At 44.9% G+C, this 113,941-nt stretch overlaps 15 protein-coding genes across 25 annotated transcripts in view; 4 read left to right on the forward strand and 11 right to left on the reverse strand.

Annotated features, from left to right (window-relative positions):
• tnni1c (troponin I, skeletal, slow c) overlaps nt 1-1,392 on the reverse strand; it is a 3,258-nt gene extending 1,866 nt beyond the window's left edge. The window contains exons 1-5 of the mRNA XM_062461692.1: nt 1,373-1,392; nt 1,162-1,226; nt 826-864; nt 351-392; nt 99-230 (exon numbers count right to left, since the gene is read on the reverse strand). Coding sequence (XP_062317676.1) covers nt 99-230; nt 351-392; nt 826-849 — 198 coding nt within the window. The 5' untranslated portion in view covers nt 850-864; nt 1,162-1,226; nt 1,373-1,392. The remainder of the gene's footprint in view (nt 1-98; nt 231-350; nt 393-825; nt 865-1,161; nt 1,227-1,372) is intronic.
• Nucleotides 1,393-3,569: 2,177 nt separating this feature from the next.
• On the forward strand, nt 3,570-24,399 carry c2cd5 (C2 calcium dependent domain containing 5). 6 transcript variants are annotated; one of them, XM_062461685.1, is made up of 33 exons: nt 3,570-3,870; nt 4,552-4,660; nt 4,756-4,842; nt 4,951-5,122; nt 5,240-5,335; nt 5,438-5,593; nt 5,759-6,002; nt 7,887-8,041; nt 8,724-8,933; nt 9,499-9,587; nt 10,009-10,044; nt 11,267-11,375; nt 12,948-13,001; nt 14,451-14,565; nt 14,764-14,937; nt 15,789-15,900; nt 16,078-16,157; nt 16,240-16,426; nt 16,527-16,691; nt 16,861-16,905; nt 17,434-17,574; nt 17,661-17,724; nt 19,073-19,134; nt 19,280-19,378; nt 19,468-19,557; nt 19,728-19,809; nt 19,929-20,018; nt 20,583-20,621; nt 20,896-20,997; nt 21,566-21,598; nt 22,184-22,377; nt 22,541-22,687; nt 22,825-24,399. In XM_062461685.1, exons 2-33 carry the CDS (start codon nt 4,571-4,573, stop codon nt 22,948-22,950), a joined length of 3,645 nt encoding a protein of 1,214 aa, XP_062317669.1. In that variant the 5' UTR covers nt 3,570-3,870; nt 4,552-4,570; the 3' UTR covers nt 22,951-24,399. The 6 variants fall into 6 exon arrangements, with proteins under 6 accessions (XP_062317669.1, XP_062317670.1, XP_062317672.1 ...); XM_062461686.1 differs by lacking the exons at nt 10,009-10,044; nt 12,948-13,001 and having other exon boundaries at nt 20,896-21,027; XM_062461688.1 differs by lacking the exons at nt 7,887-8,041; nt 8,724-8,933; nt 10,009-10,044; nt 12,948-13,001 and adding an exon at nt 6,853-6,968 and having other exon boundaries at nt 20,896-21,027; nt 22,825-24,398.
• A 7,471-nt stretch (nt 24,400-31,870) lies between these two features.
• On the reverse strand, nt 31,871-33,172 carry LOC134020527 (ensconsin-like). Its single transcript, XM_062460669.1, has 2 exons — nt 32,718-33,172; nt 31,871-32,613 (listed from the first exon to the last, which is right to left on the reverse strand). The coding sequence occupies exons 1-2, from the start codon at nt 33,168-33,170 to the stop codon at nt 31,954-31,956; spliced, it is 1,113 nt and encodes a 370-aa protein (XP_062316653.1). The 5' UTR covers nt 33,171-33,172; the 3' UTR covers nt 31,871-31,953.
• Nucleotides 33,173-42,232: 9,060 nt separating this feature from the next.
• LOC134020528 (ensconsin-like) lies at nt 42,233-43,534 on the reverse strand. The gene is made up of 2 exons (XM_062460670.1): nt 43,079-43,534; nt 42,233-42,974 (listed from the first exon to the last, which is right to left on the reverse strand). The coding sequence occupies exons 1-2, from the start codon at nt 43,529-43,531 to the stop codon at nt 42,315-42,317; spliced, it is 1,113 nt and encodes a 370-aa protein (XP_062316654.1). The 5' UTR covers nt 43,532-43,534; the 3' UTR covers nt 42,233-42,314.
• A 3,487-nt stretch (nt 43,535-47,021) lies between these two features.
• Nucleotides 47,022-69,878, forward strand: lmf2a (lipase maturation factor 2a). Of its 2 annotated transcripts, none has more exons than XM_062461694.1 (14): nt 47,022-47,220; nt 47,945-48,198; nt 48,281-48,309; nt 48,593-48,786; nt 48,875-49,053; nt 49,206-49,344; nt 49,427-49,555; nt 49,642-49,747; nt 49,824-49,920; nt 50,070-50,252; nt 50,407-50,575; nt 53,835-53,946; nt 54,024-54,132; nt 69,278-69,878. In XM_062461694.1, exons 1-14 carry the CDS (start codon nt 47,127-47,129, stop codon nt 69,614-69,616), a joined length of 2,133 nt encoding a protein of 710 aa, XP_062317678.1. In that variant the 5' UTR covers nt 47,022-47,126; the 3' UTR covers nt 69,617-69,878. The 2 variants fall into 2 exon arrangements, with proteins under 2 accessions (XP_062317678.1, XP_062317677.1); XM_062461693.1 differs by lacking the exon at nt 69,278-69,878 and adding an exon at nt 54,288-55,405 and having other exon boundaries at nt 47,024-47,220.
• miox (myo-inositol oxygenase) lies at nt 55,498-57,853 on the reverse strand. The gene is given in 10 exon segments (XM_062461705.1): nt 55,498-55,619; nt 55,702-55,710; nt 55,712-55,898; nt 55,980-56,047; nt 56,137-56,246; nt 56,360-56,427; nt 56,492-56,654; nt 56,871-56,951; nt 57,054-57,131; nt 57,742-57,853. Coding segments are annotated over 10 exon segments (891 nt in total). The 5' UTR covers nt 57,760-57,853; the 3' UTR covers nt 55,498-55,510.
• On the reverse strand, nt 61,439-65,115 carry LOC134021163 (zinc finger protein 235-like). 2 transcript variants are annotated; one of them, XM_062461697.1, is made up of 3 exons: nt 64,989-65,115; nt 64,750-64,775; nt 61,439-64,263 (listed from the first exon to the last, which is right to left on the reverse strand). In XM_062461697.1, the coding sequence occupies exon 3, from the start codon at nt 64,030-64,032 to the stop codon at nt 62,755-62,757; it is 1,278 nt and encodes a 425-aa protein (XP_062317681.1). In that variant the 5' UTR covers nt 64,033-64,263; nt 64,750-64,775; nt 64,989-65,115; the 3' UTR covers nt 61,439-62,754. The 2 variants fall into 2 exon arrangements, with proteins under 2 accessions (XP_062317681.1, XP_062317682.1); XM_062461698.1 differs by lacking the exon at nt 64,750-64,775 and having other exon boundaries at nt 64,989-65,103.
• Nucleotides 69,879-70,455: 577 nt separating the features above from the next.
• Nucleotides 70,456-72,890, reverse strand: LOC134021167 (inositol oxygenase-like). Its single transcript, XM_062461704.1, is given in 9 exon segments — nt 70,456-70,654; nt 70,737-70,935; nt 71,017-71,084; nt 71,174-71,283; nt 71,397-71,464; nt 71,529-71,691; nt 71,908-71,988; nt 72,091-72,168; nt 72,779-72,890. Coding segments are annotated over 9 exon segments (894 nt in total). The 5' UTR covers nt 72,797-72,890; the 3' UTR covers nt 70,456-70,545.
• A 3,585-nt stretch (nt 72,891-76,475) lies between these two features.
• LOC134021165 (zinc finger protein 235-like) lies at nt 76,476-80,152 on the reverse strand. 2 transcript variants are annotated; one of them, XM_062461699.1, is made up of 3 exons: nt 80,026-80,152; nt 79,787-79,812; nt 76,476-79,300 (listed from the first exon to the last, which is right to left on the reverse strand). In XM_062461699.1, the coding sequence occupies exon 3, from the start codon at nt 79,067-79,069 to the stop codon at nt 77,792-77,794; it is 1,278 nt and encodes a 425-aa protein (XP_062317683.1). In that variant the 5' UTR covers nt 79,070-79,300; nt 79,787-79,812; nt 80,026-80,152; the 3' UTR covers nt 76,476-77,791. The 2 variants fall into 2 exon arrangements, with proteins under 2 accessions (XP_062317683.1, XP_062317684.1); XM_062461700.1 differs by lacking the exon at nt 79,787-79,812 and having other exon boundaries at nt 80,026-80,144.
• Nucleotides 80,153-82,487: 2,335 nt separating this feature from the next.
• On the forward strand, nt 82,488-84,915 carry LOC134020642 (lipase maturation factor 2-like). Its single transcript, XM_062460803.1, has 3 exons — nt 82,488-82,572; nt 84,057-84,157; nt 84,315-84,915. Exons 1-3 carry the CDS (start codon nt 82,488-82,490, stop codon nt 84,651-84,653), a joined length of 525 nt encoding a protein of 174 aa, XP_062316787.1. The 3' UTR covers nt 84,654-84,915.
• A 577-nt stretch (nt 84,916-85,492) lies between these two features.
• Nucleotides 85,493-87,927, reverse strand: LOC134021166 (inositol oxygenase-like). Its single transcript, XM_062461701.1, is given in 9 exon segments — nt 85,493-85,691; nt 85,774-85,972; nt 86,054-86,121; nt 86,211-86,320; nt 86,434-86,501; nt 86,566-86,728; nt 86,945-87,025; nt 87,128-87,205; nt 87,816-87,927. Coding segments are annotated over 9 exon segments (894 nt in total). The 5' UTR covers nt 87,834-87,927; the 3' UTR covers nt 85,493-85,582.
• A 3,585-nt stretch (nt 87,928-91,512) lies between these two features.
• Nucleotides 91,513-95,357, reverse strand: LOC134021162 (zinc finger protein 271-like). Of its 2 annotated transcripts, XM_062461695.1 has the most exons (3): nt 95,231-95,357; nt 94,992-95,017; nt 91,513-94,505 (listed from the first exon to the last, which is right to left on the reverse strand). In XM_062461695.1, the coding sequence occupies exon 3, from the start codon at nt 94,272-94,274 to the stop codon at nt 92,829-92,831; it is 1,446 nt and encodes a 481-aa protein (XP_062317679.1). In that variant the 5' UTR covers nt 94,275-94,505; nt 94,992-95,017; nt 95,231-95,357; the 3' UTR covers nt 91,513-92,828. The 2 variants fall into 2 exon arrangements, with proteins under 2 accessions (XP_062317679.1, XP_062317680.1); XM_062461696.1 differs by lacking the exon at nt 94,992-95,017 and having other exon boundaries at nt 95,231-95,349.
• Nucleotides 95,358-100,704: 5,347 nt separating this feature from the next.
• LOC134020529 (inositol oxygenase-like) lies at nt 100,705-102,330 on the reverse strand. Its single transcript, XM_062460671.1, has 8 exons — nt 102,220-102,330; nt 101,838-102,000; nt 101,706-101,773; nt 101,467-101,576; nt 101,310-101,377; nt 101,179-101,228; nt 100,986-101,098; nt 100,705-100,903 (listed from the first exon to the last, which is right to left on the reverse strand). Exons 1-8 carry the CDS (start codon nt 102,256-102,258, stop codon nt 100,795-100,797), a joined length of 720 nt encoding a protein of 239 aa, XP_062316655.1. The 5' UTR covers nt 102,259-102,330; the 3' UTR covers nt 100,705-100,794.
• An 811-nt stretch (nt 102,331-103,141) lies between these two features.
• Nucleotides 103,142-105,335, forward strand: LOC134020643 (lipase maturation factor 2-like). The gene is made up of 3 exons (XM_062460804.1): nt 103,142-103,226; nt 104,711-104,811; nt 104,969-105,335. The coding sequence occupies exons 1-3, from the start codon at nt 103,142-103,144 to the stop codon at nt 105,305-105,307; spliced, it is 525 nt and encodes a 174-aa protein (XP_062316788.1). The 3' UTR covers nt 105,308-105,335.
• An 820-nt stretch (nt 105,336-106,155) lies between these two features.
• LOC134020530 (inositol oxygenase-like) lies at nt 106,156-108,795 on the reverse strand. 2 transcript variants are annotated; one of them, XM_062460673.1, is made up of 10 exons: nt 108,631-108,795; nt 107,854-107,931; nt 107,671-107,751; nt 107,289-107,451; nt 107,157-107,224; nt 106,918-107,027; nt 106,761-106,828; nt 106,630-106,679; nt 106,437-106,549; nt 106,156-106,354 (listed from the first exon to the last, which is right to left on the reverse strand). In XM_062460673.1, exons 1-10 carry the CDS (start codon nt 108,646-108,648, stop codon nt 106,246-106,248), a joined length of 858 nt encoding a protein of 285 aa, XP_062316657.1. In that variant the 5' UTR covers nt 108,649-108,795; the 3' UTR covers nt 106,156-106,245. The 2 variants fall into 2 exon arrangements, with proteins under 2 accessions (XP_062316657.1, XP_062316656.1); XM_062460672.1 differs by lacking the exon at nt 108,631-108,795 and having other exon boundaries at nt 107,854-108,062.
• Nucleotides 108,796-113,941: the final 5,146 nt, after the last annotated feature.

The raw sequence follows: 113,941 nt of genomic DNA on the forward strand, positions 1-113,941 counted from the left end.
GCATGAGGTGTATTTATAGGTGTATTTGATATAAGGGAGAAGCCTCACGTTTCTCCTGATCCTGCCCTGATTGTTGCCTTGCTGTGTCTGTCACTCACTTGCAGGTCTTCCAGGGGAATGCCAGACACCTGCAGAGGCGGAAGTTTCTCTCCCAGGTAGCGAACCTTTTCTTCATCCCTCGCCATCGTCTCTGCCTCGAGTTCCTCCATTGCACGGGTCAACAGGAGGATCTGGGATGGATTGGGACGGTAGAATGAAAACACAACTGGACTTGAATGTGTGTCGAAGTGCAGGGTACAATTTTCTTGGTCAGTTTTGTTGTCATATACTGTAACTTCTTGAGCTTTTACCTTGAGTGACAGCTTGCGGGAAGCTGATATCTTGGACTTGGGCTAGAAACAAAACCCAATTAAAATAATGTAATGTTTAATATATTGTTATTATAATGATCATATAATATTCAGTTATGGATGTTTCGCATTGTGTCAATGAATGTTTAATGTTGTCCTATTAAATAAAAACATCAGAATCAGTTAGAAATGCTTGGAGTTCAAACTATGCAAGGTGCAGGTTTGAAATAGGTCAACAATAGCACTTGTCACTGTGTTATGTGACAAGTCTAAAACATACTGTACATTAGTTGCACAGCTAGTGGCTCCATAGTTTCTCATTTGTCTGCTGTACCGGCAGCCAGACAGCTCCACCAACTATCTCAACACCAGCGCAAAGCCCTAAACCCTAAGATCTTCAACCATGAGTGTAGGAGGTTGGGACATTTTATTCATGCAGACATTCTGTCAACAGGAGTCACACACTATACTGTACCTTGGCCTCTGCCTTAGGAGCCATGGGCCTGGGGGCTTCCTGAGGATAGACATAGACAAAGGAAGACAGTCAGTTTGCCACCCCTCACATCCGCATAGAAAATAGACACAGAAAGTCAGTTTGACATTCATCATACTTGTACATTCATACAATATAGGCATGTTGTTTCATGCAATAGCAATGGTTAATAAATGTTGAGGAAAACTCACATCACTGTGATGTCATGTTGAAGTCAAGGGAGAAAATAAGAGCGATAAGGAATCATACAAAAACACAGATCGTTTTTAAAAACAACAGGTAATCAACTTTTAACTTTTAAAAGACACAGAGTATTACTTACTCGTCCGCCATTGTGGAGGCTTCGATAGAAAGGAAAGTCTGTGAGCCCGGTAGGACTCTCCCTAATAACACAAAGCAAAAGATAATAAGGGGCACAAAAGTGTATAGGCTATGTGAGCAGCGATAAATCACCTTCAACTGGACACTTGATCACAAAGATAATAAATTGATTGATACCAGTAATAAACTGAATGATCAATGGGAGTACCTTGATTCTGCGAAAGGATGCTCTGGGCTCCTACTACACTAGCCTTTGGTTATATCCGAGCTTCAAAATAGCGCGTGTTAATTATAGCGCGCTGCAACATAGGTCGCCTCCGCGCAATATGTAAAACTCCCGGACCGCCCAGCGACACGATGACACCACGGATCATTCGGTCAGTCACGCGGGATTATCGGAAAAACTGCGCTTGTTAGCTGAACAACCTTTCAAATACATTCACAGCAAGATGTGACCTAATCTATAATCTAAATCAAATCTAGCATTACATTGGAAAATAATTGTAATGATTATTATCAATAAAATGTATAGTTGGATGTACACTATAGATTTTTGTGATTTTTTTTATTATTGCACATTACTGACATTTCAAGTAGGCTATATTGCATGAAGTGTAAGCCTTCACCTTGTTTATGAATTTGTGTGTAGGTGGGAATGTGTGTATCTGTATTTGTGTGTGTGAGAGAGACTGTTACGTTTTCTGAGAAGTACAAGATGGAAGGTTCGGTTTGAGGTCTCCCATAGCAGATGTCTGAGCTATTTTACCCTAACTCTAACCTTTACTGCTATATCTGTCCTATACACAATGCTCCGTCACATTGTGTCTGCGAAGGAGTTATGTCAAGCAGCTGTTGAACCATCCATCACACATAACAGACTAACTTGGCTCCAGCTACCCCAGCCCTCTTTCCAACCTTCCCTCCAACCCAGGCAATCTCTTCACCTGAACCTTTTCTTCAGCCAAAGCCCTCTCCCTACCAAGTCCCGAGCCCCAGCTAATTCCGTTCTGCAGTTGTGATCTTTCCGTTTCTCTCTCTACCACTCACCAGATCCCATCCCTGTATTCCCAGCCCCAACCCTCTCTCCAGTCCTCTAATGTAACAGTCTCTGCTACATTGTCCCAGCCTCTGAAGCTTTTGGATCAGTTCACATGATCACACGTGGGGTTAGAACTCTTAATTGGAATGTCTGACTGTGATTGACACTTTGTGTTTCAACCACGTAACTCTTTGCACTGTAGTGTAGGCCATCTAGCTGGTCAGATGGTGAGATAAAGGGATAAACACTGACTGTGTTACATGGTAGGCCATCTGATGTGTGCAGTCAACAGTTATTTATGTCTAACCAAGTTGTAATCATATGTATAAGGTGTCCCTGACCATGTAAAACACTGGCATTGAACATATACACTATGTCACTCTACACCAGAGACCAATCAGACAGTAACAATGTTAGAATGGCCAACAGCCAGCATAGATCAAGATAATAAAGGGTTGCCTACAGGTTAAGAAGCACCCATTCTATATGACCATCCAGAAAGCGCTGTCTGTTTACCATTTAGTTTGCCATTTAGTATATCAAGTGATATACCTGTATAAAGGTGCTGAATAAACTTGCATCTTCATTTTTTTATTCTAGAGTCACAGTCTGCATACCAGGAGCGTAGCCAGAATAATCTTTTTGGGTAGGCCTAGAAAAATATGGATAGGCATCTTTTCAGTTTTCTTTACTTATTTACTATTCGATGTGCACCCGGTGCATAATTTTTCGGAGATATTTTAGGTTTTTGGGTAGGCCGTAGAACAAATTGGGTAGGCCTCTGCCTACCCAGGCCTACCCGTGGCTATGCCCCTGCTGCATACCCAACCTTTTCCCCAGTCTTGAATTTACAGTTCTACAGTTTACAAATGTAAGAGGAAACAGAAGCATGAACCAATATTTCAACTCTTTCCATAATCACCTTTCATGAAATCCCCACAAATTATAAAGCACACTGCTTATCCAACAGACTACTATCATATATGACCTTTTATAGGGTGCCTTGGGACCAGAGCAAGCACCAGGTTCTTAGGATGGTATGAATATCTGTCTATGACTCACTCCCAAAAATATCAACCTATCCTTTCACATCCCCCCCCCCAAGTCAGGTTGAACTGAAGACTGGCTCACATAAATCCACCTGGCAGAAAATATCAGACCAGGTCGAATGAACTCAAAAAGCATACACTGACTTTATTATTCATTCATTATTATATCAATGATTATATCCATTCAAATAAATCGTGTTTTTGTTTGAATGTATGACTTTACAAATCAATGTTTCAGAAGACTTGTCAGACTCTCTGTCAGACCAGACTGAAATGCAACCTTTGCACCGGAATAAATCGTCTGGCTGTCAGACTGAGGGTGCATCTTACCGGTGGGGACACGCTGATGTGTTGCTGTTTTGCTGTAACGACGTATTTTATATTAGCCAGTTAAATACACGATCATATACATATGTAACGCCAGCTAACGGCATTTTAGTAAAGGACAATTACAGCAGAGCTCAATTAATTAAGTCTTTCCCGTCTTCTTTGAAGATCTTATAGTCTCCCGTTATGGGAGAGACGCGGAGGTCAAGCGGGCGGGCTGTCAACAATGTTCGACTGAAACCTTGCTGGTGTGGCTGTTCTAATGTTTGACAAGCTAGCGAGCTAGTTCTGGTAAGGACAGCACACAATAAATAGGCATAACCCATTAAAATCAATACAGCAAATAATATGTATGCTATCTCGTTAGTTAGTTGCTTACAACTTAAAATCAAGGCCATTAAGATATAGCTATGTAGCTAGCTAGGCTAGGTGGTCGTGTGTAGTCCACACACTGCAATGCACCACGCGTAGCAGTGCATTGTAGCTAGCTTGCTACAGTAGGTATTAAACGTTTTGCTTTGAATTTAAGTTAACTGGCTACCAACTTTCGAGCTAATGCTAGTTTCAGCGTCTCATTGCTTACTAGGCGCTGGGTAGTCTAAATGTAAAATACTGTACTCATTTGCTAACCATAGTCACAGCAAAAGGGACGAACATAGTTTAATAAAGTGAGACTAGCTAATACGCTAGTTAGCTAATTGTTACTTGGCTAACGTTAGATGGTTAGCAAGCTAACCAGCTTGCCCCACATAGGTGGCTGCTGTATGGACGAAGTGTAATTAAAAGATTAGAGACCCAAACCCAATCAAGGACTTTTCTTTTCCCTAAGTCCATGCCAGGTGCTCGTTATTGGATGATAAGACCTTATAGTCACACCCCTCTTACAACTGTCAGTAGCAAATGTTGTCAAGTGTCCACACACACCTTTTCCATTGCCTGGTACAGCAAAATCAGCATTCTTTCCATTAACAGCTCAACACATCATTGAAACATGCCAGGGAAATTGAAAGCCAAAATTGTGGCGGGCCGCCACTTGCCTGTAATGGACAGAGCCAGTGACCTGACAGATGCTTTTGTAGAGGTGGGTAATACAAAATCTATCCAAAGGTATACCTATTATCTTATTCTACTTTGATTTGGCATTGTATGTTTTAACACTCAACTGGATATTTTTAGGTCAAGTTTGGAAACACAACTTTTAAAACGGATGTCTATCACAAATCACTCAACCCACAATGGAACTCAGAATGGTTCAAATTTGAGGTAAGTATCACAACAGTGTAATTCTTATTCATTCTAAACCACTTTTTTTCCTAATGACGTCCTCCTTTTGCATTTCCACTTTCTTCCCTTTCTCCACCATCTCTTCAGGTTGACGACGAAGACTTGCAGGACGAGCCCTTGCAAATCACGGTGTTGGACCATGACACGTACAGTGCCAACGATGCCATAGGGAAGGTTTACATTGACATCGACCCTCTGCTGTGCAGCGAAGCTGCCACTGTCATCTCCGGCTGGTTCCCCATCTACGACACCATACACGGTACAGGATCTCCTGCCAGCCAGTCAGCCAGCCAGCCATCTCCTCTGGTATCTCACCCGTCACCTATCCTGTCTGGGCCATTCCTGATTTGAATGGCGTGCCTGTGCTCTCTTACAGGTATCCGAGGGGAGATCAATGTCCTGGTGAAGGTCGACCTCTTCAACGATCTGAACCGCTTCCGACAGTCCTCCTGTGGCGTGAAGTTCTTCTGCAGTGCGTTTTGCTTCTCACTCCAACCAGCCTAATGAACCACGACACCGCTATCTCCCTGTGTTGGCGATGTGTCTGACGGCGTGTGTTGTGCCCGTGTGTTAGCTACGTCCATCCCGCGCTGCTACCGGGCGGCGCTGGTCCATGGCTTTGTGGAGGAGCTGGTCGTGAATGAGGACCCAGAGTACCAGTGGATTGACCGCATCCGAACCCCGCGCGCCTCCAACGAGGCCCGGCAGAGACTCATCTCCCTCATGTCCGGTAGGAGGGCCTTGACATCATGCCACAGACACGGTCCCATCACACACAGCCTGGGTTTTCTGTTGGGGCTGTTTCTGGTTAGTGTTGGAGCTGATGGCTCACTGTGATCCTCTCTGATTCTGTCTGTGCTTTTGTGTGTGTGTGTGTGTGACGTTCCCCGTCCAGGCGAGTTGCAGAGGAAGATAGGTCTAAAGGTGTTGGAGATGGGTGGGAACGCGGTGGTGGGTTACCTTCAGTGTTTCGACCTGGAGGGGGAGTCGGGACTGGTGGTCCGGGCCATTGGGACTGCCTGCACGCTGGACAAACTCAGCTCTGGAACTTCATCCAACACCAACACTAACACACACACACACCCAAACACAGCACCAGCGTCAAACGCTTGCAACTCTCCGTCCAAAGACAGCAAAGAGTGAGTATGCCAGTATGAGCATGGAGACCGCTTGTGTACGTTATTGACTTGAGAGCTTGTGTGAGAGCTTCTGCTTGTGTAAGCAGAAGACTTACTTGATTGTAGCTATGTGCGTTTGTGACTGTGTTTGTTTGTGTGTGTTTGTGTGTGTGTCCTGCCCTTCCAAATGATTCCTGTGTGTGTCTCAGTATTTCCCCTGTGCCGTTGGTGTGTACACATCACATTACACTCGCAGTACATGTCCCATTCTGAGACACACACACGTGGACACACAGCCATCCTCTCAACCCGTCTGTCTGCCTCTAGACTACTCCAGGCCCTTCTCCGCTGTAGCTGTGCATGTGCTAGTGCTGCTTGTTCTCTATCGGTTCTCTCTCTCTCTCCCTGGCTCTGCCTTGCTCGTATCATGTCACCCCGGTTAGAGTACGTGTTCATTTGATGAAGGATTGTTTGTTCCTGTGGAACTACACTGTGTGTGTGTGTGTGAGAGTGAATGCATAGATCTGTTCATGCATGAGTTTGCCTGGGAAGTCTAGTATGGGGCAGAGAACAGTAGGGAAATGCACTGGAGGGCGGTGAGAGGAGGAGGGATATGTAGCCCAGACTGTCCTTAACTGCTGCGTTTAACAGGGGATGTTGAAGAGGGGAGGGGGGGACATCCCCCCCTCCTCTTTCCTTCTGGTCGTCTGTTTTTCCTCCTTCTTTTCTTTGCTGCAATGTTGTGGTGTGTTGTTGTTGTTGCTGTTGTCTCTCTTCTTTCCGGCTCTGCTTCCGTTTGGATTGGCTCGTCTGTTGCTGCGTGTGTGCGGATTGGTCCACTTTCTCCGTCCCCGCGCCCTGTTTGGTCCAGGTCCCCCCTGGCTCACGGATGTCGCTCCACCCACAACAGCCCGGTGCACTCTGCCTGCAGCTCCCAGAGACTGTCCCAGAACTTCTCTGTCTCTGTCCCCACTCTCGTCTTCACCGGTACGGGGGAAAGCGAGGGATAGAGAGACACAGCGAGAGGGAAGGGCAGCGGAGTTAGATGAAAAGATTCCGGAGAGTTCTGGGTGGAGGGAAAGGGATGGATCTCGGGGTGGAAGATGGAGGGCGGAATGTGCTAAGGAAGGAGGAACAGTGAAAAGCTTATGACTTACTATTCTTGTAACGATGTCACATCGAAATTGAGCCGTGAGGTAGAATAAGGTCCGAGTCAGATTGTGTTCCAGAGTGGGCAGTTAGAACACAAGGTCACTCTGAGGTGCATCGCCCTTACCACTCCAGAACTTCAGCCAGCCCCAACTGCCTCTGTGAGGACAGCCAGCTAAAGTAGTTAATGGAGGACAAATAAAGCAGAGCCACATCCTTGCATACAAACTACAGGCTTCTTTTCACTCCTGGGTCATATGCCACCACCAAATCAGGACCATCACTGCATACATTCTGCAAAATTGTCTGCCAAGCAAATGGGTTTAGCATGAGCTCAACATGTAGGCTAGCTGTCCTTTTTGATGGGAGGTGTGGTCAAGTCTCCAGGGGACTGATTGGGTGTCGGCTTCATGCCCCTTCCATCCGACTGGGACACGTGCTTCTGCTCAGTCAGTTCTGTTGCCCTCGCCCCCCTCTCTCCGCCCACTCTTGTGTTTCGGCCCACTTTTGTGTTTTGTGTTTCGGCCCTTTTTTGTGTTTTGTGTGTTTGTCTTGATGCTTCATACGCTTGCCTCTGTGTTGTGCAGTTTATTCGTGTATCGGCATAGGCACACAGTTAACACACCTTTACGCCTGCTGTTCACACACGCCTTTTTAGCAACCTGGTTTTCCCCCCTCTTAAACACACACATACCACACACACACACACACACACAGGCGGAGAGGTGACTGACATGTGTCGTGTTCTCCTGGCAGGCCCGTGTTCAGTGAGGACCCCCCCTCCTCCTCTGCCCCCCCCACCCCTCTCAAAGTCCTCCCCTCCTCCTCTCCTCCGCCCATGTCTCCCTCCAAGCCATGCAGCCGCCAGTCCTCCTCCTCAGACACTGACCTCAGTCTGACGCCCAAGACTGGTAAGACACACACCTCACCCCTCCGGTCCCCCCCCTGCCCTCCCCCCCCCCCCCCCTACTGGACCCCTCTGTGGCTCCGCCCCCTGGTGTTAGTGGTAGTTCTGTTTGTGCTTCGATATGATTTCCATTTGAGTTGTTCAATCCCCAATGTATTTTTTTTTCCCCCATCGTGTCTCATTTTCCTATGTTAAGTTGCGTTGGTCCCATCCTTTCCATGTAGCTCCGAGGCCTGGTGTGTCTCGATCAGGAGTTCCTCTGTGTTCTCAGAGACCAGAGGGACATTTCTTTGTGTAACAGAAAAACATCTATGTTATAGTTTATACTGTTAAGGGCACACCAGGTCTCTTGTGGTTTAGTCTCACATCTTGCCTTGTCTCTGTAAGAAGCACTGTGTCACTGATGGGGGGGGTTGTTTAATGCTTGATTGATTTGTTTTCCACCCACCTATCTACAGCTACTTCTGTTGGCCAGGGTAGGTCTACCCACTAATGATGAACACACACACACACAAACCTTCATCCACCCTCCCTTTCTTTTGAAGGGATTTTCTTTCTTTCTGGCGACTCCTCTGTTTTTCTGTTGCTCTGCCCCCCCCCCCCCCCCCCCTCTTTCTTCATCTCTCTCTCTCCAGAAGCTCTCTCCTCCTCCTCTCTCCTAACGCCCCGTCTCTCTTCCACCCCAGTGAGGACCCGGCCGGGGATATTCCTCAGTCCCAGCTCCCCGTCCCTCTCCTCCGAGTCCCTCCCCCTGCCTCTTATTGGGCCAATCGCCCACGGCCTCAGGCCTGTTTCTAGGGTCACCAGTCCGCCCCCCCTCTTCTCCGTCCAATCAGACTCAGCCGTGATGAGAAAGTGTGTGTCGTTCAGTGAGGATCTGCTGCTGGCGGCCTCCGGTAGGACAGATGTTTGTCCAGCACTCATGAAGCCTCACAACAACCCTTTGAACACAGAATCGTAGGGCCTCTAACATGTCCGGCTTTCCTCGTCCCCCCCACCCTACTGAAGATCCTAACTGCTGGTGCCCATCCTGGCTGGAATGCTACTGACTGTCATGGAGTGTCCCTCGAATAGGTGTCTCCAGTTCCAGGTTGTGGCTGGAAGTAGTTAGTGGTGGCCAGGCATGCCCCTCTAACTGCACCCTTCCCCCTCCTCTTAGCACTAGTCACTGGAGTGGCATGGCTTGTGGTTGATTTTACAGGTCCTACCAGGCTAGTGTAGGTTCGGTAGATGGAATATAATACAACATGGAAGATATGCGTGTGACGGTATAACAAGCAGAGATGGATTAAGGTATCCCTAGTAGCTTTTATTTTTACACATCCGTCCGAGAAAATAGATTCAATCAGTTCACTAAACGATACTGAACCAATTTGAACGGGAATGTGCATGATTGTTCATATAAAAGTTTTTTTTGGGGGGGTAGCAGCACGACTCATTAAGTCTGACTCGTCCAATCAGGAATGGGGAGTGGGGGCAGCGCTGGGAAGGAGGCGGGGCCCCTGAAGACTCTGTTGAGGCAGCAGACGCAGACGGCTCTGGAGCAAAGGGTACGTACGGGCCGTATACACAACACACACACATATACACAACACACACACGTATACACCCAACCAGCCCTGCACTTCACCACACTGGTTACATTTAGTCATTTAGCAGACGCTCTTATCCAGAGCAACTGGTTACACCGTGCTGTTTATTTAGCTGTGTGTGTGTGTGTGTGTGTGTGTGTGTGTGTGTGTGTGTGTGTGTGTGTGTGTGTGTGTGTGTGTGTGTGTGTGTGTGTGTGTGTGTGTGTGTGTGTGTGTGTGTGTGTGTGTGTGTGTGTGTGTGTGTGTGTGTGTGTGTGTGTGTGTGTGTGTGTGTGTGTGTGTGTGTGTGTGTGTGTGTGTGTGTGTGTGTAAATGAGTGTGTGTATGGGGGAGTGAATAACTTTCCCTTTTTCCACTCTGGATCACTCCTGCCTCCCAGGGAGCCGCCTCCTCTGGTTTGTTGCTAAGTGCCGGGGTATGTGACTGACTCCCTCCCTCCACTCCTCTCCTCACATCCTTACCAGCTCTCTGGCCCCTGCTGCCTCTATAGTGTTCTACATCCGAAAGGACCAGACGAGGCTAAGCAACTTGCTATTGGCTTTGTCTAGCCTGCCAGGTCTACTAACCACAGGGTCCTGGAGCTAGGGGCTGGGAATGGTCTGGCCTGGGTCTGGGCCTCGGCCTGGGTCTGGGCCTCTGTCTGGGTCTTGGTCTGGGCCTCTTGTCTGGGCCTCAGACTGGGTCTGGGCCTCGGTCTGGATCTGGTCCTCTGTCTGGGCCTCGGCCTGGGTCTGGGCCTCGGTCTGGGTCTGGATCTGGTCCTCTGTCTGGGCCTCGGTCTGGGTCTGGGCCTGGGTTTCAGCTGGGAGGGATGTGTGTTCTGGATGCTGCTATTGTGTGTCTCCTTCTCTCCTGTCTGATTTTGGCCCCGGGGTCCCAATACAATACCAATCATCCATCTTCTCCATCTGCATGGCTGAGGGCCCCCTCTCACAGTTGAATCTGATTGAGATGTTAAAGCCGACAGGATGGTTAATGAATTTACACCACCGTCAGTATTGTTCAAATACCGATCCAGATTCATTTAGATCTATGGGATGTGCCATCTGATTTGCGGTGCCTGTGGTTAAGGGTGAGGGTTTGGCAGCATGGAGTCCCCCCCTCCCCCCTCCCACTCTCTCCCCTCTATGCATGTCCCTAGGGGGGAGACGCCCTCACCTGGTGACACCTGGGTCTGCCTCAGGTCTGGTGTCGGGAGGACCAATACTGGGCTGTAAGATCCTGTGTATCTGCCCTTGGATATACAACGATCTTAATGCACTCAGGGACCTCTGTTGAGATTGGTGTTGCTATGTAATCCCAGAGTTGTGACCTGACTGGATACATGTGGGGGCCTGAACTGGAATGCTGCTGTTGAAATGAATCTCTGCCTGCCTTGACACAGCCGTGTAGCCCCTGTGTGCCAATTCTCCACTCCTGGAAGCTGCTGCTTTGATTTGGGGCTACCTTTCTCATTCAGCAGAGTTGTGGCGAATTGGAACCCAAGGGGTACCGTGATATCAAAAGAAAGGGTTAAACTCTGACCCCTGTCTGACCACCCCCCCCCCCCCCCCTCTCTCTGCCTCTCTCCCTCTGCCTCTCTCTCTCTGCCTCTCTCTGCCTCTCTCTCTCCCTCTCTGCCCTGGGCCCACCTGCAGGAGTTCCCCTTCTTCACTCTGACCTGTTTCCCCCCCGGTTTCCTGATCCACGCGGGGGGCGTGGTCAGCGCGCGCTCCGTCAAGCTGCTCGATCGCATCCACAACCCAGGTGAGTTCCTAATCGTCCACCAGCACCTCCCCCTTGCCCCTCCCCGACCCGTGTGATCGTCCTGTCGTGATGACGACACGCCCCGCGTCATCTTCACTCGTGCCCCTGCAGTGCGCTCTCGAGCTCGTTCTGTCCTGTTCGTCCGCTGCGAAGGGCACTGCAAGGGAGACGGTGGATGTGACAGGGTTTGGTGTGTGTAAAGTGCTCCCTCTGGTGGTTCCAGGATGTCAGGACATGCTGTGGCTGTCCTTCGCTGCTAGCGGTGAAACAGCCCCGTGTTCCAGAGAGGGGGAGATTCAGGCTACGCCCTCAGCCCTGCCCATAGCGTGGGACTGCTGGCTTTGAATGGGTGAAAGTTGCCCCCTTAAGCACCAATATCTTTGTTTTTCTATCTTATTTTTTAGCACGGGTTATGATAAGCTAATCCTAGTATGATGGATAGGGGCAATTTATACCTTGCGACACTAGCAGTTTTTTTTTTCTTTGCGTGTGGTATTTCTAGCTCTGTGCTGTGGTGCTGTGTGTGGTGGTGAGGTCCGATAGTGCATGGCTCTGGTCCGCTGCTGCTTGTGCTGTGTGGTGGTGTCGGCTGTGGTGAGGTTCTGGCAAGGTACTCCTGTGTGCTCCCGCGTCATCACTCTGTCTGCTTCACTCGAATTACACGTGTTTCTAATACTTTGCTATCATCGTCTAGAAACGTGCTCTCTGCCACTCTGCCATCTGGATGGAGTTTTTCCGTAGGCCCAACCTTTAGTACGCTGAGTTATGTTTCACCATGCTAACCCATCTGAGCGACCTAGTCATGCTAAGAATTTGACGTGTTCTAATACTGTCTGAATACCGACTGACTGACTGGCCACTGACGTAAGGCACCAAAAAAAAAGATCGTTTTTTTTTTTCTTATCAGGCTTGGGTGATGTTGTTGTAGCGAGTGTGCAAAAAGCAAAGCAGGCCAGGCTGATAGGCTGAACCTCCCTCTGTAGAGCTGTTTCCATGCTAACCAGCTAACTGCCAGTGTGGAATCAGCTCCAGGCTACCTGTGTCTACTGTAGAGCATCCCTCAGAAGTAGACTGCTGCTGCATGCCTCTCACTCCCTCATCTCTCTCTCCCTCGTCTCTCTCCCTCTCTCCCTCATTTCTCTCTCCCTCGTCTCTCTCTCTCTCCCTCATCTCTCTCTCTCCCTCATTTCTCTCTGGCTGTCTGGCTCTTTCTCTAGTGCTCTCTCCCTCATTTCCTCCCTCTTTTTTCCAACTCTTATTTCTCTCTGTCCTCTTTTCTCACCGTTCTAGCTCTTTCCATCTGCCCTCAGTGCCTGCCCCGTTTGCTGCTGTCTTTTTCAGCATTCACCATTTCACAACATCTCTCTCTCTCTCATAAAGTAGGATTAGACCTTAGTAGTTTGTCTTTTTTGCACTGTGACTGACTGTGGAGTGCTGTTGTCCAGTGTTGTGTCTGTATTGTAGTATGTTTCCTCTCTTTCTCTGTCTCTTTCTCTCACAATCTCTCTCTCTCTTTCTCTCTCTTTCTGCCTCTCTCTCTCTTTTCTGTACTAACGGTGTGTTCTGGCCCAGCCTTGGGTAACACGCGCTCATACAAACTGCTAGACTGGAATAGTGTCACCGCAGGTATTTCCCCCCTTTTACTGCTCTCCCACACAGGGGCTATGGCAGCTCACTGAGATACCAGAGCACTGCTCCCTAATGCACAGGATCCACATCCAGCAAAACTCCAGGCTACACTGACATGTGGATACCCAGTTAGCCAGGCCTCTGCTCCCTACAACACACACACAGACACACACACCACAAACAATTGCGGCTTGGCCACTAGCTGCTTAAAAGTTAGCTCCTCTGAAGGGGGGGGGGGATCTCTAGCCAAGCCTTCCGACTCTTATCAAAGGCGTATACGCACCCAGCCAGACTCTTGTAGTGAACTGCCATTCTCCTCTCTCTAGTCTGTGTGTGTGCGTGTGTGTGCGCGCTAAGCTGACTCGAGCATGCGCTATGTTTGTCCCCTCTTCCTCCTCCTCCCTATCCTGCCTGCCCCCCCTCCCCCTTCCCACCGTCTCCACCCAACCCCCCCTCCTCCCCACGCCGTCTGGCCGCACAGCCGAGCACAAACCGTCCTAAATGTTGTCCCGGAGCTGCTCTAACGCTTCACGAGCACGGCGGTCCAACCTCTCTAGACCAAAGGAGGGGTTAGGAGATTGACCCCCCCTCCCATGAGACGGACTGGGCATGTGCATCCCTGACTCACGGGGCCGTATTCATGCTGGGCAATAACTTGAGGGGGGGTTGGGGAATGATGAAAGGATGGAAGGATGTGTGGAGGGATGGAGGTAATGGATGTGTAGGCTGACTGTCCAGGTATTCAGATTGGTACTCTCAGAAGACTAGGATACGTGATTGGGCGATGGGGTGAATGAATATGGCCCGTCTGTACCCGTGAGTGCACGTGGTCTTGTGTGCACGCTACAGTGCCTGTGCCTGTGGGCCTTGCTGCTTTTCTCCTGAAAGGGTCCTGCTCATTTGGGCCTTTTACGCATCATCACTCACTCCTCCTCTCCTCAACCTTCTTCTACTATCCTCGAGTCTCCTCCACTCTCCCCTCCACTGTACTCTACTCTCTCCTCAAGTCTCCTCTACTTTAAGTCTACTCTACACCTCCACAGTTTATCCTTCATTCCATGTTTGTGAATGGGTAAGGCTGAATCCCAACATTTTCATTCACCCTTGTGTCCTCTCCCTGGTTTCCTTCCCTTACCGGGGGAGGGGGGACTGGGAGTGAAGGAAAGGGGACTGGGCTGAAGGCTTTTTGACTGAAAACCACCAAGACTAACCAAATTACCATCCTCACCATCACCACCTCATTTACAAACTGTTAAGTGGTACCTGCTTGCTACAATGCATCATTTAACTGACATGTTAGCAAAGAAAATGTCTAGCCTAGGCTAGTCTATCAGTCCACAGGTGAGTATAGGAAAGAAAAAAGTATTTTTTTTTAGTGCAAGTCTTCATAGCCCTCCACTAGTTAGTGACACTATCCTTGACGGTGTGTGCGTGTGTGTGTTGCAGATGAGCCAGAGACTCGTGATGCGTGGTGGGAGGAGATTCGCCAAGAGATCAAGTCTCATGCCAAAGCCCTGGGCTGCCATGCTGTTGTGGGATACAGCGAGAGCACCAGCATCTGGTAGGTAGACACAGTGTACACACACACACACACAGTACAGACACACACACACACACAGCAACCAGACTCCAAAGAGTCATTTGAAAACAAATATGTTAGTAACCATTACCCGCTCTTTCTTTCGCTTTTTGTCCTCCTCCCCCCACCCTCTTTTGCTTGCTCTCTCTCTCTCTGTCTCTCTCTCTGTCTCTCTCTCAGCGAGGAAGTCTGCATTCTCTCAGCATCGGGTACAGCCGCCATCTTGAATCCACGGTTCATGCGCGAGGGCTGTCTGGACGTCGGTGGAAGCGACCACAGGTTGTCACGGCAACCCGCCCCTGTCATGGGGGGGTCGGACAGGGTCGAGGGGGAATTTAGCTCAGCCTGGCTGGGGTAGGTTCCCAGCCTACACCCCATCTACGGGCTACAACCACATTACACTGTTCCCTAACCCCTGTCCCCTCGTAATACTTAAGCTTATGTCTGATAGTGTGAAGCCTCCAACTCCATCGAGACTGTTCCCCAGAGCATTCATCACGAGCTATTTCATGGAGATTAGACTAACCCCCTACTAACCCGGCCTGTTATATCTGATTTGTACGAATATCCAGGTTGACTGACTAGTCAAATTCAGAAGGGTGGGGTGCAGATTACATGTTGTGGTAAATATCTAGGAAGTCCAAGCCAATTCAGAACACAGAATCGTCAGTGGTTGTAGCCCTTAGATTGGGCCTGTGTTATATCAGCACAGGGACATACCCCCCCTGTGGGTGTGGCCAGGGGCCTGGTGGCTGCTGATTGGGTAGTTGGGAATAAGAAGACATAATCAGTCTAGCATGACAATCATTAGGACGGAGATGTTTTTAGAGAACATGTGATTCATGTAGAAATAGAGCTGTGGTAGCTCCATACCGTGCATTTCTAATGATGATCGTTTATCCATCATACTACACAGACCAGAATTTGGTTGCATGCTTATGAATGATGAAATAAATCAGCTTAAACGATGGCCAGATCCGCCTGGTGATGCCGAAGGGCTGAATCCTAACTGGAGCCACGCAGCCTTCCCCCCAGTCTCTGGTTGGGTTGTGCTTGAATCTCTCCGGGCAGGATTGAGCCCTTGGTGAATAAGCACTGTGGTTTCCCCAACCCCCCCCCCCCCCCCCCCTCGCTCTCTGCTTCATTGGTGCTCTGTGGGTTTGTGTTACAGTGTGTGTGTGTGTTGGGTCCTGTTTGTTCCCCAGGTTTGAGGATTCATCCCCCACTAGCTGTGGCTTCTGTCATATCCCCTATGATGAACTCAACATGCCCTTCCCCGCCCAGCTCACCTACTGTTACCAATGTCGACGGCAGAAGGTCTAAGACACACACACACACACACACTACATGCACATCGTACGTAAAAAGAAAAGTTCCCATGCTGCAAAGTTTCCCTCACTGAGCTACTTTGAGCTCGGAACCCTACAGTAAACATCTGCATTGACGCGTGTGTGTGATGTGTAAGTAACACAGGGACTATTTTCGTCTGTCTAGGTTCCAGACGTGCTCTTCACAACCATCGACCTGCCAACGGAGGCTGCTGTCAACGGGAAGGGCTGCCTCATACAGGCTAGGTACGACACACACACAGACATACAGTATCCCATCGTAGCGGTGAGTTTCAATAGCTGAGTGGGCGTGTGTGTGTGTCTATAGGCTGTGCCGTCTGAAGAAGAAGGCCCAGGGGGAGGTGAACGCCACGGCCATCTCCAACCTGCTGCCCTTCATGGAGTACGAGCTGCACACCCAGCTCATGAACAAACTCAAGCTGCGCTGCATGAACGCTCTGTTCGGCCTGCGCATTCAGATCAGCGTGGGAGAGAACATGCTGCTAGGCCTGGCCGTAAGTGTGTGTGTGTGTATATATACCTGTCTGTGAGGGTGTGGCAGTATTTGTGTCTGTAGGTACAATCTGTTTGGCCTAACTGTGTGTGTGTTTCCAGTCTGCCACGGGTGTGTACCTCACAGCCCTCCCTGCCCCGGGGGGTATCCAGATAGCAGGCAAGGCGCCTGGAGACCTGAGCTACGAACAGCACATCGCCACCATCCAGAAACGCATCAACGACACCATCGCCAAGAACAAGGAGCTCTACCACATCCACCCGCCGGTGAGACACACGAGCACCCCGAACCGGCCCGTATACCGCTACACCGTTGACAAAGAATCCACTGTCCAGTGCTGATGGCTGTAGATGGGACTGGCATACGTGGTCCACAGTGGTGTTTATGAGTGTCATAATGAACTCCTTCCTCTGTCTCTCTCCGGCCCTTTTTAAGAAATTATTTGCGCTGGACCCTGAGGCATTCGGCTGCATAAACATGGTACTGAGCGCCACCAGCGGCAAAGAGCTGAGAGACTCGCCCAGCCACGCATGCCCATCACTCCCCTCCTGTCCCCCCCCCCATCCCCCTCTCCTGTCACCCCCCTCCCTTATAGCCCGGGACACTCCGCACACTCTCCTAGCACTTCTCCTCTTAAGCTCAACACAAGTCACAATCCCTGCTAGTCACAGTTAAAAACCCACCCAACACAACCACAGATCTGTAGAGCTACAGCTGTGGACACCAGGAACACACCTACGTCCTGAATATGTCACCTGTCGCCTCGACATGCCCTCACCTGTGTGTGTTTGTGTGTGTGTCTGATCCTAACCTTCCTCCCGATTAACAGTGGCAGGTGTTAGGACTAACAGGGCTTCACTGAGGATGCGCGTGGGGTGGAATCCTTTTAACACCGTGGTGCTGCGGGGGTTGGCAGTCTGGGCTGGTGTGTGGGGGTGCAGAGTGGTGTTAAGTGCGTCAGAGGAAACGCGGTTGTGTTGACGTTTGTGTTTGTGTCTGGCGGTCCAGGAAGTGACAGAGGAGGTGGTGGGTTCTCCTATCCCAGAGCCCAGACAGAGGTCCCGCCTGTTCCGCTCGCAGTCCGAGAGCTCTGACGATCTCTCTGAACTGGACCTGTCCCACGGCAAGAAGGATGCCTTCGTGCTGGAGGTGTGTGTGTGCGCTGCATGCACTTTCAGTGTGCGTCATGGGTTTGTGCTGTAGGATTTATGCTGATGTGTTTCTGTGGTCTGTAGATTGACGACACTGATGCGGTGGAGGACATCCACTCCCTCCTCACTGACGCAGCCACACCCACAGGTACAGTACAGCCCTCCCACCCTCCTCTACAGCCCTCCCACCCTCCTCTACAGCCCTCCCACCCTCCTCTACAGCCCTCCCACCCTCCTCTACAGCCCTCCCACCCTCCTCTACAGCCCTCCCACCCTCCTCTACAGCCCTCCCACCCTCCTCTACAGCCCGCCCACCCTCCTCTACAGCCCTCCCACCCTCCTCTACAGCCCTCCCACCCTCCTCTACAGCCCTCCCACCCTCCTCTACAGTCCTCTCACCCTCCTCTACAGCCCTCCCACCCTCCTCTACAGTCCTCTCACCCTCCTCTACAGCCCTCCCACCCTCCTCTACAGCCCTCCCACCCTCCTCTACTGCCCTCCCACCCTCCTCTACTGCCCTCCCACCCTCCTCTACAGCCCTCCCACCCTCCTCTACTGCCCTCCCACCCTCCTCTACAGCCCTCCCACCCTCCTCTACAGCCCTCCCACCCTCCTCTACAGCCCTCCCACCCTCCTCTACAGCCCTCCCACCCTCCTCTACTGCCCTCCCACCCTCCTCTACAGCCCTCCCACCCTCCTCTACAGCCCTCCCACCCTCCTCTACAGCCCTCCCACCCTCCTCTACTGCCGCCTGGAGCCCCTCAAACACACTCCCCTGTACAGGCCGATTTATACTTCTGCGTTTTAACGGAGACAGGGAACACCCTCTCCGTCAAGGAACGCCCTCCTCTCCGTGCCCTCTCCGAGCCCCTCGGAGAGCTCTACGTGCACCTCCTGATTTTCCTGACTGTCCGTCCGTCCGTCATTTTACGGATACCCCTTGGCTGTGATTGGTCCGTATTAAGAACCGCTTGCGTCAGGGGCGGGGTTGCCGTGATAAACAGGACAAACAGAATCCTTTGACCGGCATTGCTGTAAGTTTTTACAATTCATATTTCAGCTAAACAGTACATGTAAATCAGCATCTGAATTAAAATGTGACGAGAAATGGGCAGTGTAGTTGCTGAAAATGTGCATATTTTATTGATGAAACGGCTAATTTGTACATTTGCTCCGACTTCTCGATAACCTAGGTAAATAAACACTCGATGACGACTTACAAAAAAACGTTGCGCCACCTACTCTTCTGGCGGTGAATTGTTTTCAGCACCCACAGCCTACGGAGAACCATAAACGAAGTCTATCCGTCCGTATCCGTGCGCCCGCCCATCCGTAAACGGAGACGCAGAAGTATATTTCGGCCTATAGACACAGCTCTCTCCTCTATACTGTAAAATCTTGTTGTCTTAAATTCCTTACCTTCATATCTTTTATCTCATCTGTGTCTCTTCTTCTTTTCTTTCCCTCTCTCCCTCCTGTTCCCTCCACATCTCTAGGTTTCTACAGCTGTAACACTGAGATCATGCCTGGGATTCAAAACTGGACTGGCAGTCTACAGGTCAGAGTCTGCTGTTGGTCTGGTCCAGAGAAATAGAAATACAGATACTGAGCACAGTATGATGTAACTGGTGGTGATATGATGCGTCACATTTCTTCCCTTTATCTTTAATCTCTCTCTCTCTCTCTCTCTCTCTCTCTCTCAGATGTTTACGTCCGTGCGGGTCTTTAGGTTAAGCAATGCCAATTTGACCAACCAGGGCCTGAATAAGACCTTCATTGACCTGTGTGAGAACCTGCTGAAGGTAGGTCGCCCCCTGCAGGCCTGGCTGACACCGATTCAGGTTGACCGTTCTCTGAACGTTAAGGTGTCATGCATGCATCTCTGTTGTAGAGTCTGTACTTCAAGCTGCGCTCCATGGTGCCCTGCTGTCTGTGCCATCTGAACTTCACTGTAGCTGTGCCAGAGGAGGATCTCATACAGGTGATACACACACACACACACTCTCTATTTCTCTCTTAACACACATACCTTTTCAGTGTAACATTTATTGACCTGTTTATGGTGGATGGGAATAGCTCAGTGGTACAGCATGTTATTGCAGATCAAGAAGTTGCAGGTTTGAATTCCCCTCCCCCCTATACATCACCCAGGTTGCGGTGACGGCGGTAGCGATGAGTTTTGATAAGGACCAGGCTCAGGAGAGACCAGGAGTGGACAAGACCATCACCAAGGGTCAGTTTGTACATGGGACGGGGGACGGGGGGGTGTTACACGGACTATATCTCTACCAGACAGGGCAGAGCCACAGGAAATAGTCCCTTCCAGTTGAACATAATACGTGTGTATTTCAGGGAGCGCAGAGACCGAAGAGCAGTTGCAGTTCTCCTTGGAGCTGTGTGCCGAGTCATCGGCCAGCAACCAGCCTCCAGGCCGAACCTCAGGTAGCCCTGACCTCTGACCTCAAACACACAAAACACAACCTTGGGCACGCTATCAACCTGACTTCTTCCTGCTTTCAAAACCTCTGTTCTCCTTTCTCCTCACAGCTCTGTACTACTGTATGTCTTGCCCTCTCTCACCTGTGTGTGTGTGTGTGTGTGTGTGTGTGTGTGTGTGTGTGTGTGTGTGTGTGTGTGTGTGGGGGTGGGGGTGGGTGGGTGGGTTGAACATGACCTAACCCCTATGGTGACTTAGGGTAAATATCCAGTGCTGGGCTTTAGTGCTGCGTGTCTGTATGTGAGCTAAGTGCAGACGTGGCTGACAGTGATGTCTAGATGGTGTATGGATGTTCTGATCTTCTGTTCCTCAGTGAAGGAGGGCAGAGGCGGAGGAGCTTAAGCTGTAAATGGCTTCCCATTCATTCACTTAGGACAAGGACCCAACTGCGTTTTAAGTGAAAAGTGCTTTTAACGAGTCTCTACCATCTGTGGGGAATTGTTGACTTGGTGCTTGTTGCATGCTTGCTGAGTGTGTCGAGGTATATTTTGATTGGTGTGTGTCGACAGGTGTCACAGACAGCGGCAACGCCCACCCGTCGTCCAGAGGTGAGCCCCCCCCCCACCGCCCCACCTCCCCTCCCTGCTACCATGACTAGCACACTGCCCTGTTTTAATTTCTCATCCTTTTTGTCTCAGACAGTTACCCTGCACCGCACCCCAACCTCATCTTCCTTATGTTCTCTTTCTGTTCTTTTTTTGTTCTTTTTTTTGTCGTTGTTCTTGTCCTGTGTCTTTTGTTTTCTTTGTGTGCGCGTGGTTTTGGTGTGGGCGTTTGTGTGGGTGTGCTCTGTGCGTGTGTGTCTGTGTGTGTTCTCTCCAGCTCCCTCCGTTGATTACGGTTCCTTTGCAGACAGATGCAGCACCTGGCTAGAGCTGCTTAGGCTGAAAGCTCACACCATAAGACGAGGATCAGTTAAGACAAGTAGGAGGACACTGTCGCTAGCACACTCTGGTGAACCATCACACACACGCACCCACCCACCCACCCACTCACACACACACACGCACCCACACACCCCTCCCTGCATGCCGCTGGGGGGCGGAGCATTGCGAAACCAAACACCAGCTGAGTGTGAAAGTTGAAGCCCCGCCCCTCAGAGGGATACCCAATCATCAGCCAGCTTTGTGACACCTTTGTGTTCATGAAATAGAAGAACGTTTCCAATTGGCCCAAGTCTACATTTAGACCTGTCTCTCACCCTCAACAACTTCCATATGTTTGATTGGATTGGATAGATGATAGCCATACAGCAGCATGTCTACCAAGCTTTTCCAGTGTTTACCAAAGTGCTGTGTGGAGCTACCATACTGCTGCTGCAGTCCTTTGACGTCAACATTTCTATCCCAGAGGAGCCGCAACACAAAACATGCCAAATACACACCTCACAAAAAGCTGTCGACAGGGAAAAATGTAATCTCCCAGGACTCTGCGATCGTCCTGCACCTTGTAAGTTCTAATGCTTTCTAATGTGTCTAAATTGGCTCCAAAGGTTCCTGGTTTGATCCAAGCGGGAGTTGCTACTGTGCGTTGCAGTAGGAGATGGAACATCTTTCACACTCGCTTCTTTACACATGCCAAGCTCATCATCACAGCCCTGTCCTGTCTCTGTTCTTCATCTCTCACAAATACATAGCGACCACACACCCACACCCACAGTCTCAAATACTGCCAGGGATTATATGGACTCATACGCACACACACACAGCTGAACCCAGGTCTGTGTGTCTGTCTGCGGACGGTGTCTGTTTGTCTGCCCAGTGCATGAAGTGCATGACCGCTCACGCTTTCTTTGAGTGATTTCAACTGCCACCATGCTGCTTCTGTGCGTGCACACACACACACACCTACACCTTACAACTTACATGCACAGATGCCAAACCCATTTTTACCTCGATGAACACCCCTCTCATTTCACCCTGCCTCCTGTTAACCATGTATGTTTCACGTAAGTGAAAGCTGTTTGGTATCTCCATCCCCCTTTCTCTTTTCCTTATTCTGTTCACACCCAAATCTCCCCTCTCTCCCTCGCTCGCCCCCGCTTCTCTCTCCCTCTCGCCCTCCTCTCTCACCCCCCTGTCTCTCTCTGCCCTCCTCTCTCTGTCTGTAGTCTCGTCATCAGAGCGCTGCAGTCCTCTACCAGAGGGGCGTTCCCGCTCGCTGCGCTCCACGCGCTCATTCGGAGGCGGGTCGGTAACCGTGGTGAAGATGACGCCGCTGTCTTTCATTCCCGGGACCCGCATCGTTAAATACCTTGGAATCATCAACATGTTCTTCATCAGAGAGACCACATCACTACGGGAGGTACGGCACGCGTACATACACACACACATACAGTTACACATCCACGCATACACATGCACAGACATACACATACACACGCACACACATATTGTATGTACACACTCAAATACACACAGTCAGTCCCGTGCCCTGACTTGAGTAACGTGCTGTGTGTCTGTCATAGGAGGGTGGTGTGAGCGGGTTCCTGCACTCGTTTATTGCTGAAGTGTTTGCAATGGTCCGGGCCCACGTAGCAGCACTGGGGGGCAATGCAGTGGTCTCCTACAGCATGAAGGAGTGTGTGTTCATGGAGAACCCCAACAAGAACCAGGTATTGCACACATCCACATATCACACAGACACTGCATTTGACTGCTGATCAAGTGGTCACAGGTTGGAAACCCCACCTGGATGTCTGTTTGGGTCAAAGCGTGCGCTGACTGAACACATCCTGGTCTCTCTCCTCAGGCTCAGTGTCTCATCAATGTGAGCGGCGACGCCGTCATCTTCGTCCGAGACTCCGACCTGGAGGCCACGCCCCCTTTGATGAGCTGTGTACAGGTCTGCAGCAGTGGGACAGACGGGACCACATGAGACGTCTCACACACACACACACACATACACTCTCACTCTTCATCTAATGTAGACAATTTACATTGTAAGACATACAATTGAGTCAGTCCATCCAAATAAGTGTAATTGATGGTTGCCTTAAACACAACTTCCAAAGAAAGATTACAACCACAAATGTCCACCATAAAAACATCACATATGCACACACAAACAGGATATGGGGTCATCCAGAGTGGGGATTTTATGCGCAGTGAAAGTGTTTTGTACTGGAGGCTTTGGAATTCTGTTGTATTTTAAGAGCCTACTAATGCTTTTAAGTTTAAACTACAATAGCCAAACACTATGTAACTAAATCTACTCCTCTCTTTACCTTTCTGACCCATCCATAAAGGTCTCACTCAAAGTATTATGGAGATTGTTTGCCATCTTGTCTGTGTTAACTGTAATGTCCACCTTCATTCCACTGGTAAGGCATTAGGCAGCTACAAACAATTGTTTCTCCATCCTCAAGCCTCAGAAGTCAGCATTCAGCCATGGTAAAAGGGACAGCTGGGGTCATACTATCCATTAACAGTAAGTTGTAGAATGGCATTTAGGTTTCAAATCAACCTAATGTAGTCCTTTTTGAAGTGGCCAGATTTGGACCCTTGCCAGTCTGCTGAGTGTATTGTGCTTGTCTTGCGATGACATGAGCGACCAAGTACCTGCTCAGTTGTGCGAGAAGAACTCAAGTTAGGGCTGACTATAAGTTTCAGAAAAAGGGTTTTGGGGGGGAGGGGCTGTCTGTAAAGACGAGGACTAATCTCTATCCATTGTGGCGTCATGGAGCTAACACATTGGAATGGGAGTCGATGTCCGTAGAAATACAAATTCCTGGCCACTCAAGATGGCCTCTTTGGGTACTAACTGGAATGTTGCTTCTGATTAGGTGATGGCCTGCCATTAATCTCAAGATATGTTGCTGTCCTATAAACACAACTAAGTCTGATGTACAGAGAACGTTTGAAGATATTGTATTCTGTTCACCTACAAGCTTAAATTTAGGTGTTGCAATGACTTGGATCTAATCTTATATACTACTGAACTCACTCAATCATGTCATAATGCTGGAACCCCTTTTGTAGGGTAGTTTGCCATAAGATTTGTGTACAGTCTATGTGCTCTGAAAATCAGATTTGAGTATTTTTGTAACATGAAATTATTACTCTTTGCTTGTGCAATTAAGCTTTGGCTCTCATTGTGTCAGGAGTAAGTGGTACTTTGTTCTTATTGTTTGTGAACAGTCTTTCTGTACGTAAAACTTGAATGTACATACTTCTTAGACATTTCTCCAGACGTACAATGTGTTGCTTTGTGACTAGCAGCATGCTGACCATTTATATTGCCATAATTCTCTCTGGTGAAATTTGCCTGTTAAGTCTTGCTAAATAAACTGAAGTTAAAACCAAGAAGTCATCTGTTTTTATGTAAGCTTAATTGGGTGTGCTTGCCTTCGACAAGAGGACAACCTTTGTTCTCTCATATATATTTATTTCTTTGTTATTATTTTCCCACCCCTAAGGATTCCTCAATATTTGGACTACATAATGTCGGTGTCAAAATGTTCGTATTGGTTACGAGTGCGTTGCTTGTATTGGGATTTACGTTCCGTTGCACGGTTTAAGAGCTTCCAACGTTTTTATGGCAAAAAGTGCCTTGAATGCTAGCTAGTTTGCTAGCCCCATCAGTGCTAGCGTAACGTCACAACGTCAGCACACGCATGGATACGACGTTCTTTTTCCTTTTGGGGGGAAGAACTTTTGATGAGTGGTTAGCCGAAGATGAGAGAGCAAGAGTGAGCAAGAGTGGTCGAAAGCGATGTCATCAGAGACGAAGGGGACATGAGAAACGTTTTCCATGGATGCACAATTAGTGGAAATATCCAAATCAATATAAGCAAACCGTAACATGTTTAGACCTAATGTTTAAAATAAATATTATTTTATTGAAAGTGTCCCATTGTCATTGTTGTTATTTTAAAGGCAGCTTTTATGAAATGAGCAAAGTCAATTGCGAGATCTAGCTAGCTAGCTAGGCTAACAAACGTGAAGTTCACAATGCTGTTTGTCCGTTGCATAGCAACAGCCACTGTTTACAGGGACTATTTTCTCTCGGCTACTGAAATGCGATACACAATGTTCGTTGTCTATAACTATTTTGTGCTGAAAGGCAGCTTACTATTTATTTACTATTTATAATTTCGCTGGCAACCGTATTATAAAAGCAATAAGGTACTCGAGGCGCGTCGGGCCTAACAACACCCTTGAACACGTACTTTATTGGCGATAAAGTACTGCCTCTCGTACCTTATTGCTTAAATAAAGACCAGATGTCTTACGGCGGAGTCTAGAACGTCCGCACATGGCGACCATCTTGCTACAGTCAACTCGCTCACCCATAACATTGTGTTGATGCTACATGTACTTTTTAAATGACCATAACTTGCTCAATTTTCAACCGATTTTTAAACGGTTTGGTTTGTTATCAACATCAGAGATGTTGTTATGCCACTGCATACTTATGAATAATTGTTATTTTTGTCAAAAACAAAACAAAAACAGAAGTAGTATGCAGTGGCATAACGACATCTCTGACGTTGATAACATACCAAACCGGTTCTACGTGGGGGCCTACAGGGGCCAGTGCCCCTGGAACACGGTCCAAATGAGAGGCAAGTGTAATTACTTTGGAAATTCTAGGCTATAGGCTTAGGCTGCTTGGTGTTAGATTGATGCTAAGCCTATTCACTTAATCAACTTTCAAAATGACAAGACAGGCAGTGGATAATAGGCAGTGGATAATATCATACTGGTTTGAGAATGTCTATTGTGGTTTTATGTAAGCTATTACTGTAACATTGGGACTCCAATTCTAAGTGTGTATGGTGGGCAAGAGCAGTAGCAATCTTTACTTTATAAGTCCACAATGAGCAAAGTAATTATCCCAAAACAATAAACTATACATCTAACATATTTTTTGTCATTTCTTTATTCTTGTGAGAGAAATGGTTCTTATTTTTTTCTTTTTAATTTATACTGCAAAAAATGAGTAGTTCCTTGAAGAACCTCTAGGTTACTCCGAGAACCATATTAGCTAAAGACGTTACAACGTAATATTTTTGAAGTTGAGTTTGGTTTTAATTCAGTCTGAAAACATTAGTAGGCCTATTTAATCAATACATAATTATCCTAACGTGAGAGCTGGGCGGTTACGTTATTTGATGTTCTTCAAATACGTTATGCCATAATTGCTATAAAAACTGATCAAGTTGTGTTTTTTCCTTTTAGGACACACCGTCTATGCTGCAATACTCTTGCTCCCCTACCTGTTCCATGGAAATCCAGCAGTGGCGGATCTACCTGGATGGCATGGGGTGGCAACTGCCACCCTAACAATAGCCTTGCCACCCCAGCTGCCACCCCAGTTGGCAGCTTTGAAAACAAAGAAAAGTTGTGGCTCATCGGACATTTGCGAAAGAAAATTTCTAAGATCCGACTGCAAGTGAATGCAGCACTAGACCACCCTCCCCACTCCTCCGAGTTGGACATTTGCCAGTGAAAATTTCTAATATCACACTGCAAGTTAATGCAGCACGAGACGACTCTACCCACTCTCCCCACACCGCAGAGTCGGACATCTGAGAGAGCGAATTTCATTTGAACGCAAGGCGCAAACTGACCAGGCTCCAACTCAAGCAAGCACACCAGAGGAATGAGGTATTACTAAGCAATTATATATTTGTATCTATTTATACACCTTTAGATGCGTGAGTTATATAAATATTTCAGACGGTCCACACGTTATTTTTACGAAACGGAAGCTAGCTAGCTTTAGTTAGCTCCCTCTACCTAGAAACCTAGCATAAAACTCGTAGCAATGCTACTACCTGCTAGTGTTACTTGTTAGCCACCTCATTTTAAATGTTTAAGCCATACCATAGTGTTTGTCATATAGTTTTTGTCCATCGGAAAATAGTCAGTTGGAATGTTCGAAATCGCACGATCACATATGTGCGACGCTACTCCTTAAAGATCCTGTAAAGTGGACCTGGAAACGAGTTTAAAGTTCGCCACACCACAGAATAATGTGTTATTAACTACCCATCCAAATTCGAATGAAAAAATAACCCGACAAGTATGTTAAATTAGGCTTTGAAATCGTGAAAAAATCAGCAGTCTTTTATGCTTGAGACTGGGGGGGCGTGTCGCCTGAAGGAGCTGAAGCTCCGCCCCTCGCTGCCTAGTGCCTACCTCCGACCCAGATAATGGACGCTATGTCAAGCCGAACAAAACCGTATAGAATTAGAATTTATTTGTTCAATGAGTGAAACATACAGATGCGTATAAATGAAATGTTCCCCTGAGCTGTAACAGTAAAAATGGACACCAGAGACAGCAGACAGTGAGCTCTCCAACTAGGCATCTTCTAACACATTAGCTACCATATCACCAAAATACCATCATTCTACACCGAGTAGTCTAATATCAATTTAGCGGTTTTCACTAACTCATAGCAGAGATACCTCTGGAAAAGTTATCTAGTATAATTATAACAAGCACACAGAACTGAGTGATGAACTGCTGGCGGCGGTGGATGGTCCAGGTGCGACCGGAGGATGAACGGCCGGAGGGGCGATGCTCGGTACGGCGGAACTTAAATGGCGTTGCAGCGCAGCTGGATTTCTTGCATCCAGGGACGATGCAGTTGTGGGTGGTGGGCAACATCCTGAAGCTAGCTAGCTAGCTGATGTAGGCTACAATAACAGTACAGCAGGAGGAGCCATTCAGTGATCTGGCGTAGATAGGGCGAAATGACGTAGATAGGGCATTTTGTGGCTCCGCCCATTAAAACCTGATCTGAAAACGGAAGAGAAACTGTTCTTCGGTTTAACTCCACATTTCAGTGTGACAAAGTCTTAGCGCTTTGCACATGCTTTCAGGAACTCATTTCACACGTATATAATGTACTTAGAAGCAAAACATGGAATTTACTTTACAGGATCTTTAATGGGTTGGTAACTTGTATTGACACGATTAGTGATAACTTTGAATCTTATTTCAGAAATCTGTTTGGATTTCAACTTTGGAGGCATATTTGATTGAGGCACACGCTGCAGGCTGTCAAAACAGACAGTAAGTGGAAACACAACACACATTAGTCACACAATATTCAGTGTTAAGTTGAACACCGTTATTAAAAATGATTACTGTAAATATGGAGAAACAGTAAAGTTACTTTGAATCTTATAGAAATGAAGAGGAGGGGTGACATCAGCAGTTTTTTCTCACCAAAGACTAAAAGGACACCAGCACAGAAAGATGCATCTGGAGAACAGGTGATGGAAATAGAGGCTGAGCAACAGAGAAGTGACAAGGTAGAAAGCAAAGATGACCAGGCACATGACGAGGTGGAAGGAGACAAAAAAAAGCAACAGGAAAGTGTCAGTGATAAGTTAGAAGGCAAAGATGACCAGGCACAAGACGAGGTGGAAGGAGAACACCACAGAGATGAAGAGATGGAAGAGGGAGAGCATCACAGAGATAAGGTGCAAGAGGGAGAGAGCGAGAGACAACAAGACGATGTACAGAGCTCAGACAGTGAAAGGGAAATGATAGTGCCTGAAGCATTACAAGTTGGCTCCAGTCAAACTGGTCCACATGGTATGAAAATTGTTACTACATAGTATGTTACAAAATGTTATGCTGCAAATTATGTTATTAGTAGTTGATATATTTTATAATCAGATAAGCTCTATTTCAGTTTCAACATTATTATTTCAATCTCTCCCCCCCATCTTCTAGACATATCCAAGTCCAGGTGTGAGGGTCCATCTCAGCCGAAACGGGAGAGTTTTCCCAAGACCCTCCAGGGAGGAGCCAGAAGAAGCTTCCGAACAGACTGGTACAAAACTAATTCATGGCTGGAATACTCACAGTCCAAAGATGCAGCTTATTGTTTCCCCTGTAGACATTTCTCTCTACCTGATGCCCCAAAGACGGTTTTTACCTCAATGAACGGGTATCGTAATTGGAAAAAGATAGTGTCATCGCTTCCACCTTGGGACAGCATGTAGTTCCAGATAGCAAACACACATTTTGTGTCAATGTGTACTATCCAGTTATGGCTAACATGATTGGAGAAATAGAAAGACGGTTTTCTAACACAAATTGTAACATAATGCAAGGTGTCCAGGCACTAAATCCGTCAAGTACTACTTTTTTGAGAGAGGAGGCTGTTCTTTTATTGGCTAATGCTTATGATTCAAATACTGAGGATCTTAAACATGAGTTACATCAGACGAGGAGAGTACTAGAGAGAAAAAAGAAGGAAATGGAGTGTCCTACCACATTGATGGAGTTTGCTCATTTTTTGGACCCATACCAGGAAGTTTTTTACGAGTTGTTCAGGTTGTGTAAAATAGCAGTAGTTTTACCGGTGAGCAGTGCATCGTGTGAACAAAGTTTTTCAACTCTTCGGATCATAAAAAATCACTTGCGGTCTACTATGACAGAGAATAGATTATCAAGTTTGGCTGTACTCAGCATTGAATCAAAACGCACTAAAGCTTTGGATCTAAATACGTTTGTGAGGTGTTTTGCTGAACAACATGGTAATCGCCGCATTCAGCTCTTGTAGGAATGCCAATATCAAGCTCTGCTTACTGGTGAACTGAGATGTAAGTGTATTTTTTTGTGGGGGGACTGACCCCTAAAACACATTTTAAATTGTTATAATGTGCAGTATGTATACTGGATGTAAGTTAAAACAGTATTTTTGTTGTAAGGTGGGATAATCAGTTATTATTCATTAAACTTTGTCTGCCACCTAATGTTTCTAAGGCTTTAATAATGTGCCATAATAATGTATGTGTACTGTATGTAATGTTTTAAAATGTCTTAATTTGGGGGCATTCCAAGTAAACATTGTTCAAGTCTTTTGTCTTTTATTGTTAGGTACACAGGCCACCATGGTTAGACTGTGCACTGAAATTCTTAGGACTAGACAACGCAAAGTAACCTGGCATATAATGACATATAAGTACTCAGAACAAATGTAGACCTATGACAAGCTAACATGTATATACAATATACAATAAACCTCCTAAATATCCCAAATAATAAGCAATAGAGTAAACTAAACCTAACGCACATAATATCCTATACTAGCCTTATAACCTATACTAACCTAGAGACAAGTAGGGTATACTTAGTGCAATATTGCTGATTGTGCAACCATTAGCTAAAGTGACAGTGTGTAAAGTGACTAGTGTGAGTGTGTCGACAGTGTATCAATATACAAATCAATGTTCATTCAGAAGCCTGATGGCCCTTGGAAAGAAACTGTGGTTCAATCTACGTGTGCGAGACCAAATGCTTCGGTATAGTCTGCCAGAAGGCAACAGGATAAAAAGACTGGAGGATGGGTGGTAACAGTCTGATTGATTAATAATATAACTGCGATTAAATCAGCATATATACTTCTGCCACGGGGTGCCACCCCTCAAAATCTCCTGCCACCCTCTTGCCACCCCATGAATATTTTTCTAGATCCGCCCCTGAAATCCAGACAGGCTCTATGTAATTGACAAGGTAAGAGCAACACCAGTCATTCAGTCATTAATAGGTATAGGGCTCTTGTATGCCTGTCGTGTTATGTTTGTTTTAATGGAAATCTGGAGTGTATTACTCCTTTGGTGTGGTTCATATTGATAGGTGAGTACAGAAATACATCCCACTCCCATCATGCCTGGTGGATTTTGTGGGATTTTCTTTTGCTTAAAAGTCTTGGAAATACATTATTTCACATAGTATAAGATATGTATTTTTTATTGCATATAATTGGGTGAATAATATCATTTATGTTCAGATAACCTTCCAATCAGATGCACTGACAGTCAGACTGACTAATTCTTTAATTCAGTTCAATAAAATGGAGAGTGCTTGAAAACCACATTGTAAATGTCATGTATTAATGTAAGATATTGTATTTGTTGTTGGCTTTTCATAGATGGCAAAGGCTCCTCCTGTGCTGCTCGTGAGTGGAAACCCCTTCAGTGCTGATTGTGCAATTTGTCTTCACATGGATGGAAAGGACATTGCGAAGGTAGAGGACATCTCAATGGGAGTTGGTGCCCTACTGGGGATCTATTTCATCTTTGGAGTTAAATATGCAGAGAATGTAAAGAAGACACATTTTTATGCAGTGCAATGTTTCGTATCAATTAAGTACCAATCAAATTAAGTACCAATAGGGGTAATTAAAATGGCAAATGTCTTGCTCTAAATGTATAATGTAATATTTTGTATTCATTGAGATTTCTATTGATTTATTTTTGCAAATTAGAAATGATCAACAAAAAGTCTGATATGTAAATAAAAACATGCTTGAAAACTGTTTCACCATTATTATTGTTTTTATTGTTACTACTACTACTACTACTACTAATACTATTACTACTACTACTACTACTACTACTACTACTACTACTACTACTACTACTACTAATACTATTACTATTACTACTACTACTACTAGTACTACTACTCCTATTATCACTACGACTACACTACTACTACTACTACTACTAATACTACTACTACTACTACTACTATTACTACTAATACTACTACTACTACTACTATTACTACTACTACTACTACTACTACTACTACTACTACTACTACTACTACACAACTTCTATAAAGGTTCTTCACAGAGCTTCAAAAGGTTCTTCAAGTAACCTAATGAAGGGGTTCTTCTAAGAACCTTTTCTTGAAGGTTCCTCAAAGCACCATAAGAGGTTCCTCCACAGTTCAAAATTGAAGAACCTCCAAAGGTTCCTCAAGGATTTTGTTGTTTTAACAGTGAGTGCTTGTTGAAAGTTGGTAAGTGTGCCAGTGATCCAAATGACTGAGCAAAGGTGTAGAAGGGCAGTCCCTGATGTTTGTCACGGTTGGTGTTACAGTAGATGGAAAGTCTCTCTTATCAGTGGAAATGAAAGGCCCTCTTTATCTTCTCGAAGAAGCCATATTTTGGCAAAGACCCCATTTCCAATTGTCCTTTTTCTGCCTTTTTCTCTTCCTTTTCTTTCTTCTTCATTTCCTGTCTTTGCTCTTCTGCTAACCTTTGCATCTCTTTCCTTTCTAGAGCTTTCATTTTGCATCTCTCATTCTCCAGCTTAGTTTGAATCTCCATGTTTCTTTTTTCTGCCTGCTCCAGCTGCTTCCTCTGTTTCTTCTCCATCTTCTCCTGCGCCAGCTTTTCTGCTTTCTTCTGCTTTTCTATGAACTCCCTCTCTTTCTTTGCTGCTTTACCCTCCTCAGCCTTTATCTCATTCTCAATTTTCATCAACATGTCACTGTTGGAACTCTCCTCAACAGATGCCTCCTGTACTTGCAGCTTTGCCAGTCCACTCTCTAATCCTTCCTCCTGGTTGGCCATGGGGTGGGTGTAGATTTGAGTGTCCTCAGGAAGAGGTGTGCAGGTGGGATGCTTGACCCCGTGGGGGTGCCTGGCCTGAGCTTCCAGGGGTTTGGTGGTGGTGAGGCCCAAGTATGCTCCATATTTACCCAGTGGGAGGGGTGTGGGGGTTGGGGAGACTGGCTGATGGACGGGGGACATTGATGGCAGTTTGATATCTGCTGTCTGTGTTGGAGACAAGAAAATTGTTAGCACTGTAATGTAATACCCAACACAAAGGACACTTTTCTGAAGTAAAAAACAAATGACATGTTGGCATATAGTCTTACCTCCTCAAGCAGTTCATCCAGTATCTTTAACTCCTCCAAGATGGTAGGAGACTTAAGCACCTGTGTGTGAGGTGTCTTGGTCTCCTGCAGAATTTCAAGTTTTTTCATAGAGTTGAGCTCCTGCTCTTTCTGTCTCTGCTCTGCCTCCCACAGCTCTCGTTCCTTCTGCCTCCACTCTCTCCACCTCTCCTGCCTCTGCATGTCCCGACTGTCTTCTGCCAGCCTTTTCTCTGCCTCCCTTAGCTCTGCCAGCCTCTTTTCACGCGGCTTCTGTAAGGTCTTTTTCAGGTCTACCCACCTTTTAATTATAAGCCTCGTTTCAGCATCCTTCTGTGCTGCCTGCATCTTCCGGGCCCATCTCTGTTCTGCCAGTATCTGTGGCCCGCTTTTTACCGCCGGTGTCCGTTCTTTCTTTTTCTTATCCATCCGCTTCTTTCCTGGAAATCCGCTCATGTTCTCTGTTTCTGTTGGGAAAGAAAAGTGACTGCAGTGTTGACATAGACTTTTATAGTTATTTTACTCATTATGACCAACAGATATGACACATTGCTTTGTGACATCATAGCTACATTGTGACAACATTCTCGTCGACGACTCGTCCGCTGGACATTTGAATCTCCGATGTTTTTCTAACATATGGCAAAAACATGGCGCATTCTGTGCTATCACTGTAAAACATTACATCCCCATCAGAGGTGTTGTTAGACATACAACTCTACTGGGGCACAGGCCAAGTAGAGTTGGAAATTCAAGCTTGCTGCGCACAATGCACTACTAAACTCCCCTTGCTTAACCCATTATACAACAGTTCAGGGACGCAAGTTTGATATCAGCTTTTGGCAGGGACATTTTTTTTAGCTTCATGTAATAATGTTTTTATGTTTCAGTCAAAATAAGATGATCAGGCATCTCATTTAGAAACTATCTTTAGTTTTGTAATGTTTTCTTAGCCTACCTATTCTGACTTGTGTGCCGAGTCTTCTGTGTGCGTGCTGCAGTGGCTATTTGGCAAGCTCAGAAGAGCGCGCTGACATGGAATTCGGTTTGTTTTCGGTTAAACACTTTTACAAGCGTTGATTGGGATACTGCGTATTTTTTTCCGGAATTATCAATCTAAATTAATGCACTGACTAATAAAGTTAATTGTTAAAACTCAAACTTTAGATTTTACTGGGGCACAGCAGATTTATACTGGGGCACGTGCCCCAGTTAAAAGGGTCTAACGACGCCCATGAGCCCCATAGTTATGACCACTTCATTTCAACTCAAAGTTCTGACAAGTTTTGGATTTTGGACTCAACTGTATGAGTTTTCGAAAATGAAACCTGCATTAATTCAATGGTTGACTGCCAGATGTGTTGATTGAACTTGGGTATGTAAGTTAAAAGTTGAAGAAGAAAAAAAACTCGCGGGGGTGGGAGCAAGATTTTTTTTTTTTGCCGCTTCTTTTGAATTGAGGGAGCAACCATCCTCAGTTCTACTTTATGAGCGGAGTGCGTTAGGGCTGAACTGCAGTGTGCACGGAGGTGAGTTCACATATCTTAAATCAAATATTTTCCATTTAACTTAGGCATAGTAATGTAATAACATTGAGAACATAATATAGGCCTACGTCTGCTTTTTAACGGCCTGGAAAGGCTAAATTCGTGGCCTTGATGTTAGCTAGCCCCACACACACACATTTTCAGACATTCTTTTTAATCAGTCATGCTTTGGATTAGAAGTAGCCTAACGTTATATTATGAACATAAAGGTAGTGCCAATTGGTTTAGTTTTAAACGTGACCGCAATATTCGTTTTTTATTTCCTACGCCACAGAAACTAACAGAGTCCGTCTGTCCAATCAGGAGGGTCCGTCTTCTGCTAGATAGACCCTACCTTTTCCGTCAGAAGTTAATGTCGTTGTGTTTTCCTATTTGCCGTTGTGTTTTTCTATTTGCCGTTGTGTTTTGCACTTTAGGGCCACCGTACATATCGCTGTCCTTCAATCAGCACAGGAACCATCGACATCAACGTGTCAATGTTTATGATGTAGCCCAGGACAGAGAGGAACCTTCAAAAGCAAATATTGCATCACTATGATAATTCTGCCAAAACAGGACACAAGAAAGCAGGGATGCAAACTTACAGGACAGAGCATCTTATGAACTCGATGCAGACAGGAGGATAGAGCATCTGAACTCGATGCAGACAGGAGGACAGAGCATCTGAACTCGATGCAGAAGATAGTATATAAACAAGAGAACAGAGCATCTGTTGAACTTGTATCATGGACTTAAGGGATGCACTGAAACCGGTAGAGTTTTAGCTTAGATCATTTAATGATTTGTAAATTGACTACTTGTATACATCTAACGAAGAATAAAATATACCCTTATTTTCTAAATCAGCAGTCTCATTCTGATAATTTAATTATAATTAAGAATTTGTACTGGGTATTGGCGACTACAAATGGTGTCAGTGCATCACTAATTGAATAGTCACTATTTTAAAAGACCTCTTTGTTCGGTAAAGGGGTTTGCCATCCTCCATCTTCAAAGTGAGCAAGTACCCCCTGGCTTTTATCAAGAACTCCTTGGTGCTTGTGTTACGGTGTGGTACAGAGTGGATCCAAACACAGCACAAATACAATTAGGTGATTAATTGGGTGTAGTCCTGAGTTGTGGTCTTGTTTGGTGAATCAGCGGGTCGGCAGGCAGGGACTGGGTTCACGGATGATGATCCTGGGCACAAAGAAAACAGGTTTACAGAAGGCAAGTGAATCAAGCAATGCTTGAGGGTCAAAAGCGCATACTACCACAGTAGCTGTGACAACGATCTGACGAGGAGTGGTTGGAAAGCCGGGTTGAAGTATGCAGGATGATGAGGTAATGGGCGGCAAGTGTGTAGGGTCTAGGCAGGATGATACAGGAGAACCAGCAGGGGGTGTAAAAGGGACCAGGTCGTGGCCGTAACAGCTTGTCCAATTCCTAGAACCAAAGTGGGCTTTGAACCCTTTGGCTCTGGGATTGCGACTGTTCAAGATGTCAAACAGCCTGTCTGTTATCTATAAACAAATATCTAAATGAACTGAAAGCACTGAAAAATATCACTTTAACTTAGTGTCAACAGGTATCAGATAGTAAACACCCAAGTATGAGGCATAGTTTGATTTCTCTCCATTTCCTCTGTGGCTATGCTTTTTAAAATTAAATTGCTGCATTGCTTTAAACCTGTAAACCTCGTTTTGGGGTAGCTGACCAACAGATCAACTTCAACGGGAGGGTGGGTGGTAAAGGGTTAAAGGTGTTAAAGCAATTAATCACTCAAATGTTGGTACGAACAGTAGAATGTTGGGAAATGTTTTTGGTCAATGATGCAAAACCCTAGCTGCATTACCTTAATTAATTCTGAAGTAGCCTCACAATCTTTGAACTCTGCATAGCCCATGTCCTGAAAAGTGCGGAGCACCACTGCCACAGAGTCACTCAAAGTCTGAGCAGCCAGGGAGACCTTGACTGAGTTTATAAGGAGAAATGAAGAGCACATAAGCGCTACAAGATACAAACATCATCAAAAAATATAAAAAATAATAAAGCCCTAGAGCCCATTTCTATTGCGGCCCTCTATACATAAATCATCATGCAACTATACCTTCATCTTCTGATTAGCAAAGTTCACATGCTTATCTGTGACTCGGTTGGCAGCATGTAGTCCACTTTTCTTTTGGACATTGTTCAGCTGAACTATGTACTTCCAATTGATACTGCCAGTTATGCTTCTAATTGGGCTGTATGCCTGCAGAATCAGATTTTTTTTTTTCACTGCACACGTCAACTGTACAGCACCATAATCTGCACAATTATGTAAATACAATCAAAGTGTATAAAAACAGTCAACCAGAGCAGATAGGCAATAATGAGCATGTACCTGCAACATTGCGTGTCAGCTTCAGCATGTGGCAAGCGTCCATCATAACAAAAACATTGTCATGGGTTACTGGATGTGGGAAATGGGTCTTCAAGGGCTCACAGGGGTCTGCTTTTAGATCGCACCCAAGTTGGGAGCACATACTGACATTTGATGCATGACCATCCATAGTCATGCACACCACCCTTATCTGACGATGATGCAGCTCTTCTAATGCATCTTCTACCAACACTTTCTGTGATTCTGGTGTGAGGGACTTGGTCAAATAATATGCGATTGGAGCTTTCCAATAACCTTGAAGCCCAACCACCATAAACACAAGAACCTCGGAAGCCACATAATCCAAACATTGTTTGTGTCTGAGGATCATGTTGAACGTGTTTTTTGATGGACATGGCATCCAGCATCAGAGTGACACATCCGTATTTGACCTCATCTTCCTGGCGCCGTTTTTCCAGCATGTCCAACATCATTGTATTGAGACCAGGTCTGGCATCAAGAGAGCTCAGTCACCTTGTATAATTATAAAGTAGACATTTAACCACATAATGGAGGATTCTAAATCTTTGTGTCTATTCCAATATGTAATAATAGTATTCAATGACACAAATCTGTGTTCTAGAAAGAGTGGTCTGGAGTCGCAGAGGTCCGATAATATCAGCTTTAATGCAGCAGTTGGAAATCAACAAGTACAGAGCTCTGGAGTTGTCTAAGTTTCCCTACCCGCAACTGAGTTTGGGCTGGTTCACGAAGTCCAACTGGCTATCTTTCCCTGCCCCAGCTGAAGGAGCTGAAGCTCCGCCCCTCGCTGCCTAGTGCCTACCTACGACCCAGATAATGGACGCTATGTCAAGCCGAACAAAACCGTATAGAATTAGAATTTATTTGTTCAATGAGTGAAACATACAGATGCGTATAAATGAAATGTTCCCCTGAGCTGTAACAGTAAAAATGGACACCAGAGACAGCAGACAGTGAGCTCTCCAACTAGGCTACTTCTAACACATTAGCTACCATATCACCAAAATACCATCATTCTACACCGAGTAGTCTAATATCAATTTAGCGGTTTTCACTAACTCATAGCAGAGATACCTCTGGAAAAGTTATCTAGTATAATTATAACAAGCACACAGAACTGAGTGATGAACTGCTGGCGGCGGTGGATGGTCCAGGTGCGACCGGAGGATGAACGGTCGGAGGGGCGATGCTCGGTACGGCTCCGCGCTGCAAGAGAAGCCGTGTGTTGGTGAACCCCGTCTGTCTCTGGTCCATGTTAAAACTGTCCGCCGTGAAATGGTCAGTGCAGAGGCGGCTGTTGGAGTTTATCCGAAGCTTTCCATGAGTGTGGCTCTTCACAAAATCTATCCACCTATTTTTCCTTTCATTATCAATAGGGAACTTAAATGGCGTTGCAGCGCAGCTGGATTTCTTGCATCCAGGGACGATGCAGTTGTGGGTGGTGGGCAACATCCGGAAGCTAGCTAGCTAGCTGATGTAGGCTACAATAACAGTACAGCAGGAGGAGCCATTCAGTGATCTGGCGTAGATAGGGCGAAATGACGTAGATAGGGCATTTTGTGGCTCCGCCCATTAAAACCTGATCTGAAAACGGAAGAGAAACTGTTCTTCGGTTTAACTCCACATTTCAGTGTGACAAAGTCTTATCGCTTTGCACATGCTTTCAGGAACTCATTTCACACGTATATAATGTACTTAGAAGCAAAACATGGAATTTACTTTACAGGATCTTTAATGGGTTGGTAACTTGTATTGACACGATTAGTGATAACTTTGAATCTTATTTCAGAAATCTGTTTGGATTTCAACTTTGGAGGCATATTTGATTGAGGCACACGCTGCAGGCTGTCAAAACAGACAGTAAGTGGAAACACAACACACATTAGTCACACAATATTCAGTGTTAAGTTGAACACCATTATTAAAAATGATTACTGTAAATATGGAGAAACAGTAAAGTTACTTTGAATCTTATAGAAATGAAGAGGAGGGGTGACATCAGCAGTTGTTTCTCACCAAAGACTAAAAGGACACCAGCACAGAAAGATGCATCTGGAGAACAGGTGATGGAAATAGAGGCTGAGCAACAGAGAAGTGACAAGGTAGAAAGCAAAGATGACCAGGCACATGACGAGGTGGAAGGAGACAAAAAAAAGCAACAGGAAAGTGTCAGTGATAAGTTAGAAGGCAAAGATGACCAGGCACAAGACGAGGTGGAAGGAGAACACCACAGAGATGAAGAGATGGAAGAGGGAGAGCATCACAGAGATAAGGTGCAAGAGGGAGAGAGCGAGAGACAACAAGACGATGTACAGAGCTCAGACAGTGAAAGGGAAATGATAGTGCCTGAAGCATTACAAGTTGGCTCCAGTCAAACTGGTCCACATGGTATGAAAATTGTTACTACATAGTATGTTACAAAATTTTATGCTGCAAATTATGTTATTAGTAGTTGATATATTTTATAATCAGATAAGCTCTATTTCAGTTTCAACATTATTATTTCAATCTCTCCCCCCCATCTTCTAGACATATCCAAGTCCAGGTGTGAGGGTCCATCTCAGCCGAAACGGGAGAGTTTTCCCAAGACCCTCCAGGGAGGAGCCAGAAGAAGCTTCCGAACAGACTGGTACAAAACTAATTCATGGCTGGAATACTCACAGTCCAAAGATGCAGCTTATTGTTTCCCCTGTAGACATTTCTCTCTACCTGATGCCCCAAAGACGGTTTTTACCTCAATGAACGGGTATCGTAATTGGAAAAAGATAGTGTCATCGCTTCCACCTTGGGACAGCATGTAGTTCCAGATAGCAAACACACATTTTGTGTCAATGTGTACTATCCAGTTATGGATAACATGATTGGAGAAATAGAAAGACGGTTTTCTAACACAAATTGTAACATAATGCAAGGTGTCCAGGCACTAAATCCGTCAAGTACTACTTTTTTGAGAGAGGAGGCTGTTCTTTTATTGGCTAATGCTTATGATTCAAATACTGAGGATCTTAAACATGAGTTACATCAGACGAGGAGAGTACTAGAGAGAAAAAAGAAGGAAATGGAGTGTCCTACCACATTGATGGAGTTTGCTCATTTTTTGGACCCATACCAGGAAGTTTTTTACGAGTTGTTCAGGTTGTGTAAAATAGCAGTAGTTTTACCGGTGAGCAGTGCATCGTGTAAACAAAGTTTTTCAACTCTTCGGATCATAAAAAATCACTTGCGGTCTACTATGACAGAGAATAGATTATCAAGTTTGGCTGTACTCAGCATTGAATCAAAACGCACTAAAGTTTTGGATCTAAATACGTTTGTGAGGTGTTTTGCTGAACAACATGGTAATCGCCGCATTCAGCTCTTGTAGGAATGCCAATATCAAGCTCTGCTTACTGGTGAACTGAGATGTAAGTGTATTTTTTTGTGGGGGGACTGACCCCTAAAACACATTTTAAATTGTTATAATGTACAGTATGTATACTGGATGTAAGTTAAAACAGTATTTTTGTTGTAAGGTGGGATAATCAGTTATTATTCATTAAACTTTGTCTGCCACCTAATGTTTCTAAGGCTTTAATAATGTGCCATAATAATGTATGTGTACTGTATGTAATGTTTTAAAATGTCTTAATTTGGGGGCATTCCAAGTAAACATTGTTCAAGTCTTTTGTCTTTTATTGTTAGGTACACAGGCCACCATGGTTAGACTGTGCACTGAAATTCTTAGGACTAGACAACGCAAGTACTCAGAACAAATGTAGACCTATGACAAGCTAACATGTATATACAATATACAATAAACCTCCTAAATATCCCAAATAATAAGCAATAGAGTAAACTAAACCTAGCGCACATAATATCTATACTAGCCTTATAACCTATACTAACCTAGAGACAAGTAGGGTATACTTAGTGCAATATTGCTGATTGTGCAACCATTAGCTAAAGTGACAGTGTGTAAAGTGACTAGTGTAAGTGTGTCGACAGTGTATCAATATACAAATCAATGTTCATTCAGAAGCCTGATGGCCCTTGGAAAGAAACTGTGGTTCAATCTACGTGTGCGAGACCAAATGCTTCGGTATAGTCTGCCAGAAGGCAACAGGATAAAAAGACTGGAGGATGGGTGGTAACAGTCTGATTGATTAATAATATAACTGCGATTAAATCAGCATATATACTTCTGCCACGGGGTGCCACCCCTCAAAATCTCCTGCCACCCTCTTGCCACCCCATGAATATTTTTCTAGATCCGCCCCTGAAATCCAGACAGGCTCTATGTAATTGACAAGGTAAGAGCAACACCAGTCATTCAGTCATTAATAGGTATAGGGCTCTTGTATGCCTGTCGTGTTATGTTTGTTTTAATGGAAATCTGGAGTGTATTACTCCTTTGGTGTGGTTCATATTGATAGGTGAGTACAGAAATACATCCCACTCCCATCATGCCTGGTGGATTTTGTGGGATTTTCTTTTGCTTAAAAGTCTTGGAAATACATTATTTCACATAGTATAAGATATGTATTTTTTATTGCATATAATTGGGTGAATAATATCATTTATGTTCAGATAACCTTCCAATCAGATGCACTGACAGTCAGACTGACTAATTCTTTAATTCAGTTCAATAAAATGGAGAGTGCTTGAAAACCACATTGTAAATGTCATGTATTAATGTAAGATATTGTATTTGTTGTTGGCTTTTCATAGATGGCAAAGGCTCCTCCTGTGCTGCTCGTGAGTGGAAACCCCTTCAGTGCTGATTGTGCAATTTGTCTTCACATGGATGGAAAGGACATTGCGAAGGTAGAGGACATCTCAATGGGAGTTGGTGCCCTACTGGGGATCTATTTCATCTTTGGAGTTAAATATGCAGAGAATGTAAAGAAGACACATTTTTATGCAGTGCAATGTTTCGTATCAATTAAGTACCAATCAAATTAAGTACCAATAGGGGTAATTAAAATGGCAAATGTCTTGCTCTAAATGTATAATGTAATATTTTGTATTCATTGAGATTTCTATTGATTTATTTTTGCAAATTAGAAATGATCAACAAAAAGTCTGATATGTAAATAAAAACATGCTTGAAAACTGTTTCACCATTATTATTGTTTTTATTGTTACTACTACTACTACTACTACTAATACTATTACTACTACTACTACTACTACTACTACTACTACTACTACTACTATTACTACTACTACTACTAGTACTACTACTCCTATTATTACTACGACTACACTACTACTACTACTACTACTAATACTACTACTACTACTACTACTATTACTACTAATACTACTACTACTACTACTATTACTACTACTACTACTACTACTACTACTACTACTACTACTACTACTACTACACAACTTCTATAAAGGTTCTTCACAGAGCTTCAAAAGGTTCTTCAAGTAACCTAATGAAGGGGTTCTTCTAAGAACCTTTTCTTGAAGGTTCCTCAAAGCACCATAAGAGGTTCCTCCACAGTTCAAAATTAAAGAACCTCCAAAGGTTCCTCAAGGATTTTGTTGTTTTAACAGTGAGTGCTTGTTGAAAGTTGGTAAGTGTGCCAGTGATCCAAATGACTGAGCAAAGGTGTAGAAGGGCAGTCCCTGATGTTTGTCACGGTTGGTGTTACAGTAGATGGAAAGTCTCTCTTATCAGTGGAAATGAAAGGCCCTCTTTATCTTCTCGAAGAAGCCATATTTTGGCAAAGACCCCATTTCCAATTGTCCTTTTTCTGCCTTTTTCTCTTCCTTTTCTTTCTTCTTCATTTCCTGTCTTTGCTCTTCTGCTAACCTTTGCATCTCTTTCCTTTCTAGAGCTTTCATTTTGCATCTCTCATTCTCCAGCTTAGTTTGAATCTCCATGTTTCTTTTTTCTGCCTGCTCCAGCTGCTTCCTCTGTTTCTTCTCCATCTTCTCCTGCGCCAGCTTTTCTGCTTTCTTCTGCTTTTCTATGAACTCCCTCTCTTTCTTTGCTGCTTTACCCTCCTCAGCCTTTATCTCATTCTCAATTTTCATCAACATGTCACTGTTGGAACTCTCCTCAACAGATGCCTCCTGTACTTGCAGCTTTGCTAGTCCACTCTCTAATCCTTCCTCCTGGTTGGCCATGGGGTGGGTGTAGATTTGAGTGTCCTCAGGAAGAGGTGTGCAGGTGGGATGCTTGACCCCGTGGGGGTGCCTGGCCTGAGCTTCCAGGGGTTTGGTGGTGGTGAGGCCCAAGTATGCTCCATCTTTACCCAGTGGGAGGGGTGTGGGGGTTGGGGAGACTGGCTGATGGACGGGGGACATTGATGGCAGTTTGATATCTGCTGTCTGTGTTGGAGACAAGAAAATTGTTAGCACTGTAATGTAATACCCAACACAAAGGACACTTTTCTGAAGTAAAAAACAAATGACATGTTGGCATATAGTCTTACCTCCTCAAGCAGTTCATCCAGTATCTTTAACTCCTCCAAGATGGTAGGAGACTTAAGCACCTGTGTGTGAGGTGTCTTGGTCTCCTGCAGAATTTCAAGTTTTTTCTTAGAGTTGAGCTCCTGCTCTTTCTGTCTCTGCTCTGCCTCCCACAGCTCTCGTTCCTTCTGCCTCCACTCTCTCCACCTCTCCTGCCTCTGCATGTCCCGACTGTCTTCTGCCAGCCTTTTCTCTGCCTCCCTTAGCTCTGCCAGCCTCTTTTCACGCGGCTTCTGTAAGGTCTTTTTCAGGTCTACCCACCTTTTAATTATAAGCCTCGTTTCAGCATCCTTCTGTGCTGCCTGCATCTTCCGGGCCCATCTCTGTTCTGCCTGTATCTGTGGCCCGCTTTTTACCGCCGGTGTCCGTTCTTTCTTTTTCTTATCCATCCGCTTCTTTCCTGGAAATCCGCTCATGTTCTCTGTTTCTGTTGGGAAAGAAAAGTGACTGCAGTGTTGACATAGACTTTTATAGTTATTTTACTCATTATGACCAACAGATATGACACATTGCTTTGTGACATCATAGCTACATTGTGACAACATTCTGACTCGTCCGCTGGACATTTGAATCTCATTTGAATGGCAAAAACATGGCGCATTCTGTGCTATCACTGTAAAACATTACATCCCCATCAGAGGTGTTGTTAGACATACAACTCTACTGGGGCACAGGCCAAGTAGAGTTGGAAATTCAAGCTTGCTGCGCACAATGCACTACTAAACTCCCCTTGCTTAACCCATTATACAACAGTTCAGGGACGCAAGTTTGATATCAGCTTTTGGCAGGGACATTTTTTTTAGCTTCATGTAATAATGTTTTTATGTTTCAGTCAAAATAAGATGATCAGGCATCTCATTTAGAAACTATCTTTAGTTTTGTAATGTTTTCTTAGCCTACCTATTCTGACTTGTGTGCCGAGTCTTCTGTGTGCGTGCTGCAGTGGCTATTTGGCAAGCTCAGAAGAGCGCGCTGACTTGGAATTCGGTTTGTTTTCGGTTAAACACTTTTACAAGCGTTGATTGGGATACTGCGTATTTTTTTTCCGGAATTATCAATCTAAATTAATGCACTGACTAATAAAGTAAATTGTTAAAACTCAAACTTTAGATTTTACTGGGGCACAGCAGATTTATACTGGGGCACGTGCCCCAGTTAAAAGGGTCTAACGACGCCCATGAGCCCCATAGTTATGACCACTTCATTTAAACTCAAAGCTCTGACAAGTTTTGGATTTTGGACTCAACTGTATGAGTTTTCGAAAATGAAACCTGCAATTAATTCAATGGTTGACTGCCAGATGTGTTGATTGAACTTGGGTATGTAAGTTAAAAGTTGAAGTGTAAAATTAGACATCATGAAGAATACCTTTGCAATGAACTGTGGTAGGTGTATATGCAGAGTATCTCTCAGGTAGTGATATGCCTTTGGACTATAGGGGTGGAACGGTACACTGAAGTCACGGTTCGGTTCATACCGCGGTTCAGACATCACGGTTCGGTACAAGTTCGGTACAACGGAGGGAAAAGCAAAACAAACCAGGTTCCCCTACGAGTGAATACGGCACATTGAAGATGACATGTAAATTCTGATTGCGTCAGTAATGTTTTTGGCCCTATTTGTAGGGTGATTTCAGGTAATGTGGGACACTTTTTGGTAGAGGCTCCAGTAAACTTAGGAACTGTTAACTCACCCCAGTGGTGTTTCTGTAAATGGTTTTAGGGCTTAGGAACATTTTCATGTTGGAATGAAATGGGAATGCACAGTATTTTAGGAGCTACACACTTTCAAACATAACATGACCCCCTCTTTTACTCAGGCAGCATTTTAAGGTAATGTGGGACAGCTTGTGTGGTAAGTGGGACAGTCATGTCTGTCAGCCTGCTAATATTAATAATAATTAGTTTATATACAACAATTCTAGGTGCAAGGGTGTGGCAAGATTCATTTTGACTTAAACAATAGGCATAAAGTGTAACTGATGTAAACCTTAGTGATCTGCAGTCTATGTGCTAGCTAGCTAGTCACGATGCGTTAGCATTTCGTTGGACTAGCGTTAGTGGTCACGCTTACAAAGCGCTGGTTCGATGACAGTGAAAGTTGTTATTTAGTTGGGAATTTAAGTGCAGTGTGATGCAGTATTAAAAATGTGAGAACCGTCGAATTAAAATACTTTTATAGCATAAACAAAGCATTACTAGATGTCCTACTTGAAGAATGCTGTCAGGTAATGTGGGACAGTCACATAAAACTTTTTTTTGTTTGTTGCTTTTACACATTTTTGTGTGTGTTTCAATCAGTGGTTAAACCCCTTCATTATGCTGCAATAGTACTCATTGTAACTTAATTTAAATTCCTTTGCCAGCCTTAATCATTGAGAAATAGAATGTCATGAGCATAATACGTTCTTCCTGAAGCAGTCAGTGATAAGCCGACGATGAGCCGACGTATCTGCGACGTTTGAAATAGAGCACAGAGATGAGAAGAAATCCGATCATTTGCCGATGCTTATCCGACGTTATGAATAGAACACGACGTTTCGATCTTAAGCCGACGTCGGCAAGACTAGGCTATGTGTGGGATCCCGCTGAACTTTCGATGCGTTTTTTTCTGTACGGACCTCCTGTCAAGCCAGATCACGCATACTCAGATGTCAGACAAATAAAAACCACTGCATAGTGACTAGAAGTGTTGTGAGTCCAGATCAGCTCTGGTGATTGGATGTCGGTTTTGCACATATTAAATCATCAAAATGCATAACTGTCCCACTTTACCTGATGTCCCATTACCTGAACTCACCCTATGTGTAGCCTATCTAATGGCTGGTTAAAGGGGTCATTGATTGCACAATTTTAAAATGTAGCTGTAAAACTAGGTTTTAGACCAGAGACAAAAAAGGTGGAGCCACGTACCTTTGTCACGCCCCAAAATGTGCTGCGAGCTGTTCTGTGTATTTCCACAGAATTACAAAGAAGAACGTTATTGTAGCATATTAAAATGGATTACGGTGGTAAATGCAGTGTTCCAGGCTGTACAGGGAATGCTGACACTTTTCAGAGTCTTCCTAAGGAACCAAACACTCGACGGGCTGTGATTGCAATCACTAACCCTAACCCTAAAACTTATGATAAATTACTATTTCCCTTTGCAGTTTCACTGGCCCATTTTACCTGAACAGCTGGCCCATTTTACCTGAAACTGCTCGTGCAAAAAAAGTTGGCACAGATGATGTTTCAAGAACTGTAGGGCCTAAATAATTATATTTTATTACATAATTTCAACACAAAATGATGAAAAACAGTCATTAGTAATCATAAAAACACATGGAACAAGCATATATGGTATTGTATTATTATCCCAAACGATTTACCAAAAAGTGTCCCATTTTACCTGATATCACCCTACAGAAATATCAGTTGTAAAAATGTCTGTATAAAAACTGACCCACCTGCAACCGACGCAAGCACACCACAATTCTGCATCCCCAGAAATTGTACCCTCTCTCAATAATAATTGGAATAAAGACCTGTTCAATTAAATGTACTCTTTCATCAATGTGAGCACATTCTCAGAATAATACAGCCCACCCCTGCCTCTACAGAAAATAAGAGTCTGGGCCTGGCGAAAAGTCTTAAGAGAAACTTTCTATGTCAACATTTTTCAAAACGCCCCATGTTTAGGGGGCAGAAGAACTAGTTTTTTCAGCCTCACTTATTGAAAGCAAATATTTTCACTACAGTATTTTTATTTGATTGATATGACTTGGCTTTAATTGCATTAACTGTTCATGCTATTGAAATCCTGTGGGTTATTTTACTACCAATTTTGGGAATTAAATTTGACTTAACACCATAAGTGTAGTGACCTTTATTTTGAAACATTTTGGTTCACTCTACCGGAAAGCAGTTTCCTTGTAGCCTGCTGCTGAGGGTCCAGCTGTAAAAATACTTGCAAAGATCCATCGGGTTGGTTGAGAGCTGTGGCTGATCCACAAAGTAGCCTACACAGATAATGGGACACAACATGCTGCCGCGGCGCATGTTCCTCTGGTGTATGGCTGTCATCTATATGTTTGCTTTTGTCTCCCTTTACCTCCAGATACCAGGTGAGATTACTAACGTGATCGCTTTTACCTGGATGAGAATCCTCTTTCTGGCGATGTAGCTAGCTTCCTAGCTAAAGTTAGTTTAATGCAAATGCCTCGAACTTTCTGTACTGCTGATGCAAAGATGAAACTTAATTGTAAATGTTTGCACTAAGTGCCTTATATAACTAAAAGCTAAACTGAACAAATATATAAACGCAACATGTAAAGTGCTGTTTCTCGACCTGAAATCACAAAATGCCGCATGAAGATTATAGTTTACAATATATGACCTAGTGAATAAATTCTAATTGACTGTAACATGCGTTTTCATTTTCGTTCAGTTTAGCTAGTGCTTGGTTTGGAGAGATGACTTACTTTCCCGTAACTTGGGTTTGAGTTAGAAACCAAACGGTTGCATAATGTTATCCTACAGTACCACTGAGTACTGTTTCTCTGTATATAAACTTTCTGGTTACTACTGGGTATCTTATCAGCTAGTGTGTTTTATATGTGTAATGAATTCATAGGTTTGTAGTGCTAGGCTAGAATTGTGTTCATTGTCTTTTCTTTAGGGAAATAATTTAGTATTTTAGAAAACAGGATGTGCATTCTCTTCACCCATGTGCATTAATCACAATAAAAAACAAACAACAAAAAACATTTTGTAATAGAAATGCACACATTCAGATTGTACCAGTTGAGTCCAGCGTTGTGATGTGAATGCTTGTATGTGTGTTGGAAGGTCTCTATGGTAATGAGGGACTGTTGCCTGCACGGTGGCAGCTGAGATACAGCGGCAAGCCTCTGTTGGACCAGATTCTGTCCTCTCCTACTCTGTTATGGCTGGGGCCGAAGCTGGGCCTGGACACGCACACTGCCATGGAGCTGCTTTGCCTGGTAGGGGCAGCCCTTAGCCTGGCTGCTACACTGCTGGAGAGTCTGAGAGACAGCCTAGTCTATTTCTGTTTGTGGGTGCTGTACCTGTCTCTGTACCAGGTGAGTTACAGCAGGTATAGTCCATCTATCTATCAGCTTTGTATGTCAGGCAGAATTTGTAATCTCCAACACTCTGTCTTAGGTTGGCCAGGTCTTTCTCTACTTCCAGTGGTGAGTGTTCTCGAACCGAGTGTGATGGAGGGTGTGAGTGACGTCCCGAGTGTGTGTTTAATTAACAAACGGGTTCCATCTGGTGTGTGTCTGACAGTCTGACTACTGTGAGCAGTCAGTCTATATTTGCCATGTCATGACGACATCTAAACAACTTCAGAGCACAACTGCTAAACAACCTCGGAGCATCACACACTATAAACACAAATTATTATTTCCTAGGCCACCTTATCTCTCAATATTTTCTTCTTTTTTTTTCCCTACTTGCCCTGATGGTATTCAGGGACAACCTGCTCCTGGAGACAGGGTTCCTGTGTGTCCTCGTAGCCCCCTTGACATTGGTGCGGGGGTCGAGAGGGGTCAGGGAGCATGACCCGATAACGTTCTGGTTGGTGCGTTGGCTGCTCTTCAGACTGATGTTTGCCTCTGGAGTGGTCAAACTTACCTCCCGCTGTCCCACCTGGTGGGGCCTCACAGGTGTGTGTGTGTGTGTGTGCGTGCGCTCCAAGACTCTTAACTCCTGGTATGTTTGTTGGCTTGACTCCAGTGTAATATGTGTGTTTAGCCCTGACCTACCACTATGAGACCCAGTGTATCCCTACACCCCTGGCCTGGTATGCCCACCAGCTGCCTGTGTGGTGGCACAAGCTCAGCGTGGTTGGCACCTTTGTCATTGAGATCGCAGCCCCCTTCCTCTTCCTGTGCCCTCTACGAAGGCTCAGGCTTGGGGCCTTCTACATGCAGGTGTGTGTGAGGTTTGGGGTTGGGGGTGGTGGTGGTTAGTTGTGTACATGTGAGTTGACTAGTTATTTCCAATCGTAAAACGTGATTAGATAACTTGAGGAACCAAACCGTTTGTCTCTTCGTTTCTTTGAGTGCCCTCTTGTGGTGTGTAGGTGTTACTGCAGGTGCTAATCATCACATCTGGCAACTACAACATCTTCAACCTGCTGACTCTGGCTCTCTGTCTGTCCCTGTTGGACGATCAACACGTGCATTTCTGGCTACGCAGGTCACAGAAACCGAACAGCTGTGGTATGGTCATACACACACATCTATGCACACTTAGGTATTTTCTTGTGTGGGTGTAATGTCCATCCTCCTTGTTTCCATTCAGGTTCCAAGGTGTTTTCTTGGGCCTGTTTGATGGTGGAGCTGGCAGTGTGGTCTCTGATGTTCTATGGAGCAGTCATATGCTTTGAGCTGCAGTTGGACTGGGACAAAGGGAGTGTCCGCTCAAGGACAGGTGTGTGTATATATGCGTGTGTGTGTGTGTGTGTGTGTGTCTAGACAGTACCAATCTGAGATTGTTTTGCTTTTTCAATCTTGCAGCATTCACCTACCACCAGTTTAACCAGTTCCTGAAGACTGTCACCATTCCCAGTGTCTGGTTGGGCATCCTCTCTCTTACCTGGGAGGCGGTCACTGCCATGTTCAGGTGTGTGTCCTCACAAAGGAACTTACAAAGGTGTGTAAAAAGTCTTGCCAACGGTTGTTTGTGTGTGTTTTCTCAGGTGTGCGTGTGTTCAAGGCTTTCTGAAGAGATTCTGGGGGACTCTACAGTGGATAGTGTTTGCTGCTGCTGCTGCCTCCATTTTCGCCGTCAGTCTGGTGAGTGACCTGGCTGGTCGAGTCCCCCTCCCCTCGTCCACACATGTTGCATGGGTGATACGTTAGGGATCGGAGCCAAACGGGTGCATCCACCTCTGACATTCTACAGGACGAAGAGTGAGGTGTTTGCGTTGACTGTTTCCCTCCAGGTGCCTTTCACCTACGTGGAGTACGACTCTAACGCCAGCCTGTGGCCGGGGGTCCGCCGGGCGTACGAGGCGGTGGACCGCTACCAGCTGGTCAACTCCTACGGCCTGTTCAGGAGGATGACCGGGGTGGGGGGGCGACCTGAGGTGGTCATCGAGGCAAGCATGGACAGAGTGACGTGGACGGTGAGAGACTGGGGAATACGGAGTGGAACGAGTAGAGGGGGAAGCAAGGGATGGGCTTGTTTTTTTGAAATGGTCCGGCTTCGGTTTATTGGATTGTGTGCGGTCAGTGGATACGTAGCACACCTGTTAACCCTGCAACCACATCCACCTTCAGGAGATCGAGTTCATGTATAAGCCAGGGAACATGAGTGCCCCCCCTGCGGTGGTTGCTCCCCACCAGCCCAGGCTGGACTGGCAGATGTGGTTTGCTGCCCTGGGACCCCACACACAGGCCCCGTGGTTCACCAGCCTCGTGTACAGACTGCTGCAGGGAAAGAGAGACGGTACACACATACTCTGTCTGTCTGTCTGTCTATCTCTCTCTCTCTCTCTCTCTCTCTCTCTCTCTCTCTCTCTCTCTCTCTCTCTCTCTCTCTCTCTCTCTCTCTCTCTCTCTCTCTCTCTCTCTCTCTCTGTCTGTCTGTCTGTCTGTCTGTCTGTCTGCTGTTGCATGCTGGGAGTGAGTGTGCGGAGCGTCTGGAGGGTGGCTGTGAGTGTGGCTGGATACCCTGCTGTTTGGTTTGTGTTGCTGTTTTTTCATACTGTATTCCCTTTACCATGTCTGTGTCACTGGTCTGTTCGTCACAAGCACTGGTTTGGTTTCGGGGGGGATGGGGAGATCAGGAATCTGCAGCCAACTTTTTTACATGGGTACATGAGTGTAAAAAACGCCTCTTGGATGAATAGCGCAATAGTACTGCTTCTTGATGCTGTAGACAAAGCAAACATGCTAGTAGAGCAGGGGATTGTGCTGAAGGACACCCAAACACAAGTGTTCCCCCTTACAAACCCAGCTAAAAGGGTCACGCTTTCCAATGTGCCTCCTTTTCTTAGAGACGCTGTTTTAGAATGGGAGCTATCCCGACATGGTCAGCTAGTCTCGGCGATCAAGAAACTATCCATGGGTGGAAAGTCTGTGTTAATGAGACACGCAGTATCGCATAGAAGAAAAGTTCACATGATACTAAAAATGGATTATGGAGAGCTAAACATTGCCTTCAGATTTAAGATGGAAGGCTATGATTATGTGATTTTTGCTACCACCGAAAGGATGAAAGGTTTTGGATGTGGAAGGGAGTGACATCTAGTGCGTTCGTGCCCAGCGCAGGGGAGCAAAGACCAACAGCTTGACGGCCCAGCTCAGGCAGATGAAGGCCCTAGTGATGCCCCACAGACGGGACATGAAGCCCCGGGAGGGGAAGCGGGTAGTGGTGAGATTGATGTGAACGGTGGAAGGGAGGAGGTGGGGCAAGAGGACGCGAGTGTCAGTAGGCCGGAGTTGGAGAGCGAAGAGGACGATAATGAGATGGGCAAGGAAACGGACGAGGCCGTGGCAGAGTCTTTACTAGCCAATGAGGAAACCAAACTAATGGACGAAGAGGCAGCACTCAAAGTCCCTACAACCAAGCGAAAGTCAGGAACGGGAGACACAGGATTGAAACCTAAAAGAAAGACCAAGCGGGCCAGTCAGCTAAAAAGGCATCCCTGGCGAGCAGGAGGTAGACAGCGGGTGCACACTAGAGCATATTACGCTCCTTTCTAGAGAACACAAAGGGGAAAAAGAAGGTGCAAGTGGGAGATCACTTTTCGGACACTTTTTTATTTATTGAATCTGCCATCTCGCTCATGAAAACTACTGAAGGGGAGTCCATGACGAGCCAACAGGTCTGCAGGCTCAAGAAAATTGTACAGAAACTGAAACTTACGCCTTTTGCTAATGAAGTTCAATTGTCGCAATCATGAGCTCGGTTTAATTTTTTTTTCAGGGATATTGTGTATGTTAAACAACTGTCTAATGGTGGATATAAAGGTTGCATCTTTAAACCTTAACGGGGCCGAAGTGCCAAAAAAAGAGCAACTTTATATGAGCTGATAAAGGTGAAGGCTCGAGATGTTATCTTGATAAGGAGACCCACAGCGATGCTGCCAATGAAGTAGATTGGCGTAGGAGTGGGAGGGGAATGGGGTACTCAGTCATAAAACTTCCATTAGTGCTAGGGTGGCAATACTGTCCGCCAAAAACTTCTCACCAGCCTCCTATGAAGTGGAGGACAGGCTGTTAAAAGTGAAAGCTAAGTTTGAAAATGTAACGTGTATTTTGTAAATGTCTATGCACCAATGGCAGCCGCAGAACGGCTGATTTTTTTACACAAGTTGTCCGAAACACTTTCTGAATGCAATATGGAGGAGTATCTATTTCTTGGTGGGGATTTTAACAGCACGACAAGTGATTCAGACAGAAACCATACAGAACCCCACATGGCCTCCCGCTGTAGCCTGGTGTGCCTAGTTGAGGCCCATGAACTATGTGATGTATGGCGGAATCTAAATGGTGACACTAGACAATAAAATTGGGCTTGGTAAACCCAGGGGAAACACTGAGAGAGAACTTGTTCTTTTTGTGAGTATAGAGAAACAATTTTCCATTGCTTCATGGAATGCGACAGACTGCGCATACAGTTCTTTTGTCACTAGATAAGTTGTTCCGGGCTGTGGGAGATGTCATTAGTATCTCCGGTTTCATTGTAGGCCATCCCTACCGGAAAAAAGACGAGATGCGAGAGTCGAGACTTAGCAACGGATGTTGCTAAGTTCAAACACATTTGGGGGTGGGAAAGAGCACTCTGTTGCATAGAGGAGGAGGAACTAGTGTTTGTGGATGCCTTAAGCTAGATGGGGTTTCTGCTTGTGTCAATTTGTGCTAGTGCCTGTGGTCTTGTGTTAGCCTGGTCCTAACCGGACCCTAGTACATTTCATTTGTACAGAGGGTCTGGGATCGCTCCATTGACAAGCGTTAACTTCCTTGAAGGCGGGTACTCTGATGAAGTTCAAAACTATTGGATCTGCCCAGAGCCACTCTGATCTGCCATAACCAATCGCTAGCGTTCGCCTTAGCCAAGTCCTCTACTGTAATGGAGCTAGCTGTCGTAGCTGGAAAATCAAACTTTTCCCGAACCCCGTGGGGAGGAGGGCCAAAACATCATGGCCACCAACAAAAGATTGTTCTTGCTCCGGCTTTACCTTTTGGATATTTGGCAGCGTTGCCACAACAGACCGAATGAATGGCTTCGCTCGCATCTTTCTCCGCTGCCATTACTGAACTACAACTCAAACTAGCACACGACATCAACGTCATCGTTCTCAGCCACTCCCTCTGTTCGCTGATTGGCCATACAAAAAATTGATTTGAGAAAACCGACTTATATGCCGAATTCCCAGACCTAGTACAGAAGCAAAATCTAAATTGAGCGGAAGTACGTAGGAGGGCAGTGCCAGGCTAGTCTTGTGTGTGTTTGAATTGGGTTTTTTTAATATTTTTTTTATGTATTGTTGTGCTCTGTGTGTACATAGAATAGTGTAATGTCCAGCCAATCCATAAGGGACAAATAAAGGTGTGTTGAAACTCAAACTCTCTTTCTGTTTCGCTCTCTATCTCTCACTCTCTTTCTCTCACTCACTCCCTCCCTCCCACACACACACACCACACTTTTTTTTAGACAGTCCGTGTGTGAACCAGATCTTTTTTTCTGTCTTTCTGTCCAGTAATTGAGCTGATCCAGTCCGATGTGTCTCGCTACCCATTCCTGCAGCAGGCTCCCTCCTACATCCGAGCCCACCGCTACAAATACTGGTTTACAGAGCCCAAGTCTGATGGGTCAGCACACACACACACACACTCTTTTACCTGAATTTTTGTGTGCTTGTATGTAACACACTCTGCCTTGTTCGTAGCTCGTACCCTGACCGATGGTGGAGGAGGGTGTACTCAGAGGAGTTCTATCCCACAGTGCACCTGGGTGACACCTTCCTGGAGAGCATGCTCAGTCAGCATGGGCTCAAGGTAAACACCAGAACGTAAACAACAAGCATGTAGGAAAACACGATCGGCAGCACTGACAAACTGCTGTGCCCACTGGTTTTGAGGTGGTATTGGTCTCATTCTGGTGTGTAGGGACTTGTAACCTGACTGTGTGTTGTGATGGTGTGTGGTGACAGGACAGGTCTCCTCCCTGGCGTGTTCCAGAAGCCCCTCTCGCACAGGCTGTGAGGTGGGTACGCTCCCAGGTGAGGGGTGTGTCGGCCCCTCTGCTGCTCTGGAGCCTGTTTGCCTGCAGTGCCACCATCTGTCTACTCCGGGGACTGCGCCACTCCTGTGCTACTACACACAAACACAAACCCACCGCAACCAATTCTGACCACACGGACACCATACCTGATGGTAACTCCTCGCTGGAGGAAGAGCACCAAGAGAAGGAGGGGAAGGAGCTGAAAGATGATACAGTAGAGGAAGAGAATTGTGAAGGAAATAGTGTAGCAGAGGAAGACAAGCAGATGGAGGAGGAGGTGGAGGAGGATGATGAGGAAGAAGAGGGCAAGGTGAGTGAAAAGGATGACATGGAAATGCTACGAAAGAGAAATATTACGTGTGAGGATGAGAGGCAGGGCAACTACCCAGTTAGTTGAAGGCTATCTGTCCAAATTACCTGTTTGTCTTATTTTCTCTGACTAGAAAACAGATTGTATTTTTCATGTTTTCAGTCTGAGAAAATAAAACATTTGTCACGCATGTCACACCTGCCTGTGAGTTATTAAATATTCTGCATACTCTACCCTTCAGACTGTATGGCCTACAGATAGCTTACTAGCCATTTTCTAACTGTTTCTGCTTGTCTCCACTGGTTACAGTTGTGCCAAGATGATGTTTGGTGATGTATTATGTACGTTGTGTGATCGTGTTGTCATGGTTGATAATGTCAATCTCGGTTTGTCATGATTATAGGGGCACTTCTGTGGTAAGAATCAGACAATGGAGGAGAACATATGATAGAAAGTGTCATATGTAAAAAATATCATGTTCTTTTTGATACTATGCTGACAATCAAGAGAACATACCTTTTGGTATAGTTCCATGTTTTTGTTTTTGTGTCTTGTGTGTGTTAAATGTTTGCTATGCCTCTAAGATACTGTAAGTATTTTAACCAACTGCACTATTTCCCATTTCCACAAATGTTTTTTTTTCTACTTTTGTCAGTGTTGCAAAAAAGTACATCGCAAAACTATATCTTTTGGACACTTTTTTGTATCATTTATAATAAAGCAAAAATTGACACGTACTTTTACTTTTATTGTTTAATTGTTTAATTAATCAAAATTGTATGAACAATATAGGCATTTCACAAGGAAAAAAAAGGGAAGGTGCTTTAGAGCGTGTGTTTCAGTTACCACCGCAGAACTCCAGGGCAGTACTTGTTGATGAGAGACTGGTAGTAAGGCTTGAGGTTTTCAACATCAGGCAGATCTGTGCTTTTAGTGTAGAGGTCAAACTTACTGTAGAGGGCACAGAACAAAGGTCAGATCAGAGACAACGGCAACAAACCATTTAGAGAGCATGTGTGTTAGAGGGACCTACTTGAACTCTGACCCAGGGCAGCATGCGTAGGTCTTTGTCATTGCACAGGTGCATGTAGTCGCCATGGGAATGCCAGGGGTAGAAGGAATGGAAGCGGATCATATAGAGACCCTGGGGGAGAGGGTGGAAACAGGTGAAACTCGGTCATTCACTCCCTCACCTACACTTGTTGAACTTCAGGACTCTGTAGAGATACTCTGTAACAAAACAAGATACGTTAGGAGTATCCTTCTCGTGTTGAGGTCAGAGGGTACTGTATCTGCTGTGTAGATACTCACCATCATGGCCCCAGGACATCAGCACATTGTCCAGCCCACAGTTGGAATTGTAGATCCCACACTCAGTACTAGAGAGACAGAAGGAAGAAGACCCTGAATCAAAGGGCCACAGCTTGAACCAATTTGATGGGATGTTTGAAGAGAGACATTATTGTACTTGTAAGCGTGGTTTTCCTCGTCTGGGCTGTCCAGGAACGTTTTGTCTCTGAAGACGATGCCGTTTTGAAACCTGCAGCCCACTGGGAATGTGTCCCTGACTACAGCCCACTGCAATACAGCGTCACAGTTAGCCTAGCCTGGCCTATCTTAGCCTAGCCTAGTTTAGCCTATCATGGCCTAGCCTAGCCTGGCTAAGTAAGTCCATGTGTTTCACCTCTCACCTGGGGTTCCCCCCACAGTGCCATTATCTTCCCGATGTCATGGATCAGACCCACCAACTGGAACCAGTCTAGGGGAGAGGAGGGGATGTGTTAGACTAGTGTGTTTGTGTGTTGGAGGTTGTGCACGTTTACCTTTGTCTGGGTGTTCTTTGCGTATGCCCTCAGCAGTCTGGAAGGCATGGAAGGAGTTGGGAAAGTCCACATCAGGATCAGATTCATCCACCAGCTGGTCCAAAGACATGATGGCCTCCATCACCCCCATCTGGGCATGTCCACAGTTGGACCAATCAGAGTACTGCAGAGGCGGAGGAGAGGGCGAGGTGGAGAGAGAGAGAAGGTCATGGTAGTATTACAGGTGGGCGTATTCAGCTGTCCTTTTCTGCCGCACATTGCATATCTGCTTTCGAAACATTTCTGTTCTGATTTCTGTGAAACATGACTTGGTACAAAATGAACTTTTCCGAGTGGAGCAGAGTGCTTTTTCTTTGCCATGCTCTCCCAGCACACAAACCTTTTGTTTGACAAAGTCCAGGGTCTGGTTGGTGTGCTTCAGCTTGTACGTGTTTAACACACAATCGATCAGACTCCCACTCTGTCACACACACATACACACACACTGTTGTGCACACAAAGTACCCACAATAAACCCTTAAGACCCCCTTCACGACCTGTTGGAAGACGAGCTGACGTTCACCTCAAAGTTCCTGTACTCAGCCTGGTCTTTAGAGTCAGTCTCCAGATTTGGTCGATATGCCAGAGACGGGTCTGGGCCCTTGGAACACATAGACAAACAGGCTGATGTATACGGCTGATACAGACATTAGACGGCCAAACAGACAGACACAAATGAGACATCTTTTTCGCAAGAAAACATGCATGCCGTTTTGAAAACTCCATCTGAACTAACCTAGGCATAGTACTCTGTCCTATAACCCTGTTTCATGTTGAATATGGATCATAGATCCATATTGTGTATTTATCCTTTTAAATCCATTGAAACGTCTGATAGTGAGGTTTGGCATAGGCTTAATAAAACCACAAAACTGTAATTCGTCTTCAATTCTAAGTAGCTGCAAAATATGGTTGCAAAAATAAATATATACCAATAAAAAGCTAACTAGTTGGTTCCATTGTCCTGTAATAGGCAGGCCTGAACCAACACACTAGAGGACATGTATACTATTAACATCAAGCATAATATGTTGCTGAATGATGTTCATGTTGTTGCATGATGTATTGAAGCATCTGCGAGCATGTGTTATCTTATAGTCTATGAAATGTTACTTGTCACAGTGCTAGCCCATGTCAAAGACCTTCCTATGCTAAAACCCCTACCTAAAAGAGACACAAATACCAACACAGTATTGTTCTGTCTGACGTACACGGTTAACGACCCTCATGTTGAGTAGAAGAGTAGTCCCAGGAGATGAGGATGTGTGTGAGAGGAAGCTCTTTTTAGCTGGACTGCTGTCAAACTCCTCTATATCTGTCAGTCCAGCATTTCTGCACAGGTTGTACAGGAAATGTAAACACACCAATGTGTTCACGATTAGCAGGAGCAGAACAAGATTTGCAGGAGCAGAAAACGATTTGCAGAAATTTACAGAAATAAAGGTTCATCGGTTGTCCTTCACATTCACACACTGTTGTCTTTATACTTAACAGATCATATACTGGACTGGGGGTCAGATGGCTGAGCGGTTAGGGAGTCGGGCTATTAATCAGGTTGTTGGTTTGATTCCCGGCCATGCCAAATGACGTTGTGTCCTTGGGCAAGGCACTTCACCCTACTTGCCTCGGGGAGAATGTCCCTGTACTTACTGTAAGTTGCTCTGGATAAAAGCGTCTGCTGAATGACTAAATGTAAATGTAAACATATGATGTCCCAAAGGCCCAACTCCTTCTCAGGTCACCTTCTGGCAGCAACCTTGCAGATGGGTTTCACTGTGCAACCAGGCCTACCAAGCTGCTGCTGGGCCAAGAGCTGATTGTAATGGCACACTGGGACTTGCAGATTACCTGAAATAAATATTTGTCTTTCTGCTGTGTAAGATGTAGGCCTACTGCTTTTAACTTGAGTTGAACGCTGTTAAACACTGCCATGGTCAGCAAACACTTGCCATGTCTACTTCAGAAAGGATACTGTTCACAGCTGTATGAGTCAATAGGACATTACCATTACCTGAATGACTTGTAGTAGTGATCGGGAGGTTATGCCTGTTCTGATGATGGCATAAACCATGTTAGATTGTTGGCTCTATGTGCATTGTTTGGGTCTCCTCTCCATTGTTTTCTGTTTTGTCGTTGGTTCTGTTGCAGGATGGCAGGCAGGTAGAGGAGCTGTGATTGCTGCAGGGGCACACCTGTGATCTGTGCCTTGGTCCTTAATAAGCTGTGCCCTAACAAGCTGGGTCTCTCCATTACTAGCAGGAACATCATCACTGTTTGCTTTTTAGTGTGTAATGATATATTCACTCTACACTTGCACTGATCCCACACCCATTCCATACACTTCTAATTTACCAACCATTTCTTTGTAAGCACTTTTTATTAAATAAATACATTGTTATCCTTATTACCGTGGCTTGTCACTTCCTGAAGTTCTTATCTAATCTTCCTATGAATCAAGTTATGACAGCATTAAACAAGCCCTGGTTGGCTACACACCTCATGTCGGGCTTATACAGATGTGTGTATTGGCACTGTATTGGATATTCAATTCTTCTGCCTCTCTCCATCTCCCTGGTCCTCCCCCAGCACCAGCAGCTCCCTGTCCCCCTGGTCCTCCACCAGCACCAAGGGTGTGCCCAGAAGCCAACACCTGTGACATAACCCTGAGACTGCCCATACACACAACCCATGTACAGTTCAAACAGTACATGGTGTCTAGGATAATACAGTCACCCACCTTTGGGCAGGCATAATGTCACAGCCACAAACGTGACCCCGTTTTTGGTTTTGCCCTGCCCTACTGTGTCCGTGTCTGCAATTGTCTTCACCTGTGTCTCATTCAGTGGTTTCAGTTCTTGTTTGTATTATCATGTCCACCTGTGTCTTGTTTGGTTCTGTGTATTTTAGGTTCCTGTTTTGTGTCCAGTCTTTGTCTCGTCCTTACCCTTGTTAACGTGAGTACCCTGTCCAGTGCCGGTCCTTCCTACACTTTTCACAACGTACTAACATAGTCAGGTGGCTGAGCGGTTAGGGAATCGGGCTAGTAAACAGAAGGTTGCTGGTTCGACCCCTGGCTCTGCAAAATGACATTGGGCAAGGCACTTCACCCTACTTGCCTCGGGGGAATGTCCCTGTACTTACTGTAAGTCGCTCTGGATAAGAGTGTCTGCTAAATGACTAAATGTATGACTAAACGTACGGACGCCGCTACGCCAAGCGTCTGACAATCACGGACGCCGCTACGCCAAGCGTCTGACAATAATGGACGCCGCTACGCCAAGCGTCTGCAATCACGGACGCTGCTACGCCAAGCGTCTGACATTATGTGGATAGCTAGGAAGATAAGCAGCTAGCTCACCATTATGCCATATCGGTATTATCATCTCGTGAGACCAGAAGTGACCATGTGAGGCGATCCTTCGATTAAAGTCAAGTTTTTTTAACATCTGTTGTCAATTTTGTCAATTAAAAGTTGTAACTAACAAAGAAGTTTCACACATTCGTTTTTACTTTGTAACTATAGTTTTAAAAGCCTTCAGCAAACTGTGCAACTGGCTGGCTAGGCGGGCTTGCTGTCATTGGTTTTTGCCTTTCCTCACATCCCAGTCCCCAATCAAAGTTGTCAGTTTGCCTGTGTTATCGAATATGATAGTTTGGAGAAAAGTACAAATGTGTATCGATATATCCTTCTCAATTACACTAAATTGTTAGTTTACTTGCTGTGCCAACTAGCACTAAACCCCATATTTGTATGTCACTTTGTATAAAAGTGTCTGCTAATATCAATGAATACAATGTCTAAGAGTCTTATGACTCGTGAATTTTCCATTAAAATATGACCATTCTATGAATGTACATCTATACCTCCTGGGGACCCAGACCAGATCAAGACCCATCTAACACGGCACACAATACCCAAACCCAAATATTCTAATTCATGTAATTCTTCAATATTGAATCAAACAACTATAACCACTCCTGACTTGTTTCAGTTTTTTGTATTCAAATAATGATGCCTACACATTTAAGTAATTGTAGGCCTATAAATGCTATTATTGTATGTTCTAAAAGTAACAACAAATAAATCAACAATAACAATTGTTAATAACAATAAGAGTCTGATTTTAACCTTTTTATATTTAGCTGAGACATCTTTAACCTCTCCCTCAGCCTGTCTGTACTCCCCACTTGCTTCAAGAGGACCACCATCGTCCCTGTGCCCAAAAACACCAAGGTCACCTGCATGAACGACTATCGCCCGATATCACTGACCTCTGTCATCATGAAGTGCTTCAAGCGGCTAGTCAAAACATTCATTTTCTCATCGCTGTATCCCACCCTGGACCCTATGCAGTTTGTATACCGGTCCAACAGGTCTACAGACGATGCCATCACCCTGACTATGCACACTGCTCTCTCCCACCTGGACAAAGGAATATGTATGTGAGGATGCTGTTCATTGACTACAGCTCAGCATTCACCATCATCCCCTCCAGACTCGTCTCCAAGCTTGTGGACCTGGGACTAAGCACCTCCCTTTGCAAGTGGATCTTCAACTTCCTGACGGGGAGGCCACAGGTGGTGAGAATCAGTGACCGCATGCTGCTTCAGGTCAGCTGCAAGCAGGTCAGCTGCTTCAGGTTCCTCGGGGTGAACATCAGCAATGATCTCACCTGGTCTGCTCACACGGTAGTTAAAGCTGCCCGGAAACGCCTGTTCTTCCTGAGGAGACTGAAGAAGTTTGGCATGGACTGAGTCAACCTCACTAACTTTTACAGATGCACAATAGAGAGCATACTGACTGGTTGCATCAGTGTGGTATGAGAGCTGCACAGACAGGGACCGCAAGGTCCTACATAGTGTGATCAGGTCTGCTGAGTTAATCATCGGCAGGAAGCTTCCAGCCCTACAGGACACCTACCACACGATGCTTCAGGAAAGCTGGCAGGATTCAAAGAGACTGTTACCACCCATCCTTCAGTCTTTTTACCCCGTTGCCTTCAGGCGGGCAATACTGAAGCATTCGGTCTCGCACACGTAGACTGGAGAATAGTTTATTTTCCAAGGGCCATCAGGCTTCTGAATGGACACATTCTCACCACTTTCTCACTAACCACTTTACACACTGTCACTTTCAGCTACTGGTTGTACTATCAGCAATATTGCACTAATTGTTACCCCACTTGTCTTTAGGTTAGTATAGGTTTATACGGTTAGTGTAGGTTAATATGTGTATTATTACAGGTTAAGTATACTGTATTGTATATTATTTTGTATATTTAGGAGTTGTTATTTTCTTATCATAGATGTAATCTATGTTCAGGGTACTTATATGTTATGCCAGGTTGCTTTGCGTTGTCGTGTCCTAAGAATTTCAGTGCCCAGTCTGACCTTGTGTTGTTCTGTGCATCTGACAATAAAAGACTTGAACTGGAACTCAGCTATCAGACTAAAGGGTAGAACAGTGGTGAAAACCAATCCTCCTGTGGACACATAACAACTTAAAATACATGAAATGGTATTACATTTTAAAACCAGCACATACAACTCATATTCACCTCTTCTTTGTCAGGGACACATAAAAAGGCTCTCTCTTGATAGTGACTTAGGACTCCAGCAAATAATATTGTCCAAACATTGAAAGCAGGCACAAGGACAAGTAACTTTAAATGCAAAAACATAGTTTATTATCAAAATAGTAAGATAATCAATACATTATGACAATGTAACAAAATCAATACAGAAACAAACGCTACCTTCAGAGCAAACAATAACAAAGGTATTTTAAATGCAAATAAACATAGCGCACCTAACCTGAGCAAGTATAGGAGGCTAATCAAACTCAGTGATTGGTTTAGCTTCTCCTTTTGTAAACCCATCCTGCATACTAAAGTAGCGATGCCGGCTATATGAAGAAACAATTGCCTGACACATACAAATTCAAATGGACCATCACCGGTACTTGGCTGCAGTAAGCCAAATATTCCTTTGCAAGACAAGAGAATATGTAAACACATTTTGGGCCTCTGCACGACAAAACTCTAGGCTATCAAACCAGCAAATATACATTTTACAACACTGAAAACATTACTAGACACTAAAGATTAAGAATCCTTCAAACGTGATGCATAAAATACGAAATTAATACCAAACATGACATGAAAACTTGGGTCATACAGAAGTTCTTTTAGGTGGTGACTGCTGGGACAGCTTGGCCCCAGACATCACTGCTTTGGGTTTTTTCTATTGTGGACACGCAGGCGACTCTTCAGATGGTCATTTGTTTTACCTGAATAGTCACAGAGGTCACCGCTGTAGGCCTTTTCTCCAGTGTGGATCCTGAGGTGCCTTCTAAAATTGTAATTCTGGCTAAAGGTTTTACCACAGAGGTCACAGCTGTAGGGCTTCTCTCCAGTGTGGATTCTGCTGTGAACTGTCAAACTGCTATCATTGCTAAAGGTTTTACCACAGAGGTCACAGCTGTAGGGCTTCTCTCCAGTGTGGATCCTGAGGTGCCTTCTAAAATTGTAATTCTGGCTAAAGGTTTTACCACAGAGGTCACAGCTGTAGGGCTTCTCTCCAGTGTGGATTCTGCGGTGAACTGTGTAATGGTTAGCTCTGCGAAAGGTTTTACCACAGAGGTCACAGCTGAAGGGCTTCTCTCCAGTGTGGATCCTGCTATGAACTCTGAAATCGCCAGCCTGGCTAAAGGTTTTACCACAGAGGTCACAGCTGTAGGGCTTCTCTCCAGTGTGGATTCTGCGGTGAGCTGTAAAACTGCTTTCACCTCTAAAGGTTTTACCACAGAGGTCACAGCTGTAGGGCTTCTCTCCAGTGTGGATTCTGCGGTGAACTGTGTAATGGTTAGCTCTGCGAAAGGTTTTACCACAGAGGTCACAGCTGAAGGGCTTCTCTCCAGTGTGGATCCTGCTATGAACTCTGAAATCGCCAGCCTGGCTAAAGGTTTTACCACAGAGGTCACAGCTGTAGGGCTTCTCTCCAGTGTGGATTCTGCGGTGAGCTGTAAAACTGCTTTCACCTCTAAAGGTTTTACCACAGAGGTCACAGCTGTAGGGCTTCTCTCCAGTGTGGATTCTGCGGTGAACTGTTAACAGGTTAACTCTGCGAAAGGTTTTACCACAGAGGTCACAGCTGTAGGGCTTCTCTCCAGTGTGGATCCTGCTATGAGCTCTGAAATGGCCAGCCTGCCTAAAGGTTTTACCACAGAGGTCACAGCTGTAGGGCTTCTCTCCAGTGTGGATCCTGCTATGAACTCTGACATCGCCAGCCTGGCTAAAGGTTTTACCACAGAGGTCACAGCTGTAGGGCTTCTCTCCACTGTGGATTCTGCTGTGAACTGTCAAACTGCTATCACTGCTAAAGGTTTTACCACAGAGGTCACAGCTGTAGGGCTTCTTTCCAGTGTGGATTCTCATGTGCTTCTTGAGGCTACTGGATGAGGAAAGGCTCTTCCCACATGTATCACAGTGATGTGTCTCCATAACTCAGCTCTCTCTCTCTCTTTGTTCTCTGTCTGGTCTCTCTGGATCCTGTTTTGTATCTAGTCTCTGGAAATGTGTTTCTCCCCGGTTGATCCTGTCTGGTTACTGCTGTTTCTGGTTGAGTCTCTCTCTGTAGTCTCTAGTTGAGTCGCTGTAGTCTCTCTGGAGCCTTAAGGTGTCTTCTCTGTCTAGTATCCGCCCATGATCAAGTATGATTGGCCAGTAGGGGATCTGGAAGAAACAGTTCCAAGTTAATGAGAACTCAGACAAAGAAGTTATTTTACATGTGAAAGCTGTCATAATGTCCACTTTGCATATGTAATCTTGATCATTTGGTGAGAGGTTGATGTTTTTCAGGTTTATTTTTAACTGGAGAAACAACACTGTGATAAAAACGTAATCTCTGGCATACAACTCCTAATAGTAATACTTTTTCAAAATAATAATAGCCTGTATGATTAATTACTACACACTAAGCATTACATGTAATGTAAATATTAACAATAAAATGACTTTGGATTGGAATTGCAAAGTTTTAAATCCAATAATATTAACATACTTTATTCTATTGCATGTGTCTCATCTAATTTAAAAACGGTACAACATAGGAAATAAATTACGGAATGTTTATAAGCACTCAATTTATATTGGCTCCACTGCAGCAATACAGAACACAGCACACTATCTTTACGCTGCCCACAAAACTGGAGTACGTACCTTGAGACTCACAAGACTGTCTGCATCTAAATAACATAAAATAATATTACATAGGCTACACTTTTCACAACGTACTAACATACCCCCATGAATAAAGACAAACACTGAATCTAGCTAACAACACAATCGAAGTAAAGCTAGAGCTAGCTAGCTAGCACCGAAATGAGTTTAAAACCAAGCACAAAGTCGCAAATCCTGGATACAACGTCAAAAGCAACGCATATAATGCTGGCACTTACCTTCATAGTAGTTAGAACTGCAACAGAGCTCACAATAAATGTTCACAATGTTAAAACGTAGGGAAACTTCACTTTACGTTTGACAAACTACATTGATTTAGAGCTCACGTTACCGTGGATACAAACCAAGTAGGTGCGTTTGTCGCCTGCCTGCTTGCAGCCCGGCTGACTTGAAGCAGCCAATGGCATTCTCAGCTTCAAATCAGCCGGCTGCAGCCGCATGAAGTCGAGCACACCTAATGACTGTAAAAAGTCAAGGATACAAACACACGAGATGCAGTTGCACATTTGAAACACCAGATGCCACCAGCACGGTAAAAACGCTACAATGACAGGCATGAATGCATCATCATATTTTCAAAATTTTTCGTATTACCGTTTTTTTCAAATGCTTACACACAAATTCCTTACTTTTCACACAATTTCTGAAACCTGACACTCAAACACCAGAACCACACCTCAAATCTGCAAAACCATACGCACATTTTGGGCCTTTGACTCAGTTTTCAATTTCATAAAACACTTTTTGCAAAACACACAAACAATTCTAACAGGAAGCATCTTGATTTCCTTTTTCAAACACAACCAATCAAAATGCCACACTAATTCATCAGTGCCTTACACTAACTCCTCACATGTGCAAACACTCATTGCTTTACTCAACACCAACCAATCATGGCTTTAGAATAGGCAAATTAGCCTATAAATAGCCTAATTTGAGTTGATTTACAGTGGTGGGTATAATTTGAACATTTACTGTAGAAAAGATAACAGGTATGTAACAATATAATGTAATATACACATGTTCTAACGTACACATAATAGCTGTTTCAGCACAACACACGGTATACTATACACACATATTTTAGCACCCATGCATCCATTGACTGCAGTGCACTGCATGATTGGTCACAGTCTGGTGGATTGCTGTATCATACCGTGCAACAGTACAGTGACTGTAAGAATACATTCTGACAATATTGTAGAAAATAGTATATATTACTGTATGCTACAGTTCATGGCACACACAGACACACCATTCCGTAATCACCTTTTTCAAAATTAGGTTTGGTTTCTGTCCTACTAAACTCTTTCTTTTGTACTGTGTAATACTGTATTCACAACCATAAATGCTGTAAATGTCTATGCACCAGTGGCAGCCGCAGAACGACTGATTTTTGGGGACAAATTGTCCGAAACACTTTCTGAATGCAATATGGAGGAGTATCTATTTCTTGGTGGGGATTTTAACAGCACGATAAGTGATTCAGACAGAAACCATACAGAACCCCACATGGCCTCCCGCTGTAGCCTGGTGCGCCTAGTTGAGACCCATGAACTATGTGATGTATGGCGGAATATAAATGGTGACACTAGACAGTATACTTGGGCTCATGCTAGAGATAATACCATCTCCCTGGCTAGGTTGGACAGAATATACTGCTTCAAGCACCAGTCACATGTGTTCAAAACGTGTTCAATAAGCCCAGTAGGGTTCTCAGATCACAGCCTGTCAGGGGTTGTTTTAATTAATTCGGTGAAGCCAAGAAGTGCTTATTGTGTCAGATGTCAGAAGTTTACGCGTATTCAGCAGTGGTGGGATGTGGGCAATGTCCAAGCCCAGCAATTCTGTACTCAGTACACTTTCAATGTAACTGGGGAGATAACCTGATCAATCAAAGCTCTAGAGACGGATATCGTTGAGTTCCAAGCTCTTGCTAACAAAACAAGAAAAATAAGCCACATTCAGGGGCTCAACATTGGCAGACCTGCTGGGTACTCGTGCACAGGGGGGCCTTGGTGAGATCCAGATTTCAGAATATCTCTGAAATGGAGGCCCCGTCAAAGTTCTTCTTTGGCTCAGCGGCAGGTTAGGAGCTCAGGACCTTTCCTGAAATACGGAGAAGGGCTGCAGAGTTCTACACTGAGCTGTATGCTAGTGAACAGAAAGACGACGACTGAGGAGTCAAGAAGATGTGACAGCATTCCTCAGGTGTCTGCGGAGGAAAACGTGCAGCTTGCACACACTCTGACTGCACTGGGACTGTTAAATGCACTGCAGGGCATGCAGAGTGGCAGGGCTCCCTGTAGGCTTTGTGGGCGAGGATCTGCTCGAGGTCATAAATGACTGACCAGCGGGGTGTTACCCTTGAGCTGCAAGTGAGCAGTCATGACATTGTTGCCAAAAAAGGGGGACCCACAAGAGATAAAGAACTGGAGACCAGTGGCCCTGCTTTGCACTGATTACAAAATCCTCTCCAAAGCTTTGGCAAACAGACTAAGGGAGGGGATGGGTGAAATGATACATACGGACCAGTCCTACTGTGTCAATAATGGATAACATATCCTTGATCCAAGATTATTTAGACCTTTCTCGACTTTTCGGCCAGGTCACTGGGTTGATTTCTCTGGACCAAGAAAAGGCTTTTGGTCGGGTTAAGCACCAATATCTTTGGCGCACAATGAGGGTGTTCGGGTTCAGCCCTGAGTTCATTGCCATGGTCGGTATGCTCTACGGAGATATTGAAAGTGTACTGAAGGTCAACGGTGGGTTAAGTGCTCCTTTTAAAGTGATGAGAGGGATTAGGCAGGGGTGTGCCATGTCTGGGATGCTCTATACCAGGGGTCCACAAACTTTTTTCTGCGAGGGACAGATAATTTTTCCTTTCTTTAATGTGGGGCCGGGTCGGTCTCTAACAGAAAGTGACATGGGCCAGAGTGACTACCAGTATTATTGTGGAGATTTTATTATGATTTGAAATAGATTTATTATGCTAGATTAGTTTATTATTTTGTTATGCACCGTACATCCGTACATATCAAGGGATATATAGCCTATTAAAAGAGCATTATTACTATCGTGATGACCTTTTTTCATATTCATTGCTATTGAAATCAAAACATTTACTTACTCATGCATATTAATCAGTGTGAACTGATTGTCTCTGGCATTGTTCAGAGGGCCGGTCCAAATGCGTGGGCCGTAGATTGGGGACCCCTGCTCTATACTATCGCTATAGAACCACTACTCAATTGTATAAGAGCTGAAATGAAGAGAGCAAAGTGGAGTTATCCTCTGCAGCTGCCTGTCTGCGTATGCAGATGATTTAATAATTGTCATAAAAAATCTGATAGACGTGGACACTCACAAAATTGGTGTAAAATTTTGGGAGAATGTCCTCGGCAAGGGTGAACTGGGGGAAGAGTTGTGCCTTTCAGCTGGGGCATTGGACAAGTGGACTGCCCACTTTACCTGGAGGGCTGAACTGGTCCAGAGGAGGGTTTAAGTACTTGGGGGTGTTTCTGGGGGATTAGGCATTTATGCAGAGGAACTGGGACGGAGCGGCTGTCTCTGTACAGGGAGGCCCTGACCGAGGAGGACTGGGGTCTACTGAATGCAGGGACAGCAAACCAGCGTCTTTCAATTAACAATGATTTTTTTTCCAAGGCTGAATGTGACTCTACCGGAGAATGACGCCCCATATGTCAACCCCCCCCAGAGGGAGTGGGGCTGGACACACTGCGGGGAAAGGGTTTGTATAAACTGTGTGTAAGGGCCCTGAATAGGGAGAAATTAGGAGGCAGAGCTGACACCCCATGGAGGGCCAAGCTGGGGTTACACGCAGAGGAGGGACCAGCCTGGAGAGCACTTTATAAACCACCATTAACCAAGTGGGTGGGGGACGTACAGTGGCTGGTGTTACATGGAGGAGGAACTAGTGTGTGTGGATGCTAGACGTGGTTTCTGCTTGTGTCAATTCGTGCTAGTGCCTGTGGCTAGTGCCACCACACTTTTAGAGACAGTCCGTGTGTGACCCAGATCGTTTTTTCTGTGTTTCCGTCCAGTAATTGAGCTGATCCAGTCCGATGTGTCTCGCTACCCATTCCTGCAGCAGGCTCCCTCCTACATCCGAGCCCACCGCTACAAATACTGGTTTACAGAGCCCAAGTCTGATGGGTCAGCACACACACACACTCTTTTACCTGAATTTTTGTGTGCTTGTATGTAACACACTGTCCCTTGTTCGTAGCTCGTACCTTGACAGATGGTGGAGGAGGGTGTACTCTCCACACTATTCCACACCTGGGTGACACCTTCCTGGAGAGCATGCTCAGACAGCATGGGCTCAAGGTAAACACCAGAACGTAAACAAGAAGCATGTATGAAAACACGATCAGCAGCACTGACAAACTCTGCTGTGCCCACTGGTTTTGAGGTAGTATTGGTCTCATTCTGGTGTGTAGGGACTTGTAACCTGACTGTGTGTAGTGATGGTGTGTGGTGACAGGACAGGTCTCCTCCCCGGCGTGTTCCAGAAGCCCCTCTCGCACAGGCTGTGAGGTGGGTACGCTCCCAGGTGAGGGGTGTGTCGGCCCCTCTGCTGCTCTGGAGCCTGTTTGCCTGCAGTGCCACCATCTGTCTACTCCGGGGACTGCGCCACTCCTGTGCTACGACACACAAACACAAACCCACCGCAACCAATTCTGACCACACAGACACCATACATGATGGTAACTCCTCGCTGGAGGAAGAGGAAGAGCACCAAGAGGAGGAGAAGGAGGATGAGGGGAAGGAGCTGAAAGATGATACTGTGGAGGAAGAGAATGGTGAAAGAAAAAAAAAATAGTGTAGCAGAGGAAGACAAGCAGATGGAGGAGGAGGTGGAGGATGAAGATGAGGAAGAAGAGGGGGAGGCGAGCGAAAAGGATGACATGGAAATGCTACGAAAGAGAATGAATAAGTGTGAGGATGAGAGGCAGGGCAACTCCCCAGTTAGTTGAAGGCTATCTGTCCAAATGACCTGTTTGTCTTATTTTCTCTGACTAGAAAACAGATTGTATTTTTCCTGTTTTCAGTCTGAGAAAATAAAACATTTGTCACGCATGTCACACCTGCCTGTGAGTTATTAAATATTCTGCATACTCTACCCTTCAGACTGTATGGCCTACAGATAGCTTACTAGCCATTTTCTAACTGTTTCTGCTTGTCTCCACTGGTTACAGTTGTGCCAAGATGATGTTTGGTGATGTATCATGTACGTCGTGTGATCATGTTGTCATGGTTGATAATGTCAATCTCGGTTTGTCATGATTATAGGGGCATTTCTGTGGTAAGATTCAGACAATGGAAGAGAAAATATGATAGAAAGTGTCATATGTAAAATATATCATGTTCTTTTTGAACATGACAATCAAGAGAACATACCTTTTGGTATAGGTCCATGTTTTTTTTATGTGTTTGTTTGTCTTGTGTGAGTTAAATGTTTGCTATACCTCTAAGATACTGTAAGTATTTTAACAAACTGCACTATTTCCCCATTTCCACCAAAAAATAAGTATATTTTTGTCAGTGTTGCAAAATATTACATCGCAAAACTGTACAAAAAAATACATATTTTAAACGCTTCTTTGTGTCATTTATAATAAAGCAAAAATGGACACATACTTTTACTTTTTATTGTTTAATTGTTTATTGTTTAATTGTTTAATTAATCTGAATTGTATGAACAATATAGGCATTTTACACAGGGAAGATGCTTTAGAGCATGTGTTTCAGTTACCACCGCAGAACACCAGGGCAGTACTTGTTGATGAGAGACTGGTAATAAGGCTTGAGGTTTTCAACATCAGGCAGCTCTGTGCTTTTAGTGTAGAGGTCAAACTTACTGCAGAGGGCACAGAACAAAGGTCAGATCAGAGACAACGGCAACAAACCATTTAGAGAGCATGTGTGTTAGAGGGACCTACTTGAACTCTCTGACCCAGGGCAGCATGCGTTGGTCTTTGTCATTGCACAGGTGCATGTAGTCGCCATGGGAATGCCAGGGGTAGAAGGAATGGAAGCGGATCATATAGAGACCCTGGGGGAGAGGGTGGAAACAGGTGAAACTCGGTCATTCACTCCCTCACCTACACTTGTTGAACTTCAGGACTCTGTAGAGATACTCTGTAACAAAACAAGATACGTTAGGAGTATCCTTCTCGTGTTGAGGTCAGAGGGTACTGTATCTGCTGTGTAGATACTCACCATCATGGCCCCAGGACATCAGCACATTGTCCAGCCCACAGTTGGAATTGTAGATCCCACACTCAGTACTAGAGAGACAGAAGGAAGAAGACCCTGAATCAAAGGGCCACAGCTTGAACCAATTTGATGGGATGTTTGAAGAGAGACATTATTGTACTTGTAAGCGTGGTTTTCCTCGTCTGGGCTGTCCAGGAACGTTTTGTCTCTGAAGACGATGCCGTTTTGAAACCTGCAGCCCACTGGGAATGTGTCCCTGACTACAGCCCACTGCAATACAGCGTCACAGTTAGCCTAGCCTGGCCTATCTTAGCCTAGCCTAGTTTAGCCTATCATGGCCTAGCCTAGCCTGGCTAAGTAAGTCCATGTGTTTCACCTCTCACCTGGGGTTCCCCCCACAGTGCCATTATCTTCCCGATGTCATGGATCAGACCCACCAACTGGAACCAGTCTAGGGGAGAGGAGGGGATGTGTTAGACTAGTGTGTTTGTGTGTTGGAGGTTGTGCACGTTTACCTTTGTCTGGGTGTTCTTTGCGTATGCCCTCAGCAGTCTGGAAGGCATGGAAGGAGTTGGGAAAGTCCACATCAGGATCAGATTCATCCACCAGCTGGTCCAAAGACATGATGGCCTCCATCACCCCCATCTGGGCATGTCCACAGTTGGACCAATCAGAGTACTGCAGAGGCGGAGGAGAGGGCGAGGGGGAGAGAGAGAGAAGGTCATGGTAGTATTACAGGTGGGCGTATTCAGCTGTCCTTTTCTGCCGCACATTGCATATCTGCTTTCGAAACATTTCTGTTCTGATTTCTGTGAAACATGACTTGGTACAAAATGAACTTTTCCGAGTGGAGCAGAGTGCTTTTTCTTTGCCATGCTCTCCCAGCACACAAACCTTTTGTTTGACAAAGTCCAGGGTCTGGTTGGTGTGCTTCAGCTTGTACGTGTTTAACACACAATCGATCAGACTCCCACTCTGTCACACACACATACACACACACTGTTGTGCACACAAAGTACCCACAATAAACCCTTAAGACCCCCTTCACGACCTGTTGGAAGACGAGCTGACGTTCACCTCAAAGTTCCTGTACTCAGCCTGGTCTTTAGAGTCAGTCTCCAGATTTGGTCGATATGCCAGAGACGGGTCTGGGCCCTTGGAACACATAGACAAACAGGCTGATGTATACGGCTGATACAGACATTAGACGGCCAAACAGACAGACACAAATGAGACATCTTTTTCGCAAGAAAACATGCATGCCGTTTTGAAAACTCCATCTGAACTAACCTAGGCATAGTACTCTGTCCTATAACCCTGTTTCATGTTGAATATGGATCATAGATCCATATTGTGTATTTATCCTTTTAAATCCATTGAAACGTCTGATAGTGAGGTTTGGCATAGGCTTAATAAAACCACAAAACTGTAATTCGTCTTCAATTCTAAGTAGCTGCAAAATATGGTTGCAAAAATAAATATATACCAATAAAAAGCTAACTAGTTGGTTCCATTGTCCTGTAATAGGCAGGCCTGAACCAACACACTAGAGGACATGTATACTATTAACATCAAGCATAATATGTTGCTGAATGATGTTCATGTTGTTGCATGATGTATTGAAGCATCTGCGAGCATGTGTTATCTTATAGTCTATGAAATGTTACTTGTCACAGTGCTAGCCCATGTCAAAGACCTTCCTATGCTAAAACCCCTACCTAAAAGAGACACAAATACCAACACAGTATTGTTCTGTCTGACGTACACGGTTAACGACCCTCATGTTGAGTAGAAGAGTAGTCCCAGGAGATGAGGATGTGTGTGAGAGGAAGCTCTTTTTAGCTGGACTGCTGTCAAACTCCTCTATATCTGTCAGTCCAGCATTTCTGCACAGGTTGTACAGGAAATGTAAACACACCAATGTGTTCACGATTAGCAGGAGCAGAACAAGATTTGCAGGAGCAGAAAACGATTTGCAGAAATTTACAGAAATAAAGGTTCATCGGTTGTCCTTCACATTCACACACTGTTGTCTTTATACTTAACAGATCATATACTGGACTGGGGGTCAGATGGCTGAGCGGTTAGGGAGTCGGGCTATTAATCAGGTTGTTGGTTTGATTCCCGGCCATGCCAAATGACGTTGTGTCCTTGGGCAAGGCACTTCACCCTACTTGCCTCGGGGAGAATGTCCCTGTACTTACTGTAAGTTGCTCTGGATAAAAGCGTCTGCTGAATGACTAAATGTAAATGTAAACATATGATGTCCCAAAGGCCCAACTCCTTCTCAGGTCACCTTCTGGCAGCAACCTTGCAGATGGGTTTCACTGTGCAACCAGGCCTACCAAGCTGCTGCTGGGCCAAGAGCTGATTGTAATGGCACACTGGGACTTGCAGATTACCTGAAATAAATATTTGTCTTTCTGCTGTGTAAGATGTAGGCCTACTGCTTTTAACTTGAGTTGAACGCTGTTAAACACTGCCATGGTCAGCAAACACTTGCCATGTCTACTTCAGAAAGGATACTGTTCACAGCTGTATGAGTCAATAGGACATTACCATTACCTGAATGACTTGTAGTAGTGATCGGGAGGTTATGCCTGTTCTGATGATGGCATAAACCATGTTAGATTGTTGGCTCTATGTGCATTGTTTGGGTCTCCTCTCCATTGTTTTCTGTTTTGTCTTTGGTTCTGTTGCAGGATGGCAGGCAGGTAGAGGAGCTGTGATTGCTGCTGGGGCACACCTGTGATCTGTGCCTTGGTCCTTAATAAGCTGTGCCCTAACAAGCTGGGTCTCTCCATTACTAGCAGGAACATCATCACTGTTTGCTTTTTAGTGTGTAATGATATATTCACTCTACACTTGCACTGATCCCACACCCATTCCATACACTTCTAATTTACCAACCATTTCTTTGTAAGCACTTTTTATTAAATAAATACATTGTTATCCTTATTACCGTGGCTTGTCACTTCCTGAAGTTCTTATCTAATCTTCCTATGAATCAAGTTATGACAGCATTAAACAAGCCCTGGTTGGCTACACACCTCATGTCGGGCTTATACAGATGTGTGTATTGGCACTGTATTGGATATTCAATTCTTCTGCCTCTCTCCATCTCCCTGGTCCTCCCCCAGCACCAGCAGCTCCCTGTCCCCCTGGTCCTCCACCAGCACCAAGGGTGTGCCCAGAAGCCAACACCTGTGACATAACCCTGAGACTGCCCATACACACAACCCATGTACAGTTCAAACAGTACATGGAGTCTAGGATAATACAGTCACCCACCTTTGGGCAGGCATAATGTCACAGCCACAAACGTGACCCCGTTTTTGGTTTTGCCCTGCCCTACTGTGTCCGTGTCTGCCATTGTCTTCGCCTGTGTCTCATTCAGTGGTTTCAGTTCTTGTTTGTATTATCATGTCCACCTGTGTCTTGTTTGGTTCTGTGTATTTTAGGTTCCTGTTTTGTGTCCAGTCTTTGTCTCGTCCTTACCCTTGTTAACGTGAGTACCCTGTCCAGTGCCGGTCCTTCCTACACTTTTCACAACGTACTAACATAGTCAGGTGGCTGAGCGGTTAGGGAATCGGGCTAGTAAACAGAAGGTTGCTGGTTCGACCCCTGGCTCTGCAAAATGACATTGGGCAAGGCACTTCACCCTACTTGCCTCGGGGGAATGTCCCTGTACTTACTGTAAGTCGCTCTGGATAAGAGTGTCTGCTAAATGACTAAATGTATGACTAAACGTACGGACGCCGCTACGCCAAGCGTCTGACAATCACGGACGCCGCTACGCCAAGCGTCTGACAATAATGGACGCCGCTACGCCAAGCGTCTGCAATCACGGACGCTGCTACGCCAAGCGTCTGACATTATGTGGATAGCTAGGAAGATAAGCAGCTAGCTCACCATTATGCCATATCGGTATTATCATCTCGTGAGACCAGAAGTGACCATGTGAGGCGATCCTTCGATTAAAGTCAAGTTTTTTTAACATCTGTTGTCAATTTTGTCAATTAAAAGTTGTAACTAACAAAGAAGTTTCACACATTCGTTTTTACTTTGTAACTATAGTTTTAAAAGCCTTCAGCAAACTGTGCAACTGGCTGGCTAGGCGGGCTTGCTGTCATTGGTTTTTGCCTTTCCTCACATCCCAGTCCCCAATCAAAGTTGTCAGTTTGCCTGTGTTATCGAATATGATAGTTTGGAGAAAAGTACAAATGTGTATCGATATATCCTTCTCAATTACACTAAATTGTTAGTTTACTTGCTGTGCCAACTAGCACTAAACCCCATATTTGTATGTCACTTTGTATAAAAGTGTCTGCTAATATCAATGAATACAATGTCTAAGAGTCTTATGACTCGTGAATTTTCCATTAAAATATGACCATTCTATGAATGTACATCTATACCTCCTGGGGACCCAGACCAGATCAAGACCCATCTAACACGGCACACAATACCCAAACCCAAATATTCTAATTCATGTAATTCTTCAATATTGAATCAAACAACTATAACCACTCCTGACTTGTTTCAGTTTTTTGTATTCAAATAATGATGCCTACACATTTAAGTAATTGTAGGCCTATAAATGCTATTATTGTATGTTCTAAAAGTAACAACAAATAAATCAACAATAACAATTGTTAATAACAATAAGAGTCTGATTTTAACCTTTTTATATTTAGCTGAGACATCTTTAACCTCTCCCTCAGCCTGTCTGTACTCCCCACTTGCTTCAAGAGGACCACCATCGTCCCTGTGCCCAAAAACACCAAGGTCACCTGCATGAACGACTATCGCCCGATATCACTGACCTCTGTCATCATGAAGTGCTTCAAGCGGCTAGTCAAAACATTCATTTTCTCATCGCTGTATCCCACCCTGGACCCTATGCAGTTTGTATACCGGTCCAACAGGTCTACAGACGATGCCATCACCCTGACTATGCACACTGCTCTCTCCCACCTGGACAAAGGAATATGTATGTGAGGATGCTGTTCATTGACTACAGCTCAGCATTCACCATCATCCCCTCCAGACTCGTCTCCAAGCTTGTGGACCTGGGACTAAGCACCTCCCTTTGCAAGTGGATCTTCAACTTCCTGACGGGGAGGCCACAGGTGGTGAGAATCAGTGACCGCATGCTGCTTCAGGTCAGCTGCAAGCAGGTCAGCTGCTTCAGGTTCCTCGGGGTGAACATCAGCAATGATCTCACCTGGTCTGCTCACACGGTAGTTAAAGCTGCCCGGAAACGCCTGTTCTTCCTGAGGAGACTGAAGAAGTTTGGCATGGACTGAGTCAACCTCACTAACTTTTACAGATGCACAATAGAGAGCATACTGACTGGTTGCATCAGTGTGGTATGAGAGCTGCACAGACAGGGACCGCAAGGTCCTACATAGTGTGATCAGGTCTGCTGAGTTAATCATCGGCAGGAAGCTTCCAGCCCTACAGGACACCTACCACACGATGCTTCAGGAAAGCTGGCAGGATTCAAAGAGACTGTTACCACCCATCCTTCAGTCTTTTTACCCCGTTGCCTTCAGGCGGGCAATACTGAAGCATTCGGTCTCGCACACGTAGACTGGAGAATAGTTTATTTTCCAAGGGCCATCAGGCTTCTGAATGGACACATTCTCACCACTTTCTCACTAACCACTTTACACACTGTCACTTTCAGCTACTGGTTGTACTATCAGCAATATTGCACTAATTGTTACCCCACTTGTCTTTAGGTTAGTATAGGTTTATACGGTTAGTGTAGGTTAATATGTGTATTATTACAGGTTAAGTATACTGTATTGTATATTATTTTGTATATTTAGGAGTTGTTATTTTCTTATCATAGATGTAATCTATGTTCAGGGTACTTATATGTTATGCCAGGTTGCTTTGCGTTGTCGTGTCCTAAGAATTTCAGTGCCCAGTCTGACCTTGTGTTGTTCTGTGCATCTGACAATAAAAGACTTGAACTGGAACTCAGCTATCAGACTAAAGGGTAGAACAGTGGTGAAAACCAATCCTCCTGTGGACACATAACAACTTAAAATACATGAAATGGTATTACATTTTAAAACCAGCACATACAACTCATATTCACCTCTTCTTTGTCAGGGACACATAAAAAGGCTCTCTCTTGATAGTGACTTAGGACTCCAGCAAATAATATTGTCCAAACATTGAAAGCAGGCACAAGGACAAGTAACTTTAAATGCAAAAACATAGTTTATTATCAAAATAGTAAGATAATCAATACATTATGACAATGTAACAAAATCAATACAGAAACAAACGCTACCTTCAGAGCAAACAATAACAAAGGTATTTTAAATGCAAATAAACATAGCGCACCTAACCTGAGCAAGTATAGGAGGCTAATCAAACTCAGTGATTGGTTTAGCTTCTCCTTTTGTAAACCCATCCTGCATACTAAAGTAGCGATGCCGGCTATATGAAGAAACAATTGCCTGACACATACAAATTCAAATGGACCATCACCGGTACTTGGCTGCAGTAAGCCAAATATTCCTTTGCAAGACAAGAGAATATGTAAACACATTTTGGGCCTCTGCACGACAAAACTCTAGGCTATCAAACCAGCAAATATACATTTTACAACACTGAAAACATTACTAGACACTAAAGATTAAGAATCCTTCAAACGTGATGCATAAAATACGAAATTAATACCAAACATGACATGAAAACTTGGGTCATACAGAAGTTCTTTTAGGTGGTGACTGCTGGGACAGCTTGGCCCCAGACATCACTGCTTTGGGTTTTTTCTATTGTGGACACGCAGGCGACTCTTCAGATGGTCATTTGTTTTACCTGAATAGTCACAGAGGTCACCGCTGTAGGCCTTTTCTCCAGTGTGGATCCTGAGGTGCCTTCTAAAATTGTAATTCTGGCTAAAGGTTTTACCACAGAGGTCACAGCTGTAGGGCTTCTCTCCAGTGTGGATTCTGCTGTGAACTGTCAAACTGCTATCATTGCTAAAGGTTTTACCACAGAGGTCACAGCTGTAGGGCTTCTCTCCAGTGTGGATCCTGAGGTGCCTTCTAAAATTGTAATTCTGGCTAAAGGTTTTACCACAGAGGTCACAGCTGTAGGGCTTCTCTCCAGTGTGGATTCTGCGGTGAACTGTGTAATGGTTAGCTCTGCGAAAGGTTTTACCACAGAGGTCACAGCTGAAGGGCTTCTCTCCAGTGTGGATCCTGCTATGAACTCTGAAATCGCCAGCCTGGCTAAAGGTTTTACCACAGAGGTCACAGCTGTAGGGCTTCTCTCCAGTGTGGATTCTGCGGTGAGCTGTAAAACTGCTTTCACCTCTAAAGGTTTTACCACAGAGGTCACAGCTGTAGGGCTTCTCTCCAGTGTGGATTCTGCGGTGAACTGTGTAATGGTTAGCTCTGCGAAAGGTTTTACCACAGAGGTCACAGCTGAAGGGCTTCTCTCCAGTGTGGATCCTGCTATGAACTCTGAAATCGCCAGCCTGGCTAAAGGTTTTACCACAGAGGTCACAGCTGTAGGGCTTCTCTCCAGTGTGGATTCTGCGGTGAGCTGTAAAACTGCTTTCACCTCTAAAGGTTTTACCACAGAGGTCACAGCTGTAGGGCTTCTCTCCAGTGTGGATTCTGCGGTGAACTGTTAACAGGTTAACTCTGCGAAAGGTTTTACCACAGAGGTCACAGCTGTAGGGCTTCTCTCCAGTGTGGATCCTGCTATGAGCTCTGAAATGGCCAGCCTGCCTAAAGGTTTTACCACAGAGGTCACAGCTGTAGGGCTTCTCTCCAGTGTGGATCCTGCTATGAACTCTGACATCGCCAGCCTGGCTAAAGGTTTTACCACAGAGGTCACAGCTGTAGGGCTTCTCTCCACTGTGGATTCTGCTGTGAACTGTCAAACTGCTATCACTGCTAAAGGTTTTACCACAGAGGTCACAGCTGTAGGGCTTCTTTCCAGTGTGGATTCTCATGTGCTTCTTGAGGCTACTGGATGAGGAAAGGCTCTTCCCACATGTATCACAGTGATGTGTCTCCATAACTCAGCTCTCTCTCTCTCTTTGTTCTCTGTCTGGTCTCTCTGGATCCTGTTTTGTATCTAGTCTCTGGAAATGTGTTTCTCCCCGGTTGATCCTGTCTGGTTACTGCTGTTTCTGGTTGAGTCTCTCTCTGTAGTCTCTAGTTGAGTCGCTGTAGTCTCTCTGGAGCCTTAAGGTGTCTTCTCTGTCTAGTATCCGCCCATGATCAAGTATGATTGGCCAGTAGGGGATCTGGAAGAAACAGTTCCAAGTTAATGAGAACTCAGACAAAGAAGTTATTTTACATGTGAAAGCTGTCATAATGTCCACTTTGCATATGTAATCTTGATCATTTGGTGAGAGGTTGATGTTTTTCAGGTTTATTTTTAACTGGAGAAACAACACTGTGATAAAAACGTAATCTCTGGCATACAACTCCTAATAGTAATACTTTTTCAAAATAATAATAGCCTGTATGATTAATTACTACACACTAAGCATTACATGTAATGTAAATATTAACAATAAAATGACTTTGGATTGGAATTGCAAAGTTTTAAATCCAATAATATTAACATACTTTATTCTATTGCATGTGTCTCATCTAATTTAAAAACGGTACAACATAGGAAATAAATTACGGAATGTTTATAAGCACTCAATTTATATTGGCTCCACTGCAGCAATACAGAACACAGCACACTATCTTTACGCTGCCCACAAAACTGGAGTACGTACCTTGAGACTCACAAGACTGTCTGCATCTAAATAACATAAAATAATATTACATAGGCTACACTTTTCACAACGTACTAACATACCCCCATGAATAAAGACAAACACTGAATCTAGCTAACAACACAATCGAAGTAAAGCTAGAGCTAGCTAGCTAGCACCGAAATGAGTTTAAAACCAAGCACAAAGTCGCAAATCCTGGATACAACGTCAAAAGCAACGCATATAATGCTGGCACTTACCTTCATAGTAGTTAGAACTGCAACAGAGCTCACAATAAATGTTCACAATGTTAAAACGTAGGGAAACTTCACTTTACGTTTGACAAACTACATTGATTTAGAGCTCACGTTACCGTGGATACAAACCAGTAGGTGCGTTTGTCGCCTGCGCTGCTTGCAGCCCGGCTGACTTGAAGCAGCCAATGGCATTCTCAGCTTCAAATCAGCCGGCTGCAGCCGCATGAAGTCGAGCACACCTAATGACTGTAAAAAGTCAAGGATACAAACACACGAGATGCAGTTGCACATTTGAAACACCAGATGCCACCAGCACGGTAAAAACGCTACAATGACAGGCATGAATGCATCATCATATTTTCAAAATTTTTCGTATTACCGTTTTTTTCAAATGCTTACACACAAATTCCTTACTTTTCACACAATTTCTGAAACCTGACACTCAAACACCAGAACCACACCTCAAATCTGCAAAACCATACGCACATTTTGGGCCTTTGACTCAGTTTTCAATTTCATAAAACACTTTTTGCAAAACACACAAACAATTCTAACAGGAAGCATCTTGATTTCCTTTTTCAAACACAACCAATCAAAATGCCACACTAATTCATCAGTGCCTTACACTAACTCCTCACATGTGCAAACACTCATTGCTTTACTCAACACCAACCAATCATGGCTTTAGAATAGGCAAATTAGCCTATAAATAGCCTAATTTGAGTTGATTTACAGTGGTGGGTATAATTTGAACATTTACTGTAGAAAAGATAACAGGTATGTAACAATATAATGTAATATACACATGTTCTAACGTACACATAATAGCTGTTTCAGCACAACACACGGTATACTATACACACATATTTTAGCACCCATGCATCCATTGACTGCAGTGCACTGCATGATTGGTCACAGTCTGGTGGATTGCTGTATCATACCGTGCAACAGTACAGTGACTGTAAGAATACATTCTGACAATATTGTAGAAAATAGTATATATTACTGTATGCTACAGTTCATGGCACACACAGACACACCATTCCGTAATCACCTTTTTCAAAATTAGGTTTGGTTTCTGTCCTACTAAACTCTTTCTTTTGTACTGTGTAATACTGTATTCACAACCATAAATGCTGTAAATGTCTATGCACCAGTGGCAGCCGCAGAACGACTGATTTTTGGGGACAAATTGTCCGAAACACTTTCTGAATGCAATATGGAGGAGTATCTATTTCTTGGTGGGGATTTTAACAGCACGATAAGTGATTCAGACAGAAACCATACAGAACCCCACATGGCCTCCCGCTGTAGCCTGGTGCGCCTAGTTGAGACCCATGAACTATGTGATGTATGGCGGAATATAAATGGTGACACTAGACAGTATACTTGGGCTCATGCTAGAGATAATACCATCTCCCTGGCTAGGTTGGACAGAATATACTGCTTCAAGCACCAGTCACATGTGTTCAAAACGTGTTCAATAAGCCCAGTAGGGTTCTCAGATCACAGCCTGTCAGGGGTTGTTTTAATTAATTCGGTGAAGCCAAGAAGTGCTTATTGTGTCAGATGTCAGAAGTTTACGCGTATTCAGCAGTGGTGGGATGTGGGCAATGTCCAAGCCCAGCAATTCTGTACTCAGTACACTTTCAATGTAACTGGGGAGATAACCTGATCAATCAAAGCTCTAGAGACGGATATCGTTGAGTTCCAAGCTCTTGCTAACAAAACAAGAAAAATAAGCCACATTCAGGGGCTCAACATTGGCAGACCTGCTGGGTACTCGTGCACAGGGGGGCCTTGGTGAGATCCAGATTTCAGAATATCTCTGAAATGGAGGCCCCGTCAAAGTTCTTCTTTGGCTCAGCGGCAGGTTAGGAGCTCAGGACCTTTCCTGAAATACGGAGAAGGGCTGCAGAGTTCTACACTGAGCTGTATGCTAGTGAACAGAAAGACGACGACTGAGGAGTCAAGAAGATGTGACAGCATTCCTCAGGTGTCTGCGGAGGAAAACGTGCAGCTTGCACACACTCTGACTGCACTGGGACTGTTAAATGCACTGCAGGGCATGCAGAGTGGCAGGGCTCCCTGTAGGCTTTGTGGGCGAGGATCTGCTCGAGGTCATAAATGACTGACCAGCGGGGTGTTACCCTTGAGCTGCAAGTGAGCAGTCATGACATTGTTGCCAAAAAAGGGGGACCCACAAGAGATAAAGAACTGGAGACCAGTGGCCCTGCTTTGCACTGATTACAAAATCCTCTCCAAAGCTTTGGCAAACAGACTAAGGGAGGGGATGGGTGAAATGATACATACGGACCAGTCCTACTGTGTCAATAATGGATAACATATCCTTGATCCAAGATTATTTAGACCTTTCTCGACTTTTCGGCCAGGTCACTGGGTTGATTTCTCTGGACCAAGAAAAGGCTTTTGGTCGGGTTAAGCACCAATATCTTTGGCGCACAATGAGGGTGTTCGGGTTCAGCCCTGAGTTCATTGCCATGGTCGGTATGCTCTACGGAGATATTGAAAGTGTACTGAAGGTCAACGGTGGGTTAAGTGCTCCTTTTAAAGTGATGAGAGGGATTAGGCAGGGGTGTGCCATGTCTGGGATGCTCTATACCAGGGGTCCACAAACTTTTTTCTGCGAGGGACAGATAATTTTTCCTTTCTTTAATGTGGGGCCGGGTCGGTCTCTAACAGAAAGTGACATGGGCCAGAGTGACTACCAGTATTATTGTGGAGATTTTATTATGATTTGAAATAGATTTATTATGCTAGATTAGTTTATTATTTTGTTATGCACCGTACATCCGTACATATCAAGGGATATATAGCCTATTAAAAGAGCATTATTACTATCGTGATGACCTTTTTTCATATTCATTGCTATTGAAATCAAAACATTTACTTACTCATGCATATTAATCAGTGTGAACTGATTGTCTCTGGCATTGTTCAGAGGGCCGGTCCAAATGCGTGGGCCGTAGATTGGGGACCCCTGCTCTATACTATCGCTATAGAACCACTACTCAATTGTATAAGAGCTGAAATGAAGAGAGCAAAGTGGAGTTATCCTCTGCAGCTGCCTGTCTGCGTATGCAGATGATTTAATAATTGTCATAAAAAATCTGATAGACGTGGACACTCACAAAATTGGTGTAAAATTTTGGGAGAATGTCCTCGGCAAGGGTGAACTGGGGGAAGAGTTGTGCCTTTCAGCTGGGGCATTGGACAAGTGGACTGCCCACTTTACCTGGAGGGCTGAACTGGTCCAGAGGAGGGTTTAAGTACTTGGGGGTGTTTCTGGGGGATTAGGCATTTATGCAGAGGAACTGGGACGGAGCGGCTGTCTCTGTACAGGGAGGCCCTGACCGAGGAGGACTGGGGTCTACTGAATGCAGGGACAGCAAACCAGCGTCTTTCAATTAACAATGATTTTTTTTCCAAGGCTGAATGTGACTCTACCGGAGAATGACGCCCCATATGTCAACCCCCCCCAGAGGGAGTGGGGCTGGACACACTGCGGGGAAAGGGTTTGTATAAACTGTGTGTAAGGGCCCTGAATAGGGAGAAATTAGGAGGCAGAGCTGACACCCCATGGAGGGCCAAGCTGGGGTTACACGCAGAGGAGGGACCAGCCTGGAGAGCACTTTATAAACCACCATTAACCAAGTGGGTGGGGGACGTACAGTGGCTGGTGTTACATGGAGGAGGAACTAGTGTGTGTGGATGCTAGACGTGGTTTCTGCTTGTGTCAATTCGTGCTAGTGCCTGTGGCTAGTGCCACCACACTTTTAGAGACAGTCCGTGTGTGACCCAGATCGTTTTTTCTGTGTTTCCGTCCAGTAATTGAGCTGATCCAGTCCGATGTGTCTCGCTACCCATTCCTGCAGCAGGCTCCCTCCTACATCCGAGCCCACCGCTACAAATACTGGTTTACAGAGCCCAAGTCTGATGGGTCAGCACACACACACACTCTTTTACCTGAATTTTTGTGTGCTTGTATGTAACACACTGTCCCTTGTTCGTAGCTCGTACCTTGACAGATGGTGGAGGAGGGTGTACTCTCCACACTATTCCACACCTGGGTGACACCTTCCTGGAGAGCATGCTCAGACAGCATGGGCTCAAGGTAAACACCAGAACGTAAACAAGAAGCATGTATGAAAACACGATCAGCAGCACTGACAAACTCTGCTGTGCCCACTGGTTTTGAGGTAGTATTGGTCTCATTCTGGTGTGTAGGGACTTGTAACCTGACTGTGTGTAGTGATGGTGTGTGGTGACAGGACAGGTCTCCTCCCCGGCGTGTTCCAGAAGCCCCTCTCGCACAGGCTGTGAGGTGGGTACGCTCCCAGGTGAGGGGTGTGTCGGCCCCTCTGCTGCTCTGGAGCCTGTTTGCCTGCAGTGCCACCATCTGTCTACTCCGGGGACTGCGCCACTCCTGTGCTACGACACACAAACACAAACCCACCGCAACCAATTCTGACCACACAGACACCATACATGATGGTAACTCCTCGCTGGAGGAAGAGGAAGAGCACCAAGAGGAGGAGAAGGAGGATGAGGGGAAGGAGCTGAAAGATGATACTGTGGAGGAAGAGAATGGTGAAAGAAAAAAAAAATAGTGTAGCAGAGGAAGACAAGCAGATGGAGGAGGAGGTGGAGGATGAAGATGAGGAAGAAGAGGGGGAGGCGAGCGAAAAGGATGACATGGAAATGCTACGAAAGAGAATGAATAAGTGTGAGGATGAGAGGCAGGGCAACTCCCCAGTTAGTTGAAGGCTATCTGTCCAAATGACCTGTTTGTCTTATTTTCTCTGACTAGAAAACAGATTGTATTTTTCCTGTTTTCAGTCTGAGAAAATAAAACATTTGTCACGCATGTCACACCTGCCTGTGAGTTATTAAATATTCTGCATACTCTACCCTTCAGACTGTATGGCCTACAGATAGCTTACTAGCCATTTTCTAACTGTTTCTGCTTGTCTCCACTGGTTACAGTTGTGCCAAGATGATGTTTGGTGATGTATCATGTACGTCGTGTGATCATGTTGTCATGGTTGATAATGTCAATCTCGGTTTGTCATGATTATAGGGGCATTTCTGTGGTAAGATTCAGACAATGGAAGAGAAAATATGATAGAAAGTGTCATATGTAAAATATATCATGTTCTTTTTGAACATGACAATCAAGAGAACATACCTTTTGGTATAGGTCCATGTTTTTTTTATGTGTTTGTTTGTCTTGTGTGAGTTAAATGTTTGCTATACCTCTAAGATACTGTAAGTATTTTAACAAACTGCACTATTTCCCCATTTCCACCAAAAAATAAGTATATTTTTGTCAGTGTTGCAAAATATTACATCGCAAAACTGTACAAAAAAATACATATTTTAAACGCTTCTTTGTGTCATTTATAATAAAGCAAAAATGGACACATACTTTTACTTTTTATTGTTTAATTGTTTATTGTTTAATTGTTTAATTAATCTGAATTGTATGAACAATATAGGCATTTTACACAGGGAAGATGCTTTAGAGCATGTGTTTCAGTTACCACCGCAGAACACCAGGGCAGTACTTGTTGATGAGAGACTGGTAATAAGGCTTGAGGTTTTCAACATCAGGCAGCTCTGTGCTTTTAGTGTAGAGGTCAAACTTACTGCAGAGGGCACAGAACAAAGGTCAGATCAGAGACAACGGCAACAAACCATTTAGAGAGCATGTGTGTTAGAGGGACCTACTTGAACTCTCTGACCCAGGGCAGCATGCGTTGGTCTTTGTCATTGCACAGGTGCATGTAGTCGCCATGGGAATGCCAGGGGTAGAAGGAATGGAAGCGGATCATATAGAGACCCTGGGGGAGAGGGTGGAAACAGGTGAAACTCGGTCATTCACTCCCTCACCTACACTTGTTGAACTTCAGGACTCTGTAGAGATACTCTGTAACAAAACAAGATACGTTAGGAGTATCCTTCTCGTGTTGAGGTCAGAGGGTACTGTATCTGCTGTGTAGATACTCACCATCATGGCCCCAGGACATCAGCACATTGTCCAGCCCACAGTTGGAATTGTAGATCCCACACTCAGTACTAGAGAGACAGAAGGAAGAAGACCCTGAATCAAAGGGCCACAGCTTGAACCAATTTGATGGGATGTTTGAAGAGAGACATTATTGTACTTGTAAGCGTGGTTTTCCTCGTCTGGGCTGTCCAGGAACGTTTTGTCTCTGAAGACGATGCCGTTTTGAAACCTGCAGCCCACTGGGAATGTGTCCCTGACTACAGCCCACTGCAATACAGCGTCACAGTTAGCCTAGCCTGGCCTATCTTAGCCTAGCCTAGTTTAGCCTATCATGGCCTAGCCTAGCCTGGCTAAGTAAGTCCATGTGTTTCACCTCTCACCTGGGGTTCCCCCCACAGTGCCATTATCTTCCCGATGTCATGGATCAGACCCACCAACTGGAACCAGTCTAGGGGAGAGGAGGGGATGTGTTAGACTAGTGTGTTTGTGTGTTGGAGGTTGTGCACGTTTACCTTTGTCTGGGTGTTCTTTGCGTATGCCCTCAGCAGTCTGGAAGGCATGGAAGGAGTTGGGAAAGTCCACATCAGGATCAGATTCATCCACCAGCTGGTCCAAAGACATGATGGCCTCCATCACCCCCATCTGGGCATGTCCACAGTTGGACCAATCAGAGTACTGCAGAGGCGGAGGAGAGGGCGAGGGGGAGAGAGAGAGAAGGTCATGGTAGTATTACAGGTGGGCGTATTCAGCTGTCCTTTTCTGCCGCACATTGCATATCTGCTTTCGAAACATTTCTGTTCTGATTTCTGTGAAACATGACTTGGTACAAAATGAACTTTTCCGAGTGGAGCAGAGTGCTTTTTCTTTGCCATGCTCTCCCAGCACACAAACCTTTTGTTTGACAAAGTCCAGGGTCTGGTTGGTGTGCTTCAGCTTGTACGTGTTTAACACACAATCGATCAGACTCCCACTCTGTCACACACACATACACACACACTGTTGTGCACACAAAGTACCCACAATAAACCCTTAAGACCCCCTTCACGACCTGTTGGAAGACGAGCTGACGTTCACCTCAAAGTTCCTGTACTCAGCCTGGTCTTTAGAGTCAGTCTCCAGATTTGGTCGATATGCCAGAGACGGGTCTGGGCCCTTGGAACACATAGACAAACAGGCTGATGTATACGGCTGATACAGACATTAGACGGCCAAACAGACAGACACAAATGAGACATCTTTTTCGCAAGAAAACATGCATGCCGTTTTGAAAACTCCATCTGAACTAACCTAGGCATAGTACTCTGTCCTATAACCCTGTTTCATGTTGAATATGGATCATAGATCCATATTGTGTATTTATCCTTTTAAATCCATTGAAACGTCTGATAGTGAGGTTTGGCATAGGCTTAATAAAACCACAAAACTGTAATTCGTCTTCAATTCTAAGTAGCTGCAAAATATGGTTGCAAAAATAAATATATACCAATAAAAAGCTAACTAGTTGGTTCCATTGTCCTGTAATAGGCAGGCCTGAACCAACACACTAGAGGACATGTATACTATTAACATCAAGCATAATATGTTGCTGAATGATGTTCATGTTGTTGCATGATGTATTGAAGCATCTGCGAGCATGTGTTATCTTATAGTCTATGAAATGTTACTTGTCACAGTGCTAGCCCATGTCAAAGACCTTCCTATGCTAAAACCCCTACCTAAAAGAGACACAAATACCAACACAGTATTGTTCTGTCTGACGTACACGGTTAACGACCCTCATGTTGAGTAGAAGAGTAGTCCCAGGAGATGAGGATGTGTGTGAGAGGAAGCTCTTTTTAGCTGGACTGCTGTCAAACTCCTCTATATCTGTCAGTCCAGCATTTCTGCACAGGTTGTACAGGAAATGTAAACACACCAATGTGTTCACGATTAGCAGGAGCAGAACAAGATTTGCAGGAGCAGAAAACGATTTGCAGAAATTTACAGAAATAAAGGTTCATCGGTTGTCCTTCACATTCACACACTGTTGTCTTTATACTTAACAGATCATATACTGGACTGGGGGTCAGATGGCTGAGCGGTTAGGGAGTCGGGCTATTAATCAGGTTGTTGGTTTGATTCCCGGCCATGCCAAATGACGTTGTGTCCTTGGGCAAGGCACTTCACCCTACTTGCCTCGGGGAGAATGTCCCTGTACTTACTGTAAGTTGCTCTGGATAAAAGCGTCTGCTGAATGACTAAATGTAAATGTAAACATATGATGTCCCAAAGGCCCAACTCCTTCTCAGGTCACCTTCTGGCAGCAACCTTGCAGATGGGTTTCACTGTGCAACCAGGCCTACCAAGCTGCTGCTGGGCCAAGAGCTGATTGTAATGGCACACTGGGACTTGCAGATTACCTGAAATAAATATTTGTCTTTCTGCTGTGTAAGATGTAGGCCTACTGCTTTTAACTTGAGTTGAACGCTGTTAAACACTGCCATGGTCAGCAAACACTTGCCATGTCTACTTCAGAAAGGATACTGTTCACAGCTGTATGAGTCAATAGGACATTACCATTACCTGAATGACTTGTAGTAGTGATCGGGAGGTTATGCCTGTTCTGATGATGGCATAAACCATGTTAGATTGTTGGCTCTATGTGCATTGTTTGGGTCTCCTCTCCATTGTTTTCTGTTTTGTCTTTGGTTCTGTTGCAGGATGGCAGGCAGGTAGAGGAGCTGTGATTGCTGCTGGGGCACACCTGTGATCTGTGCCTTGGTCCTTAATAAGCTGTGCCCTAACAAGCTGGGTCTCTCCATTACTAGCAGGAACATCATCACTGTTTGCTTTTTAGTGTGTAATGATATATTCACTCTACACTTGCACTGATCCCACACCCATTCCATACACTTCTAATTTACCAACCATTTCTTTGTAAGCACTTTTTATTAAATAAATACATTGTTATCCTTATTACCGTGGCTTGTCACTTCCTGAAGTTCTTATCTAATCTTCCTATGAATCAAGTTATGACAGCATTAAACAAGCCCTGGTTGGCTACACACCTCATGTCGGGCTTATACAGATGTGTGTATTGGCACTGTATTGGATATTCAATTCTTCTGCCTCTCTCCATCTCCCTGGTCCTCCCCCAGCACCAGCAGCTCCCTGTCCCCCTGGTCCTCCACCAGCACCAAGGGTGTGCCCAGAAGCCAACACCTGTGACATAACCCTGAGACTGCCCATACACACAACCCATGTACAGTTCAAACAGTACATGGAGTCTAGGATAATACAGTCACCCACCTTTGGGCAGGCATAATGTCACAGCCACAAACGTGACCCCGTTTTTGGTTTTGCCCTGCCCTACTGTGTCCGTGTCTGCCATTGTCTTCGCCTGTGTCTCATTCAGTGGTTTCAGTTCTTGTTTGTATTATCATGTCCACCTGTGTCTTGTTTGGTTCTGTGTATTTTAGGTTCCTGTTTTGTGTCCAGTCTTTGTCTCGTCCTTACCCTTGTTAACGTGAGTACCCTGTCCAGTGCCGGTCCTTCCTACACTTTTCACAACGTACTAACATAGTCAGGTGGCTGAGCGGTTAGGGAATCGGGCTAGTAAACAGAAGGTTGCTGGTTCGACCCCTGGCTCTGCAAAATGACATTGGGCAAGGCACTTCACCCTACTTGCCTCGGGGGAATGTCCCTGTACTTACTGTAAGTCGCTCTGGATAAGAGTGTCTGCTAAATGACTAAATGTATGACTAAACGTACGGACGCCGCTACGCCAAGCGTCTGACAATCACGGACGCCGCTACGCCAAGCGTCTGACAATAATGGACGCCGCTACGCCAAGCGTCTGCAATCACGGACGCTGCTACGCCAAGCGTCTGACATTATGTGGATAGCTAGGAAGATAAGCAGCTAGCTCACCATTATGCCATATCGGTATTATCATCTCGTGAGACCAGAAGTGACCATGTGAGGCGATCCTTCGATTAAAGTCAAGTTTTTTTAACATCTGTTGTCAATTTTGTCAATTAAAAGTTGTAACTAACAAAGAAGTTTCACACATTCGTTTTTACTTTGTAACTATAGTTTTAAAAGCCTTCAGCAAACTGTGCAACTGGCTGGCTAGGCGGGCTTGCTGTCATTGGTTTTTGCCTTTCCTCACATCCCAGTCCCCAATCAAAGTTGTCAGTTTGCCTGTGTTATCGAATATGATAGTTTGGAGAAAAGTACAAATGTGTATCGATATATCCTTCTCAATTACACTAAATTGTTAGTTTACTTGCTGTGCCAACTAGCACTAAACCCCATATTTGTATGTCACTTTGTATAAAAGTGTCTGCTAATATCAATGAATACAATGTCTAAGAGTCTTATGACTCGTGAATTTTCCATTAAAATATGACCATTCTATGAATGTACATCTATACCTCCTGGGGACCCAGACCAGATCAAGACCCATCTAACACGGCACACAATACCCAAACCCAAATATTCTAATTCATGTAATTCTTCAATATTGAATCAAACAACTATAACCACTCCTGACTTGTTTCAGTTTTTTGTATTCAAATAATGATGCCTACACATTTAAGTAATTGTAGGCCTATAAATGCTATTATTGTATGTTCTAAAAGTAACAACAAATAAATCAACAATAACAATTGTTAATAACAATAAGAGTCTGATTTTAACCTTTTTATATTTAGCTGAGACATCTTTAACCTCTCCCTCAGCCTGTCTGTACTCCCCACTTGCTTCAAGAGGACCACCATCGTCCCTGTGCCCAAAAACACCAAGGTCACCTGCATGAACGACTATCGCCCGATATCACTGACCTCTGTCATCATGAAGTGCTTCAAGCGGCTAGTCAAAACATTCATTTTCTCATCGCTGTATCCCACCCTGGACCCTATGCAGTTTGTATACCGGTCCAACAGGTCTACAGACGATGCCATCACCCTGACTATGCACACTGCTCTCTCCCACCTGGACAAAGGAATATGTATGTGAGGATGCTGTTCATTGACTACAGCTCAGCATTCACCATCATCCCCTCCAGACTCGTCTCCAAGCTTGTGGACCTGGGACTAAGCACCTCCCTTTGCAAGTGGATCTTCAACTTCCTGACGGGGAGGCCACAGGTGGTGAGAATCAGTGACCGCATGCTGCTTCAGGTCAGCTGCAAGCAGGTCAGCTGCTTCAGGTTCCTCGGGGTGAACATCAGCAATGATCTCACCTGGTCTGCTCACACGGTAGTTAAAGCTGCCCGGAAACGCCTGTTCTTCCTGAGGAGACTGAAGAAGTTTGGCATGGACTGAGTCAACCTCACTAACTTTTACAGATGCACAATAGAGAGCATACTGACTGGTTGCATCAGTGTGGTATGAGAGCTGCACAGACAGGGACCGCAAGGTCCTACATAGTGTGATCAGGTCTGCTGAGTTAATCATCGGCAGGAAGCTTCCAGCCCTACAGGACACCTACCACACGATGCTTCAGGAAAGCTGGCAGGATTCAAAGAGACTGTTACCACCCATCCTTCAGTCTTTTTACCCCGTTGCCTTCAGGCGGGCAATACTGAAGCATTCGGTCTCGCACACGTAGACTGGAGAATAGTTTATTTTCCAAGGGCCATCAGGCTTCTGAATGGACACATTCTCACCACTTTCTCACTAACCACTTTACACACTGTCACTTTCAGCTACTGGTTGTACTATCAGCAATATTGCACTAATTGTTACCCCACTTGTCTTTAGGTTAGTATAGGTTTATACGGTTAGTGTAGGTTAATATGTGTATTATTACAGGTTAAGTATACTGTATTGTATATTATTTTGTATATTTAGGAGTTGTTATTTTCTTATCATAGATGTAATCTATGTTCAGGGTACTTATATGTTATGCCAGGTTGCTTTGCGTTGTCGTGTCCTAAGAATTTCAGTGCCCAGTCTGACCTTGTGTTGTTCTGTGCATCTGACAATAAAAGACTTGAACTGGAACTCAGCTATCAGACTAAAGGGTAGAACAGTGGTGAAAACCAATCCTCCTGTGGACACATAACAACTTAAAATACATGAAATGGTATTACATTTTAAAACCAGCACATACAACTCATATTCACCTCTTCTTTGTCAGGGACACATAAAAAGGCTCTCTCTTGATAGTGACTTAGGACTCCAGCAAATAATATTGTCCAAACATTGAAAGCAGGCACAAGGACAAGTAACTTTAAATGCAAAAACATAGTTTATTATCAAAATAGTAAGATAATCAATACATTATGACAATGTAACAAAATCAATACAGAAACAAACGCTACCTTCAGAGCAAACAATAACAAAGGTATTTTAAATGCAAATAAACATAGCGCACCTAACCTGAGCAAGTATAGGAGGCTAATCAAACTCAGTGATTGGTTTAGCTTCTCCTTTTGTAAACCCATCCTGCATACTAAAGTAGCGATGCCGGCTATATGAAGAAACAATTGCCTGACACATACAAATTCAAATGGACCATCACCGGTACTTGGCTGCAGTAAGCCAAATATTCCTTTGCAAGACAAGAGAATATGTAAACACATTTTGGGCCTCTGCACGACAAAACTCTAGGCTATCAAACCAGCAAATATACATTTTACAACACTGAAAACATTACTAGACACTAAAGATTAAGAATCCTTCAAACGTGATGCATAAAATACGAAATTAATACCAAACATGACATGAAAACTTGGGTCATACAGAAGTTCTTTTAGGTGGTGACTGCTGGGACAGCTTGGCCCCAGACATCACTGCTTTGGGTTTTTTCTATTGTGGACACGCAGGCGACTCTTCAGATGGTCATTTGTTTTACCTGAATAGTCACAGAGGTCACCGCTGTAGGCCTTTTCTCCAGTGTGGATCCTGAGGTGCCTTCTAAAATTGTAATTCTGGCTAAAGGTTTTACCACAGAGGTCACAGCTGTAGGGCTTCTCTCCAGTGTGGATTCTGCTGTGAACTGTCAAACTGCTATCATTGCTAAAGGTTTTACCACAGAGGTCACAGCTGTAGGGCTTCTCTCCAGTGTGGATCCTGAGGTGCCTTCTAAAATTGTAATTCTGGCTAAAGGTTTTACCACAGAGGTCACAGCTGTAGGGCTTCTCTCCAGTGTGGATTCTGCTGTGAACTGTCAAACTGCTTTCACTACTAAAGGTTTTACCACAGAGGTCACAGCTGTAGGACTTCTCTCCAATGTGGATCCTGCTATGAACTCTGAAATGGCCAGCCTGGCTAAAGGTTTTACCACAGAGGTCACAGCTGTAGGGCTTCTCTCCAGTGTGGATTCTGCGGTGAACTGTGTAATGGTTAGCTCTGCGAAAGGTTTTACCACAGAGGTCACAGCTGAAGGGCTTCTCTCCAGTGTGGATCCTGCTATGAACTCTGAAATCGCCAGCCTGGCTAAAGGTTTTACCACAGAGGTCACAGCTGTAGGGCTTCTCTCCAGTGTGGATTCTGCGGTGAGCTGTAAAACTGCTTTCACCTCTAAAGGTTTTACCACAGAGGTCACAGCTGTAGGGCTTCTCTCCAGTGTGGATTCTGCGGTGAACTGTTAAATGGTTAACTCTGCGAAAGGTTTTACCACAGAGGTCACAGCTGTAGGGCTTCTCTCCAGTGTGGATCCTGCTATGAGCTCTGAAATGGCCAGCCTGGCTAAAGGTTTTACCACAGAGGTCACAGCTGTAGGGCTTCTCTCCAGTGTGTATTCTGCGGTGAACAGTGAAATGGTTGGCTCTGCTAAAGGTTTTACCACAGAGGTCACAGCTGAAGGGCTTCTCTCCAGTGTGGATCCTGCTATGAATTCTGAAATCGCCAGCCTGGCTAAAGGTTGTACCACAGATGTCACAGCTGTAGGGCTTCTCTCCAGTGTGGATCATGCTATGAACTCTGAAATGGTCAGCCTGACTAAAGGTTTTACCACAGAGGTCACAGCTGTAGGGCTTCTCTCCAGTGTGGATCCTGAGGTGCCTTCTAAAATTGTAATTCTGGCTAAAGGTTTTACCACAGAGGTCACAGCTGTAGGGCTTCTCTCCACTGTGGATTCTGCTGTGAACTGTCAAACTGCTATCACTGCTAAAGGTTTTACCACAGAGGTCACAGCTGTAGGGCTTCTTTCCAGTGTGGATTCTCATGTGCTTCTTGAGGCTACTGGATGAGGAAAGGCTCTTCCCACATGTATCACAGTGATGTGTCTCCATAACTCAGCTCTCTCTCTCTCTTTGTTCTCTGTCTGGTCTCTCTGGATCCTGTTTTGTATCTAGTCTCTGGAAATGTGTTTCTCCCCGGTTGATCCTGTCTGGTTACTGCTGTTTCTGGTTGAGTCTCTCTCTGTAGTCTCTAGTTGAGTCGCTGTAGTCTCTCTGGAGCCTTAAGGTGTCTTCTCTGTCTAGTATCCGCCCATGATCAAGTATGATTGGCCAGTAGGGGATCTGGAAGAAACAGTTCCAAGTTAATGAGAACTCAGACAAAGAAGTTATTTTACATGTGAAAGCTGTCATAATGTCCACTTTGCATATGTAATCTTGATCATTTGGTGAGAGGTTGATGTTTTTCAGGTTTATTTTTAACTGGAGAAACAACACTGTGATAAAAACGTAATCTCTGGCATACAACTCCTAATAGTAATACTTTTTCAAAATAATAATAGCCTGTATGATTAATTACTACACACTAAGCATTACATGTAATGTAAATATTAACAATAAAATGACTTTGGATTGGAATTGCAAAGTTTTAAATCCAATAATATTAACATACTTTATTCTATTGCATGTGTCTCATCTAATTTAAAAACGGTACAACATAGGAAATAAATTACGGAATGTTTATAAGCACTCAATTTATATTGGCTCCACTGCAGCAATACAGAACACAGCACACTATCTTTACGCTGCCCACAAAACTGGAGTACGTACCTTGAGACTCACAAGACTGTCTGCATCTAAATAACATAAAATAATATTACATAGGCTACACTTTTCACAACGTACTAACATACCCCCATGAATAAAGACAAACACTGAATCTAGCTAACAACACAATCGAAGTAAAGCTAGAGCTAGCTAGCTAGCACCGAAATGAGTTTAAAACCAAGCACAAAGTCGCAAATCCTGGATACAACGTCAAAAGCAACGCATATAATGTTGGCACTTACCTTCATAGTAGTTAGAACTGCAACAGAGCTCACAATAAATGTTCACAATGTTAAAACGTAGGGAAACTTCACTTTACGTTTGACAAACTACATTGATTTAGAGCTCACGTTACCGTGGATACAAACCAGTATGTGCGTTTGTCGCCTGCGCTGCTTGCAGCCCGGCTGACTTGAAGCAGCCAATGGCATTCTCAGCTTCAAATCAGCCGGCTGCAGCCATGAAGTCGAGCACACCTAATGACTGTAAAAAGTCAAGGATACAAACACACGAGATGCAGTTGCACATTTGAAACACCAGATGCCACCAGCACGGTAAAAACGCTACAATGACAGGCATGAATGCATCATCATATTTTCAAAATTTTTCGTATTACCGTTTTTTTCAAATGCTTACACACAAATTCCTTACTTTTCACACAATTTCTGAAACCTGACACTCAAACACCAGAACCACACCTCAAATCTGCAAAACCATACGCACATTTTGGGCCTTTGACTCAGTTTTCAATTTCATAAAACACTTTTTGCAAAACACACAAACAATTCTAACAGGAAGCATCTTGATTTCCTTTTTCAAACACAACCAATCAAAATGCCACACTAATTCATCAGTGCCTTACACTAACTCCTCACATGTGCAAACACTCATTGCTTTACTCAACACCAACCAATCATGGCTTTAGAATAGGCAAATTAGCCTATAAATAGCCTAATTTGAGTTGATTTACAGTGGTGGGTATAATTTGAACATTTACTGTAGAAAAGATAACAGGTATGTAACAATATAATGTAATATACACATGTTCTAACGTACACATAATAGCTGTTTCAGCACAACACACGGTATACTATACACACATATTTTAGCACCCATGCATCCATTGACTGCAGTGCACTGCATGATTGGTCACAGTCTGGTGGATTGCTGTATCATACCGTGCAACAGTACAGTGACTGTAAGAATACATTCTGACAATATTGTAGAAAATAGTATATATTACTGTATGCTACAGTTCATGGCACACACAGACACACCATTCCGTAATCACCTTTTTCAAAATTAGGTTTGGTTTCTGTCCTACTAAACTCTTTCTTTTGTACTGTGTAATACTGTATTCACAACCATAAATGCTGTAAATGTCTATGCACCAGTGGCAGCCGCAGAACGACTGATTTTTGGGGACAAATTGTCCGAAACACTTTCTGAATGCAATATGGAGGAGTATCTATTTCTTGGTGGGGATTTTAACAGCACGATAAGTGATTCAGACAGAAACCATACAGAACCCCACATGGCCTCCCGCTGTAGCCTGGTGCGCCTAGTTGAGACCCATGAACTATGTGATGTATGGCGGAATATAAATGGTGACACTAGACAGTATACTTGGGCTCATGCTAGAGATAATACCATCTCCCTGGCTAGGTTGGACAGAATATACTGCTTCAAGCACCAGTCACATGTGTTCAAAACGTGTTCAATAAGCCCAGTAGGGTTCTCAGATCACAGCCTGTCAGGGGTTGTTTTAATTAATTCGGTGAAGCCAAGAAGTGCTTATTGTGTCAGATGTCAGAAGTTTACGCGTATTCAGCAGTGGTGGGATGTGGGCAATGTCCAAGCCCAGCAATTCTGTACTCAGTACACTTTCAATGTAACTGGGGAGATAACCTGATCAATCAAAGCTCTAGAGACGGATATCGTTGAGTTCCAAGCTCTTGCTAACAAAACAAGAAAAATAAGCCACATTCAGGGGCTCAACATTGGCAGACCTGCTGGGTACTCGTGCACAGGGGGGCCTTGGTGAGATCCAGATTTCAGAATATCTCTGAAATGGAGGCCCCGTCAAAGTTCTTCTTTGGCTCAGCGGCAGGTTAGGAGCTCAGGACCTTTCCTGAAATACGGAGAAGGGCTGCAGAGTTCTACACTGAGCTGTATGCTAGTGAACAGAAAGACGACGACTGAGGAGTCAAGAAGATGTGACAGCATTCCTCAGGTGTCTGCGGAGGAAAACGTGCAGCTTGCACACACTCTGACTGCACTGGGACTGTTAAATGCACTGCAGGGCATGCAGAGTGGCAGGGCTCCCTGTAGGCTTTGTGGGCGAGGATCTGCTCGAGGTCATAAATGACTGACCAGCGGGGTGTTACCCTTGAGCTGCAAGTGAGCAGTCATGACATTGTTGCCAAAAAAGGGGGACCCACAAGAGATAAAGAACTGGAGACCAGTGGCCCTGCTTTGCACTGATTACAAAATCCTCTCCAAAGCTTTGGCAAACAGACTAAGGGAGGGGATGGGTGAAATGATACATACGGACCAGTCCTACTGTGTCAATAATGGATAACATATCCTTGATCCAAGATTATTTAGACCTTTCTCGACTTTTCGGCCAGGTCACTGGGTTGATTTCTCTGGACCAAGAAAAGGCTTTTGGTCGGGTTAAGCACCAATATCTTTGGCGCACAATGAGGGTGTTCGGGTTCAGCCCTGAGTTCATTGCCATGGTCGGTATGCTCTACGGAGATATTGAAAGTGTACTGAAGGTCAACGGTGGGTTAAGTGCTCCTTTTAAAGTGATGAGAGGGATTAGGCAGGGGTGTGCCATGTCTGGGATGCTCTATACCAGGGGTCCACAAACTTTTTTCTGCGAGGGACAGATAATTTTTCCTTTCTTTAATGTGGGGCCGGGTCGGTCTCTAACAGAAAGTGACATGGGCCAGAGTGACTACCAGTATTATTGTGGAGATTTTATTATGATTTGAAATAGATTTATTATGCTAGATTAGTTTATTATTTTGTTATGCACCGTACATCCGTACATATCAAGGGATATATAGCCTATTAAAAGAGCATTATTACTATCGTGATGACCTTTTTTCATATTCATTGCTATTGAAATCAAAACATTTACTTACTCATGCATATTAATCAGTGTGAACTGATTGTCTCTGGCATTGTTCAGAGGGCCGGTCCAAATGCGTGGGCCGTAGATTGGGGACCCCTGCTCTATACTATCGCTATAGAACCACTACTCAATTGTATAAGAGCTGAAATGAAGAGAGCAAAGTGGAGTTATCCTCTGCAGCTGCCTGTCTGCGTATGCAGATGATTTAATAATTGTCATAAAAAATCTGATAGACGTGGACACTCACAAAATTGGTGTAAAATTTTGGGAGAATGTCCTCGGCAAGGGTGAACTGGGGGAAGAGTTGTGCCTTTCAGCTGGGGCATTGGACAAGTGGACTGCCCACTTTACCTGGAGGGCTGAACTGGTCCAGAGGAGGGTTTAAGTACTTGGGGGTGTTTCTGGGGGATTAGGCATTTATGCAGAGGAACTGGGACGGAGCGGCTGTCTCTGTACAGGGAGGCCCTGACCGAGGAGGACTGGGGTCTACTGAATGCAGGGACAGCAAACCAGCGTCTTTCAATTAACAATGATTTTTTTTCCAAGGCTGAATGTGACTCTACCGGAGAATGACGCCCCATATGTCAACCCCCCCCAGAGGGAGTGGGGCTGGACACACTGCGGGGAAAGGGTTTGTATAAACTGTGTGTAAGGGCCCTGAATAGGGAGAAATTAGGAGGCAGAGCTGACACCCCATGGAGGGCCAAGCTGGGGTTACACGCAGAGGAGGGACCAGCCTGGAGAGCACTTTATAAACCACCATTAACCAAGTGGGTGGGGGACGTACAGTGGCTGGTGTTACATGGAGGAGGAACTAGTGTGTGTGGATGCTAGACGTGGTTTCTGCTTGTGCCAATTCGTGCTAGTGCCTGTGGCTAGTGCCACCACACTTTTAGAGACAGTCCGTGTGTGACCCAGATCGTTTTTTCTGTGTTTCCGTCCAGTAATTGAGCTGATCCAGTCCGATGTGTCTCGCTACCCATTCCTGCAGCAGGCTCCCTCCTACATCCGAGCCCACCGCTACAAATACTGGTTTACAGAGCCCAAGTCTGATGGGTCAGCACACACACACACTCTTTTACCTGAATTTTTGTGTGCTTGTATGTAACACACTGTCCCTTGTTCGTAGCTCGTACCTTGACAGATGGTGGAGGAGGGTGTACTCTCCACACTATTCCACACCTGGGTGACACCTTCCTGGAGAGCATGCTCAGACAGCATGGGCTCAAGGTAAACACCAGAACGTAAACAAGAAGCATGTATGAAAACACGATCAGCAGCACTGACAAACTCTGCTGTGCCCACTGGTTTTGAGGTAGTATTGGTCTCATTCTGGTGTGTAGGGACTTGTAACCTGACTGTGTGTAGTGATGGTGTGTGGTGACAGGACAGGTCTCCTCCCCGGCGTGTTCCAGAAGCCCCTCTCGCACAGGCTGTGAGGTGGGTACGCTCCCAGGTGAGGGGTGTGTCGGCCCCTCTGCTGCTCTGGAGCCTGTTTGCCTGCAGTGCCACCATCTGTCTACTCCGGGGACTGCGCCACTCCTGTGCTACGACACACAAACACAAACCCACCGCAACCAATTCTGACCACACAGACACCATACATGATGGTAACTCCTCGCTGGAGGAAGAGGAAGAGCACCAAGAGGAGGAGAAGGAGGATGAGGGGAAGGAGCTGAAAGATGATACTGTGGAGGAAGAGAATGGTGAAAGAAAAAAAAAATAGTGTAGCAGAGGAAGACAAACAGATGGAGGAGGAGGTGGAGGAGGTGGAGGATGAAGATGAGGAAGAAGAGGGGGAGGCGAGCGAAAAGGATGACATGGAAATGCTACGAAAGAGAATGAATAAGTGTGAGGATGAGAGGCAGGGCAACTCCCCAGTTAGTTGAAGGCTATCTGTCCAAATGACCTGTTTGTCTTATTTTCTCTGACTAGAAAACAGATTGTATTTTTCCTGTTTTCAGTCTGAGAAAATAAAACATTTGTCACGCATGTCACACCTGCCTGTGAGTTATTAAATATTCTGCATACTCTACCCTTCAGACTGTATGGCCTACAGATAGCTTACTAGCCATTTTCTAACTGTTTCTGCTTGTCTCCACTGGTTACAGTTGTGCCAAGATGATGTTTGGTGATGTATCATGTACGTCGTGTGATCATGTTGTCATGGTTGATAATGTCAATCTCGGTTTGTCATGATTATAGGGGCATTTCTGTGGTAAGATTCAGACAATGGAAGAGAAAATATGATAGAAAGTGTCATATGTAAAATATATCATGTTCTTTTTGAACATGACAATCAAGAGAACATACCTTTTGGTATAGGTCCATGTTTTTTTTATGTGTTTGTTTGTCTTGTGTGAGTTAAATGTTTGCTATACCTCTAAGATACTGTAAGTATTTTAACAAACTGCACTATTTCCCCATTTCCACCAAAAAATAAGTATATTTTTGTCAGTGTTGCAAAATATTACATCGCAAAACTGTACAAAAAAATACATATTTTAAACGCTTCTTTGTGTCATTTATAATAAAGCAAAAATGGACACATACTTTTACTTTTTATTGTTTAATTGTTTATTGTTTAATTGTTTAATTAATCTGAATTGTATGAACAATATAGGCATTTTACACAGGGAAGATGCTTTAGAGCATGTGTTTCAGTTACCACCGCAGAACACCAGGGCAGTACTTGTTGATGAGAGACTGGTAATAAGGCTTGAGGTTTTCAACATCAGGCAGCTCTGTGCTTTTAGTGTAGAGGTCAAACTTACTGCAGAGGGCACAGAACAAAGGTCAGATCAGAGACAACGGCAACAAACCATTTAGAGAGCATGTGTGTTAGAGGGACCTACTTGAACTCTCTGACCCAGGGCAGCATGCGTTGGTCTTTGTCATTGCACAGGTGCATGTAGTCGCCATGGGAATGCCAGGGGTAGAAGGAATGGAAGCGGATCATATAGAGACCCTGGGGGAGAGGGTGGAAACAGGTGGAGAAGAAATTTGGGAGATTTACACACACACACACTCGGTCATTCACTCCCTCACCTCCTCTGGAATGGTACACTTGTTGAACTTCATGACTCTGTAGAGATACTCTGTAACAAAACAAGATACGTTAGGAGTATCCTTCTCGTGTTGAGGTCAGAGGGTACTGTATCTGCTGTGTAGATACTCACCATCATGGCCCCAGGACATCAGCACATTGTCCAGCCCACAGTTGGAATTGTAGATCCCACACTCAGTACTAGAGAGACAGAAGGAAGAAGACCCTGAATCAAAGGGCCACAGCTTGAACCAATTTGATGGGATGTTTGAAGAGAGACATTATTGTACTTGTAAGCGTGGTTTTCCTCGTCTGGGTTGTCCAGGAAGGTTTTGTCTCTGAAGACGATGCCGTTTTGAAACCTGCAGCCCACTGGGAATGTGTCCCCGACTACAGCCCACTGCAATACAGCGTCACAGTTAGCCTAGCCTAGCCTAGCCTGGCCTATCTTAGCCTAGCCTAGTTTGGCCTATCATGGCCTAGCCTAGCCTGGCGAGGCTAGGCTAAGTCCATGTGTTTCACCTCTCACCTGGGGTTCCCCCCACAGTGCCATTATCTTCCCGATGTCATGGATCAGACCCACCAACTGGAACCAGTCTAGGGGAGGGGAGGGGATGTGTTAGACTAGTGTGTTTGTGTGTTGGAGGTTGTGCACGTTTACCTTTGTCTGGGTGTTCTTTGCGTATGCCCTCAGCAGTCTGGAAGGCATGGAAGGAGTTGGGAAAGTCCACATCAGGATCAGATTCATCCACCAGCTGGTCCAGAGACATGATGGCCTCCATCACCCCCATCTGGGCATGTCCACAGTTGGACCAATCAGAGTGCTGCAGAGGCGGAGGAGAGGGAGGGCCATGGTAGTATTACAGGTGGGCGTATTCAGCTGTCTTTTTCTGCCGCACATTGCGTATCTGCTTTCGAAAACTAAACAGAACATTTCTGTTCTGACTTCTGTGAAACATTACTAAATGAACTTTTCCGAGAAGAACAGAGAGAGAAAAAGGCTGAAGTGTTTTTTCTTTGCCATGTTCTCCCAGCACACAAACCTTTTGTTTGACAAAGTCCAGGGTCTGGTTGGTGTGCATCAGCTTGTACGTGTTGAACACACGATCGATCAGACTCCCACTCTGTCACACACACATACACACACACTGTTGAGAACTGGGGAGATAACCTGATCAATCAAAGCTCTAGAGACGGATATCGTTGAGTTCAAAGCTCTTGCTAACAAAACAAGAAAAATAAGCCACATTCAGGGGCTCAACATTGGCAGACCTGCTGGGTACTCGTGCACAGGGGGGCCTTGGTGAGATCCAGATTTCAGAATATCTCTGAAATGGAGGCCCCGTCAAAGTTCTTCTTTGGCTCAGCGGCAGGTTAGGAGCTCAGGACCTTTCCTGAAATACGGAGAAGGGCTGCAGAGTTCTACACTGAGCTGTATGCTAGTGAACAGAAAGACGACGACTGAGGAGTCAAGAAGATGTGACAGCATTCCTCAGGTGTCTGCGGAGGAAAACGTGCAGCTTGCACACACTCTGACTGCACTGGGACTGTTAAATGCACTGCAGGGCATGCAGAGTGGCAGGGCTCCCTGTAGGCTTTGTGGGCGAGGATCTGCTCGAGGTCATAAATGACTGACCAGCGGGGTGTTACCCTTGAGCTGCAAGTGAGCAGTCATGACATTGTTGCCAAAAAAGGGGGACCCACAAGAGATAAAGAACTGGAGACCAGTGGCCCTGCTTTGCACTGATTACAAAATCCTCTCCAAAGCTTTGGCAAACAGACTAAGGGAGGGGATGGGTGAAATGATACATACGGACCAGTCCTACTGTGTCAATAATGGATAACATATCCTTGATCCAAGATTATTTAGACCTTTCTCGACTTTTCGGCCAGGTCACTGGGTTGATTTCTCTGGACCAAGAAAAGGCTTTTGGTCGGGTTAAGCACCAATATCTTTGGCGCACAATGAGGGTGTTCGGGTTCAGCCCTGAGTTCATTGCCATGGTCGGTATGCTCTACGGAGATATTGAAAGTGTACTGAAGGTCAACGGTGGGTTAAGTGCTCCTTTTAAAGTGATGAGAGGGATTAGGCAGGGGTGTGCCATGTCTGGGATGCTCTATACCAGGGGTCCACAAACTTTTTTCTGCGAGGGACAGATAATTTTTCCTTTCTTTAATGTGGGGCCGGGTCGGTCTCTAACAGAAAGTGACATGGGCCAGAGTGACTACCAGTATTATTGTGGAGATTTTATTATGATTTGAAATAGATTTATTATGCTAGATTAGTTTATTATTTTGTTATGCACCGTACATCCGTACATATCAAGGGATATATAGCCTATTAAAAGAGCATTATTACTATCGTGATGACCTTTTTTCATATTCATTGCTATTGAAATCAAAACATTTACTTACTCATGCATATTAATCAGTGTGAACTGATTGTCTCTGGCATTGTTCAGAGGGCCGGTCCAAATGCGTGGGCCGTAGATTGGGGACCCCTGCTCTATACTATCGCTATAGAACCACTACTCAATTGTATAAGAGCTGAAATGAAGAGAGCAAAGTGGAGTTATCCTCTGCAGCTGCCTGTCTGCGTATGCAGATGATTTAATAATTGTCATAAAAAATCTGATAGACGTGGACACTCACAAAATTGGTGTAAAATTTTGGGAGAATGTCCTCGGCAAGGGTGAACTGGGGGAAGAGTTGTGCCTTTCAGCTGGGGCATTGGACAAGTGGACTGCCCACTTTACCTGGAGGGCTGAACTGGTCCAGAGGAGGGTTTAAGTACTTGGGGGTGTTTCTGGGGGATTAGGCATTTATGCAGAGGAACTGGGACGGAGCGGCTGTCTCTGTACAGGGAGGCCCTGACCGAGGAGGACTGGGGTCTACTGAATGCAGGGACAGCAAACCAGCGTCTTTCAATTAACAATGATTTTTTTTCCAAGGCTGAATGTGACTCTACCGGAGAATGACGCCCCATATGTCAACCCCCCCCAGAGGGAGTGGGGCTGGACACACTGCGGGGAAAGGGTTTGTATAAACTGTGTGTAAGGGCCCTGAATAGGGAGAAATTAGGAGGCAGAGCTGACACCCCATGGAGGGCCAAGCTGGGGTTACACGCAGAGGAGGGACCAGCCTGGAGAGCACTTTATAAACCACCATTAACCAAGTGGGTGGGGGACGTACAGTGGCTGGTGTTACATGGAGGAGGAACTAGTGTGTGTGGATGCTAGACGTGGTTTCTGCTTGTGTCAATTCGTGCTAGTGCCTGTGGCTAGTGCCACCACACTTTTAGAGACAGTCCGTGTGTGACCCAGATCGTTTTTTCTGTGTTTCCGTCCCGTAATTGAGCTGATCCAGTCCGATGTGTCTCGCTACCCATTCCTGCAGCAGGCTCCCTCCTACATCCGAGCCCACCGCTACAAATACTGGTTTACAGAGCCCAAGTCTGATGGGTCAGCACACACACACACTCTTTTACCTGAATTTTTGTGTGCTTGTATGTAACACACTGTCCCTTGTTCGTAGCTCGTACCTTGACAGATGGTGGAGGAGGGTGTACTCTCCACACTATTCCACACCTGGGTGACACCTTCCTGGAGAGCATGCTCAGACAGCATGGGCTCAAGGTAAACACCAGAACGTAAACAAGAAGCATGTATGAAAACACGATCAGCAGCACTGACAAACTCTGCTGTGCCCACTGGTTTTGAGGTAGTATTGGTCTCATTCTGGTGTGTAGGGACTTGTAACCTGACTGTGTGTAGTGATGGTGTGTGGTGACAGGACAGGTCTCCTCCCCGGCGTGTTCCAGAAGCCCCTCTCGCACAGGCTGTGAGGTGGGTACGCTCCCAGGTGAGGGGTGTGTCGGCCCCTCTGCTGCTCTGGAGCCTGTTTGCCTGCAGTGCCACCATCTGTCTACTCCGGGGACTGCGCCACTCCTGTGCTACGACACACAAACACAAACCCACCGCAACCAATTCTGACCACACAGACACCATACATGATGGTAACTCCTCGCTGGAGGAAGAGGAAGAGCACCAAGAGGAGGAGAAGGAGGATGAGGGGAAGGAGCTGAAAGATGATACTGTGGAGGAAGAGAATGGTGAAAGAAAAAAAAAATAGTGTAGCAGAGGAAGACAAGCAGATGGAGGAGGAGGTGGAGGAGGTGGAGGATGAAGATGAGGAAGAAGAGGGGGAGGCGAGCGAAAAGGATGACATGGAAATGCTACGAAAGAGAATGAATAAGTGTGAGGATGAGAGGCAGGGCAACTCCCCAGTTAGTTGAAGGCTATCTGTCCAAATGACCTGTTTGTCTTATTTTCTCTGACTAGAAAACAGATTGTATTTTTCCTGTTTTCAGTCTGAGAAAATAAAACATTTGTCACGCATGTCACACCTGCCTGTGAGTTATTAAATATTCTGCATACTCTACCCTTCAGACTGTATGGCCTACAGATAGCTTACTAGCCATTTTCTAACTGTTTCTGCTTGTCTCCACTGGTTACAGTTGTGCCAAGATGATGTTTGGTGATGTATTATGTACGTCGTGTGATCATGTTGTCATGGTTGATAATGTCAATCTCGGTTTGTCATGATTATAGGGGCATTTCTGTGGTAAGATTCAGACAATGGAAGAGAAAATATGATAGAAAGTGTCATATGTAAAATATATCATGTTCTTTTTGAACATGACAATCAAGAGAACATACCTTTTGGTATAGGTCCATGTTTTTTTTATGTGTTTGTTTGTCTTGTGTGAGTTAAATGTTTGCTATACCTCTAAGATACTGTAAGTATTTTAACAAACTGCACTATTTCCCCATTTCCACCAAAAAATAAGTATATTTTTGTCAGTGTTGCAAAATATTACATCGCAAAACTGTACAAAAAAATACATATTTTAAACGCTTCTTTGTGTCATTTATAATAAAGCAAAAATGGACACATACTTTTACTTTTTATTGTTTAATTGTTTATTGTTTAATTGTTTAATTAATCTGAATTGTATGAACAATATAGGCATTTTACACAGGGAAGATGCTTTAGAGCATGTGTTTCAGTTACCACCGCAGAACACCAGGGCAGTACTTGTTGATGAGAGACTGGTAATAAGGCTTGAGGTTTTCAACATCAGGCAGCTCTGTGCTTTTAGTGTAGAGGTCAAACTTACTGCAGAGGGCACAGAACAAAGGTCAGATCAGAGACAACGGCAACAAACCATTTAGAGAGCATGTGTGTTAGAGGGACCTACTTGAACTCTCTGACCCAGGGCAGCATGCGTTGGTCTTTGTCATTGCACAGGTGCATGTAGTCGCCATGGGAATGCCAGGGGTAGAAGGAATGGAAGCGGATCATATAGAGACCCTGGGGGAGAGGGTGGAAACAGGTGGAGAAGAAATTTGGGAGATTTACACACACACACACTCGGTCATTCACTCCCTCACCTCCTCTGGAATGGTACACTTGTTGAACTTCATGACTCTGTAGAGATACTCTGTAACAAAACAAGATACGTTAGGAGTATCCTTCTCGTGTTGAGGTCAGAGGGTACTGTATCTGCTGTGTAGATACTCACCATCATGGCCCCAGGACATCAGCACATTGTCCAGCCCACAGTTGGAATTGTAGATCCCACACTCAGTACTAGAGAGACAGAAGGAAGAAGACCCTGAATCAAAGGGCCACAGCTTGAACCAATTTGATGGGATGTTTGAAGAGAGACATTATTGTACTTGTAAGCGTGGTTTTCCTCGTCTGGGTTGTCCAGGAAGGTTTTGTCTCTGAAGACGATGCCGTTTTGAAACCTGCAGCCCACTGGGAATGTGTCCCCGACTACAGCCCACTGCAATACAGCGTCACAGTTAGCCTAGCCTAGCCTAGCCTGGCCTATCTTAGCCTAGCCTAGTTTGGCCTATCATGGCCTAGCCTAGCCTGGCGAGGCTAGGCTAAGTCCATGTGTTTCACCTCTCACCTGGGGTTCCCCCCACAGTGCCATTATCTTCCCGATGTCATGGATCAGACCCACCAACTGGAACCAGTCTAGGGGAGGGGAGGGGATGTGTTAGACTAGTGTGTTTGTGTGTTGGAGGTTGTGCACGTTTACCTTTGTCTGGGTGTTCTTTGCGTATGCCCTCAGCAGTCTGGAAGGCATGGAAGGAGTTGGGAAAGTCCACATCAGGATCAGATTCATCCACCAGCTGGTCCAGAGACATGATGGCCTCCATCACCCCCATCTGGGCATGTCCACAGTTGGACCAATCAGAGTGCTGCAGAGGCGGAGGAGAGGGAGGGCCATGGTAGTATTACAGGTGGGCGTATTCAGCTGTCTTTTTCTGCCGCACATTGCGTATCTGCTTTCGAAAACTAAACAGAACATTTCTGTTCTGACTTCTGTGAAACATTACTAAATGAACTTTTCCGAGAAGAACAGAGAGAGAAAAAGGCTGAAGTGTTTTTTCTTTGCCATGTTCTCCCAGCACACAAACCTTTTGTTTGACAAAGTCCAGGGTCTGGTTGGTGTGCATCAGCTTGTACGTGTTGAACACACGATCGATCAGACTCCCACTCTGTCACACACACATACACACACACTGTTGTGCACACAAAGTACCCACAACAAACCCTTAAGACCCCCTTCACGACCTGTTGGAAGACGAGCTGACGTTCACCTCAAAGTTCCTGTACTCAGCCTGGTCTTTAGAGTCAGTCTCCAGGTTTGGTCGATATGCCAGAGACGGGTCTGGGCCCTTGGAACACATAGACAAACAGGCTGATGTATACATTATATATGATTATGATATCGGGAGTCAGATGGCTGAGCGGTTAGGGAATCGGGCTATTACTCAGAAGGTTGTCGGTTCGATTTGACCAAATGACGTTGTGTCCTTGGGCAAGGCACTTCACCCTACTAAATGACTAAATGTAAATTTTACAGACATTAGACGGCCAAACAGACAGACACAAATGAGACATCTGTTTTGCAAGAAAACATGCATGCCGTTTTGAAAACTCTCAGTCCTATAACCCTGTTTCATGTTGAATATTGATCAAAGATCCATATTGTGGACTTTTTCCTTTAAATCCACTGAAACGTCTGATAGTGAGGTTTGGCATAGGCTTAATAAAACCACAAAACTGTAATTCATCTTCAATTGTAAGTAGCTGGAAAATATGGCTGCAAAAATAAATATATACCAATACAAAGCTAACTAGTTGCTTCCATTGTCCTGTAATAGGCAGGCCTGAACCAACACACTAGAGGACATGCATACAATTAACATCAAGCATAATATGTTGCTGAATGTTGTTGCATGATGTATTGAAGCATCTGAGAGCATGTGTCATCTTATAGTCTAGTGCTAGCCCATGTCAAAGACCTTCCTATGGCAAAACCCTTATCCAAAAGAGACACAGTATCCAACACAGTATTCTTCTGGCTTACGTACAAGGTTAACAACCCTCATGTTGAGTAGAAGAGTAGTCCCAGGAGATGAGGATGTGTGTGAGAGGAAGTTCTTTTTAGCTGGACTGTTGTCAAACTCCTCTATATATCTGTCAGTCCAGTAGGAAGGCTAACCTTTCTGCACTGGTTGTACAGAAAATGAAAACACACACACACATGGTCACACTTTAACTCCCAACTCACGCCCCCAACAAATGGGGTTACCTGACTGGATCACCTGTGTGTGTTTTTCCTGTGGGACCAGTGAGTGTTTAACTGAAATCTACTGGTCTGGTTCCAGCTGGTATGGGGGATTGGTTGTGTATAGGGGGATGTTTGAAAGTCTGTAGGTTATTGAGTTTAAGGATGAACAGGAAAGTACACGCACACACAAGGACAAACACATTCTTACAAACACAGACTGGCAAAACAATCACACACACACACACACACACACACACTTTAGCTTCAGAAAGGAGTAGTTGGTTGTCTGTGGCACACACTGTACTGTAGGCTGCTGGCCAGCTGAGGTCGCCATTCTGTATGTTATACAGTAGTGTGTCGTGTTATCTGTGGAGAGTGCACATTACTAACCTGGCTGGCCCATGACTTAACCTAACTTGACTTCATGTTATAATCATACACACAAACACTGAACCCACACATTTATACTCATAAACACACTTCCAGCATATATATATATATATATATATAAACACTGTAAAACCCTTTGGGCGCTTCTGGGAGGGTTAGGTAGGTGTAGGCCTACTGTATCAAACACAGCAGTTTAATTCGAAAGGTATACACAGGACACTGTTTTGTACAGGCTACTCTGTTAGGTCGATGGGAAATATAACGGAATGTTTGTCCCATGCACACAGATGCACACTGGTCACAGTCAACTTGACTCAGTTGACAAGTGTAAGCTGAGCCACTTGTCATACTTCAACTACTCTTGTGTTAATGTGAGATGTTTTTGTACATCAAGTTTTTATAAATAAAGGTATACGATGTATCTTTATTTTTTAACAAGCTACTCCAAATGGGAACAGTGTTAGCTTTTGTTCATTGTTCATTGAATCCTTCCAATAATGCAATGACCAACACGGTCAATTGCAAAACTGTTAACTGAATAATAAGCAATACATTTAAGATAACTTTATTTACAAAAGCCACTAATCAGACACACGAAGAGATGAACATACAGTATGTGATTGAAAAGAATGCCTTTACTCTGTAAAATAGCTTCACCACATGTATCACAAAGGTTTAGTTAATGCAGTATTTACAACCAAAACGCCTTTATAAATTTATAGTTAAATAATATACCTATACAATTCAAGTCATACCAAACAGAACAATGTTTAAAGTGCTTTCATATGTTCCTAAAAACATCTGACCTTCTAGCTCTCAATACATACTCTATGACATAATGACTAACTAACAACTTCCTGTGGTTGCATCCTAAAAAGGTCAAAATTTCTATGGCACAAGCTTGGATAGGTGTGTGGCAAGGTGTGGATTAGTAAATGGAGTGATGGATTTACATTTACATTTAGTCATTTAGCAGACGCTCTTATCCAGAGCGACTTACAGTCAGTACAGGGACATTCCCCCGAGGCAAGTAGGGTGAAGTGTCTTGCCCAAGGACACAGCGTCAGTTGGCATGACCGGGAATCGAACTAGCAACCTTCGGATTACTAGCCCGATTCCCTCACCGCTCAGCCACCTGACTCCCGGATGAAAGTAAGGGGTCATCATTGGGGTATGAGGGGAAGGGTTTAGGGTTGAAGGGGAACGCAAATGTATGATATGTTGAGAAATAAATCTTTGTGGTAGTGTGCATGTGTTTGTGTGTGTGTGCAAGTGTGTGTGTGCGCGGGGGGGGGGGCAGTTTTGTGGATGATTGTGTGTGATTGTGAGTGTGTGCAGACTGCAGACAGAGTGGATGAGTCAGAGTGGATTAGAGATCCGCCTGGTTCAGCTCTAGTAAACTACAGCTCAGCAGGCTGAGGGTCAAAGACCCTCGAAAACAACAAGGAAAGAACCAGCTCTCCGGTACAGGAGGAGGAAGCAAAACGAGCCCACTAGCACGCCTACCGCTGTCCCGTGACGACATCCGGGCTCACAGCAGAGACAGTAGGGAGACAGAGAGCCACTAGACACACAGGTGACATCATCTATATCAGGCTAGCTTTAACGACAGAATATGTGTCTTTTTCTACAACAAATATTTACCTGCATGTCCGCCTATGCGATTCTGAAGGTTGTTGATATAATTCTTGTCTCTCGTGTTTTTAGGGGGGATGATTTCATCCGTAGCTGTGAGGACTACGGGGGTTAATAGGGGAGGAGTCTTCTCTCCCACTTTGTCCAATCAGCTGGTACAGGCGATGGCTGAGGTTTTGAACTTGACAAGTGCCTAAGACACACCCCACCCGCATCAGCTGGGCATGGCCTCTCCACCCGCCACCGTTGGTATGGCGACGACCTCTCAACGCCCTCGGCCTACGTAGTCCTTCCCCTGTGGTGAGGTGGTTTTGGTCAGGCACCGGGCTAGGCCACCCTGGCGTGGGTCCTTTATGCAGCAAGGCCTTCCAGGTCCGCCTGTCTCTAAGGGCAATGTTGTTGTCGTTGGTAACAGAGAGGTCAGAGGCGGTTGGCATGATGAGATGGGGAGATGTCTCAAGCAACCTGGGTATTCTGAGAAAACTCAGCCTTCAAGAAGGAGAGAGAGAATAAGAGAAATAAAGAGAGATGGTTAAAAACACCCAGTCATACACTTTCAACGTCAGTGGTTCTCAAACTGTAATATGCCATAGCAGATGCCAAACGAATGCAGCGGAACATTAGAAAAACTTCAATAATAAGGGGGGGGGGGGGGAGCAGGTCAATTTCCGGTGGGTGGCCTGGCATAAAAAGTTACCTGATTGTACTAGTGTTGAACTGTCAAATATTTATCATGCACAGCATTCAAAAATGCTCGATGCTTTCTTGGGCGACACAGTGGAACATCAGATGAGGTGAAAATTGTGACTTGAACTTGAACCTTCCACAGGTGCAAGTGAACTTTAGGAAGCTACCCGGAAGGCTGAGACTTTAGTAAACATGTAGGACACACACCACACACACACCACACACACACATTTAAACTATTCACTGGCAAAATCCAGCCATAGAAAAGAGATTGTCATGCTCGCTAATGTTTTCCTCAAAGTTAAAGCCTTATTGGCTGTTCAGTCAATGATTCAAAAATGAACAAAAATCGCAATGACTTTCCCCGTGAATCAACAACGTAACATGCTGTCCTACCGGCTCATACAACAACACACTGACTGACAGGACAAGGGTTTCTTTTCTTCAGCCAATTTAGAGCTTGCTACTCCACTGCTCACTTAAAAAGCTTCCTTTTTATAGCAATAGAGAGACTTCCACCTCTTTTTACCTCTCTCACAGAACCACAATGCCCTCATTTTAACCCCATCCCCTCTCCTCTCCTCCTCCCTCATTCATACTGCAGTTGGAGTGTCACTAGGAGCCTGTGTGATAGGTCATGTGACCTGTCTCGATGATTACGCAAGAGGAAATCAGAGGGCACACAGACACACATGCACACACTTCCACTTACTGTAGCTATAGCTAAAGCGTGACTGTGGAAAGATTTAAGGAGTGATGTCATTGTTATTCTAATCCAAAACAACAACAGTGAAATAATCCAATTAAACTATTGCTGAGTCGTGATCTGATACAATGATCTGAGTTGTTTCTCCTCTGAGACGCTATACATGGATTGAAGAGTTTGTGTTCTGTTAGGTCGAGCATGTACAGTACAGTTTACAGCATATGTGTGTATATATTTGTATGTACAGTACGTGTGTTTGTGTGTGCTTGTTTTGTCTAGTACTGTGAAGTACCATGTGAAAGTCTATCTGTGCATATGAATGTATGTGTGCAGTTGTATTTTCTGAACTGAATGTGTGTGATTGTTTGGGTTAATGTTTGTGTGTTTATTCTATAATGTGGGGCAGCATGTGATTGTGATCCAATAATCCAGTGAGGTATTGTGAATAGTCCTCTGGCTGGACATGTTGACCTCCAGCTCTGAGCTCCCCTCACATACACACACACGCACACACACACACACACACACACACACACACACACACACACACACACACACACACACCTGTGCACATAGCATGCATCCTACACTAACTTCATCAATATAATCTCTGGTCTGCACAGTAAACTGGTCCCATCTCAACGTTTATCAACCAACCCTCTCAAGTCTCTGAAAGATTTTACAGAGACAATAATTATGATAATAGAAACATTCATTCTGGAATCTAGACACAGCATTTGATTGAGCAGCCTTGTGTGTTATGTCAATGCAAGGAGTTGAGGATTGAGAATACCCTTCTTGTTTTGAGACTGACCCCTCTCTGCTTCCAGCACCCCCGATGTACAGAATCTTGCTCTTACACAGACACTGAGGGTTTGCTTAATGTTAGCAAAACATTGTTGAATGTTAGAAAAATACTTTCTGGGGTGTTAGTAGTAGATCCACGTGCTGGCCGCACCTGACTCCCTGGCTCTCACTGTTCACTCTCTCTTTCGCTCTCTCTTTCGCTCTCTCTTTTGCTCTCTTTCGCTCTCTCTCTCTCTCTCTCTCTCTCTCTCTCTCTCTCTCTCTCTCTCTCTCTCTCTCTCACACACACACACACACACACACACACACACACGCACACACACACACACACACACACACACACACACAGGACCACCTGTGGCTCAGTTCAGAACCGGTCGTTGCGGGGAAAAGCCACTTGGCACAAACTCACTTCCCAACACTATGAAATGTAGGCCAGTGAACACTGAACACCCAACCAGCAACTCTGTTCTCTGTTTCACAACAATACTCAGTCCCATAGGCTTCCTCTCCCGTCCCCACTGTCCTGCAGCTCTCAGAAGCCTCTGCCAGCTCCAACAAGGTAGCCTGTGTTGTGAAAGGCTGTGTGTGTGTGTTTGCATAAACATGCGTAGTAAATGCTCTGACGAATGCAACGGCTCAACAGGAGCAGAGTTACAGTAAGACCGATGGGGTTAAAGGTTAGGCCAATAGGAGTCTGGCAGCGCCATTTTTACTCAGGTCAGGGTGGCAGCCACTGCAGGACCACACTGTCTTCACCTGCCAGACATTCATATAAGCCAGACAACCCAGACACCACGATACCCACTAACCACTCTGCTTCCATCAGCTTTCACAAGAGCCAAACGCTAGTCAGTACCATTAGACCGGAGGAGTTTAGACTCTG

This window comes from Osmerus eperlanus, chromosome 5 (genome assembly GCF_963692335.1).
Source record: "Osmerus eperlanus chromosome 5, fOsmEpe2.1, whole genome shotgun sequence".
Classification (NCBI taxonomy): Eukaryota; Metazoa; Chordata; class Actinopteri; order Osmeriformes; family Osmeridae; genus Osmerus; species Osmerus eperlanus.

Excerpts from the sequence above, each read along its gene's own strand:
- lmf2a (XM_062461693.1), top strand. The coding sequence starts at position 47,127 with ATGGGACACAACATGCTGCCGCGGCGCATGTTCCTCTGGTGTATGGCT. Across the intron at positions 49,345-49,426 it reads ACAGAAACCGAACAGCTGTG|GTTCCAAGGTGTTTTCTTGG; the intron begins GTATGGTCATAC and ends GTTTCCATTCAG. Across the intron at positions 50,576-53,834 it reads GCTGCAGGGAAAGAGAGACG|TAATTGAGCTGATCCAGTCC; the intron begins GTACACACATAC and ends CTTTCTGTCCAG.
- LOC134020528 (XM_062460670.1), bottom strand. The coding sequence starts at position 43,531 with ATGAGCGGATTTCCAGGAAAGAAGCGGATGGATAAGAAAAAGAAAGAA. Across the intron at positions 42,975-43,078 it reads TGGATGAACTGCTTGAGGAG|ACAGCAGATATCAAACTGCC; the intron begins GTAAGACTATAT and ends TCTCCAACACAG.
- LOC134020529 (XM_062460671.1), bottom strand. The coding sequence starts at position 102,258 with ATGCACACCAACCAGACCCTGGACTTTGTCAAACAAAAG. Across the intron at positions 102,001-102,219 it reads TGGACTTTGTCAAACAAAAG|CACTCTGATTGGTCCAACTG; the intron begins GTTTGTGTGCTG and ends CCGCCTCTGCAG. Across the intron at positions 101,229-101,309 it reads GATGTCCTGGGGCCATGATG|AGTATCTCTACAGAGTCATG; the intron begins GTGAGTATCTAC and ends GTTTTGTTACAG.
- LOC134021163 (XM_062461697.1), bottom strand. The coding sequence starts at position 64,032 with ATGGAGACACATCACTGTGATACATGTGGGAAGAGCCTTTCCTCATCC.
- LOC134020643 (XM_062460804.1), top strand. The coding sequence starts at position 103,142 with ATGAGGGTGTTCGGGTTCAGCCCTGAGTTCATTGCCATGGTCGGTATG. Across the intron at positions 103,227-104,710 it reads AAGTGTACTGAAGGTCAACG|CTCGTACCTTGACAGATGGT; the intron begins GTGGGTTAAGTG and ends CCTTGTTCGTAG. Across the intron at positions 104,812-104,968 it reads TCAGACAGCATGGGCTCAAG|GACAGGTCTCCTCCCCGGCG; the intron begins GTAAACACCAGA and ends GTGTGGTGACAG.
- LOC134021162 (XM_062461695.1), bottom strand. The coding sequence starts at position 94,274 with ATGGAGACACATCACTGTGATACATGTGGGAAGAGCCTTTCCTCATCC.
- LOC134021165 (XM_062461699.1), bottom strand. The coding sequence starts at position 79,069 with ATGGAGACACATCACTGTGATACATGTGGGAAGAGCCTTTCCTCATCC.
- LOC134020642 (XM_062460803.1), top strand. The coding sequence starts at position 82,488 with ATGAGGGTGTTCGGGTTCAGCCCTGAGTTCATTGCCATGGTCGGTATG. Across the intron at positions 82,573-84,056 it reads AAGTGTACTGAAGGTCAACG|CTCGTACCTTGACAGATGGT; the intron begins GTGGGTTAAGTG and ends CCTTGTTCGTAG. Across the intron at positions 84,158-84,314 it reads TCAGACAGCATGGGCTCAAG|GACAGGTCTCCTCCCCGGCG; the intron begins GTAAACACCAGA and ends GTGTGGTGACAG.
- LOC134020527 (XM_062460669.1), bottom strand. The coding sequence starts at position 33,170 with ATGAGCGGATTTCCAGGAAAGAAGCGGATGGATAAGAAAAAGAAAGAA. Across the intron at positions 32,614-32,717 it reads TGGATGAACTGCTTGAGGAG|ACAGCAGATATCAAACTGCC; the intron begins GTAAGACTATAT and ends TCTCCAACACAG.
- LOC134020530 (XM_062460672.1), bottom strand. The coding sequence starts at position 107,967 with ATGTATACATCAGCCTGTTTGTCTATGTGTTCCAAGGGCCCAGACCCG. Across the intron at positions 107,752-107,853 it reads CTGAGTACAGGAACTTTGAG|AGTGGGAGTCTGATCGATCG; the intron begins GTGAACGTCAGC and ends TGTGTGTGACAG. Across the intron at positions 106,550-106,629 it reads AGTGTACCATTCCAGAGGAG|GGTCTCTATATGATCCGCTT; the intron begins GTGAGGGAGTGA and ends CCTCTCCCCCAG.
- c2cd5 (XM_062461685.1), top strand. The coding sequence starts at position 4,571 with ATGCCAGGGAAATTGAAAGCCAAAATTGTGGCGGGCCGCCACTTGCCT. Across the intron at positions 4,661-4,755 it reads TGACAGATGCTTTTGTAGAG|GTCAAGTTTGGAAACACAAC; the intron begins GTGGGTAATACA and ends GGATATTTTTAG. Across the intron at positions 17,575-17,660 it reads AGGATGCCTTCGTGCTGGAG|ATTGACGACACTGATGCGGT; the intron begins GTGTGTGTGTGC and ends TGTGGTCTGTAG.